General features: G+C 43.0%; 7 protein-coding genes across 20 annotated transcripts in view; 3 read left to right on the top strand and 4 right to left on the bottom strand.

The window, feature by feature from the left end:
* LOC110500264 (mucin-5AC) overlaps positions 1-3,221 on the top strand; it is a 7,998-nt gene extending 4,777 nt beyond the window's left edge. Inside the window, exon 4 of the mRNA XM_021577530.2 lies at positions 1-3,221. This exon is cut by the window's left edge and continues 672 nt beyond it. Within this exon, the coding sequence (XP_021433205.1) occupies positions 1-938 (938 nt within the window). The 3' untranslated portion in view covers positions 939-3,221.
* Positions 3,222-7,646: 4,425 nt separating this feature from the next.
* On the bottom strand, positions 7,647-28,007 carry LOC110500263 (regulator of nonsense transcripts 2). Of its 7 annotated transcripts, none has more exons than XM_036957670.1 (23): positions 27,888-28,007; positions 25,892-26,260; positions 24,975-25,754; positions 24,634-24,794; positions 22,625-22,813; positions 22,377-22,532; positions 21,787-21,890; positions 21,542-21,627; positions 21,134-21,242; positions 20,864-20,977; positions 19,900-20,016; positions 19,160-19,345; positions 17,864-18,067; positions 17,081-17,356; positions 16,734-16,917; positions 15,338-15,498; positions 14,856-14,960; positions 14,688-14,786; positions 14,383-14,556; positions 13,349-13,490; positions 10,257-10,377; positions 9,299-9,346; positions 7,647-9,126 (listed from the first exon to the last, which is right to left on the bottom strand). In XM_036957670.1, exons 2-22 carry the CDS (start codon positions 26,257-26,259, stop codon positions 9,340-9,342), a joined length of 3,843 nt encoding a protein of 1,280 aa, XP_036813565.1. In that variant the 5' UTR covers position 26,260; positions 27,888-28,007; the 3' UTR covers positions 7,647-9,126; positions 9,299-9,339. The 7 variants fall into 7 exon arrangements, with proteins under 7 accessions (XP_036813565.1, XP_036813566.1, XP_036813564.1 ...); XM_036957671.1 differs by having other exon boundaries at positions 7,647-9,123; XM_036957669.1 differs by lacking the exon at positions 9,299-9,346.
* Positions 28,008-31,339: 3,332 nt separating this feature from the next.
* Positions 31,340-43,732, top strand: LOC110500262 (calumenin-A). Of its 5 annotated transcripts, none has more exons than XM_021577525.2 (7): positions 31,340-31,495; positions 32,269-32,490; positions 39,264-39,445; positions 39,673-39,839; positions 39,964-40,024; positions 42,201-42,400; positions 42,515-43,732. In XM_021577525.2, the coding sequence occupies exons 2-7, from the start codon at positions 32,270-32,272 to the stop codon at positions 42,617-42,619; spliced, it is 936 nt and encodes a 311-aa protein (XP_021433200.1). In that variant the 5' UTR covers positions 31,340-31,495; position 32,269; the 3' UTR covers positions 42,620-43,732. The 5 variants fall into 5 exon arrangements, with proteins under 5 accessions (XP_021433200.1, XP_021433198.1, XP_021433199.1 ...); XM_021577523.2 differs by having other exon boundaries at positions 39,264-39,457; positions 42,515-42,619; XM_021577524.2 differs by having other exon boundaries at positions 31,376-31,499; positions 39,264-39,457; positions 42,515-42,619.
* Positions 43,733-43,857: 125 nt separating this feature from the next.
* On the bottom strand, positions 43,858-45,867 carry LOC100135983 (SWS1 opsin). Its single transcript, NM_001124321.1, is given in 5 exon segments — positions 43,858-44,171; positions 44,330-44,569; positions 44,679-44,844; positions 45,170-45,338; positions 45,481-45,867. Coding segments are annotated over 5 exon segments (1,005 nt in total). The 5' UTR covers positions 45,821-45,867; the 3' UTR covers positions 43,858-44,081.
* A 6,631-nt stretch (positions 45,868-52,498) lies between these two features.
* On the top strand, positions 52,499-79,079 carry LOC110500260 (transportin-3). Its single transcript, XM_036957666.1, has 23 exons — positions 52,499-52,770; positions 55,868-56,068; positions 56,432-56,505; positions 56,728-56,884; positions 57,430-57,573; positions 57,830-58,005; positions 58,223-58,361; positions 58,445-58,591; positions 58,786-58,893; positions 58,999-59,090; positions 59,290-59,429; positions 59,700-59,891; positions 63,998-64,089; positions 64,221-64,297; positions 64,452-64,512; positions 64,778-64,918; positions 75,850-75,966; positions 76,079-76,173; positions 76,376-76,532; positions 76,810-76,977; positions 77,275-77,387; positions 77,968-78,059; positions 78,229-79,079. Exons 1-22 carry the CDS (start codon positions 52,657-52,659, stop codon positions 78,026-78,028), a joined length of 2,766 nt encoding a protein of 921 aa, XP_036813561.1. The 5' UTR covers positions 52,499-52,656; the 3' UTR covers positions 78,029-78,059; positions 78,229-79,079.
* A 2,343-nt stretch (positions 79,080-81,422) lies between these two features.
* Positions 81,423-92,116, bottom strand: LOC110500261 (interferon regulatory factor 5). Of its 2 annotated transcripts, XM_021577522.2 has the most exons (10): positions 91,707-92,116; positions 88,131-88,364; positions 84,484-84,670; positions 84,264-84,289; positions 84,142-84,169; positions 83,535-83,996; positions 82,980-83,035; positions 82,646-82,856; positions 82,140-82,261; positions 81,423-82,060 (listed from the first exon to the last, which is right to left on the bottom strand). In XM_021577522.2, exons 2-10 carry the CDS (start codon positions 88,305-88,307, stop codon positions 81,890-81,892), a joined length of 1,440 nt encoding a protein of 479 aa, XP_021433197.1. In that variant the 5' UTR covers positions 88,308-88,364; positions 91,707-92,116; the 3' UTR covers positions 81,423-81,889. The 2 variants fall into 2 exon arrangements, with proteins under 2 accessions (XP_021433197.1, XP_021433196.1); XM_021577521.2 differs by having other exon boundaries at positions 82,646-83,035; positions 91,707-92,113.
* A 13,964-nt stretch (positions 92,117-106,080) lies between these two features.
* On the bottom strand, positions 106,081-136,468 carry LOC110500259 (cadherin-related family member 5-like). 3 transcript variants are annotated; one of them, XM_021577519.2, is made up of 15 exons: positions 136,047-136,464; positions 131,914-132,020; positions 131,424-131,635; positions 131,230-131,301; positions 130,992-131,084; positions 130,810-130,896; positions 125,502-125,612; positions 123,527-123,700; positions 123,200-123,290; positions 122,887-122,993; positions 122,498-122,698; positions 122,237-122,368; positions 120,747-120,825; positions 117,025-117,215; positions 106,081-109,391 (listed from the first exon to the last, which is right to left on the bottom strand). In XM_021577519.2, exons 2-15 carry the CDS (start codon positions 131,978-131,980, stop codon positions 109,353-109,355), a joined length of 1,656 nt encoding a protein of 551 aa, XP_021433194.1. In that variant the 5' UTR covers positions 131,981-132,020; positions 136,047-136,464; the 3' UTR covers positions 106,081-109,352. The 3 variants fall into 3 exon arrangements, with proteins under 3 accessions (XP_021433194.1, XP_021433191.1, XP_021433193.1); XM_021577516.2 differs by lacking the exon at positions 106,081-109,391 and adding an exon at positions 110,459-112,400 and having other exon boundaries at positions 136,047-136,468; XM_021577518.2 differs by lacking the exon at positions 106,081-109,391 and adding an exon at positions 110,460-112,400 and having other exon boundaries at positions 131,230-131,286; positions 136,047-136,467.
* Positions 136,469-143,754: the final 7,286 nt, after the last annotated feature.

Genomic DNA, 143,754 nt, shown 5'->3' with positions numbered 1-143,754 from the left:
CTGCCCCGATTCCGGTTGCCACCCCTACACCCGTTCCTACACCTACACTGACACCCATGAGTAAACCAGGCGTGGCCAGCCAGGCAAGCCCCTTGCCACCAGTAACAGTCAACACCAACAGCTCTCACGCCAGTATCCATGACAACAAGCCTACTTCTCCCCCGCCCGAAGTTTCGTCCAAGGACTTTAACAGCTACGGCGGGAAGACCATCGTGGTGAACCCCTCTAAGGCTGCTGCTGCTCCCTCCACCAGTTGCCATGGCAGCAAGGCCCACCCAGTGACCTCTCACAGTGACTTCAACCCTTATGGGGGTAAGACTAAGGTAATGAAACCTGCTCCTGTTACCACAACCAGGCCTGATCCACCACAACCAGACATCCAGAGCAGGGCCATACCTTCCCCAGCATCCACCTCCGCCAGAGTGATGCCTACCCCAGCCTCCAACTTCACCCCAGCCAAAGTGATGCCTCCCCCTGTCTCCACCCCCACCCCAGCCAGAGTGATGCCTCCCCCAGCTTTCAACTCCACCCCAGCCAAAAGGATGCCTCCACCAACCTCCACCTCCATCCCAACCAAAGTAGAAACCATGCCCTACGAGGTCAACAGCTACGGGGGGAAGACCAGAATGGTCACCCCATCCCACACCACCCCCTCCCCCATTACCAACCCTGACATCCTCACACACACTCTAGTGAGGTCCCCCAGCAAAGCTTCATCCCCAGTGCCTTCTCAAGCCCCCAGACCTTTCTGCTACAGCACTCCCCCTAGCTCCAACAGGGTGGTGGCGTCTCCCCCGGAGCCCCGGCCGAAGTCCGCCGTCTCCAAGCCGTCCTTCCGCTCCCAAGGGATCACTGTGCAGTTCTCCGGACGGGGAGCGTCGGATGAGTCGCGCAAGGATGCGCTCCGGAAACTGGGACTGCTGAAAGACACTTTCTAACTCTGGGATCGCCACCTCTGTCTTCCTTCTTTAATTGTCTCCTCTGCATAACCTCCATTCAGATTCCAGGTGGACAGGCGCAACTAATGCCTCCGGCGATTTTTTTCTGAAAGGATGTGAGGTGTGGCAGGAGAGGATACCCCTATTTACTGTGGAATGAAACAGGTTCCTGGTTGAAACCCGGCACACCAGGTTCTGAGCCAATGAATGCTGACAAACGAGTCCGACGCGTCACATGGCCTAGTTGACAAATGAGCACGCGTACGTTTTTTTTTCTTCAAATACACACACGCGCACGTGTGTACACACGCACTCGTCAAACACATACGTGCACATGCACTCATACCCACAAATACATTCACCCAACAACTCCCACACTCCCACGGAGCTGTTATATGCATCAAAGCTCCGTCTCTTTATTGTGCTCTATTTAACTGTAATCCTACTCAGTGTTTTACATTGCCTCTGAACCAAGACATGGTTTTTCCGCTACATCACAGTAGACATGTACCTCTATTTTTTTCTCTGGGCCAAAACAGACAAAAAACAGGCCTGTGCAAAGGGGAACGCAGACAGCTGAATGCCTTTGGCATTGGCACATTTGGCAGAGACAGATGTTTTACTCCCTTTGCCTCCCTCTGATGTCACATACTCAGCTACCAGTGAGAATCCTTTCATCCTGTCACTCTCCAAAGATGGATTTATATACCCCCTCCCCAAAAAAACTACATTTACTTTGTATGACACTATATTGATTACTGATCGGTTTGAGGCTGGTACTGCTGGTACTGATAAAGTGAACTTGAATCATTAGAAACTGACATTGAAGTCACCTGAGAACTGAAGAGCCTCACAGCATGTTATTTTGTTAACCGATATGAGCATTGTTGTTGTCCAGGGGGTTATTATGAGTGTGATGTATCTCACCATGCAGTTCTTATGAGCATGAACAAGGACGTGGCTTATTTCCTGGTAGAATAAGGTTGAATTAGCTTCACTCACTGATCTATTAGAATGTACCTATATTCCCTGTGAGGACGGTAACCATCCTACTCATGCATATTGATTATATTTTACTATATAGGTATTTATGCACCCATTGATTTCCACTGGTGCCTTATGGTATGTTGAAGACAGGTCACTCGGAAGGGGCTACATTCCTTCAGGCAAGAGCAAAGCTTATAAACGTAACGATTGATTGACATAGCAAGCAAAGTAAGCAGCAATTAAACTAGTTTACATTCATTTACCTCATATGCTCAGCTCTAAGGATATAACATTATTGGAAGTTCTGAAGCGACCCCATGTGTTTAATCTCCTCATATGACATTTTTCTGACTGTTAAGTCACAGAAAAGAGCACAGGCTTGAGTTTTTAGGAAAGGAGTGATATGTCACTACACCGCTGGCTGAAGGGTATTTTTTACTCCATGGACGTGCCTCCCACACAAAACCACTGAATGTGGTTTGAAAAGTAGACTTTTACTACTTTGAGGGTGGAGAAATGTACTTAGTGAGGACTGGCAAGGGCTTGTAATGCCCAAAACACAAACACTGAAGCCACAGAATCCAGAAATACTCACAAGGACCAATTTCTTTTGTTCATGTATGCTGCACTTGCATTTGCAATATGTAATTGAACTGTCATCATAACTGATGCCTCTTGTTTCTCTCTGGACTGCAGCTATATTGGTACATAACCCTGTGTGTGTGCGCGCGTGTGTGCGCGCGCGCGTGTGTGTGTGTGTGTGTGTGTGTGTGTGTGTGTGTGTGTGTGTGTGTGTGTGTGTGTGTGTGTGTGTGTGCGAGTGTGTGTACGTGTGCTCGGGTGTGTCTGCGTGAAACATGTTTGTCCATTTTAAAGTTTTATTTGATGAAAAAAGTCAGACTCCGGTTCTGTAGTTCATCTACAGTAACTCATGAAGGATCCTGTGTTACACCATGCACACATTATTGTGGTTGTGTGAGTGAAACATATTTAACTATTAATATCTTGACTCCGGTTTTGTAGTAAATCTACAGTAACTCTTGAAGTATCTAATACACACAAACACACACTGGGGGAAATATACCTGTAGTTTGCAGACCCAGAGCGAGAAACAAAAAAGCCTCACGGACAACATCTTTATTTGACATTCAATTAACATTTACAAATTGTCAATTTAAGTTGCTGGTATGGTACAACAGCGCCTTCATATTTTTTTGCTCATTGTCATATTGTACACAACGTTTAATGGACATCTGTGTCACTTAATAAAGAGAGTAATATACATTACTTTTCCTATCCAGAGTTTGTTATTCTTCGCAGGGCATTTACTATGGAATGTTATGGATGAGTAGAATCTCAGTATTTGGTTTATAATGATTGACCTTCCCTGGGAAATAATTCACCATGGTTTTAATTGAACAGTAAACCGACACGATTTCCATGCATGCATTAACTCATCTCAGCTTACATTCTAAACACTCATTCTATTACCCTTTTGACTGTCCATCCATGAAGGTCATGATTCCAAAGTTCTGTGTCTCCTTTCTGCCGCTACGATGAAATAATTGGAGAGTCAAATTCCCATAAATCTTCCTTGATATTGTTTTAAGCTTTCCCTTTTTCAGATCTGACGGCAGAGGAAAATTGGAAGACTATTGAGATACTTTCTCTTACATACAGAATATTTCCTGGAGCGCTGTAGCCCACTGTGTCCTCTCTCTGATAGGTGGACGGTAGCTCCCAGTTTCACATGGGTATGCTGTCTACACTGCAGTCAGACCACTTTTCCCAGCCCCAACAGAGAGCCTTTCTTTCCCTCTGTGGGGCATTGGTCTAAGTGTGTATCTGAGTGTGTGTGACCAAGAAGATCTGGGGCATTGGCTTCTTTGGGAGTGTGAGCGAGGGCAACTAAAGCTGTGGTTTGGTAATGTGTGTGTGTGTGTGTGTGTGTGTGTGTGTGTTGAGGGGAGGTACTCAGGCAGAAAGTGAGGAAATAAGCATGTTTAGGGTCTGTAATTGTAAAACCCTCTAAGAGTGCCCTCAAACAAAGACACACACTCCCTCTGTCATACAACCTCTTTCTCTTACACGCAGATGCACTAATATAGTCTTGCACTCCCTCTAATACACATAAAGGTACATCAATGGAGGAGCAAAGGCTCCAAGCCATATAAGCGGGACCATGTAAGGGACTACAAAAAAACGGTAACTGTAATCCATTACGTTACCAGCAAAAATATTGGAATAAGATTACAGATACATTTTGAAAAACGAATGCTTACTTCGAGGATTACTTTTAAATTCAGAGAGGATTTCCAAAAAATAATCTGACACTTCTATGTTTTCTCAATGACATTCCAATCAGCATTGAAAAAAGGCACATATACAGTTGAAGTTGGAAGTTTACACAATTTCTGACATTTAATCCTAGTAAAAATTCTGTTCTAGGTCAGTTAGGATCACCACTTTATTGTAAGAATGTGAAATGTCAGAATAATAGTAGAGAGTGATTTATTTCAGCTTTTATTTCTTTCATCACATTTTCAGTGTATAAGAAGTTTACATACACTCAATTGGTAGCATTGCCTTTAAATTGTTTAACATGGGTGAAATGTTTTGGGTAGCCTTCCACAAGCTTTCCACAATAAGTTGGGTGATTTTTTTGCCCATTCCTCCTGACAGAGCTGGTGTAACTGAGTCAGGTTTGTAGGCCTCCTTGCTCGTACACACTTTTTCAGTTCTGCCCACATTTTTTCTATAGGATTGAGGTCAGGGCTTTGTGATGGCCACTCCAATACCTTGACTTTGTTGTTCTTAAGCCATTTTGCCACAACTTTGGAAGTATGCTTAGGGTCATTGTTCATTTGGAAGATCCATTTGCAACCAAGCTTCTGATGTCTTGAGATGTTGCTTCAATATATCCACATAATTTCCATTCCTCATGATGCCATCTATTTTGTGAAGTGCACCAGTCCCTCCTGCAGCAAAGCACCCCCACAACATGATGCTGCCACCCCCATGCTTCACAGTTGGGACGGTGTTCTTTGGCTTGCAAGCATCCCCCTTTTTCCTCCAAACATAACGATAGTCATTATGGCCAAACAGTTCTATTTTTGTTTCATCAGACCAGAGGACATTTCTGCAAAAAGTACGATCTTTGTCCCCATGTGCAGTTGCAAACCGTAGTCTGGCTTTTTAATTTGGAGCCGTGGCTTCTTCCTCGCTGAGCGGCCTTTCAGATTATGTCGATATCGGACTCGTTTTACTGTGGATATAGATACTTTTGTACCTGTTTCCTCCAGCATCTTCACAAGGTCCTTTGCTGTTGTTCTGGGATTGATTTGCACTTTTCACACCAAAGTACGTTCATCTCCAGGAGACAAAACGCATCTCCTTCCTGAGCGGTATGATGGCTGCTTGGTCCCATGGTGTTTATACTTGCGTACTATTGTTTGTACAGATGAACGTGGTACCTCCAGGTGTTTGGAAATTGCTCCCAAGGATGAACCAGACTTGTAGAGGTCTACAATCTTTTTTTCTGAGGTCTTGGCTGATTTCTTTTGATTGTCCCATGATGTCAAGCAGAGGCACTGAGTTTGAAGGTAGGCCTTGAAATACATCCACAGGTACACCTCCAATTGACTCAAATGATGTCAATTAGCCTATCAGAAGCTTCTAAAGCCATTGCATAATTGTCAAGCTGTTGAAAGGCACAGTCAACTTAGTGTATGTAAACTTCTGACCCACTGGAATTGTGATACATTGAATTATAAGTGAAATAATCTGTCTGTAAACAATTGTTGGAAAAATTACTTGTGTCATGCACAAAGTAGATGTCCTAACCGACTTGCCAAAACTATAGTTTGTTAGCAAGAAATTTGTGGAGTGGTTGAAAATCGAGTTTTAATGATTCCAACCTAAGTGTATGTAAACTTCCGACTTCAACTGTATTTATACACTACCGTTCAAAAGTTTGGGGTCACTTCGAAATGTCCTTGTTTTCGAAAGAACAGCACATTTTTTGTCCATTAAAATAACATCAAATTGATCAGAAATAATAATGTAGACATTATTAATGTTGTAAATGACTATTGTAGCTGGAAACGGCAGATTGTTTGTGGAATATCTACATAGGCGTACAGAGGCCCATTATCAGCAACCATCACTCCTGTGTTCCAATGGCACGTTGTGTTAGCTAATCCAAGTTTATCATTTTAAAAAGGCTAATAGATCATTAGAAAACACTTTTGTAATTATCTTAGCACGGCTAAAAGCTGTTGTTCTGATTAAAGTAGCAATAAAACTGGCCTTCTTTAGACTAGTTGAGTATCTGGAGCATCAGAATTTGTGGGTTCGATTACAGGCTCAAAATGATCTTTCTTCTGAAACTCGTCAGTCTATTTTTGTTCTGAGAAATGAAGGCTATTCCATGCGAGAAATTGTCAAGAAACTGAAGATCTCTTACAACACTGTTTTGTAAATTTATTTAACTAGGCAAATCAGTTAAGAACATATTCTTATTTTCAATGACGTCCTAAGAACAGTGAGTTAACTGCCTGTTCAGGGGTAGAACAACAGATTTGTACCTTGTCAGCTTGGGGATTTGAACTTGCAACCTTTCGGTTACTAGTCCAACACTCTCACCACTAGGCTACCCTGCCGCTGTGTACTTGTCGCTTTACAGAACAGCTCAAACTGGCTCTAACCAGAATAGAAAGAGGCATTGGAGGCCACGGTGCACAACTGAGCAAGAGGACAAGTACTTTAGAGTGTCTAGTTTGAGAAACAGACCTCAACTAGCAGCTTCATTTTAAATAGTACCCACAAAACACCAGTCTCAACATCAACAGTGAAGAGGTGACTCTGGGATGCTGGCATTCTAGGCAAAGTTCCTCTGTCCAGTGTCTGTGTCCTTTGCACATCTTAATCTTTTCTTTTTTTTGGCCAGTCTGAGATATGGCTTTTTCTTTGCAACTCTGCTGAGAAGGCAGTTTCATCTGTGGATTTGCCCTTTAAACAGCTGCATATTATCAAGATATCAAAGTGTCACAAAAAAAGTTAACCAACAGGCCTATAGCAAATGCAGTATATGGCATTCATTTAGCACTTTTCTGTAGTGCTCAAAGCATGCAATTCCATGAGCGCATTATTTATTTTCAGCTCGAATCAGTCCTCCATGACAACAAAATAAACAACATTGGGCTGGCTAATAAGTCCTTCGTTTTGGGGTTATGCTCAGGTAAAACCATTTGGCTAATCTATACTTCTATATTTCCAAGTCCTATTCTTGAAGATTAATGGGTATAACATCTATTGGATTGACTGGAATTCTGATAGACTGTTTTTTAATGTAAATATATAATTTAATCGTTTTATATGTAGTAGAAAGCGATGGGTTAGAAGAAGCCTACATAACCAACTCATAAAGTAAAATGTAACATCCATATAAGGCCACCTATGTAAACTTCAACATTTATTTATCCTGCAATAAATTTGGTTCAATTGGTAACATACATTTTTGTATTCTTCTAAGGCCTCTTAAGGGGTAATACATCTACAAGTAACTAAATGTAATCAGATTACTTTACTGAGTTTGGGGAATCCAAAAGTTACATTACTGATAATTTTGGACCGGTGACGAACCAGTAACTGTACTTAGAAAGTAACCTACCCAACCCTGGGTGGGACACAGATCATGGACGCAGTAAAGAAGTCAAGCCAGAGGAGTGAGTCACAAACTGACACTTTTACTGAAACACAGGCAGAAATCGGCTTACAGAGCTGGTGCAGAAAAGCCCATGCAGTACAGTACAGATTATCTATCTATATATTCAACAGACAGAAATAATCAAACAGAAATTATCATCACTGAGTATGACTCAGGAGGCAAGAGCACAGATCTTATCCACAGTATCTTATCCATTTGTCAAAAACTACAATACAGCAGACAAATTCCAAATCAACAAACTGTATATCACCCCAAAAAAGTATAGATTTTTCATGAAAATAAAGGAAACATCTAGAAAGCAAAAATGCTGAAAAAATAAAGAATATGTATTATATTCATCACTTATATTTTATTTTTTATTTCTGATGATGAAACGCTGGTCAGTCAACCCTGGTCTTGTAACAGCCTCGGGGTCAGGGTCGTCACCGTGACAAGGTGTTCCACTTCCAACAGGGTTAGGAGGAGCAAACCATCTCTATGGTACAGATGTAGGACCTTAATTTGATCACCCTGTTTCAGGACAACTTACTTTCCTGCAATGCAGGACATTTTAAAACGTGTAGTTCATGAGGTTTAAAAAGGCTTCTGAAGATTTTAATTTCAACTTTACAAAAATGTATCAACCAAAAAGTCTGTTAATCATAATAATTCACATTTCCTGTTGCTGCAGGATTATTGTCCTGCTGTAGCAAACTGACTCAAATGAAGATCCTACATCTGTAACCATTGCTCACACAAGCAACCACGCCTTTCTGTACATCATCCTGTCCTCCTTGTTCCCTTGTTTATTGAGTCATTTAGTAGTGGTGACCCCATCTGTGCTCCCTCTCCTCCTCCTCCATCAAGCTGCCTTTGAACAGTGTGTGATTTAGCTAGATAAAGAGAAAAAAAAGACTGAACAACAGACCTGTTCCCAGTAAGAGAAGCACAGTTCATCTCCAAAGATGTTACACCCTCACCCGTCCCCTTTGCTTTGACACATTCTGTCCATTGTCCTCCTCTTGTGAGCCCTTGTACACCATATCCTCATCCTGCACGGGAGCGAAGAGAAGACGACTGTAGTCCCTTGTCCTGCAGCCCAGCTGTCCGTGCGTCTGTTTGTCTGCGTCCATGTCTGCCCGTACATACGTCCGACAGCTGGTCAATCGTTCATCTTTTGATTCGTTCTTTTGTTCAGGCGGGGTGGGTGTTTGTGCTGCTGTGCTGGTGTCGTCCCGGGCGACGCACAGAAAGGAAGGGGTGTTCTCTGGAACGCCTTAGCTGGCTGAAGGGGGTGCCCCCCTCTTCCCCACCCCTCGTTGATGCCCTTTCTCCTTCTCTTCCTCCGGCGGCGGGGTTAGGTGTGGGGGTCTGCGCTTGCGTCAGTGGGCGGCTGGCGGACTCACTCCCTGCTCAGGCGAGACCGATGGTCCGCTCGCCCTGTCTTGCTCTCTCATTTGCTTGCTCCCTCGGCCAGACTCCAATCAGCATCTCCTAGGGGACAGAGCAGGGCTTTACTGTAGTAGCTGTCTCCAGAACACTCACTGGAGTATTTATCCCATCCTCAAATCCCCAAAACATCCATCCAAGATCCACCTCCTTTCCCACACCCATCCTTCCCTCAACCTCCTGCCCCAATATCTGTCCCCATTCACTCCTTCAGTACCATCATTACTGCATCTCCTTCCATCCATAGGTTGCAATGGTCTAGCGTCTGTTCGTGAGAAAATGTAATTGTGAGTGACAATCCAAAATAAAGTTTTGTTATTCATCAAAAACATAATTGTGTACTTTGCCATCAGTATCATGTAGGCATCTGTCAAATGTATGTTAGGCATGAATATGATGCGTTATGTTGGCGTGGATCTAAATATCTCCTTTCTGAATGATTTTGTCACTTTTCCAAGACAAATATGAGGGAAGGACAAAGAACCACAAGCTATTTCTGTTCTGATGAAAATAGAAAGTTCGGGCAATCTTTATTTCCAAAGATAGAAAGGAATCTTTACAGCTTTAAGGAAAAATAATATGAAAATGCACTTTAGTGCCTGCAAAGCAGAACAGATATATTTTCTTTCACTGTGCAAAAATAAAGGGGGACAAGTCTGTATCTGATCAGAATACTCAAAACATAAGCAGGGCCTGAGTGCAGAATGCAGTCTGTCAGTAGCGTGTCCGACTGAGCTGGCTGGCCCTAGCCTCCTGGCCCTCATAACTGTTGTTTCTCTTGTGTTTCTCTTGCCTTTCTTGTCTGTCACGCTTTTCGTGCCTTTCATTTCTCTCCTGCTTTGTTTCCTGCTTTCTGTTCAGGTGCAGAGAACAAGGAGGGAGAGTCAGTGAGTTGACTAGCACCACGTCCTTCGACAGGATCCCATTCTAATGCCAACCCTATTCCCCCCTGCAGTGAATACAGGCTGTGTGTGAGTGTATTTAGGTGTGGTGGTGATTAGGACACAAAACAAAAGTTTCATTCCACCACTGTCCCAGCCACTGTGACAGCTGCATTAAAGAAAGTTCACCAGTCACTCAGACTTTCTACCAGCATTTGGCTGGTGGTCTGCTGTTGATTCCAGGCCCTGGTGGTGTGTGTGTAGTGGGTAGGTAAGTTGAGGAGCGAGTCTCACCTTCCTCCGGTCTTGAAGATGAGGTCGGCGTTGGGTGCCCCTTTGGGGTGTTGGTAGCGCGGGCGCCGCTCCCGGTTGGTGTTGGCAGGAGCGGGCCGCTGGGCCAGAGACGCCATCATTTCTACATAGCAAAAACCAAGAAGGTAAACACAACGCTACACAAACCAAGCGAGTTTAAGACAATGCTACAGAAACAAATGCAACACGAACCAACAACGTTAAAACAACGCTACACAAACCAACAACGTGTAGGCATGTTGAATTTTGGTCGTACTCCTGCTGCTTTCTCTCGTCATCTCTCAAAAACACTCCCCATTTCTTTTCCTAATGACCCATTCTCCATCTGTCCCTCTTCTTATCAGTACTGTATAATAAAAGGGTGTCCAATCAAAAATGCATCTTTTGACAAAGGAGTAAAATAATGTGTAGATACTCCTCTAAGAGAACCTCATGTCTCTTCCAAACATCATGTCTATCATAATCCGTTACAAAACCTATTGGGAGTTTTAAACTCTTGTAGGATGGCCAGAACTAAATCAATGGAGGCGCGAGAAGAAAAGTAGGCAACAGTCAGGACAATTGCATTGCGTCAGCTAGGAGGATTCTGTGCAAGAATTAAGGCTACTGCTCCCTGACAGGCTCACTTTCCCATTGAACTCGTCATCTTTCTTTGAATCGGCAGTACATAAAACAATAGAGGTAAGATGGATATCGGTTTTGAGACATGACACATAGTATTTCCATATTATACGCTTTTTCAGTTAGAAGATTTCACACAAAAACAAGCATATCTCTGTGAAATGTCAACGGAGCACTGAGCGTATACCAAGTTTATTATTTTCAAAGCCTTTTACATTTAATTCAGCTCGTGTCATGCTAATTTAGCTTTTCTGCGACCTGCAGAAACAACTTTAAAGACGACAGCCACAAAATGTCAAATCTTGAAAAGATGCTACAAGAGGCCTGCGTCGCTATTTCAACAGAGCACGGTGCTTACTCAAATCAAAACGACGTTTATTGGTCACGTACACAGATTTGTAATGCAGGTGCAGAGAAATGCTTGTATTTCTAGCTCCAACAGTGCAGTAACACACATAATGCATGAAGTAAAAAAATTAAGAAATTAAGAAATATCAGAACGAGCAATGTCAGAAAATATACAGTGGGGCAAGAAAGTATTTAGTCAGGCACCAATTGTGCAAGTTCTCCCACTTAAAAAGATGAGAGGCCTGTAATTTTCATCATAGGTACACTTCAACCATGACAGACAAAATGAGAAAAAAAATCCAGAAAATCACATTGTAGGATTTTTTATGAATTTATTTGCAAATTATGTTGGAAAATAAGTATTTGGTCAATAATAAAAGTTTATCTCAATACTTTGTTATATACCCTTTGTTGGCAATGAGAGAGGTCAAACGTTTTCTGTAAGTCTTAACAAGGTTTTCACACACTGTTGCTGGTATTTTGGCCCATTCCTCCATGCAGATCTCCTCTAGAGCAGTGATGTTTTGGGGCTGTTGCTGGGCAACACAGACTTTCAACTCACTCCAAAGATTTTCTATGGGGTTGAGATCTGGAGACTGGCTAGGCCACTCCAGGACCTTGAAATGCTTCTTACGAAGCCACTACTTCGTTGCCCGGGCGGTGTATTTGGGATCATTGTCATGCTGAAAGACCCAGCCACGTTTCATCTTCAATGCCCTTGCTGATGGAAGGAGGTCTTCACTCAAAATCCCACGATACATGGCCCATTCATTCTTTCCTTTACACAGATCAGTCGTTCTGGTCCCTTTGCAGAAAAACAGCCCCAAAGCATGATGTTTACACCCCCATGCTTCACAGTAGGTATGGTGTTCTTTGGATGCAACTCAGCATTCTTTGTCCTCCAAACACGACGAGTTGAGTTTTTACCAAAAAGTTATATTTTGGTTTCATCTGACCATATGACATTCTCCCAATCTTCTTCTGGATCATCCAAATGCTCTCTAGCAAACTTCAGACGGGCCTGGACATGTACTGGCTTAAGCAGGGGGACACGTCTGGCACTGCAGGATTTGAGTCCCTGGCGGCGTAGTGTGTTACTGATGGTAGGCTTTGTTACTTTGGTCCCAGCTCTCTGCAGGTCATTCACTAGGTCCCCCCGTGTGGTTCTGGGATTTTTGCTCACCGTTCTTGTGATCATTTTGACCCCACGGGGTGAGATCTTGCGTGGAGCCCCAGATCGAAGGAGATTATCAGTGGTCTTCTATGTCTTCCATTTCCTAATAATTGCTCCCACAGTTGATTTCTTCAAACCAAGCTGCTTACCTATTGCAGATTCAGTCTTCCCAGCCTGGTGCAGGTCTACAATTTTGTTTCTGGTGTCCTTTGACAGCTCTTTAGTCTTGGCCATAGTGGAGTTTGGAGTGTGACGGTTTGAGGTTGTGGACAGGTGTCTTTTATACTAATAACAAGTTCCAACAGGTGCCATTAATACAGGTAACGAGTGGAGGACAGAGGAGCCTCGCAAAGAATAAGTTACAGGTCTGTGAGAGCCAGAAATCTTGCTTGTTTGTAGGTGACCAAATACTTATTTTCCACCATAATTTGCAAATAAATTCATTAAAAATCCTATAATGTGATTTTCTGGATTTATTTTTCTCATTTTGTCTGTCATAGTTGAAGTGTACCTATGATGAAAATTACAGGCCTCTCTAATCTTTTTAAGTGGGAGAACTTGCACAATTGGTGGCTGACTACATACTTTTTTGCCCCACTGTATGTACATAGGGCAGCAGTCTCTAAGGTGCAGGGTAAAGTACCGGGTGGTAGCCGGCTAGTAACAGTGACTAAGGTTCAGGGCAGGGTACTGGGCGGAGGCCGGCTAGTGGTGACTGTGTTTTTTATCGGCTGTATTAGGTTATGAAATCCAACATTTTGGATATAAAGTTAATGATATGTTAGATAAAGACCACACCGAATGATTCAGAACATGAATAATCATATTTGTCTTGGTAAAATGTATTTTATAACATAAGGAAGTGACATTTTATCACCAACGTGAGTTTTCACCCACTCGAGGCAGAGTGAGTGGACACCCTATTTAATACCTTGGTAGTCTTCTTGCTCCTGTCTCTCGTTGATGTCCAGAGTGAGCTTCTTCATCCTCATCCTCTCCTCCTGCTCTGCCTGCTGCTGGTTGAAGTGGTTGGCAGCCAGGTGGGAGGATAAAGGCACGTTCAGGATCTTAAACTGGAAAACAAGAGAGACAAAACAGAGACACATTCAAGAACTTTAACTCCAGTTAGGAGATCTGAAACAGGCACATTAAGCATTGAGAAGGAGCAAGAGTTACATCTCATGCTGTCGGCAGACAATGGGACAAGTGCTCAGTATTCACACTGCAGAAACATGCTCTCCTGGCTCACTATTCAACCTTTTACAACATGCCCCGTGATGTTTTTTCTCTGGCTGTGCTAAAACTCAAATGTGTTTCCCGGACAGAGGTCCAGGCAGCAGAGAAAGTGAGGGAGGGCCACTCCCATGGTGTGGAGCTGACAGAGGAATGTAGTGAATGTGTCTGACAGGGAGGGGTCCAGATAGCTGTGACGCTTCCTAACACACACTGAACCGCTTTATCCTCACCTCAGGAAAGGCACTACAGGAGAGGATAGTGTGTTTACCATGGGGGTGTATGGAGAGACACGTCATCTATAATGCATTAAGCAATTTATATAGCTTCATTTTACAGCAACAAAAAACGTCTATAGCCGGTACTGTTATTTGGTCAAAACATAATGTTTACATAAGGTTTGTTATCCGGTAAATGTCCTTTAAAAGCAGTTGCTGGAAGTGTAGTGGACTGAGTTTAGAGAGGTTTACTTTAACGTCTTGATTTTTCTGGGCAGAGAATGTGTACACACTCTGAACCTACAACAGTAAAAGAGCTGGTCGTCTCTACCCCACCACCATTCATTCCACCAGCGGACTGGGCCTAAATACACACACACACACACACACACACACACACACAACTCAGAGTCAATATTATCACTGGGTCTGACAGTGCTGATTCTGTGGAGGGATCTGACTGAACTAACAGCGAAGGAGACTTCAACAAGTTAGTATGTGTGCGTGAGTGTACCTGCTGTTTGTTGCCCTTGCGCGTGAGCATGACAAACTGCATGGTGTCTGAGATGCCTCCGTCTCCCTCTCCAGAGCAGACGGGTCCTCCAGGGCCTTTCTTCAGCTGGCTCTTCAGCTGCAGGGGGATGGCCACGTCCAACTGGTGCACCTTCACTGCCTCCCCGCTCCGCTGCTACACACGCAGCGCACACACACACACACACAACTCCTGTTAATACCCGTTTTTTAAAACAAAAGTAGTACAGTACTACGGACATAGTGACTGTGGCACACAGATTAGAGAGAATAGGAGAGATACTGTACCTGCAGGTTCTCCAGCATCATCTTGTCCAGAGCCTGGATGAAGTCCTCATCCTCAGCACATGCCACATGCTTCAGACCGCCACCACGGATGGTCACCTCCTACAGGACAAGACCGTCAGCAACACAATAACCCCTCTCCCTTTCTCCCTCTCCTTGCCATCTTCTTACATTGTTCTCCTCGTCCGTCTCGTTCTCCTTGTTGGAGTCAGTCAGATAGTCAGTGTTCTCCTCCTCCTCTTCCTCCCGCTCCTCTTCCTCATTCTCAGACCCTTCCTGGAACACACAGCAGGTTCTTAGATGGGGGGGAGGGGGGGGGGGGGTGATTGTGTGCTAGCTTCTGTAAGGTAGAAAAACAAAACACTAAACCTGGAGAGCTATGTTGTACGTCGGGCATGATAAGAGTTGAGTCAACATATCAATCTAGCAACACAACAAGATGACCCGCTTCCTTATACAGTATCTTGCTTAGGACTGGGCTTCTGTCCTCAGTTTGCGACCCCCCCCCCCCCCTACAAAACTAGGGGTGAGGGCCAAATTAATGAATGATAGATGAGTGAATGAGTGAGAGATCTAGTATCCACCTATTATGAGAGACTTGTGTCTTAGACATGCAATGAATGAATGGATGAATAAAAAATGGACAGAATCACTTCTTCCTCTGGCTCGTTCATCTCGCTCTCATTGCCAGACTGTTCCTCTGTGTCCGCCCCTCCCTCTTCGTCGTCATCCTCGTCATCCTCGTCTAGGGCCTCGCCTTCACTCCCCATGGCACTGGAGGGCCGGCCGTCCTTCTGTCCATCCATGGCCAGTCCTTCAGGACACAAACATACGCACACACACACACACCTTCATTCGAATGGCGCAGCGTCAGGTTGCAAGACTAAGTCTTGAAGCAAGAGACTTCGAGAGAAAACAGATGCTTGGGGAGACCGTGACTATAACTTCAGAAGCCTGATGAGCTGAGAGCAGTAGAGGAGCAGATAGATGTATACGTTAAGAGACGCTACTAAGCAGTAGAACTTAGTTAAGGAGGGTTCAGCAGAGGCAGAGGAATGCCTTCAGTGCCTTATCTTGGTTAAAGGATGAATGGCGAAACAATGAGGCCACTGTACAGCCTGTGGCTTACATCACCCTCATCAATCACTCATAACATTCACGGTACAGACAGACAGACACGCACAGGGTTTTTCAAAAGCGTTCTCTCTCGCATTCCACGTCAGCACCTTGAAACCTTGAAACAATTTTCTGTGCCTGGGTTAATACAGCGGACTACTTGTTCTGTGACTCAGAACGCATTACACCCGCTAAACGAGTGCTTCCTTCTTCCTCCTCCGTGTCCCACGGGGTATTTCATTATCTACATCCTGTCGGTCTCTTGATTGTTTCTCTATCTCTGTGCATCTCTTTTACTTTCCTCTCCATCAGATAGCGACCAACTGCGTTTCACCTAAAGAAACACTTTCAGTATTGTGCCACTTTAGAACAGCAGGCGCAATAGGGCTATGTTGTATTTGACAATGTATTGACACATCGTGTCATTGGGATGTCACTCAGGTATTTATTCATATTCCCCTATAAACCCTGAAGTGAACACTTACTTGAGTAAATGTGTTTTTGTTTGTGCAGACTTAAGAGTGTGCGCTTTAAGTGGCAGGCTACAGTGCAGGCAGGTCTGACTGCTGTGTGTTTGTAGTATATGTGTGAGAGGGCCAGGTATGCGTGTTATTATGAGGGAATTAGACCTGTCTGACAGACAGACAGAGAGTGGTAGGAGCTGAAGCAGCCTCCTACACACGGGGGAATGTTGCTCAGCAGGGAGGACAGAGAGCAGGAGTGGGCCAACCTGAGGAGCTAGCTGCTACAGCAACATATTTCCGAGGCCTGCAGGCATACACACACACACGCACTAGAAACATGTGCGGGACTCGTGTATGACAATGATCTTTAACAACCTTGTTGTAGTGTGCGTGTGTGTGTGCATGTGTGTGTGCCCTTATGCCTGCATTCCTGTGTGTCTGTCAATCGCTCTCTCTCTCAGTCTCTTACCCAGTTTAACGAGGAACTCCCTCTCCAACTCGGTGACGTGTCGTGTGGAGTCTTCCAGGGAGATGCAGAGCTTCATCTTGGGCCGGAGAAGCTCCAGGGTGTCACTGATCATGTAGTCAATGTCGATGGGGAACTGGTGCTCCGCACTCCACACCTCCACACTCTTCTTCCACCAGATATACCTCTGGAGGACAGACAACAACACATCAGAGTTTAGGGACAGTCTTGTAACGAATTCATGTATTTGACATTATGACACAACAGTATCAAAAACCATTCATGGTGAGAGAGAGAGAGAGGCTGAGAGGAGTGAAATAAGGGGAGGTTAAACGGTCATACCGACTGACCTGGAAGTAGATGAGGAAGCAGTCCAGCTTCCTCTTGCTGGAGCCGCGGTCAAAGTACTGTCCGCAGGTGTCAAGCAGGGTGCAGACCATGCGGATGCGGAACAGGTGCTCGGGGGGATCCAGGGGGCTGGGGCTGCCGTCCGGGTTCACGCCGAACGAGATGAAGGAGAAGAGGGTGCGGAAGATGACCGCTGACTCCACCATGCGGTAGTTGTAGAGCTCCCCCAGAAACTTGGCACTGCTGATCCGACGCTGGTTGAACTTGGGCTGGTTCACCTGCAAAGGAGAGGGGAGAAGGAGCGATGATGGGGGTTGAGATCGAGGAGAAAACGGGCGAGATGATTAGACATGGAGAGGAGGGGGAGAGATGAGAGAAAGCAGGTGAGGTGGAATGGCAGAAAGGTGTTGAAGTTGAGTGCATCTGTGCTCAGAAACACCATAAATAAGCCCCAGGGAAGACTTCACCCACATGAACCTCAGATTTAGCACTCAATTTGTTACTGTGTGTCACGCAAACCACATATCTGAACCAGAAACAAGCAGTTCGACAGCCTGTTCACACGGTATACAACACGTAGCCTCAACAATCACTCATTCAAGTCATAAAAAAAGTACCATCAATCTGCTCGGGCTCTTCACATAGCCCTTACATCCAGGAATGAACTCTTGAATCTGGGCCTGACTCCAACCAGCTCCTCCTCCCTGGTCCTCACCTCCAATCCCAGAAACAGCTCACCACCCTGGGCTTGCCTTGCCCTCCCCACACCCTCCCATGGTGCTCACCTCCATTCCCAGGCGGATGTCCTCCAGGACCCCATCCACCACGTGGATGCCCACGTCCTCCTGGTAGGCCACAAGGCCGGCCAGCAGGTTGGCCACACAGTGGATGCTGTTGTACTTGATGTTCCAGATGTTGACCATGCAACAGATCAGGTAGCCTTTAGACTCTGGGTCCTGCCAGGGGAGTTTACGCATCTGCCTCAACACCTAGGGTAGGGGAGGGAGGAGAGAAGGGAATGGAGAGGAAGGAGATGAGGAAGAGGGAGACAAGGAAGCGGAGAACGAGAAGGGAGAGGAAAGATGATAATCGGCAGGTGTTTGATACTTCTGTTGTGGTTTAGTTTTTTGGTATGTTAAAGAAAGTACAGACTAATAGGGGGGGGGGTCAAGACCCTCAAATCTCTCTATAGTGTTTTGATGAGGGGCAAGGGTATAAATAGAGCTGTATAATAAGAGTTTGGTCGCAGCAGTTGTGATGTGTGTGTAGCATGAGTGTACAAAATATTAGTAAAACCTTCCTAATATTGAGTTGCTCCCCTTTTGCCTTCAAAACAGCCTACAATTTGTTGAGGCATGGACTCTACAAGGTGGCGAAACCGTTCCAGTGAAAGTTCCAGAGGTCTAAATATGATACCTCCCCCAAAAAAATACTAACCTCCACTGTTACTGTAATTGTCAGAGGTTAGCATGTATTGGGGGTTATGACATTTGCGCGTCTAACTTTCTCACGCATAGCGATTCATTCAGGATGATCCATAGCATCAAGGCAGCATCCACATTAATGTAGAATGTAGAAACGCATTCTATTCTTATCTACAATAAAAGCGACTCCAAAATTACGCAATACATTATGCACCATTCATTTCTATTGGGCACAAAATGATCTGAAACACAGCAGATGCATCCAACAAGTTTGTATAGTCATTGCGTGCTAGGAATATGTAACCAAATATATTTTACTATTATAATACACATAAGTGAATTTGACCCAATACCTTTGGTCCCCTAAAATGCGGGGACTATGGACAAAAATGTATGGAGAAAAAATTTATGTAATTTCATAAACGGTTCACCCGATATGGATCAAAATACCTTCAAATTAAAGCTGACAGTCTGCACTTTAACCTCATAGTATCATTTCAACCGCAAAGTGCTGGAGTACCGAGGCAAAACAACAAACAAACGTGTCCCTGTCCCAATACTTTTGGAGCTGACTGTCTCTTAAGACGAATGCACTAACTGTAAGTTGCTCTGGATACGAGCGTCTGCTAAGTGACTCAAATGTAATCATCTTCCTACCTTCTCCGTGGTGACCTTGGAGAGGTCCTTGTAGAGCAGTTTGCGGATGTACTCTTGCAGCGGGGGCCTCTTCTTCCTGACAGTCTTCTCCATGGGCGGGGGGTTGCAGTAGTAGTAGGCATTCTCCACCATGGTCACGTAGCGAGCATCCAGGTGCTGCGCCTGCTTCTTACGCATCATTTGCTCCTGAAACAAGCAAACATACAAAAACAAGTGAGCCCTTCAATATAGAACCCAACTGAAATCCCTCAAAAAAGGTTTGTTATCTTATTATATTGCTAAACGTAACCTAGAAAATATGGCAGCTGTGCACGCGACATGAATAACCTCGTCCAAATGCAATTTAGGGACAATAAAGCTGGATTAATAGCACTTTATAAATCAGATTTAACCCTGGATTTCGGCACCAGTTAGGAAGGCCAAGACATGTCTCTCTCCGGGACTTTGGATGCACTCCAAAACCTTTGGGGAATTCCAGTATCGTGTTTGATAGGTGTGTGTGCTTATACATTAGCGGAGGCTGCTGAGGGGAGAACGGCTCCTAATAATAGCCGGAACGGAGCAAATGGAACGGCATCAAACACCTGGAAACCATGTGTCCAATCTATTCAAAAAAAATGCCACCGATTCTGCTCCAGTCATTACCACGAGGCCGTTCTCCCTAATTAAAGGTTTCGCCAACCTCCTGTGCTGTATACGTACGTGTGTGCATTGCCGTGTGTGCGTGTGTGTGTTTGTACCAGAAGGACGCTGGTCCGGAGGTGGGAGTCGGGGGATCGGAAGAGGAAGCGTCCACTGGTCTCCAGCAGAGTGCAGGCCATCTCTATGTGGTGGTGGGAGAAGTCTGACAGCAGCATCTGTAGAGCAACACACACACACACACACAAACACACACATCACTCAGTAACATGATGATGACAGTGTAATACAATAATTGTAACAGTAACCTAGTTTCCATTCACAGTTTTTATGCGAGTAAAGTCATGTCATATATAATTTTTAAAAATCACGACAGGCGTGACGGAGAAAGGAAGTGTCAGTACAATTTCATAAATGTCGACAAACAATTTGTTCGTTCGACATGGTGGGATCATTTTGTGTCGGTAAAATGAATTATGTGACAATTGCAGTGAAAACTCCTTCATGCGCAAATATTGATATAATAAAACCATCATGATGATGTAAATGCTGGATATGAAGTTGTACTACCACTACGGCATGGAAAAGTATTAAGAGTTTATAGGCAGCTGAAATAAGTTCTGGTGGTTAAGTGATGGATGGTGATGAGCTTTGAAGGTGTTATTTGAATGCTGGTGACGTGATGATGGATGCAAGGCTGTCAATTATCAAATGCAAATGATATTGCTCTTATCCACATCTCATCATATAACCTACCCACCCTGTCCACTTCATCAGCGAACTGTTGTCTCGAGAGCATGCGCCAAAACCAGATTGGGCAAGTTACCTATTTATCGCGACAGTTTTGGTGACAAAACCATTGGTAGAGTTAAAAATGAAATGGAAACATTGTACTTCTGCTTTTTATTTGGTACATGATGGAAACACACCTCTTGTTGGAATATTTGAAAATTGTTTTTTTCTTCTTCAGATTTTAAAATAGTTGCATGAAAATCTGTCAACCAATTGGATGGAAACCTAGCTAATGAAAGCACAGCTTCCTGGTGAAAGAGAAGCATCCCCTACCTTCAGACAATGCAGAGTGTCCGTTTTAGAGAACAGCTTGAACTTCGCCAGCTCCCCGATAAACCGTACAGTTTTATTTTTGGTTTCAATGTTGATCTGGTCCTTCTTCCGGATCTACAAAGCAACACAGCAAGCATTCTGTATTGACATCTCCTTCAAAACTGTTTGTTTTCTTCAGTACAGGTCCTATTTTAATGAGGCAGTGGTTCTGTATGAAAGACACAACAAAGACAAAGGTGTTAATAGTTGTTGTAAAGTCTTGGGACCTACATGGAACCTGAAGTCTCCTTTGAGTATAGAGCACAGGTCATCGGCCACATCTGACATGCAGGGGTGAAGGGTGGCCACCAGACGGGAGTAAAATGGCAGCAGATCCAACCTGGAAGAACACAACACAACCATGAGCTTTACAATGGTGTTAGTACCATTGACTCCTTTAAGCCATTTCAAATTAAATGAGCAACGACACCACCTAGTGGGGAAAAGGGACAAAAAAAACAACAACATTCCCACACAAATCAATCCATGATCAAATCCTTCCAAATTAACTATTTGCGTGTGTGTGTGTGTGTGTGTGCATGTGTGCTTTGTCAGGGAACAGTGAAGAAAGTCTGGACCAGCTTCCTGATCAAATCCTTTCAAATGAACTATCTGCTAGCTTTATAGTGAGTCTGGTACCTTTGTCTGGGAACGGTGAAGAGAGCCCGGACCAGCTTCCTCCTGTTTGACTTGGTGTTCATGTTCATGCAGAAATCCATGGCAGCCTGTGAACAAACACACAAACGGTCAGACTAATTCACTGCACAATTGCGTATTTAGTACCACATTCCCTGTGAATCATTGCCTTTGTGGCTAAACTCAAATTGTTACGCATGGAATAGATCCTTCGGGTATGCTGAAGGTGTGTTGTGTTCTCTCCTTGCCTTGTCTATGAGGTCTCTGTTGACGCAGTTGGGAAGCTGCTGGATGAAGGCGTCCACGATGAGCTTCAGGTGGGACCCGGTGCTTGCCTCCTCATCCTCTTGTTCTTCACACGGAAACAGGGAGGACACAGTCAAACATGAATACAACAAAGTCATGCTCCAAATATCCCCTTAGCGAACTTAAAGAGTCACTCAGCGACAGAAACAGAAAGAGCAAAGCCATAGCATAGGTATAGACCTAAGAATGGGGTTGATACATGTGGAATATTAGAAACCTTGTGAATGACTGTCTGGTTTCCACATGCTCAGCAACACACCTCTGTTTACTTGATTGGCCCTGAGCACCCATGAGTGGGCTCTAGCTCTGTTTCCCTGACCTCTCTCATACCCTAACTTGAGCCCTGGAAGAGACACACAAACACCAAGACACTGTCCATGTCAATAACCAACATGCCTCCTCTATCCAGAGGTTGTAGATATTCGATTATTGCCGCCCTCTTGATGTAACTGTCAAAATGGACAGCTGGCAGTGCAAAGCGCTGGGTGTTGTGTGCTGCTTGGTGGCAGGCAGGCTGGTGGGTAGAGAATACCTTCATCTTTACCTTGCTCGTCCAATAGTTTTTTGGCAAGCTCTGCCTCGTTCTCTGCCTCGTCAGGTCCATCCAGCTCCAGAGGGTCATCAGCGATGTCTAGAGACTCGAGCTCCAACTCCAACTCCTCTGTGGTGGCCGCAGCATCTTTAGCCTCTGAGGAAAGGATACAGCAACAAGAGAATGGTCATTCAGACAGTGTGAGTCCGTGTGTGTGTGCATGCGTGCATGTGTGTATGCGGCTGTACCTTTACCAGCAGCCTCTTCTTTGTCCTTGCCCTTCTCGTTATCTTTGAACAGGATGGCGGGGACGAAGGCCTTCAGGTCCACCATGTTCTCATAGAAGTTCCTGGCATCCTCGTCCTCCCAGATGCCCCCCTCCAGGTCATACTCCCCGGGCTTCCCAGGGGTGAAGATGTCAATGCCAGGACCGTGCTCTATCACACAGAGAGGAGAGGAGATGGTTAGATACATACAGACACCAAAGACTGTTGGCTACATATAACCAACAGCAAAAAAACATGATAACAATGTGGCTTTATAACAAAAATCACCCAAAATGACAACAAAACGCACAGTCTTTATACAGTGCCTTGCGAAAGTATTCGGCCCCCTTGAACTTTGCGACCTTTTGCCACATTTCAGGCTTCAAACATAAAGATATAAAACTGTATTTTTTTGTGAAGAATCAACAACAAGTGGGACACAATCATGAAGTGGAACGACATTTATTGGATATTTCAAACTTTTTAAACAAATCAAAAACTGAAAAATTGGGCGTGCAAAATTATTCAGCCCCTTTACTTTCAGTGCAGCAAACTCTCTCCAGAGGTTCAGTGAGGATCTCTGAATGATCCAATGTTGACCTAAATGACTAATGATGATAAATACAATCCACCTGTGTGTAATCAAGTCTCCGTATAAATGCACCTGCACTGTGATAGTCTCAGAGGTCCGTCAAAAGCGCAGAGAGCATCATGAAGAACAAGGAACACACCAGGCAGGTCCGAGATACTGTTGTGAAGAAGTTTAAAGCCGGATTTGGATACAAAAAGATTTCCCAAGCTTTAAACATCCCAAGGAGCACTGTGCAAGCGATAATATTGAAATGGAAGGAGTATCAGACCACTGCAAATCTACCAAGACCTGGCCGTCCCTCTAAACTTTCAGCTCATACAAGGAGAAGACTGATCAGAGATGCAGCCAAGAGGCCCATGATCACTCTGGATGAACTGCAGAGATCTACAGCTGAGGTGGGAGACTCTGTCCATAGGACAACAATCAGTCGTATATTGCACAAATCTGGCCTTTATGGAAGAGTGGCAAGAAGAAAGCCATTTCTTAAAGATATCCATAAAAAGTGTTGTTTAAAGTTTGCCACAAGCCACCTGGGAGACACACCAAACATGTGGAAGAAGGTGCTCTGGTCAGATGAAACCAAAATTGAACTTTTTGGCAACAATGCAAAACGTTATGTTTGGCGTAAAAGCAACACAGCTGAACACACCATCCCCACTGTCAAACATGGTGGTGGCAGCATCATGGTTTGGGCCTGCTTTTCTTCAGCAGGGACGATGGTTAAAATTGATGGGGAGATGGATGGAGCCAAATACAGGACCATTCTGGAAGAAAACCTGATGGAGACTGCAAAAGACCTGAGACTGGGACGGAGATTTGTCTTCCAACAAGACAATGATCCAAAACATAAAGCAAAATCTACAATGGAATGGTTCAAAAATAAACATATCCAGGTGTTAGAATGGCCAAGTCAAAGTCCAGACCTGAATCCAATCGAGAATCTGTGGAAAGAACTGAAAACTGCTGTTCACAAATGCTCTCCATCCAACCTCACTGAGCTCGAGCTGTTTTGCAACGAGGAATGGGAAAAAATGTCAGTCTCTCGATGTGCAAAACTGATAGAGACATACCCCAAGCGACATACAGCTTTTAATCACAGCAAAAGGTGGCGCTACAAAGTATTAACTTAAGGGGGCTGAATAATTTTGCGCGCCCAATTTTTCAGTTTTTGATTTGTTAAAAAAGTTTGAAATATCCAATAAATGTCGTTCCACTTCATGATTGTGTCCCACTTGTTGTTGATTCTTTACAAAAAAATACAGTTTTATATCTTTATGTTTGAAGCCTGAAATGTGGCAAAAGGTCGCAAAGTTCAAGGGGGCCGAATACTTTCGCAAGGCACTGTATATTGTTCCTATACCAAAGTAATAAAGAGTATACAAGGATTGTTATTCTTTACCTTCCTGCACAGTCTTGTCCAGTGGAAGTTCTGGCATGTTCTCATCCAGAAAGTCAGCCAGAGACTGGGTGTTAGCCAGCAACTTCTGGTAGGATGTAGCAAACTCCTCATACTGCTTGTGTCTGTCCTCACTCAGCTCCCCTTTGGAGTGGAGGATACGCCTGGAGGAAGAAAAAACATGGAGGTGTCAGTATGTACACTAAAAGACATTTAGCATGTTACTCAAAATGGCTATGCGTCTTGTACTGTGGCAGGAGTATACACTGAAATCAATAATACAAGAGAAGTTGTGAGATGGGTCATGTTGAAAGAATTCTCCCAGGAAGCCTAGGCCCCATCACCTGTTCTGCCTCTCGATGTTCTGCAACTCGCGGTGGTCCTTCTTCAGGTGCTTGGTGAGCGAGGTGAAGTACTCCCTCAGAAGGTTCTGGAAGGGCTGCTGCTTCTCCGTGTTGATGATCTCACTGGGAGGGAAGGCCAGGCCAAACTTCTCCTGTGCAGCCTTCACTTTGCGAGGCACCAGGCCCGCAATGTCGTCCCCGCAGTGCTTACAGAAGCTGATGACCACCGACACATGCGTGTGTGTCTCGCGGTCTGTTCCAATGATGCTCTTCAGCTGCTCGTAGATGAGCGAAAGGCCCTCCTTGTCCGTAAACAGGCCCACGATGGTAAGCTCTGCGATGAAGCGCAGGTCGGTGCGCAGCTTGCTCACGTTGGGCGCCTTCTCCTCCTTGCGCGCCTCAAAGTGCCTCTTCCAGGCCTGGAGGAGCAATGGGGCGAATTCAGCGTAGCGCTGGTGAAAGAGGGAGCACAGGTGCACAGCGCAGCCCACATCAGAGATCTTCAGCTTGGCCTCCACCACTGAGCCCACCGCCTCGCCGATGTACTTGCTGAGGTTGAGCGAGCCGAAGTCATTGGAGAGGGCTTCACGCTGCTGCTCAGTGAGCGTGCGCAGCTTCTTGACGAAGGCCGTGTTCTTCTTCAAGCTGGAGTCAAGGCGGCTAAAGAAGGTTTCCTCGGGACGGCCCTCGTGGGCGTTCTGATTGCGGATGCGCAGCTCCTTCCGGCACTGGTGGCGCTCCCAGGCCTCCTGGTGGAGCTGGTGACCCTCTTCCTTCTCCCTGGAGTGGGAAGAAAGATGGAGAATCAAGTTAGCAATTATCGGAATTCACAAATACTAACCATACACAAAGTTTATGATGTTGAGAGCACCTACAGTAGATACATTACTATGGTGGTTCCACCCCTGAGCTCTTACTTGAGTTGAGCTGCCTCCTCTTCACGCTGTCTCTTGGCCTCCTCCTCCTGAACTTTCCTCTCCTGCTCCTCCTGCTGTTTCTTCTCCTCTTCCTCCTTCATCCTCTGCTCCTCCTCTGCCTTCTGTTTCTCCTCCTCTTTCCGTTTCCGCTCCTTTTCTTCCTTCTTTCTTTTGTCCTCCTCAAGTCTCCTCCTCTTTTCCTCTGCGGCCTTACCGATATCTTTCTTGCCACTCATCTTTGCCTCATCCTTCACTTTATCCCGGGAGGAGGCGGGCCGTCTATCACCCTCTCTGTCTTTCTCCTTGTTACTAAAGGAGCTCACCTCTTTCTCATCCATGTTTAATGATCTCTTGCCCTCAGCAAGCATTCTAGAAAAACAAAGTTGAATCATTCACATTAGCAGTGTTACCCATATCAGTGCTAGGCAAGCCTAGTTAATAACGTTGGGCCAGTAACCGAATCCCCGAGCTGACAAGGTAAACATCTGCCGTTCTTCCCCTGAACAAGGAAGTTAACCCACTGTTCCTAGGCCGTCATTGTAAATAAGAATGTGTTCTTAACTGACTTGTCTAGTTAAATAAAGGTTTAATAAAAAAACATTGAACCCTAGAGGCCTGAATATTGACTTTGATCTCAGGCCCTTCTTATGAACAAATGTTTCCTTAATAAACAGCTTATTAGCGTACACCTAATATGTTCCCCCTGTTGATGATGCTCATTATATATTAAGGTTGAACCAAATGATTTCATGTAACAAAAATGAAATGAAATACGAAATTATGTGAAATTTAATTAAACAATATTATATGTTGATGCTAATATGATTTAAAATATTCCATTATGTTTCTATATGATAATAGCGTAATATATTTAATATGCCATATACTATTTTTTAACAGTTTCACGAATAAATTTGAATTAACTTAATAATTATGACACACCCCTCACTATTGTCATTGGTTACACTAATTGCACTGTTTGTCTACATAACCCGGTTCAAGTACTCATGATATTACCCTGAAGAAGGCACAGTGACCCCGAAACGTTGGTAAATACCCATTCAATTGCTGGGAGTTTATACATGGAGTGTGCCACTTAGTTTATTCGCTGTTCGTCAGTACCTGTGCATAAACTATTCTGGGTGTGCGCAAGGTCATGTTTTTTTTATCAAAAAAATATATATCAACTTTGACTTAACGTTAATATTCGTTGATCATATCATTGGCTAATTCACATTGCTAGCTATACATGTATCACAAAATGTAAGCATTTAACTGTAAGGTGTTGTATTCGGCTCAAGTGACAAACTTTGATTTGTGACTGACCGAGTTGCTAAAAGTTTGAGCCAGCCGTTGGTGAAAGCGTCACAAGATGAAATGTCAGTGATTGAATATTGCAATAGCGAACGTTAGTTAACGTTCGCTAGTTATTTTCAAATCTCCGCCAACTACCATATCTAGGTAATGTCATAAAATGCATAAAACCTCCAAGTTGACTACACGCCAATTACATGTTTGCCAACGTGCGTTGTGAGCCTATTTGACTCTTATTAAATTGCATGTGTGATAGTGCTGTTTAGGTAACGTTAGCTATGTTGACATTGTCTTACCTACGACGCACGTATAGCTAACATAACATGAACTAAGCTAACTTGCTGAACACAACGGTTAGGTAAGAACCGTAATTTAGCAATTGTACGACTACTATGTGCAATTATTTTATAACTACGAAAAAGTGTATAAATGTTTTTACCACCAGTTTTGACAAAACTGTACACATTAAACCAAAGTTACGTTGCTAACGCGTTAGCTAGATAACTGTTAGGCCACTTCGGATTGAGTCGCGACTCGAGAGGTAAACAAATGCCTTGGTAGCCCGCGAACATTAAGATCGTCGATGTCAATCGTCTGCATAAACCAAAAACAAGTGTCAACATATATTAGTAATAATTACATATCGTTCATTATAGAATATAGTCTAAAACCAAATTATTACCTTCGATTTCTCTCAAAATAAACATCGGACTTGTGTTGATAAGTAAAAATGATTTCCTTGTGCGGCAAAGGACCCCTTGGATTAGGCACCAAATAATCTGCCTGAAAGGAAATGTAGGGTCTAATCTGCTTTGTTTATTGAATGGATAAGCAGATTGAACATCTTTAATATAGTAGTATTTTTATCAGTAGATAAATTGAACTACACCAATTTTATAATTTAGTTATGTATTCATGGTACTTTAATTTAGACAGGCAATGTCGCAGATTATATTAGGGAGTGGGTCTCTGTTGTGTCTGCTGGAGCAACAGTTGCAGCAGAGAGTTCCAGTCAATTATTTATACATTAGTCATTCAGCAGATTTACAGGAGCAATTATGATTAAGTGCCTTGGTCGGGTTATTGGCCTAACACTCTTAACTGCTGTGGGTAAAGAATTAACGGTCTAAACTGATAAATATTCGGTTATCACGTTTTATTTCGTTTACTGTCAGATGTCTGCATGCATAATAGAAAACAGAACTAATGGTACGAAATATTATACATTTTAGTAAAACATTATCCTATTATCCATTATATACATTTATAGAAATGTGTTATGGTTTCAATAGTCTAAAAGTTTCCATTCTATTTTTGTCAGTTTTCCCTCATCTATTACTGATAAGAGAACAAATTCAATGGAGAGAACTTGTTTTACCGGTCCACAGTGGCGATTTTAGCACGTAAATCTTGGTGGGACAAAGCATAATTTACTGCCTTTAACAAAAACATATTTAAGACTTTAACTAGGCAAGTCAGTTTAAAAAAAATCTTATTTACAATGAAGGCGAGGTTAAATGCCTCCAACTCAATCATCAAGTTTCCGGACGACACTACAGTGGTAGGCTTGATTACCAACAACGACGAGACGGCCTACAGGGAGGAGGTAAGGGCCCGCGGAGTGTGGTGTCAGGAAAATAACCTCACACTCAACGTCAACAAAACTAAGGAGATGATTGTGGACTTCAGGAAACAGCAGAGGGAGCACCCCCCTATCCACATCGATGGGACAGTAGTGGAGAGGGTAGTAAGTTTTAAGTTCCTCAGCGTACACATCACAGACAAACTGAATTGGTCCATCCACACAGACAGCATCGTGAACCTCAGGAGGCTGAAGAAATTAGGCTTGTCACCAAAAGCACTCACAAACTTCTACAGATGCACAATCAAGAGCATCCTGTCGTGCCTGGTACAGCAACTGCTCCGCCCACAACCGCAAGGCTCTCCAGAGGGTAGTGAGGTCTGCACAACACACCACCGGGGGCAAACTACCTGCCCTCCAGGACACCTACACCACCCGATGTCACAGGAAGGCCATTAAGATCATCAAGGACAACAACCACCCGAGCCACTGCCTGTTCACCCCGCTATCATCCAGAAGGCGAGGTCAGTACAGGTGCATCAAAGCTGGGACCGAGAGACTGAAAAACAGCTTCTATCTCAAGGCCATCAGACTGTTAAACAGCCACCACTAATGGCCTTGAGATAGAAGCTGTTTTTCAGTCTCTCGGTCCCTGCTTTAATGCACCTGTACTGACCTCGCTTTCTGGATGATAGCGGGGTGAACAGGCTGTGGCTCGGGTGGTTGTTGTCCTTGATGATCTTTATGGCCTTCCTGTGACATCGGGTGGTGTAGGTGGTGACACATTGTTGAATTTGCGATTTCCAATGTTGAATTGAAAAGGATTTGCCAGTAGATTGGCAATGTGATTCATGACTGCTTGTCTATCTTGATCATGGACTACAGGAAACAGCAAAGAGTGCACGCCCCCATCCACACCGAAGGGAGCCAGGGATGGTCAAAAGCTTCAAGTTACCCTGCGTGCACATCACTGAGGACCTGAAATGGTCCCTTCACACCGACAACAAATTCCCTAAAACAACATTATGTTAGAGAACTGAACATTTAATTATCTGGCAACAGCTCTGGTGGCCATTCCTGTCGTCAAAATACCAATTGCAAGCTCCCTGAAAACTTGACATATCTGTGACGTTGTGTGACAAAACTGCACATTTTAGAGTGGCCTTTCTAGGAAGTTGTTTCTAATGTTCGGTATACTCAGTGTACACACCATTCACATACATATATATATTTATATTCCAGACTCGATTTAGTTTTTTGTTCATGTTTTTTTTTGCTGTGTATACAAATACTGTATTCTCGACATAGCTTATTCTATTATTTCTACTACTGGACGTTTTATTTGTTACACTGTCTGTACACACCGCAAATGTGTTTAATATGCTGATTCTTGACATAGCTCACTCTAATATATCTACTGCTGTACATACTTTATCATTCTTAGTATATCATGTTGTCACGTCTGCTCCCGCTCTTCTCCCCGAGCGCCAGACTGCCCTGCATTATGCACTCCTGCCACCATCATTATGCACACCTGCCTTCCCTTGTCACACACATCAACGATATTGGACTCACCTGGACTCAATCACCTGTTTATTACCTCCCCTATATTTGTCAGTTCCCCACTGCCTCTTTGGTTCTCGTCTGTTTTTGTTTCGCAGTTCTGATGCTGTTCCTGTCCGTGTACCTGGTTCGCTTCCGCAGAGTCGTTCCTTACTAATGTGTACATTTATCCGGTGTAATACCGTATAAGATTGCATTTGGATTAATTGGATTTGTTCTGACATTTCAAGATGTTATATATTAGTGTACTTTGGCATTTTATCTGCATTTTTATGAGCTAGTAACAAGCATTTAGCTGCACCTGCTATAACGTCTGCTAAACTGTACTAACCAATAAACTGTATATATTTCTATTTTTTTTCAGTGAATGTTGCATATGCATTCATGCCAAAGTGAGTTTAGCCTACCTCCATTGACAGTGAAATGGGGAAGAAGAAAAAAAATCATGTTAGGGCGACATCTAATCCCACAAAAGTTCAAACTCAAATGTTAAACAACATTTAGTATGCTATTAATTAATTTACCCTCTGCCATACCCATCTCCCCATAAACGTAATACGTAGTCAGCGGCATACATTTTGGTCTTGTCCAAGATACTGAAGCCAGCAAGTTAAAGTTTCAGGTCCACTCAAGACAGATGACTGAAATACAGTATGGCGAGAAGAACATTTGAACTTTATATGTATTTCTATTTTATCCAATGCTCAACATCAACTGAAACACATGTCCATGTAAACTTCAGTGTATGATGACAGTTCTAGAAAGATTTACTCAAATTTGGGGACGTGGCAATTAGTAGCCAATCAGGTGCACAGGATGAGGTTTCGGGCAAAGGGAAAGCAGCGAAGATATTACCCAGCGTAAATGCATTCTCTGAAACACGATTGGTTCAAACACTACAAACTTTCGTGTAATCCAATTAAACGTGAATGCGATGAATAAACGTTTTATTATGGAACATGAAGTCATCGGCCAAATGTGCCTTTTTGCTGAAGTGGACCAATCAAAGCTCGTGAAGGCTCATATCTATAATCTCATTGGATCTCCTTTAAGAAGGAAAAGGGCCGAGGCTGGGGTGTGTTTATTAAGCTGTTGGCTTGTGGAATAGACATAGTGTACATATTGTGTCTGGAATCATCAGCCAGGTAGGTAATACAATGATATTACTTCTCTTACAAGCTAATATTGATGCGTTGATAGTGTTACTTTGTATGATCAGCTAACCCTAAATGGTAGGATTTGCAATTCAGATGCATTCCAATAGTCTGACGAGAGCTAACGGCTAGCAGCCGATCTTATTATGATGAAGAGACTGAATACAACATATCTTACATTACTGTCAACAACTGATTTCTGGTTTGTTGTCCCACATTTTGTAATGTAGCGAAATGGAACATTTTACATAAACAGTGTAGTCCGTGTGACTGGTGTATATGTTGCTACATTGTTACAATCTGTGCCTTTTTATTTGTGTTCAGACAGCCAAAAGCTACATTCTTTCCACTTTACCGTTATAGTGAGCAATTTTGTTATTGCATTCCCCTGATCTGTATTCAATTACTGTAAACTATTTAAAAACGTCAATGTTACAAATACCACACATGTCTGCATGGCAGTGCACTCATGATATTTGGCATTCCTGCCTGACTCATATCGTATCTACAGGACTATCTATTTTCTTCCGTTTTTAAATGTCCTATCACAAGTCTATGCTGACATGCTGCCAGCAGCAGTTTAATAAACAACCAACAGTTGATCATGTGAAACAAGTCCTGTAACACCTTAATGTCAAAGAGCCTGTCAAAGAAGCAGCCCTAATGAGCAGCAAATGCAGATGCTGCCTGTGAGCTATTCACAGGCTTTGATGTTGACACCTCTTCCAGAATGTTTTTAATATCTCTCTTGCTCTCTCTCATAGGATGGAGATCAGGCCGTTGCTCATGTGCTTTGCCCTCTGCGTGGTCTATGCCACCAGTAAACCCACAGAGAAAAAGGAACGCATTCACCACGATGCACCTCTCAGTAGCCGCGAACATGACGATGCTCAGGGCTTTGACTACGACCACGATGCCTTCCTAGGACAAAAGGAGGCCAAGTCTTTTGACGACCTCAGCCCAGAGGAGAGCAAGCGCAGGCTAGGGTGAGTAGACTCAAGTGTCGGCCTGGTTGCGTCTCAATAGTCCAATGTGGCCACCTTTCCTCGGGTCGGCTGTGCATCAATAGTATCAAGTTGAGGGTAGGGCTGTGACGGTAATTGAATAACTGTGTAACTGATGATTACAGATGAAGAGCGAAAATAAAACTGTTTAAATAGGCCTACATTAATTTTAGGATTTAAAAAATTATTTTCACGTAGATAAACTGTACCTAATAGCGGGATTGTTTTGCAAATGTTTTGTTAACCTAGTTGGTCTATTAAACTTTCTACATCTCCCCTTTACAACTTACCTTTGCTTAAGCAGCTAATTGCTTGATGAGCGGGATGTAGAGTGCTATAGGCTAGGGGCTCTTCAGTTTACATTATTTGATGTGTGGACTCTTTAAAAAAAAAAAAAAAAAAAGTTTTTTTATACAATGCACATTTTCATTGCTTGCTAGTAAATAAATCAGTCTTTTAAAAAAAAAAGTTTGGATGTTTCTGACTTCATTAATTATTCAACAGCAGTTGACAAGGTTGTTTTGGCTCTGAGGCCTATAATGCTCTAATGTTGTGTCAAATGGACAATTTGCCAAGCCTGTCCAACCAGGCATGGTATAATTTGATACAGAATCTTTTCTTAAATTATAGACTAATCAACGCTGATCAGGCCTGGTTCTGGCCGATATGCTGCCCTGAAGCAGATCAAAAAAATTGCTGTCCTCCTATCCCTGCAAAGTATAATAGTAGCCTAGGACTGCAATGCACTTTTAGAAATTCCCATGTGGTAGGCTACCGTTTATAAAACGGGCAATTTACCATTCATTCCTGTAATCTGGTTACATACATTTCTGTAAATGCATGTATTAATTAGTCAGTTACTGTTCTCATTCTCTGAGTGGAAATGTTGTTTGCACAGTTCAAAACCTGCTACACTTCTGACAAACATGTTTTGATTTATTTCAAATCATAATTTACGACCTCCATATGAGCATGTCTGGTTTCTCTGACCTGTTAATGTTGATGGAGCGCATGCACCTGAACACGCATAGAAGTACCTGGCCTGCTTCTCGCAAATGTCAAAGTAGGAAAGTGCCCTGCCTGGCTTCTAAGTCATATTTTCTTCACTTCCCACAGTAAGTCAACGAAGTCCATTATAATAGTTCCTCACAGTATTTGAAAAATCTTTCCAATCCCTTGATAATCAACATAGCTGATAAATAGGCTATGGACATGTTCTGTGTATTTGTTTCTATTTTAATGATGGTCAATTTCATCTTCATACTATGGCATAGCTGTCGCCTTCATACTTTTATCTGGCATCCTTCTCTCAGGAAGCCTAACGTAGGCCAAGGTTTTCTTTTATGTTTTAGTGAAAGAATAAATATTTCCTCTTGTGTCTGACAGTACACTGGTGGTTTTGATTCATGGGTGCTTTTATGGGGGTGTGCGTGTGTCAGTTCGCTGATTCTCTCTATGGGCCTAAATGTCCACTCAGAAAGTTTCCAAAAGTAGCCTGTCTCGACTAGGGCTGTGACGGTCACGAAATTTCGTTAGCCAGTGATTGTCACGCAAATAGTTGTCGGTCTCACGGTAATTGACCGTTTAATTAACATAAACACATTTAGCATCTCCTGGCTTCCACACAACGCATACAAGCCATTGATGCAGACCTTTGGAACATCTATATTTTAAAAAGTCTAATAAATCCATGTAAAATAGCTTACACCTTCACAATAAATGTATGATTTATTTTAGACAGGTCTAAAGAAGCATGATATGAAGAAAATGTAGTCTATTTCAGGAGAACAGAATAGCATACTCTGACTTTTCCTGATCTGGCTATGCCAAATGGCTGTGGGCTACACTAGTTAATTTAGCAGACAAGATTTTGTGGCATTTTATAATATGAACAATACATTTTGAACAAAGCTGAATAAAATATGAATATTTTTCCAAACGATTTGAGGTAGTGCGCACATTTGGCTATTCTGTGTTGAGAGGTTAACAAAGAATATGGATATTCCTATATGCTTAATTTAGAGTTTTTATCAATGTATCTTTCATTGTAATACAAAAAACGTTGACTATGTTATGGTTTTTAATATATTGTAAGGCTGCATGATGTGACTCTTGCTGATTTGAAAAAAGTTGCTTGAAATGCATTTTTGTTTTTGTGCAAATCAATCCTAGAACAACAGCAAAGGACCTTGTGAAGATGCTGGAGGAAACCGGCACAAAAGTATCTATATCCACAGTAAAACAAGTCCTGTGTTGACATAACCTGAAAGGTCGCTCAGCCAGGAGAAGCCACTGCTCCAAAACCGCCGTTAAAAAAGCCAGACTACGGTTTGCAACTACACATGGCGACAAAGGTCATACTTTTTGGAGAAATGCTCTCTGGTCTGATGAAACAAAAATAGAACTGTTTGGCCATAATGACCATCGTTATGTTTGGAGGAAAAAGGGGGATGCTTGCAAGCCGAAGAACACCATCCCAGCCGTGAAGTACAGGGGTGGCAGTATGTTGTGGGGATGCTTTGCTGCAGGGGGGACTGGGGCACTTCACAAAATAGATGATATCATGTGGAAGGAAAATTATGTGGATATATTGAAGCGACATCAGTCAGGAAGTTCAAGCTTGGTCGTAAATGGGTCTTCCAAATGGACAATGACACCAAGCATACTTCCAAAGTTGTGGCAAACTGGCTTAAGGACAAAGCCAAGGTATTGGAGTAGCCATCACAAAGCCCTGACCTCAATCCTATAGAAATTTGTGGGCAGAACTGAAAAAGTGTGTGCGAGCAAGGAGGCCTACAAACCTGGCTCAGTTACACCAGCTCTGTCAGGAGGAATGGGACAAAATTCACCCAAATTATTGTAGGAAGCTTGTGGAAGGCTACCTGAAACGTTTGACCCAAGTTAAACAATTTAAAGGCAATGCTACCAAATACTAATTGAGTGTATGTAAACTTCTGACCCACTGGGAATGTGGTGAAATAAATAAAAGCTGAAATAGAATAGAGAAATGTTAATTAATTCTCACATTCTTAAAATAAAGTGGTGATCCTAACTGACCTAATAAGGGACTTTTTACTAGGATTCAATGTCAGGAATTGTGAGAAAATGAGATTAAATGTATTTTCCTAAGGTGTATGTAAACTTCAGACTAAAACTGTATAAGCCTATGGGCTAGGCTACATGAGGTGTGCGATTTATGATAAGAAAAAGTCACAAACTGTGTGAATCCGGCCTTCATAGTCGAATTGCTACATAGAAACCACTACAAAAGGACACCAATGAGGAGAAAAGAATTGCGTGGGCCAAGAAATATGAGCAATGGACATTTAGACTGGTGGACATCTGTCCTTTGGTCTGAGTCCGAATTTGACATTTTTGCTTCCAACCGCCTTGTCCCTTGTCTTTGTGAGACGCAGAGTAGTTGAACGGATGATCTCCGCATGTGTGGTTCCCAACATGAAGCATGGAGGTGGTGTTATGGTGTGGGGGGTGCTTTGCTGGTGACACTGTCTGTGATTTATTTGGAATTCAAGGCACGCTTAACCAGCATTCTGCAGTGATACGCCATCCCATCTGGTTGGGCTTAGTGGGACTTTCATTTGTTTTTCAACAGGACAATGACCCAACACACCTCCAAGCTCTAAGGGCTTTTGACCAAGAATGAGAGCTACATCAGATGACCTGGTTTCCACAGTCACCCGACCTCAACCCAATTGAGATGGTTTGGGATGAGTTGGACCGCAGTGAAGAAAAAGCATGCTGAGCACTTATTGGCTATGTGGAAACTCCTTCAGGACTGTTGGCACTGGTTGAGAGAATGCCAAGAGTTGGCATCAAGGCAAAGGGTGGCTACTTTAACGAATCTCAAATATATTTAGATTTAACTTTTTTTAGTCACTACATGATTTCATAGTTTTGATGTCTTCACAATTATTCTACAAAGTAGAAAATAGTAAAAATTAAGAACCCTTGAATGAGTAGGTATGTGCGAACTTGACTGGTACTGTTCATTCTATACACATTTTACAATAGATAGTATTTATACATTATACATCTTGTTCAGTCATAATAGAACAATATAATTTAAACCACCCCTCAGCTACTCTCAGTCCATCCCACATCACCTTAACCCCACCCTTCAGCTTCTCTCAGTCCATCCCACATCACCTTAACCCCACCCCTCAGCTTCTCTCAGTCCATCCCACATATCACATTAACCCCACCCCTCAGCTTCTCTCAGTCCATCCCACATCACCTTAACCCCACCCCTCAGCTTCTTTCAGTCCATCCCACATATCTCTTTAAACCGCCCTCTTATGATTTCCATGTGCCAAATATTTTTCAGCTGTGATGTTTCACATAAATTCTGAACCTTTCTAATCGCATAGCATCTACAGATTGTAAATTGAAGATAATACTTTAAGTAAAAATATTTTGTTGATTGTTTGACTGGCTTTCCAAATGTCCCAACCAGTGCTATTTGTAGGGTTAATTTTAGATCAATGTTGTGATTTTTCAGCCATTCTTGAACCTGTGACAAGAAACAAGCTATATTGGGGCAATACCAAAATAAGTGATCGAGTGATCGTGATTCTGTCTTTTCGTAGCAGAACAGACAATCATTAGTTTCATAATTTGTTGATTTTAATATTTATAAGTAATGACCTGAAATAATAGTAATGAAATGCCATGGTAATAACAACAAAGTGTAATGGCTTGTTTCAAGTAGGCTTTTATTAAGAAGCATATCCATGTAAGCAACTGTACAGTTGTGAACTCCCTCTTTTTGACCCCTATCCCTTGAACGGTTATGTCGGTGACCGTGTACATTGGCCTTGCCAATTACCGGAGACTGTTCATGTAGTTCGCTACCAACAAGTTACCTGTATGATAACGTGGCGGAGTAATATACATGGGAGAGTACACATTGCAATGTAAAACATATGAGGAAGTATGTCCTGTTTTCAGTAGAAGTTAATCAACGTATAGACTTGTTTGCTTGAGTTGTGTTCTAAATTTAAGGTCTGGGGAGTTTCCTGGCCATGGACCCAAAATATTGATGTTTTGTTCCCCGAGCCACTTAGTTGTCACTTCTGCCTTACGGCAAGGTGCTTCATCATGCTAGAAAAGGCATTGTTCATCACTAAACTGTTCCTGGGTGGTTGGGCGAAGTTGCTCTCGGAGGACGTGTTGGTACCATTCTTTATTCATGGCCGTGTTCTTAGGCAAAATTGTGAGCGAGCCCACTCCCTTGGCTGAGAAGCAACCCCACACATGAATGGTCACAGGATGCTTTACTGTTGGCATGACACAGGACTGATGGTAGCGCTCACCTTGTCTTCTCCGGAGAAGCTTTTTTCCGGATGCCCCAAACAATCGGAAAGGGGATTCATCAGAGAAAACGACTTTGCCCCAGTCCTCAGCAGTCCAATCCCTGTACCTTTTGCAGAATATCAGTCTGTCCCTGATGTTTTTCCTGGAGAGAAGTCGCTTCTTTGCTGCCCTTCTTGACACCAGGCCATCCTCCAAAAGTATTCGCCTCACTGTGCGTGCAGATGCACTCACACCTGCCTGCTGCCATTCCTGAGCAAGCTCTCTACTGGTGGTGCCCCGATCCCGCAGCTGAGTCAACTTTAGGAGACGGTCCTGGAGCTTGCTGGACTTTCTTGGGTGCCCTGAAGCCGCCTTCACAACAATTGCACCGCTCTCCTTGAAGTTCTTGATGATCCGATAAATGGTTGCACCTAAATCAATCTTACTGGCAGCAATATCCTTGCCTGTGAAGCCCTTTTTGTGTAAAGCAATGATGACGGCACATGTTTCCTTGCAGGTAACCATGGTTGACAGAGGAAGAACAATGATTCCAAGCACCATCTCTCCTTTTGAAGCTTCCAGTCTGGTTTTCAAACTCAATCAGCATGACAGAGTGATCTCCAGCCTTGTCCTCATCAACACTCACACCTGTGTTAATTAGAGAATCACTGACATGTCAGCTGGTCCTTTTGTGGCAGGGCTGAAATGCAGTAGAAATGTTTTGGGGGGGATTCAGTTCCTTTGCATGGCAAAGACGGACTTTGCAATTAATTGCAATTCATCTGATCACTCTTCATAACATTCTGGAGTATATGCAAATTGCCATCATACAAACTGAGGCAGCAGAATTTGACACAAATATTTATTTTCATTCTCAACTTTTGGCCACGACTGTATATACCCACCCCAATTTGTGTGGTCTCCTTCTCTCTAAACATTACATCTTTATTTCTAGGCATGAAGTTAAGTGATACGGGCAATAAACTGTTCCTTCTCTCCTAATGTGACCTGACCTCGACCCCCTTCCTCACTAATCCACAGCTCTCCACCCTTATCAGTGCCTGCCAACATGATCGTCTTCCCTGCACTCAGTACATTCCAAGCTTAATTGCTTCCACCATATACATTCCTCCTACAGATAACCACTAACTTCTGGTGTAAACCCTAGACTATGGCACCCCTTATGTCTCTAGTATAACTGGTGATTAACAACATTTAAAGTCTTGAAATCTGAACCCATCACCAGTAAATAGAGAGGTAGAATTCCCCCTTTCCCATCATCAGATTCAAAGAACAGGCGATCACTTTCACGTAGACTCTACTAGATTTTGGTATTGACTGTTATTACATTGGTATTGTAGTAAATATAGTTTGACCTCTTTTTGAACTACATTTTTAGTTCACAGTCTCTCTCTTTCTCGCTCTTCCCCTTTCTGATACAGTGTGATTGTAGAGAAGATTGATGGGGACAGTGATGGTTTTGTCACTGAGGTTGAGCTGAGAGCGTGGATTAAGAAGGCTCAGAAGAAGTACATCTATGAGAACGTGGACCGCCAATGGAAGGACTTTGATGTCAACAATGACGGCATGATTTCTTGGGAGGAATACAGGAATGTAACTTATGGTACCTATCTGGGTAAGAAGGGCATGACATGCGCATGCATGAGCCCGGGACATGCAATATGTCCAAAACAAATGTTGGTGTTGGTTATGACTAATTCGACTGATTCGATAGTTGCAAGGCCTTTAGTATTAGTTTCACTGATTGGTTGATGTACCGTATCAATTCAGGTCGTGGTGTATCACGTGTGATTAACTAGAGATCATAGCCGCTTCCCTTTGACCCCACAGATGACCCGGAACCAGATGATGGTTACAACTACCAGCACATGATGGCGAGGGACGAGAGGCGTTTCAAAATGGCCGACCAGAACGGAGACCAAATCGCCAACAAAGAGGAGTTCACAGCCTTCCTACACCCAGAGGAGTACGACCACATGAAGGACATAGTGGTGCTGGTATGTGTGTTTCATTCTCTGTGTTCATTAGATTTAAAGGTATTTGGAAAGAATTTAACACGGGACCAGTGTTCACCGGTCGGCTCTCTGACCATCCTCCTCTTTCTCCTTGTTTACCCCACAGGAAACCATGGAGGACATTGATAAGAATGGTGATGGTTTCATTGACCTGAATGAATACATAGGTAAGGACTGAAGTGGACATACCCTTGAGTATACAAAACATTATGAACACCTGCTCTTTCCATGACAGACTGAACAGGTGAAGCTATGATCCCTTAAATCAAATGAAATCACGTTTTATGTATCAGATGCCCTGAATACAACTGGTGTAGACTTTACAGTGAAATGCTTGCTTACGAACCTTTCCCAACGATGCAAAGTTTCAAAAATTAATGGGGGAAAAAAGTAACACGAGGAATAAAATGCACAAGAATGGAGCTATATACAGGGAGTACTAGTACAAGGAACTTGAGATAGATACAGTGCCTTGCGAAAGTATTCGGGCCCCCTTGAACTTTGCGACCTTTTGCCACATTTCAGGCTTCAAACATAAAGATATAAAACTGTATTTTTTTGTGAAGAATCAACAAGTGGGACACAATCATGAAGTGGAACGACATTTATTGGATATTTCAAACTTTTTTAACAAATCAAAAACTGAAATTGGGCGTGCAAAATTATTCAGCCCCCTTAAGTTAATACTTTGTAGCGCCACCTTTTGCTGCGATTACAGCTGTAAGTCGCTTGGGGTATGTCTCTATCAGTTTTGCACACCGAGAGACTGACATTTTTTCCCATTCCTCCTTGCAAAACAGCTCGAGCTCAGTGAGGTTGGATGGAGAGCATTTGTGAACAGCAGTTTTCAGTTCTTTCCACAGATTCTCGATTGGATTCAGGTCTGGACTTTGACTTGGCCATTCTAACACCTGGATATGTTTATTTTTGAACCATTCCATTGTAGATTTTGCTTTATGTTTTGGATCATTGTCTTGTTGGAAGACAAATCTCCGTCCCAGTCTCAGGTCTTTTGCAGACTCCATCAGGTTTTCTTCCAGAATGGTCCTGTATTTGGCTCCATCCATCTTCCCATCAATTTTAACCATCTTCCCTGTCCCTGCTGAAGAAAAGCAGGCCCAAACCATGATGCTGCCACCACCATGTTTGACAGTGGGGATGGTGTGTTCAGCTGTGTTGCTTTTACGCCAAACATAACGTTTTGCATTGTTGCCAAAAAGTTCCATTTTGGTTTCATCTGACCAGAGCACCTTCTTCCACATGTTTGGTGTGTCTCCCAGGTGGCTTGTGGCAAACTTTAAACAACACTTTTTATGGATATCTTTAAGAAATGTCTTTCTTCTTGCCATTCTTCCATAAAGGCCAGATTTGTGCAATATACGACTGATTGTTGTCCTATGGACAGAGTCTCCCACCTCAGCTGTAGATCTCTGCAGTTCATCCAGAGTGATCATGGGCCTCTTGGCTGCATCTCTGATCAGTCTTCTCCTTGTATGAGCTGAAAGTTGAGGGACGGCCAGATCTTGGTAGATTTGCAGGGGTCTGATACTCCTTCCATTTCAATATTATCGCTTGCACAGTGCTCCTTGGGATGTTTAAAGCCTGGGAAATCTTTTTGTATCCAAATCCGGCTTTAAACTTCTTCACAACAGTATCTCGGACCTGCCTGGTGTGTTCCTTGTTCTTCATGATGCTCTCTGCGCTTTTAACGGACCTCTGAGACTATCACAGTGCAGGTGCATTTATACGGAGACTTGATTACACACAGGTGGATTGTATTTATCATCATTAGTCATTTAGGTCAACATTGGATCATTCAGAGATCCTCACTGAACTTCTGGAGAGAGTTTGCTGCACTGAAAGTAAAGGGGCTGAATAATTGTGCACGCCCAATTTTTCAGTTTTTGATTTGTTAAAAAAGTTTGAAATATCCAATAAATGTCGTTCCATTTCATGATTGTGTCCCACTTGTTGTTGATTCTTCACAAAAAAATACAGTTTTATATCTTTATGTTTGAAGCCTGAAATGTGGCAAAAGGTTGCAAAGTTCAAGGGGGCCGAATACTTTCGCAAGGCACTGTATGTACATGAAGGCAGGGTAAAGTGACTAGGCCTTATTGATGTCACTTGTTAAATCCACTTCAATCAGTGTAGAGGAAGCAGAGGAGACGGGTTAAAGAAGGATTTTTAAGCCTTGAGACAACTGAGATATGGATTGTGTATGTGTGCCATGTTGATGGTGACTGGGTAAGACAAAAGATTTATATGCCTTTGAACGGGTTATAGATTTACTATATTGATGTTTCTACCCTCAGACACACTTTCATCCCCCTCGTTTCCTAGGTGACATGTACAACCATGAAGATGAGATGGAGGAGCCAGACTGGGTTGCTACGGAGCGTGAGCAGTTTTCAGAGTTCCGAGACAAGAACAAAGACGGGAAGATGGATCGGGAGGAGACTTTGGACTGGATCCTTCCTTCAGATTACGACCATGCAGAGGCCGAGGCCAAACACCTCGTCTACGAGTCTGACTTGAACAAGGTGAGACAATCGCTCTCTCTTGTCTCTATTGGTTTTCATTCTCTCTTTCACTCACATGGCTGTGTCTGTTTTAAGCATTCTATTGACTAAATATCTTTTTTGTTTTGATTTCAGGATGGAAAGCTCAGCAAGGAAGAAATCCTGAACAAGTACGACCTGTTTGTAGGAAGTCAAGCAACTGACTTTGGTGAGGCGCTAGTACGGCATGATGAGTTTTAGGTTATTTGGTCCTAGCTAGATAAAACAGTTTTAAACTTGATTTGATAAATGATCAAATGTACTTTGTACGACACCTATTCATACACTACGTCTCCAATTAGTTTGTGGTTGATAGCACTCAATAGTTGCGTGGGTGTTATATTTACTGACTACCCATCCCAACACTTCATTTTATTGTTCCGTTACAAACATAGGTAGTTTAGTTTGGTCATTATTTTTGCCTTTGTTTAAAATATGATGCTATACTCACAAGCACTGAATATTCCATTTGGAGTTGTAATAATTTATAATTCTTCCAACAAACCCTTCATATGTGGGAATTATTTGGTGTTTTTTACAGTCATGTTTTGAATGACACTGATTGTAATGATAGCCCATAATTTCTTAGTATAGTTAGTAGATAAGAGATGCTAACCGACGTTAGCCTCATACGTATCCTTTTACCCAGTGTGTGCCTTCTCTGAGTAGTCTTTTGGGAGCTCAACCAATGAAACCGACACTAAATATCAGAGGGTCATGGGAACGTGAGTCCACTACAGTGAAGTCATCCCTCACCCTGCTCTGTTTCTCCATAAACACTCACTTTGACCCCCCTCTTCTTCATATGTACTGTATTTGTCTGTCATGACTAGGGTTGTTATTACAATGTTGCCAAGTTCATCACTGCTTCTGTAGCCTTTTCTCCTGTCAATCACTCCCTCTCAATAGTCTGCAGTGGCTTCCTCTCCTTGTCTCCATCTGCACTGATCTAGAAACAAATGATAGGTGAAAGAAACATGTTGGATGACCAATGTGAAACAAAAGGAAACCATTTTAGACTATTGAGAACCAGCACACATGTGAGAAAGCATCTGTTCTATTGGTTAGAAATAAAAGCGGTTGTACTTCCTTTCTATGGGGCATGCTGAACTGAAAGGTTGGTGCATTGCAGCGTTGTTACTGAATTCCGCTTGCCCTAAATTAAGATTATATTGAAGTATGTACATACTTGGCAAGTGTTTTATTTTCTGAGTTTATACATAGAATGTATGGACATTCATCTTTTGGATTAAATGCTGTACTTTGGATTCCACAGCCCATTTTCTCAATAAAAAAATGAATTGAGTAAACTTATTTGTTCAAGTTTGAGCCTCAGTGTACATCTTATTTTGTATGTCTGGTTGTGTTTGTGTTAATGATTTAGTTAAGATATCCAGGAAATGGAGAGCGTGGTTGAAATAAAACACTGTCCACCACTGTTTTTAAAAGTGCATCGTAATACAATATAAATCTTTATTTACCTGATATCTTACAATAATTTGACATGAGTATTTCATAAAGGAGTAGATTCAATTAACCCTATTTCCCCTGAACTCACAATTTCAATCAAGTGTTAGGGAACCTTAGATGGTTTATTGAATCCACCCCAAGACTGTTGGCTGTTGGGGATGGGCTCCTGATGGACTGAGACCAGAGTCAAAGATTAGGCTGTGGAGACCTCTGTCTTGGAGGCTGAAACTGAAGTCTCCTCAATCTGCTTTCCAAACACTGTCTCCATGATGCAGGCGTTGAACTGAGGAGGGAGACAGAGATTTATATGACAGAGAATGAACATAAGGTTGTGTGTCTTATTCAGACTCTTAATTCATGTGCTTCATTTCTGAGTGTATGTCAATGAGTATGTGTGCCACTGTCAGTGTATTTCTATGTATTTGGGGCTTATAGAATCACCTGTTTGTTCATGAAGGCGTAAATGAGAGGGTTGTATACACAGGAGCTTTTAGAGAAGAAAGCAGGGATGGTGACCAGGCGGTAGTCTTTGTTCTCGCTTGTTGTATAGGCGAAGTACAAGCCTGCCAAGGCGTAGGGGCCGTAACACAGAATGAAGGAGCACACCATCACAATCACCATCCTGGATACTTCCTTTTCTGCCTTCTGGGTGGAAGCTGACTCAGCCTGTGCAGCTGCCACCTACACACACACACACACACAGACAGGACAAACTGGTCACATCTGGGTTCCAAAAATTGACTATACTGTACTTTGTTTTGTTTTTTAACCCAGAAAGCATTGTACTCACAGCCCGTAGTGCTCCCAGTAGTTGGGAGTAGGAGAAAAAGATGATGGACATGGGCATGAGGAAACAGGTAACAATGAGGAATTTGGTGTAGCTGGCACAGTGGTACTCCTCATTGTTTGTATACCAGTCAGGTCCACAGGAGCAGCCCAGACCCTCAGGGATATACCTGTAAAACAAACCCAGGTTACTGTAACTCAGGCCCCTCACATTGTCTCTCTGCAGGGTTTCCTCCATGCCTATATAAATCAGCGACCTATCTAACTTGAAAAGCAGCGAGCGATGCAAACATTGTAGCCAATTAGTGACGTAAATTGCTGCTCAGAACCTTACATGTACGGCAACACATTTTGAACTCATTTTAGGATATTTTCCATTTTCCCCATCCCCTGTGTGTGCAATATGAACCAAATAACCTAATAGTAGCCAAATACAAAGAGTATTTATTAATCCAGACAAGATCAAAGTGTTTGTGAGAGGCTGGGGATGAATACCTGCTCCAGCCGAAGAATGGTGGGGTTGCACATCCGATCCCCATGACCCAGGTGAAGGCAACAGCCGCCAGAGCCTGGTTGTTGTCAAATTTGAAGGTGCCGAAGGGTTTGCAGATGACCACGTATCTCTCAAAGGCAAGGACAGCCAGAGACCAAGCTGACACCAACCCTGAGTAAGAGAGAAGAAGCTATCAATAGGTTAGGAGATATCAAAGACATCGAACACAAAAACTAGTTGGCATGTAAATAATCAGAGGAGTAAAATGAATCGCTTAAGTTGTTGCTGTTTTTGTTGCTACGATGAGTTTTACCTGCTATTGAACCCATGCAAGCTTCCATTGCACACAAGGTGTAACCCAGGAAGTAGTATCCTCTCGCACTAGAAACGAACACTTGACTCACAGAGAAAGTCACAAAGATAAAACCTGCTAACGAGACATTGACCAGGATGTAGTTTAGCGGTTGTCTCAGCTTCTTGTACTTCACTGTCACCACGAGAATGATAAAGTTTAGGGGTGTTCCAGCAAAGAACACAAAGCCCATGAAAGCAGCCTGTAGGTAGAAAGCCCATATTGGGGCCAGGTGATACTGTGGCCCCTCAAATGGGCTGACCTTAGAGATGTTCTCGTACAGATGGAAGTTCTTTCCCATCTTGGCTCCTCTCTGACTCAGTACCCCTACCCGTCCGTTCCTTAGATGTGCACTGTGACGCTGAAAGGCTCCCTTTTATATGACCACAAACCACTCACCCTCTTTACATTATGTCAGGAACAAGCTTCTCCTGTGGATCTTCCTGATCTTGTAGGTGGAAGAATAAACTTTAGGATTAAGCTGCCCCCATGACCATGACCCGTAAGTAGAGACCTTACTTTGTTGGGCGCAGTAATCCATCTTAAAGAGCCAGTGTGAAAGAATACAATTTAGAAGAATAATTGAATTCATAACAGAGACACGTTGTTTTTGTTGGTGCGGACAGTGTTAAGATAGAAAGCATTGCCATACTTCTGGAGTTTGTAATGTATATCACTGAATCAAGCTAAGCTGTGTAGGCTGTTCTAATGAGGTGGTAACTGCCTTATCCAGTTCCCATTAATCTCTGAGGGACTAATCTTTGATAGACATTAACCTTCCACGAACGTAACCTAAGGGGAGGGGGATGGGGATGTGGTGAACAGGGGTAAAAAGAACAAGCTGACTGGGCAGTGGCAATCACATCAACAATGTTTGGAAACTCCACTTTAACAATTCATTATTGTTAAGTGCTAATCCATCAACCAATGAATTAATTGATTGCCGATTCTAAACTAACATAGAGAGCCTTGCTCTTGTTGTCTACATTTCTACAGGGAAGCTCTAGCACACGGAGCACTGTGAAAGATACAAGTCTACATGTAAAAATAGAATGTCTCAAAACACCATGATTGTTTAGTGAAACCATGAAAAGTAGTGCACCTAAACTGAGATCTGGTGTTTAGAGGGTGTTTGAATGTTAACCCAATGTAAGTGTTGTAGTTCACAGAGTGTGTTTAAAACAGAAGTGAAGTACTCTGAGACACCTAAAGTGGTTCTTCAACCTGAATATTGGTGTTTTTAAGAGTGTTGTAAAAATATTTGTGTTTTTGGACTTTCAGTGCATGTAAAAGGCAGCATCAAAACACAAAAACTGTGTTTCTCATACAATAAGTGGGTTAGAAATGGACATGGTTTAAAGATTATATATTGATTGATGATAAGGGACTATGAAGAATATTTGTTGTTATTTTTTTCAATGCTTTACTTAGACAGATTAGAAACAGGAGGGGCAGTTAAATGATACATTTTGTTTGAATTTTACCCACTCAACAACACAGCCAGACTATAAGAAATGATTCTGGGTTTATTGACATTGACAACAAACAAAAAACACTTAAGAAAAAATGAATGCAAGTCATGCAGTGCCTGTGGTCTAGCGGTAACACACTAAAACACCCCTCTCCCCACCGAAGACTGGGATAAATTCCCCCGCTCCAACCCTTTAATCTGTTTCTCACACCTATCTGTATCCCCTCTGTCATTTCAATAAAGTGTGAAAATACCCCCAAAATACATATATTTTTAATTATGCAAGTTGTTTAAATGATTTGTTAATTTAATTTGACCAAAAAATGTAAGATTGAATACAACTTAATGTGTTGCTCAAAATGTAAGTATCTTTCATGAGGATAACCAAAGAGAGACAACATTTAGTGATTGAACTCATTGGAAGTGGTTTTAATCAGCTTGCATTTTCTATCTTGCCGCTTGACTCTGATTGTGGGTAATTCAACATTATTAGACTTCATAATTATTTCACACAATGTTGTATACATGTTTGAAGAAAGAAAGGTATGTTTTTTATACTAGTATTAAGCTTGTTGTGTCATGAGGTGTAATGGATCCTGATGAATGGATATCATAACAGTCAGACAAATTGACGTTCATTGAGCACAGCACCCATTCCCAAACTCATAATTGTTAATGGAAGAGGCAAGTGCAGAATTCTCAATTCACACAGTTCAACCTCCAGTCACTGATGGTGATTTGAACACTGTGCATGATAATGCCTGCCAAAATGGCAAATGATTAAATACATGAAACAATGTTAACCATTACAATTCTCCAGATGAAGTGATCTAATTCTGCACTAGACAGGATTGAAACACCATAGTAGTGTTTAGAAGCTTTAGAGAGAGGAAATGGCACCAAAAGAGAAGGTATCTAATTCTGCACTGAACAGGACTCAAAACATCAACATTATGCTTTCAACTTTTTTTCTCGGTAGGGCTCTCAGTCCAGTCAGGTGTTGCACTCCTCTTGATTAAGTGATGTTACAATACACCATGTAATGTTTCATAACAGTTTAGGATGATGTGTTTAAATAATCCAGCAAGGTTCAAGTTTTCAATCAAATCAAATGTATTTATAAACCCCTTTTTACGTCAGTCAATGTCACAGAGTGCTGTACAGAAACCCAGCCTAAAACCCCAAACAGCAAGCAATCTTAAGGCTTTTAAGGCAGATGTTTTGTCTCCTTCAAGTTGGTGGCAGCTCAGTTGCCACTATTTTGGGTATTACAAAGCACTTATTTTAACAGTGCACATTCAGGTTTAAATTATTAACCTACTGGAATCAAGATGTAGCTTGAATGGAACAAAAAATGAGTGCCATATAATGAACGGCAGGTAGGTTAGAGAGGTGGATTTGAATCCCCAATTCGTACCAAGAACTCTGGCCCTTGAGCAAGGCATTTGACCCTTAAACTGCTCCTTGCATTACACTATTTCAATGATGACATTTGACGCGGGACAGAGATTACGGTTTAGAGTTATAGATAACCTTGATCGGGTGAAAACAGAATGCTTGCAACTATCCGGGCAGCAAGCCAATTAGAGCACAATCAGCCCCCAATACACCCCACCCCTTCGTCCATTCCTCCCTCCCTCACTCACGTTTCTGAGAGTTGAAATCAGGCGAATTCTGATCAACATACCTCACTAACAAATAATTATTCTCTGTGCAGGACATGGATATTCAGAGCGTTTTGTCTATTTGTCCTCTTCACGATACTGTTGCGATACTATATTGTCAGGGATGGCAGCCATTGACATTGGATCTGCAAAGTGTCTCAGCTACTTTTTTCAGTTACTGTTTTTTTTTACCAATAACTCATGGAGACACACCAATAGGAAAACATACTCTCATGACACCACCCCACTATGTAAACAAGGAAAGGTTTTCCCCATCTTATTGATTTACTTAATAAACTGTATGCTATAGTAGTTGGAGTTATTTTTTAAAACTCATACATGTTCATGGCTAACAGGTACAGCTAATGTTAGCTACATAAGATGCTTAGTTTTGTTGTCAACGGCCCTTTCCCTGAGCTTCATCACATGTGAAACCTTTCTGCCATCCACCTGCTGCCTGTTGCCTGCCATGTATACTAGATCGCTTGACATTGGTGTCTTAAAATGCCACAATATAGGGATGAGCCTTAATCTGGAAACAAGATTTACCTGAGATGTACCTGGCCAATCCTTCCAATCTCTGCAAACTGCAGGGATGTAAACATGGGATAAGGATCAAACTACAAGATCATCCCTTTAGCCACAGATTGTGGGGTCAAATGACTAATTTGAGGAAAGATCAGGGGTGGGTTTATTGGTAAATGTCCCTCCTCCTCCTCACCGTGCCCCCCGTCCTCCTTTTTATACACCTGCACACAGTCAGCCAATCCTCTTCCCCTTGGAACCTCTCCAAGGAACCGTTTCCTCTTCCATCCTTCTCCTCTGTCCTCCTCTCTCTGTGTCTCGTGTCTTTTCAGATCAGTGCTACTCAAGTTACATTTAATGGCAGTAGGGTTTTGATCTAGTTTTTGCTTGAAAACCAGAGCTTCTCCCAATTTACCATCAACAATAAAGGTATGCTATTTTCATTTCCAGAATTTTTGTATGTGTAAGTAGGCTTGTTTAACAGACTATATTTCACCTTAGCATTTGGGTCGGTTGTTTAATTTGAGGTATATTGATCAGTTTGAGATTTTAGCTTTAAGGAGAAATCTCAGTTGACAATGCTTATTTGACTGAGATTGGATCTTTGGAAAAATGTATATGACTTTTAGCATTAAAAAGGATTTGATATAGTTTGACACTAATGACAACAAAACTGTGTTTGTACTGCACAGCAAACCGAAGTGCATGCATTGCGATGAACCTTATTTTGAAGATTCTTTCCTCAAACTAGGTGAAGATGAAGGACCACTACAGTCCTTCCAGATACATGATGAAGAAAAGATGGAGAGCGAGTGAAAGAACGGGTGCAAGATAAATATCACCCCCAGACTCAGGGTTGTATCATAACCAAGCTGTATGGGTTAGACGTATGGGTATGATACGACCTGGGTTTGACGGTGGTCTGCTGCTGCCTTCAAACAGAGGATGCTAACACCAATGGCTCTCTATAACTGAGTATTTTGCATGTATTTTCTTCCCTTTTACTTTTCCTTTCCATTTTGCCAAGATAAGAATGTAATAGCAGCCCAAAAGGAATTGTTTTAACAGCTGTAAAATTGCTTAAAATGACACTCTTGACTCTTTTGCATTTTGTGTTTTCTGACAAAAGTATCCTCCAAAAAGTGATCCACAAAATAAACTGAATAGAACGAACCTTGTACTTCGGTCCAATCTGCTCTTGTGAGATCATGGCCAATAGAAAAGCATCCATTTGAAAACCCTTAGATTAGCAGTTGTGGGGGTTGGTGACACCAGTGGGATCTACCCGGTACAGTCAGAAGAGGACTGGCCACCCCTCGAAGCCTGGTTACTCTCTAAGTTTCTTTATAGGTTCCTGCTTTCTAGGGAGTTTTTCCGAGCCACTGTGCTTCTGCCTCCGCATTGCTTGCTCTTTTGGGTTTTAGCCTGGATATCTGTAAAGCCCTTTTTTGACAACTGCTGATTTAAAAAGGGATTTATGAAATAAATGTAATCTTGTGAGGGTGGAGTAACAGCATAATGATCCTAAAGGGGTAAACCACACCCTCTTGATGCGCCAGGCAAGCTAAGTCAAGTGCACCTAAGAGTTGCACTTTTAAAATATAGTGATGCTTTAATCAAATATTTCACACACAGGCTTCTAAACATCCATAGTAAATGTAAAACAACACTCCTTATAGAGCAAGCAACAATTATCAAACTTGAGATACTCTATATATACAAAAGTATGTGGACACTCCAAATGAGAGGATTCAGCTATTTCAGCCACACTCGTTGCTGACAGGTGTATAAAATCGAGCACACAGCTATGCAATCTCCATAGACAAACATTGTCAGTAGAATGGCCTTACTGACGACTCAGTGACTTTCAACTTGGCACCGTCATAGGACACCACCTTTCCAACAAGACAGTTCGTCAAATTTCTGCCCTGCTAGATCTGCCCCGGTCAACTGTAAGTGTGTTATTGTGAAGTGGAAACGTCTAGGAGCAGCCGCGAAGTTGTAGATCACCATGCATAATGCCAAGCGTCTGGAGCAGTGGAAACGCATTCTCTGGGGTGATGAATCATGCTTCACCATCTGGCAGTCCGACGGACGATCTGGGTTGGCTGATGCCAGGAGAATGCTACCTGCCTGAATGCATAGTGCCAACTGTAAAGTTTGGTGCAGGAGGAATAATGGTCTGGGGCTGTTTTTCATGGTTCACACTAGGCCCATTAGTTCCAGTGAAGGGAAATCCTAACGCTATAGCATTCTATGATATTTTAGATAATTCTGTACTTTCAACTTTGTGACAACAGTTTGGGGAAAACCATTTCCTGTTTCAGCATGACAATTACCCTGTGCACAAAGCGAGGTCCATACAGAAATGGTTTGTCGGAGAACTTAACTGGCCTGCACAGAGCCCTGGCCTCAACCTCATCAAACACCTTCAGGATGAATTGGAACGCTGAGTGCGAGCCAGGCCTAATCACCCAACATCCGTGCCCGACCGCTCTAATGCTCTTGTGGCTGAATGGAAGCAAGTCCCCGCAGCAATGTTCCAACATCTAGTTGAAAGCCTTTCCAGAAGAGTTGAGGCTGTTGAAGGAGCAAAGGGAGGGCCATCTCCATATTAATGCCCATGATTTTGGAATGAGATGTTCGACAAGCAGCTGTCCACATACTTTTGTCCATGTAGTGTACTTACACACATGAAACATGCTAATAGTGCCAGGAGTTTTTCTAACCATGTGACCTGTCCAGGAATAATTTGGGGTCCAATGTCTCCTTTGCATCAGGTTACTCTCCTGCAGGGAAACTATTGACAATTGCTTCGAGGACGCAAACCTGTAATGACCCACTATCTGGTTCGATTGTTGTAAGTGGTTTTCAACCTTTTTTGGTTACTAAATCACATCTCGCTCAATCTGAACTGAAGTACCCCCTCATGCCCATCTGATAGTTAAGCAAATGTTATTATGCATATTCCCAAATACCCTCTGTGGATTGGCCAGGTAGGTACCCTCAGGGGTACTCCTAGCACAGATTAATAGGCATTTTTGGTACTAGTACCCCAGTTTGAGAACAACTGTTGTAAATCATGCGCTATGCTGACATCTAACGGTCTTTCAATGGATATTGGGGTTCTCTTACAAAAAAATGTTTACATACCGCATAGCAACATAGTTATACATTGTAACCATTAATTCAATTCAATTGATATGGTGTTTCTTGTTTTTACAATAACAGTAAAAGAGACCCGCCCATTGTGTCTCTCGAATATATGAAGCTTTTAGTGTGTACAGCTTTTAGTTCCTGTATCTGTATTTCTAGACGGGGGCGTTTGTCGGTGACACACGGGGAGCCTGTGTTCGATTGAGATGGCGGTCGGAACAGCGAGCACAAGGAACGAATAAATATTACCCCGTCTAAACATAATCTGTGGGATTTGTAGCGCCTTCACATTTACACTAAACTGTAACGTAGCATAGCGCTATGGAGAAACCGACAGTCGCACTTGTGTATCAAGCTGTGCAGGCTCTTTATCATGATCCGGACCCCGCCGGTAAAGAGCGAGCTTCGGTGTGGCTGGGGGAGCTACAGAGATCGGTAAGTAAACTCGAGGGATGGGGGGGACTTGGAATGGGCCTAGAACAAGACATGGCTAGGCAGGTCGTGTGAGGCCGAAAACAAAACATTGCATCAGAATGCGTAATACCATGGTGATAAAAAACATGTATTTGTATATGCTAACCCAACTACGAATGAATGAGCATAGATTCACACGCTAGCTAGCAACAAACTGCATAGCATTATCTAGTTAGCTTAGTTAAGCTAGTTTGATAGATAGCTAGCAAACTAACTACTTAGCATTAGCCGCACAGTTGCTCTTTCCACTACTAGCCTGCTAGTAACTGTCAAATGGAAACGGGTATAGATCTATGGGGATTCCTATGTGCAACGAAGATAATAAAGCGAACACAAGCTAGCTTTCTCTCGCGTGTAACGTTAGTCTTTAAACAATCCATGGCGTTTGACAATGCTAGCTAGTTAGCCACACAGCAGATACAGTAACTAGTTTAACATCCATGTATTGCTAGTTAGCTTATGTAGTTGCCTAGGGTTAACTAAACTACTATCTTGACATAATCAGTAGCTCGCACTAATGACAGTTACGTTAGCCGGCCATGGCACAGGAAGAGCGCGAGGCAAGGGTGGCCACCATGCTAGCGTCCATTACTTGCTAGCAAACCTGCCGTTTTAGCCACATAAGGCTAAATTGCTTAGTAGAGGGGCGTGTTGCCTCGCTAGCTAAAGTTAGCTAGCGGGCTAACGATATTGCCAGGGGGGCTTTTGCTTTGAGTTAGTCAGCGAACGTTAACTTGGCTAGCTACACGAACAACTTCCATTTGTGTTGATTATGTTGGGTAAATGGTGTGCCACTTAAAGTTGTTTGCTGTTGGTTAACGTTAGCCGTTTTATTTCCGCATTTGTTTTTTGTTTTTTTTTCCTCCATTGGTGCTGCGTCGGTCTGGTTTCCGCATATTCATTGGTTACTGCCTTAACTACTGCAGGAAATGTAATCATTGTCTGTCATCGGACAATCAATGATCTGAAATACGGCCCACCTTCATGTTGCCGCTACGTATTCCTACCAACCTTAACGTATTATTGTGATAACTTTTATAATAGATGGCCTTCCTACAGGTTGCATTAAGAGAGACAGCCTCAGGGTAACTGGATTCAAAACTGCTATTTCTCCCCACTATCATGCAGTTCCCACAGAAAGGCCTCACAAAGCCATGTGTTGATTCCCTAAGAAAAAATGAAATGTCGCATAACATGTTTTAAAACACTTTAGACTGTGACACAAGCAACTTCCTGAGTTTGCTGGCACTTGGATCTGAACGGTCTAAATTGGGAGAGTAGGAGCCATCTGAGTGATGAGCACTGTGTGTGTGCTCTGTGCTGTCAGCAGCTTTTTCACCCTGGCTGCCAGGACATACTGGACACTGATGGACAAATGGGGAAGGGGCTTGGCTGTTTCACTTTGCAATATAAATTCTCATACACATTTTTACCAGGTTTTACTTTAGACCATACTCCAGAATATCTAATAGCTGACCAACTGTTGGTTAAGGCAACAAGCCCTCTATGAAGGCAGCTAGCAACAGACACCTGATGGTGTTGCATAGGAAGGGTATCAGATTTGGCCTACTGCATTTTTTAAATGGGCCTACTCCCTTTGGGTGTTTGTGTGATTAGTGTGGTTTTGAAATAATTTGAGTAGGTTGGAACCCAGACCTGAGAATGTAAGCAAAGTAATCCATTTACTGGGAGGTGCTTTTTTTTTGTGACTGTTCGAGTTCTCACCTTATTTTCTTCCCCATTTGAGAAAAAAATATCTTTAATTGTTTACCTTTTTCTGTAGGACTATGCCAACGATGCCTAATTTATCATAACCATTACAGATAACAATTCCTAATTTAAAAGCAAGTGAAGTTATTGAAACCTTAATGTCAACTGATTATATTGTGGAACACAATCTTCAAAAAGGCAGTAACCTCAGCAGTGGCGCTTACTTGTAGAGGCCTATGCCTGTGAAATTGCATAGCCGTGCATTGTTAATTTAGCAGACACACCGCTTTTTCCCCCGAGCCCTTATCACAGTCAAGACACTTATTTTTATTGTAAAAAAAAAAAAAAGACAACAACAAAAAAACATGAATATAACAATTTTTAAAAAGTTGCCGATGTGTTGCGCATCTGAAGTCTGCAACAGTTATCCTCAGTGATTATTTGAAACTGGGCTCTATTTGCTTCGTTGAAAGACATTTTTTCCCCCCAAGATTATAGACCAAAATCTGTATTTTTGATATAAAGATGTTCGATTTAGTTTATTCTGCTTTTTCTTTGGAATTTTCTAAATGTATTAACAATTCCATCTCTTTTGTGAGTAGGTCTTTTATCAAACTAATGATTGTGTATTTTCAGTGTGGATCCAGTCTGTTTAGGGGGTTATAGCCTAGGCTAATGGAGTGGACGAACATGGACAGGTAGCCTACTTTTTGTAGTGATTTTTTTTTGACAATCGGCGTAACATGTCTGACTATTTTTAGGGGCCTAATAGTTAAGACATGCCATTTTAATGCCAAAAATGTATTACCCTTTAATGTGGCATGAACACAACCAGTCATGATTTCTTCTGATTGTCAACCAAATCACATGAAAAAGTACTAGATTTTAGAAATAAATCTAAAATCGTGCACTGTGCACCCATTTGATAATTGGAAAGAGACGTATGTTAAAAAACACCAAAAGGTGTAAAAACAGTCGGTAATTGTCATTAGGTCTACATTCTTGTAGCCTGAATTAATTGATGCGTCTCGCTGACAAAAGGTCCTTTTTTTTGTAGAAAGAAATGAGGTGACACTTGAAAAGGGCCTGAAATACGGCACTGTCCCGGGATGACAAGTGCAGCCACATGGGAAAAATGGTTTAAACAATGAAACGGAAGTGGGTTTATTTGCTTCATTTGGAATGGGGCTTTGATTTTCATATTTACCACTGTAGCAGGGGCACATCTCTCATTCAGGGCGGTTCCGCACCAGTATCCCTGTTTTTGACTTCCTTGTTTCCGTAACCTTCCTGTCTGAATAAAGTTCAAGGTGGCGCTAACTGTTCTCCCTGTATCCCCTCCCCACAGATGTACGCGTGGGAGATGGCAGACCAGCTCCTCCAGCTGAAACAGGACGTGGAGTCTTGTTACTTTGCCGCCCAGACCATGAAGATGAAGATCCAGACGTCGTTCTTTGAGCTCCCCCCAGAGACCCACATCGCCCTCCGAGACTCCCTGCTCTCACACATACAGAGCCTCAAAGACCTCTCCCCCATCATCGTCACTCAGGTAATGGCCTCCTCGCACATTGATGTAACCTAGGGTAAAGCTCCTTCCATCCAATTATTGTCCATCCGGTATCACCCTATGTCAGTGACCACTGACACTCTCTGATGACTTGGATTTCTGTCTTAGCCTTTATGCTCCTAGAATGCTCTCGAGGAATGTCCCACTGACCATCGAAATGTCCCAAAGGCTTAGCCATGCACATGGCACAGTAGCAATAGAACTCTAGCATTTACCCCAATGTACCACCACAGGGGTGTAGCTGTGGTACAATTTAACAAGTACAGTATTACGTGGCATTAAGATACTCTAATCCTTACAAGTTCTTCATGATTTCTTGTCTAATTTCTCTCCTCCCTCTCTCAGCTTGCTCTGGCCATTGCAGACCTCGCCCTACAGATGGCCTCCTGGAAGGGCTGTGTCCACACCCTCATTGAAAAGTAAGACCCCTGCCTTTCAACCACTCATCTCAGATCACACCTGTGGGTAACAGAATGCCAGAGTTACAGGATATTAGACTGTGGGTGGTTCTATAAAGTCAAAAGCCATTGTAAATAGTTGGTATTTTTGAGGTGACGTTAAGCTTCAAATACATCTCCTTCATGCTAATTTTCTCATTTACTGACTGCTGCCGTCTCTGCTCCACTCTCCTTGCCTCTCAGGTATAGCAATGATGTCAGCTCCATGACGTTTCTGATAGAGATCCTTACAGTGCTCCCAGAGGAGGTCCACAGCCGCTCCCTACGCATCGGAGCCAATCGCAGGACAGAGATCATCGAGGACCTGGCCTATTACTCCAGTACTGTGGTCACCCTACTGGTGAGAGTTCTCTCTCTGGCTGACACGCACACTATCCATTCATCTTTCTCTCGCCAATACTCACATACTAGCCTATTTTACCCACCTGATTTCAGCTGGTCTAAACTAGAGCACCTGTCACCACTCCCCCTTACTGGTTAAGCAGACCCCCCATGGGTTCATCCTCTCATTATAAAACCCTGTGATGTACAGCCTCATTATCACAAAGCTATTCAGCTACTACCACTACCTTAGAGGGACAAACTGAACCACTCACTTTGTAGTATAATTTTCTCTGCAGAATGTCCAAGTTTGACTGTAGATGTTTTTGAGGATTAAGTGTAAGGATGTAGGAGTTGTCCTCCCAAAACCAACAGAAAAGAGACAGAACTATACTGCTTGTGTTGGGGGTTACCTCAACCTACAATCAACAATTTTCATTGAGTCAATAACACCTGTCGTGACTCCTGTTTCGTTGGGTGAACTTCCTCGTGCGTTTGGCTTCAGACACAGCGTTGTGGTTTTGATAAGAATCAGTGTTGTTAGCGCATGTGTGTTGTCTCTAGATGACATGTGTGGAGAAGTCTGGCAGCAATGAGAAGATGCTGATCAAGGTGTTCCGCTGTCTGGGAAGCTGGTTCAACCTGGGAGTCCTGGACAGCAACTTTATGGCCAACAACCAGCTCCTGATGGTCCTTTTCCAAGTGCTGGTATGTCTCTTTCTCTCACTCTCTCTCATGGCAATTTGGAAGCACAAATAAACAGTGCTAGTGACAAACACTCCCAAAGTCTCTTGAAATATTAGAGCAGCATTCGTTCCAAACCCTTATTTGTGCAACAACCATGGGGGGGCGGGGCAATAATTTATGCCGGTTTAGAATGCTAATCGCTTGTATGCATAATGCATGGGTTTCAGCCACCGAACATCTCTTTGGCATACTGTTATTTTTTTTGTCTGTTTGGCAGCAAAGAGACGAGACGTCCACTAACCTGCACGAGGCTGCGTCCGACTGTGTGTGTTCAGCGCTGTACGCCATCGAGAACGTGGACACACACATGCCCCTGGCCCTGCAGCTTTTTCAGGGCGTCCTCACGCTGGAGACGGCCTACCATATGGCTGTGGCACGGGAGGACCTCGACAAGTATGAACACACTACTCCCCTTTACATACATACACCAAGATCACCTATCCAATCACCACACTCCTTCCTGCCCCAAACCTATCCTTCCTCCATTGCTCTTGATGTTGAACTCGTCTGACTCTTCTCCACTGTCCTCTGTGTGGAAGAAAAGAATGATAACTTTTATCCACAACTCTCTCCTTCCTTAACTCTCTCTCCTTCTCCCTTGTTCTGTCAGAGTGTTGAATTACTGTAGGATCTTCACTGAGTTGTGTGAGACGTTTCTGGAGACCACAGTCAAGAGTCCAGGCCAGGGCATGGGAGACCTGCGAACGCTTGAGCTGCTGCTCATCTGTGCAGGACACCCCCAATATGAGGTACACAACACAAGATATGCCCACACACACACTCTGTTTTGGGTGGATTTCAAGTGTGTGTGTTCTCTTCTGGTGAATCTCAGGTTGTGGAGATCTCATTTAACTTCTGGTATCGTCTGGGAGAGAACCTGTATAAGACCAACGACCCTGCCCTCCACGGCATCTTCAGACCCTATATCCAGAGACTGCTGCACGGCCTGGCCCGCCACTGCCAACTAGACCCCGACCACGTAAGAACCACCAACACACGACAAGTAGTCCTTAACCAATTCCAGTGATGCCAACCATACTCCCCAATACTCTGCTTATGTCGTATCTGATTGTAGAATCCCTTAATCATGTGCACGTATTACCAAGTACATCATTTGGCTTTGGTAGCAGAGTATCCTTCACTCATGGTCTCCACTTTTGTGTTCATCCACAGGAGGGCATCCCAGAAGATACAGATGACTTTGGGGAGTTCAGGATGAGGGTGTCTGATCTTGTGAAGGATGTCATTTTCCTTGTGGGCTCCATGGAATGTTTCTCCCAGGTAGCAACCTTTTGGAAATTGCAAGTTCAAATTATGTAATTTAGATGACAAGATATACCGACTGTCTTCTCCTGTTTTTCCTCTTTCTCCCTCTCACTCTCTCAGTTGTACTCCACTCTAAAAGAAGGCAACCCTCCCTGGGAGGTGACCGAGGCTGTTCTCTTCATCATGGCCGCCATCGCCAAGAGTGTAGACCCGTGAGTGTCCTCTGCACGTCATTCCTCATTAATAGAATGAATAATGACTAAATCCCTTCCCCACTGTGTAGAATGTGTACAACTGCTGTAGATTTGTAAATTACCCCCCCCCCAGGGTGTTTGTGTAACGTTTCAATCTTTAATTTGTGCGTAATGTATAACTCCTGTGTGTAACGTGTTAATGCTTTCCCCCTGTCAGTGAGAACAACCCCACCCTGACAGAGGTGTTAGAGCAGGTGGTGCTGCTGCCAGAGACTGTCCATATCGCCGTGCGCTACACCAGCATTGAGCTGGTGGGGGAGATGAGCGAGGTCGTTGACCGCAACCCGCGGTTCCTAGGTAGGTTCAGTGGTCACGTTACAGTCAATTGCTTAGCTCGGGACCTGAGTGATTGAGTTAATCAATTTGGAGGTTCATCTTCATCTGTGTGTTAGTGTGTATAACTCTAGTTTTGAGCACGTCTGTTTCCTTGTCATTTTTCTCTGTTTTCCATTCCTTTTTCCGTCCTGTGTCAAATGCCTGTCACTCTGTTTTGTTACACCTCTGCCTGTGCCCCTCTTGGTTGTATACTATGGATGTGTGTATGACCTTAGCCCCGCTCTGTCACAGACCCCGTGCTGAACTACCTGATGAAGGGCCTGAGGGAGAAGACCCTGGCTTCCGTGGCGGCCAAGGCGATCCATAACATCTGCTCTGTGTGCCGGGACCACATGGCCCAGCACTTCCAGGGCCTGCTGGACATCGCCCGTGCCCTCGACTCCTTTGCCCTGACCACCGAAGCCGCCGTAGGCCTCCTCAAAGGTAACGTTATGCCACCCTTATTTTTGACACTTTTTATGGGGTAGATCAGTTTTAATATGGCAGATTGTGGCTTCTATCAGTGTCGTCTGCATTTTCAATCCCACTTATTTTATTTTGTAGATGTTTATTATTTTCCCCCTAAACCTACTACCCCCTCCCCTAATTGGAGTAAACTAATGGACCAAAATATTTATGCTTCCACTTTCAGCTCATAAATACTATATATATACATTTTACGGACACAATTATATTTTACATGACTTATCTTTTGTTTATTTTAGTCCCATCCTTCAACTACTCTCAACCCCTCCCATCTATCTCTGAAGACCATCCAGTTTTGATTTCTAGCTGCCATATATTTTTCACAAACGTTTTGAAACTTTCTATTTTCATAATTTCTACAGATTGTAAATTTAAAGTTAAAAAACCTTTGCTAAGAGTATTATTGATCGATTTGACTGACTTATAAAATTTGTGGAGTTAGATTCCAACATTTACCTGGAGCTTTCAGCCATTCCTCTGAACCTGCGACCAAAAACAAGCAACAGTACATATGGGCAGTACCAAAACAAGTGATCTAATGATTGGTTCTTCACAGTCGAGTTTGCAGAGCTGGGATGGTTGTATCTCTTGTGTTTTTTGTGGGTTTTTTTACACACAGAGTACCAGTCAAAAAGTTTGGACAACTATTTATTCAAGCATTTTTCTTTATTTGTGCTTTTTTCTACGTTGTAGAATAATAGTGAAAATGTAAAAACTATGAAGTAACACATGGAATCGTGTAGTAACCGAAAGTGTTAAACAAATCAAAATATATTTTATATTTGAGATTCTTCAAAGGGGCCAGCCACCCTTTGCCTTGGCAGTCTTGAAGGAGTTCCCACACATGCTAAGCACTTGTTGGCTGCTTTTCTTTCACTCTGCAGTCCAACTCATCCCAAACCATCTCAATTGGGTTGAGGTTGGGTGATTGTGGAGGCCTGGTCATCTGATGCAGCACTCCATCACTCTCCTTATTGGTCAAATAGCCCTGACACAACCTGGAGGTGTGTTGGGTCATTGTCCTGTGGAAAGACAAATGATAGTCCCACTAAGCGCAAACCAGATGGGATGGCTTATCGCTGCAAAATGCTTTGGTAGCCATGCTGGTTGTGTGCCTTGAATTCTTAATAAATCACTGACAGTGTCACCAGCAAAGCACCATCACACCTCCTCCATGCTTTACGGTGGGAACAACACATGCAGAGATCAACTTGTCTCATCAGACCAAAGGACAGTTGTCCACCAGTCTAATGTCCGTTGCTTGTGTATTTTGGCCCAAGCAAGTCTCTTATTTTTGGTGTCCTTTAGTCGTGGTTTCTTTGCAGCAATTTGACCGTGAAGGCCTGATTCATGCAGTCTTTTCTGAACTCTGAAGCATTTATATGGGCTGCAATTTCTGATTCTGGTAACTCTAATGAACTTATCCTCTGCAGTACAAGTAACTCTGGGTCTTCCTTTCCTCTGGTGGTTCTCACGAGAGCAAGTTTCATCATAGTGCTTGATGGTTTTTGCGACTACACTTGAAGAAACATTTAAAAGTTCATAGTGTTCTGGATTGACTGACCTTCGTGTCTTAAAGTAATGATGGACTATTTCTCTTTGCTTATTTGCGCTGTTCTTGCCATAATATGGACTTGGTCTTTTGCCATAATGTGGACTTGGTCTTTTACCAAATAGGGCTGGTATACAGAAGATAACCCTATCTGGTCACAACACAATTGATGGGCTCAAACGCATTAAGAAAATAAATTCCACATTCACTTTTAAGAAGGCACACCTGTTAATTGAAATGCATTCCAGGTGACTACTTCATGAAGCTGGTTGAGATAATTCCAAGTGTGCAAAGCTGTCATCAAGGCAAAGGTTGGCTACTTTGAAGATTCTCAAATATAAAATATATTTTGGTTTAACACTTTCTTGGTTAAAACATGAGTCCATATGTTGTCTTCACTATTATTCTACACTGTGTAGAAAATAGTAAAAATAACCCTGGAATGAATAGGTGTAAACTTTTGACTGGTACTGTGTGTGTGTGCGCACTATCGCAAGAATTTTGTATAATTGAAATTCTATGTTTTTAATCTGGTGTCGTTTTGTCTATCAGTTCACTAACCATGTGCCAGGGAATCGGTACATCGCAAATCTCCTGACTACTTTGTCAACCTGTATGGCACAGCTGTAAATGATTTTAGTCTTCATGTAGGGACAAAAGACAAGTTCCTTACCTTCTTCCACTTGACTCCTCCATTTGTGCAGTAATGCTGCAATCCGTTGGTTGTGATTTTGGTTAGAGCAGACATTTCCATATGTTTTTGTTAACTGCCAGTGTGAACTCCACCAGTCGTATTTATATAATTTAGAAGATTATAATTTTTTTATTTTTCTCCAAAAACACTTTTTTAATCAATTAGTGTATTGGAGTTTAATGATAATATTTGTTCTGTCTCTTCTGGTGGATTAAACTGAAATTGCCAACAGTTTTCTATGTCTTGTGTTAAAAATAACCAAAATTGAGAGGTTGTAATCTGAATGAAGAGAAAAAAGGCCATTCTTGAATACTAGGTGAGCCCTTCTTACTAATCTGCTAGAGAACCAGTTTGGATATAAGTATATGTTTTTGTATGATTGAAGCCTTTAGTCAGAGGTCTAATGCTTTAATATTTAATCATTTTTGCCCTCTGAATTCATAATCATTATATGAATAGGCCCATTCCAAATAAAGTAGAATAAAACACTGTTAGAAAGTTGTGTAGGCAGGGCCATAAGTAGGTTGTAGTTATTATTTAGGTTGTAGTTATTATAGGACTGTTTCCCTCTACCATTTGTATTTCATATACCTTTGACTATTGGATGTTCTTATAGGCACTTTAGTATTGCCAGTATAACAGTATAGCTTCCGTCCCTCTCCTCGCTCGAACCAGCAACACAGCGACAACAGCCACCATCGAAGCAGCGTTACCCATGCAGAGCAAGGGGAACAACTACTAGGAGGCCCAGAGCGAGTGACTTTTGAAACGCTATTAGCGTGCGCTAACTAGCTAGCCATTTCTCTTCGGTTACACCAGCCTCATCTCGGGAGTTGATAGGCTTGAAGTCATAAACAGCGCAATGCTTTTGACGCACAACGAAGAGCTGCTGGCAAAACGCACGAAAGTGCTGTTTGAATGAATGTTTACGTGCCTGCTTCTGCCTACCATGCTCAGTCAGATTATATGCAACGCAGGACACGCTAGATAATATCTAGTAATATCATCAACCATAACTAGTGATTGTTTTTTATAAGATAAGTTATATAGCTAGCAACTTACCTTGGCTTACTGCATTCGTGTAACAGGCAGTCTCCTTGTGGAGTGCAACGAGAGAGAGGCAGGTCGTTATTGCTTTGGACCAGTTAACTGTAAGGTTGCAAGATGGATCCCCGAGCTGACAAGGATGAAAATCTGTCGTTCTGCCCCTGAACAAGGCAGTTAACCCACCGTTCCTAGGCCGTCATTGAAAATAAGAATGTGTTTTTAACTGACTTGCCTAGTTAAATAAAGGTGTGTGTGTGTGTGTATATATATATATATATTATTTTTTTTAATCTGCGCCCAAAAATACCGATTTCCGATTGTTATAAACTTGAAATCGGCCCTAATTAATCGGCCATTCCAATTAATCGGTCGACCTCTAATGGCAATAGTTGACATGTGTTTTAACTCCTTTTGACAATTTTAATACTTTCTGAGAAGTGGCCATTATTTACTATTATACATAACTTTAACCCATTTGTATAAGAGATTCTCCAAAATGAATGTAGTCCAAGCATTTATACCATGCCACTCTTTCTACTACTTTGGTCTGTCGGTCTTTCTTTCTCTGCTCCACTCCCTCTATTCCATCTCTCACTTTCAATCTCTTGTTTTTATTCATTTCTGTCTCACTTGCTAGTCCATTTCTTTCAGCAACTTGTTCTCTCTGGACTGTGGGTCCAGTTTTTATTTGATTACCTAATGAGTTTGATTTGTATTAAACGAGTGGTGTTGCTCTGTCACCATGGTAATGCTGGTTGTTTTGCAATGCAGGTACAGCCCTGGTCCTGGCTCGTCTGCCCCTGGAGAAGATTGCTGAGTGTTTGAGTGACCTGTGTGCTGTGCAGGTCATGGCCCTCAAAAAGGTGTGTTTTTCTACCATTTGTTTATGTGCAAGTTTGGTTGTAGGTTGTGTGTAACCCACTACAATAGTAGTATTGTGGATTGGGTATTTGTGTGATACCAACAGGTTTGCTTATTTGTCTCCTATCTTCAGCTTCTCTCTCAGGACCCCAGCAATGGGAAAGCCGCTGACCCCACTGTCTGGCTGGACAGACTAGCAGTAATCTTCCGGTACACTCGACTCATTTATAACGCATTGTGCTATATATACATATCCTGGTTGCACAGGCCACAAACTGTCTAATGTAGCTATAATGATATGATTTGGGCTGATTAATATTTTAAGCAGAAATGTTTGGCTTAATGTTTTTTTTCTCCCCCCCAGACACACAAACCCCATTGTAGAGAATGGACAAACACACCCATGTCAGAAAGTCATCCAGGAGGTAAAGCAACTGACATTTTTTTTTTTTTCACCCTCTACATTTGAGCTTTTTTTTTTGTTGTATTTGGACGAAGCTACCATTTGCATACAACCTGCGTTGTTCAACACATTAATTGGACTAAGTTGTTTTAATGGAACTATTTTGGTGCTCAACTACCTTGGCGCTTTTCTCCTTTTCAGATTGTAATTTCAATTTGAGGCCATGATTGCGTACAGACATTCCCACAGTTTCTCATGCTAAACCTATATTTGGTGTTTCTCTGTAGATCTGGCCGGTCCTGTCACAGACTCTAAACACACACCAGGCTGATAACCGCATTGTGGAACGCTGCTGTCGCTGCCTGCGGTTCGCTGTGCGCTGCGTGGGCAAGGGCTCTGCCTCTCTACTACAGCCACTCGTCACACAGGTGCGTGTTCCTGTGTTTGGGTCACAATACGCCCCATATGCAGATGGGTTAATCTTTGTTGGCGTGTCTGTTATTTGTGTATACAATGTCCATCGCCACTGGGTGCTTGTTGAGCCCAGGGCAGGCAGCTGGTGACTTATGACAAAGTTAGGCTGAATGTACAGTATAGGGTTGCAAAATTCCGGTAACTTTTCAAAACTCCTGGATTGACAGATTCCCTTGCTTCCTGATTATTCCCTCTTGAATCTAGAAAGTTACTGGACATTTTTTGACCCTAGTATAGGTCTTAACAGTGTGTGTTTCAGATGGTCAGCATAACATTAACGCTTGTCTGCTTGCCCCCGGGCTAGTCATTTTTGAAAAAATATATATTTAGGTTACTTTGCTCATAATTAGATCAGTGTCCTCCGGGTGCGATGTTTTGCTCACTCCCGATCTCTGCAGAGCGCATCGGAATACAGTATAATTATTGTAGGCCTGCACTGACCGGTGTCGTGGAAATTCATACTGAGAGAGACTTTTATTTCTTCAAACAATCATCTTTATTTCATTTTGTTGAATTATTACAATGAGACTAGTCAACCCAACACTCGTGACTGTTGGGCTGAGCAGCCTAAACTTTAAAGACAAACTTTACAGGTTTTTTTTATATACTAAAGATGCTTAGTCATGGCTGGTTCCACCCCTCCCAAAAAAGGTTGGAGGCACCATTAGCCACTTTGGATTTATCCTGTGGTCATCCGCACAGTTTTATTTTATTTTAACCCCCAACCCGGCTTAGTTTCCCAGATGCCTGGAAGATAAGACAATGAGTGATTGTTCTAACTTCTTCTAGGCTATCTCTCTGGGTTACACACACCACATCTCGTATATGGAATGCCGGCTTTAGGTTTTTATCACCAAGTCATTGTCAACTCAAGCAATCTCTAGCAAAACCCATTTCCCTTACCATAAGCCCGTATTAACCTCTAGCGACGAGCAATCCCGTATCCGGGAGCGTAATCATAGCCTCAAGCGCATTACCATAACGCAACGTTTCCTATTCATGAAAATCGCAAATGAAATAAATATATTGAAACACAAGCTTAGCCTTTTGTTAACAACATTGTCATCTCAGATTTTCAAAATATGCGTTACAGCCAACGCTAGACAAGCATTTGTGTAAGTTTAGCATGGCATAATGCTATGCTAGGCTGTGCTGGCAGCAGGCAACATTTTCACAAAATGTTTGTTCATCCTGCTTGGCTGAGAAATCGACAGAAAAATACTATCTATAACGCCGAACTTTTTTCAAAATTTGCTCCATAATATCAACTGAAACACGGCAAATGTTGTTTAGGATCCATCCTCAAGCTGTTTTTAACATATGTATTCGATAATATATCCGTGGAGGCAGTTGGTTTCTCATAAGAAACGATTGGAAAAATGGCTACCTCAGTGTTTTACGCAAGGTTTTCTCCGGGAGACACCATGCGTCCACTCGCCCTATATGGTCTCTTACAGCCATTCTCCAATGGAAATGCCTAAAGACGTCACAATGCTGCAGACACCTTGGGGAAAACGTGGAAAACGTAAGCTGACTCCTAGCTCCTTCACAGCCATATAAGGAGTCATTGGCATGAGGCGGTTTCAAAAAATGCGTCACTTCCTGATTGGATTCTTATCTGGGTTTCGCCTGTAACATCAGTTCTGTGGCACTCACAGACAATATCTTTGCAGTTTTGGAAACGTCCGAGTGTTTTCTTTCCAAAGCTGTCAATTATATGCATAGTCGAGCATCTTTTCGTGACAAAATATCTTGTTTAAAACGGGAACGTTTTTCATCCAAAAATTAAGAGCGCCCCCTATATCCAAGAGGTTAACTGCATGAAGTTAGTGGAAACCATCCCTTTACAGAAAATCAACATTTAAAAGAACAGAAATGTCTTACTATAGTTAAGTATATCATCGTTAACTATTAATATCAACCAAATCAGGTAAATATGTAATTCTATCACATAGGCAAAGTGGTCTTTCAATCATGCAAGATGTGTTTGAGGTCAAAGGGATCCGCGTTTGCACATTTGATAATTGCTAGTAAGCTATTTCCCAGTTATAGCACATTTTTGGTCAACAATAAGAATCCTGTGCATCAGCTGTGTGCCAGTTTCCAGAGGGAGGGAGAGCGAGACTGAAGTACATTTGCAAAATAATGATATGCAAAAGACTAACTAGATAACCAGCCAAACTACACTGCTTTAATTTCAATCTCGCTAGTTAACTGTTAGTCGGACATGACATTTAATGCATACTAACTAAAATAACTTTCTACAGGAACTCGTTTATTGCCGCAAATGGCCAACACATATTTTGATATGGGTGCGTAGCCCAAATGTACCCAAGTGGCCAAATTGGTGAAGGTATACATTTTGAAACAAATAACTATATACAAAATGGTATTCTAACACACCTCCCCCAAAAAATGAGAAAAATATGGGAGAAAAAAATCAAAAAACATTTACAAAATAACATGGGTAACTATTTACACACTTTCAATATTTGGAAGACCCTCAGTCCTCTATCAAATCAAATGTATTTATATAGCCATTTGTACATCAGCTAATATCTCAGTGCTGTACAGAAACCCAGCCTAAAACCCCAAACAGCAAGCAATGCAGGTGTAGAAGCACGGTGGTTAGGAAAAACTCCAGAGAAAGATCCAAAACCTAGGAAGAAACCTACAGAGGAACCAGGCTGATGGGTGGCCAGTCCTCTTCTGGCTGTGCCGGGTGGAGATTATAACAGAACATGGCTGAGATTTTCAAATGTTCATAGATGACCAGCAGGGTCAAATAATAATAATCACAGTAGTTGTAGAGGATGCAACAGGACAGCACCTCAAGACTAAATATGAACAGTTTAGGGTTCCATAGCCGCAGGCAGAACAGTTGAAACTGGAACAGCAGCAAGGCCAGGTGGACTGGGGACAGCAAGAAGTCATCATGCCAGGTAGTCCTGACGCATGGTCCTAGGGCTCAGGTCCTTCTCCGGGAGAATTAGAGAGAGCATACTTAAATTCACACAGGACACCGGATAAGACAGAAGTAGTACTCCAGATATAACAAACTGACCCTAGCCCCCCGACACAAACTACTGCAGCATAAATACTGGAGGCTGAGACAGGAGGGGTCAGAGACAATGCGGACCCATCCTATGAGACCCCCGGACAGGGCCAAACAGGAAGGATATAACATCACCCACTTTGCCAAAGCTCTACACAATATTGTGCTGCTGAGGTATAATTATATATATATATATATATATATATATATATATATATATATATATATATATATATATATATATATATATATATATATATATATATATACACACACACACACACTGTTCAAAAAAATAAAGGGAACACTAAAATAACACATCCTAGATCTGAATGAATGAAATATTGTTATTAAATACTTTTTTCTTTACATAGTTGAATGTGCTGACAACAAAATCACACAAATTATCAATGGAAATCAAATTTATCAACCCATGGAGGTCTGGATTTGGAGTCACACTCAAAATTAAAGTGGAAAACCACACTACAGGCTGATCCAACTTTGATGTAATGTCCTTAAAATAAGTCAAAATGAGGCTCAGTAGTGTGTGTGTGTGTGTGGCCTCCACGTGCCTGAATGACCTCCCTACAACGCCTGGGCATGCTCCTGATGAGGTGGCGGATGGTCCTGGACTAAAGCATCCGCCAAGTCCTGGACAGTCTGTGGTGCAACGTGGCGTTGGTGGATGGAGCGAGACATGATGTCCCAGATGTGCTCAATTGGATTCAGGTCTGGGGAACGGGCGGGCCAGTCCATAGCATCAATGCCTTCCTCTTGCAGGAACTGCTTACACACTCCAGCCACATGAGGTCTAGCATTGTCTTGCATTAGGAGGAACCCAGGGCCAACCGCACCAGCATATGGTCTCACAAGGGGTCTGAGGATCTCATCTCGGTACCTAATGGCAGTCAGGCTACCTCTGGCGAGCACATGGAGGGCTGTGCGGCCCCCCAAAGAAATGCCACCCCACACCATGACTGACCCACCGCCCAACCGGTCATGCTGGAGGATGTTGCAGGCAGCAGAACGTTCTCCACGGCGTCTCCAGACTGTCATGTCTGTCACACGTGCTCAGTTAGAACCTGCTTTCATCTGTGAAGAGCACAGGGCGCCAGTGGGAATTTGTCAATCTTGGTGTTTTCTGTAAGCACAACCCCCACCTGTGGACGTCTGGCCCTCATACCACCCTCATGGAGTCTGTTTCTGACCGTTTGAGCAGACACATGCACATTTGTGGCCTGCTGGAGGTCATTTTGCAGGGCTCTGGCAGTGCTCCTCCTGCTCCTCCTTGCACAAAGGCGGAGGTAGCGGTCCTGCTGCTGGGTTGTTGCCCTCCTACGGCCTCCTCCACGTCTCCTGATGTACTGGCCTGTCTCCTGGTAGCGCCTCCATGCTCTGAACACTACGCTGACAGACACAGCAAACCTTCTTGCCACAGCTCGCATTGATGTGCCATCCTGGATGAGCTGCACTACCTGAGCCACTTGTGTGGGTTGTAGACTCCGTCTCATACTACCACTAGAGTGAAAGCACCGCCAGCATTCAAAAGTGACCAAAACATCAGCCAGGAAGCATAGGAACTGAGAAGTGGTCTGTGGTTATCACTTGCAGAACCACTCCTTTATTGGGGGTGTCTTGCTAATTGCCTATAATTTCCACCTGTTGTCTATATTCCATTTGTACAACAGCATGTGAAATTTATTGTCAATCAGTGTTGCTTCCTAAGTGGACAGTAAGAATATTTCATTCATTCAGATCTAGGATGTTATTTTAGTGTTACCTTTTATTTTTTTGAGCAGTGTATATCTGAGTACAGGGAACATAAGGTTGAATATATTATTATAGACCTGCGAGATCTGTCTTTTACAGTGGGGCAAAAAAGTATTTAGTCAGCCACGAATTGTGCAAGTTCTCCCACTTAAAAAGATGAGAGGCCTGTAATTTTCATCATAGGTACACTTCAACTATGACAGACAAAATGATTTTTAAAAATCCAGAAAAGTATTTGGTCAATAACAAAAGTTTATCTCAATACTTTGTCATTGCCAACAAAGGGTATATAACAGAGGTCAAACGTTTTCTGTAAGTCTTCACAAGGTTTTCACACTGTTGCTGGTATTTTGGCCCATTCCTCCATGCAGATCTCCTCTAGAGCAGTGATGTTTTGGGGCTGTTACTGGGCAACACAGACTTTCAACTCCCTCCAAAGATTTTCTATGGGGTTGAGATCTGGAGACTGGCTAGGCCACTTCAGGACCTTGAAATGCTTCTTACGAAGCCACTCCTTCGTTGCCCGGGCGGTGTGTTTGGGATCATTGTCATGCTGAAAGACCCAGTCACGTTTCATCTTCAATGCCCTTTCTGATGGAAGGAGGTTTTCATTCAAAATCTCACGATACATGGCCCCATTCATTCTTTCCTTTACACGGATCAGTCGTCCTGGTCCCTTTGCAGAAAAACAGCCCCAAAGCATGATGTTTCCACACCCATGCTTCACTGTAGGTGTGGTGTCCTTTGGATACAACTCAGCATTCTTTGTCCTCCAAACACGACGAGTTGAGTTTTTACCAAAAAGTTATATTTTGGTTTCATCTGACCATATGACATTCTCCCAATCTTCTTCTGGATCATCCAAATGCTCTCTAGCGAACTTCAGACGGGCCTGGACATGTACTGGCTTAAGCAGGGGGACACGTCTGGCACTGCAGGATTTGAGTCCCTGGCGGCATAGTGTGTTACTGATGGTAGGCTTTGTTACTTTGGTCCCAGCTCTCTGCAGGTCGTTCACTAGGTCCCCCCGTGTGGTTCTGGGATTTTTGCTCACCGTTCTTGTGATCATTTGACCCCAAGGGGTGAGATATGCGTGGAGCCCCAGACCGAGGGAGATTATCATTGGTCTTGTATGTCTTCCATTTCCTAAGAATTGCTCCCACAGTTGATTTCTTCAAACCAAGCTGCTTACCTATTGCAGATTCAGTCTTCCCAGCCTGGTGAAGGTCTACAATTTTGTTTCTGGTGTCCTTTGACAGCTCTTTGGTCTTGGCCATAGTGGAGATTGGAGTGTGACTGTTTGAGGTTGTGGACAGGTGTCTTTTATACTGATAACAAGTTCAAAAAGGTGCCATTAATATGGGTAACGAGTGGAGGACAGAGGAGCCTCTTAAAGAAGAAGTTACAGGTCTGTGAGAGCCAGAAATCTTGCTTGTTTGTAGGTGACCAAATACTTATTTTCCACCATAATTTGCAAATAAATTCATAAAAAATCCTACAATGTGATTTTCCTGATTTTTGTCTCTCATTTTGTCATAGTTGAAGTGTACCTATGATGAAAATTACAGGCCTCTCTCCTTTTTAAAGTAGGAGAACTTGCACAATTGGTGACTGACTAAATACTTTTTTGCCCCACTGTATATTGACATTTCAGCTAGATCTACTGTCTCCATTATATTATGACAGACCAGCTAGATCTACTGTCTCCATTTCACTTCGGCCATTGTTGTGGGCCTGCCCTCCCCTCAACAGCCTCAAATAGGCTATTTCATGTGGGTTGGGGTGGGGCGGCAGACACATTTAATCACTTTTCATTACATAATTTCATCACATTACATTACATTTTTATATATTGCTTCTAAAATGTAAAAAAATCACATTTTATATTATTAATTTCAAACAAGGGCATTAGCATGAGAATAACTTACCAGTCCAAAACGGTGACATTGTTCCTCTTCTGCAGGCACCGTTACAGATTATACACAGTGGCTACAGCGGTGTCGTCTCCGTTCAAAAAATATTCCTCCACTTCCTCCATTTAGATACAAAAAGATTTCCCAAGCTTTAAACATCCCAAGGAGCACTGTGCAAGCGATTAATATTGAAATGGAAGGAGTATCAGACCACTGCAAATCTATCAAGACCTGGCCGTCCCTCTAAACTTTCAGCTCATACAAGGAGAAGACTGATCAGAGATGCAGCCAAGAGGCCCATGATCACTCTGGATGAACTGCAGAGAGCTACAGCTGAGGTGGGAGACTCTGTCCATAGGACAACAATCAGTCGTATATTGCACAAATCTGGCCTTTATGGAAGAGTGGCAAGAAAGCCATTTCTTAAAGATATCCATAAAAAGTGTTGTTTAAAGTTTGCCACAAGCCACCTGGGAGACACACCAAACATGTGGAAGAAGGTGCTCTGGTCAGATGAAACCAAAATTGAACTTTTTGGCAACAATGCAAAACGTTATGTTTGGCGTAAAAGCAACACAGCTCATCACCCTGAACACACCATCCCCACTGTCAAACATGGTGGTGGCAGCATCATGGTTTGGGCCTGCTTTTCTTCAGCAGGGACAGGGAAGATGGTTAAAATTGATGGGAAGATGGATGGAGCCAAATACAGGACCATTCTGGAAGAACCTGATGGTCTGCAAAAAACCTGAGACTGGGACGGAGATTTGTCTTCCAACAAGACAATGATCCAAAACATAAAGCAAAATCTACAATGGAATGGTTAAAAAATAAACATATCCAGGTGTTAGAATGGCCAAGTCAAAGTCCAGACCTAAATCCAATCGAGAATCTGTGGAAAGAACTGAAAACTGCTCTCCATCCAACCTCACTGAGCTCAAGCTGTTTTGCAAGGAGGAATGGGAAAAAATGTCAGTCTCTCGATGTGCAAAACTGATAGAGACATACCCCAAGCGACTTACAGCTGTAATCGCAGCAAAAGGTGGCGCTACAAAGTATTAACTTAAGGGGGCTGAATAATTTTGCACGCCCAATTTTTCAGTTTTTGATTTGTTAAAAAAGTTTGAAATATCCAGTAAATGTCGTTCCACTTCATGATTGTGTCCCATTTGTTGTTGATTCTTCACAAAAAAAATAGTTTTATATCTTTTATGTTTGAAGTCTGAACTGTGGCAAAAGGTCCCAAAGTTCAAGGGTGCCGAATACTTTCGCAAGGCACTGTGTGTGTGTGTATATATATATATATATATATATATATAACAGCTGAATCTGCGCATTTACCAAAACAACGCTGTGCGTAAAATGCGTAGCTCCTTCCGGAATAACTTCAATAGCGAATGACTCTCTTTACGCCGGAGTTTACGACATGGGTTGGTCTTCCAACACACAACCATTGCATATTGCCGTTTACCTCAGCTCATTTGCTATCTACCCAGCTAGATTTCATGACCATCAGTGGTCATTGTGTTAAAATAGTCAATCAACGAAACAGTGGTCATATCATTGGTGCACAGTGATGTCATTACTTGTTGTCTTCAAATCGGTTTATTTCAGTCAATACGTCCTGCGAAATGGCCCATCAGGTTTGGTTGTGTTACAAACAAACCAGTTGATTGCAATGAAACCAAACATGACTGGAAAAGTCAGGTTTTGTGTGGGTTATTTACCTGGAATGTGTAGTCAAATGGAATGAGATGGAATTCACAACAAAAGCGGTTCACAAAAAGTTTTGTGTTAGGCTATAACTGATTTTATCAAACAAAAGATCATTCATTGTGTAACAATGAGCATTGGGATTGCAAACAGACGAAGATCGTCAAAGGTAAACAATTTATTTTAATGCCGTATGTGATTTTGTTACGCCTGTGCTTTTTTTATTTTTTATGGGGCTCTATCCTCAGATAATCGCATCGTATTCTTTCGCAATAAATCATTTTTAAAATCTTAAACCGCAGTTGGATTAGCAAGATTCTAGGCTTCCGATACATGTGAGACACTTGTATTTTCGTGAATGTTTAATATGACTATTTATGTAGCGATCACCGTATGTTGTGGAATTTCAGCCCGCTACCGGGTTCCGTGCTCAGAGGTTAACAAATATTCTTAGAATAGCCCAATTGACAAGTAACTCCTTTGCTGTAAAGATCTCACCTGAACACTGAATATTTTAACCTTACAAATATAAACTTTTTAGTAGGCTACCTCGCCCACCTTAATCATTTTAATCCCTGGTTTATAAAATAATTTCACTCATTTAATGAAGACATAAGTATTTGGTTGTAATTAGCGGTACACGAAAATTACATTTTTGGCTGATTACGATACCTTGCCCAAAATAGATTTTTACATTTTAGGGGCCTTTTTATGCATTCTAGTACAGTTAAATAGTTCGCACACACACACTTTGACACAGCGGTATAAGGCACTGCATCTCAGTGCGAGAGGCTGTAATTGGGAGTCCCATAGGGCGGCACAAAATTGGCCCAGCGTTGTCCGGGTTTGGCCATCATTGTAAATAAGAATTTGTTCTTAACTGACTTGCCTAGTTAAAGGTCACACACACACACACCACACTGACCAAAAAAGTTATGTTGTTTGCATTTACATATGTCCCCATTACCAGTAAAACATAATCAAACCTATTTCTCTCACCTACTTGCTGTGCTGTTTCGTTCAGTTGTTTCATTCTCAACCAGGATTTCTATGGAACACCGTTTTGGGTCTTTGCGTGTCATAAAAGATATGTGTCAAATAACACTTTTGACCAGTCAGGACCTGAATATGACTGCATCACATTTAACACATTCATACTTTTTTTTTACGTAGTTATTACACATTGATTACTCTACCACTCTCATTTCATATGTCACAACGATTCATCGATACGTAACTTACCTACAGTGCTAGCTAGCTGATGGATGCAAACATAGCAAAACAACATCTGTTTCAGTAGCGTTAGCTAGCTATTTATTTTCATGAACTGAAGTTCAATTTCAATAGGTAAACAAGTGGCAACCTAGCTAATACTTACAAGGATTCCTAAATCATTACTAAGAATAATGAAAATGACTGGTTTCTACTCGTCATTGTTTTCTGGCTGGTTGTTTTGGTGCTAGCTTAGGTACCAAGCTAAAGCTAGCTACCCCAGAAGTTGCGGTCGAACAAATAATGCTTTATTACTAATGCGGTATTGTAAACGCATCGTTTGTGGCCAGTGTTTGGTTGTTTGCAGACTTTCTTTTGTACAGTTTTGACAGTGCTACTGATAGTAGTGGTGGCACTTGGCTTGCATGTGCAAATTCGGAACACGCAACATTCTATAATAGAACTGTTATTTGACGTGTCAAATTAAAAGCTTATTTTACGGGTCAAGAAGTATTATTTTAGCGCAAAATTTTACATTGCATTACGTCATGTACTTACATTGTCAAAGCTAACGTGCATACCTATACATCGATACCAATGTTGGTGTTTTTAGCTAATATCTTCTGTTATGTTCACCTATTTTTACAATTAAAAAAAAAAAAAAAATTACATTTTTTTTGTTTGTTTTTATATCGTGCATCCCTAGTTGTAATGTTGCAGGGTGGCCAACCCTCGTCCAGGAGAGCTACTGGGTGTGCAGGATTTTGCTCCAGCCCTGCTCTAACACACCACCTTGCTCAACAGGACCTTTATAAGCTGACTTGCTTGAGCAGGGTTGGCTAAAAAGCCTGTACTCCAGTAGTTCTCCAGATGCAGGGTTGACCGACCATGTGTTTTATATTCAGTAGCCTATCTGTGCAGTACTTACTCAAGGCACAACGGCAGGAGATATAATACATGGGATCAGAGACCAGCAGCATTCCATTGTCAAAACCAGTGATAATAATGAATGTTATTGGTAAAGTGGTTCCTTGCATCATACAACACAATTTTCAGTCACCAATTTTCAGACTTGAGCTTTCGGACAGGTAAAAATTCAGTCCCAAAAGATAAGGTCAGGCCCTTGTCAGTGTGTGTACCAGGTGTAAAGATGTTAAATGTGTGGTGTTTCAGATGGTTAGTGTGTATCAGGTGTAAAGATGTTAAATGTGTGGTGTTTCAGATGGTCAGTGTGTATCAGGTGTATCCCCACTCCTGCTTCCTTTATCTGGGCAGCATCCTGGTGGATGAGTACGGCATGGAGGAAGGCTGCAGACAAGGTCTACTAGACATGCTACAGGTAGGACAAACACACCACTTTCATAGGTACTTGTAGTTCACTGGAGTGGCAGTGGAACTCTGGTTTGTTCTATTGGTTTTGAACTGACTTTGTCCCTTCTCGCTCCCCGTAGGCTCTGTGTATGCCCACCTTCCAGCTGTTGGAGCAGCCCAACGGTCTCCGTAACCACCCAGACACAGTAGATGACCTCTTCAGACTCGCCACCAGGTATGATCAACTGGAACACAGTTCAAGCAGTTGCTCCTCTCCCTCAAAATAATAAGTTCACTTTTAAATGTAAACTCAATGGGCTTTGTCTGAGGGGCAAGAATGAAAAATAACCATTGCTGGGGACCTGACACAGGCATACTTGTTTTACAGTAGCATTTAGGTTATAAAGAAGATTCTCTCTTGCTTCTTCTCTCTGCAGGTTTGTCCAGCGTAGTCCCGTCACCCTGCTCAGCAGTGGCATCATTGTCCACATCATCCAGTGCGCTATCGCTGCCACCACACTGGACCACCGGGACGCCAACTGCAGTGTCATGAAGTTCGTCAGAGACCTCATCCACACGGGTGTCAGCAACGACGTGAGTCAGCCCCAACAAAGTCAAATCTATTTCAACAGTCAATGTTTGTTTGTCTCTGTTGCAGACTGCGCAGAATCACTGATCTACAAATACATTTGTATCCCAAATTATTATTTGTCATCAAGATGAGCAAATCTGTGCCTCTGCCTTGCTCAAACTGACCCCCTCAAACATGGGGATTCACTGTCTGACGATCAACCAAAAGTCTCCTCTGAATAACAACAATATGTCAGTCAGATTGTCACGTTTTTTTTTTCTTTTTTTTTCTTCGTTGCAGCACGAGGATGACTTTGAGCTGCGGAAGCAGCTAATAGGCCAGGCCATGGGGCAGCACGGGCAGCAGTTGGTCACCCAGCTCATGCACACATGCTGCTTTTGCCTGCCACCTTACACACTCCCCGATGTGGCTGAGGTGCTCTGGGAGATCATGGTGTTCGACAGGCCGGTGAGTCACATGTATATTGACACACGCTCTTAGCTCTACCACTCCTGACAGTACTTGTATAATACATACGCAGTTGAAAGTAGATGTACACATACAGTCTTCGACAGGTGCTCGCTGTCATACCACAAGATGGCGCTAAGAGAACATCTTTCAACAGGGACCACAATTCATATTTACACACACTTCCAATGACATGGGCATGACAGCACTTTCCCTTGTGAGAAAGGGTTGTAGTACTACCATTGCATTGCCTCCTGATGTGTGTTTGATGTTTAACGTTGCAGATATGTTTTCTAGACGTTCTGCCGCTGGCTGGAGAACGCGCTGAAGGGGCTTCCTAAGGAGACGTCAGGCGGGGCGGTGACCGTCACACACAAACAGCTCACAGACTTCCACAAGCAGGTCACCAGGTGAGCATATCACAGCCACGCCCCTTCCATGCTTCTCAAGTGGAATCTGGTGCATTCTTTTCCGCCAGAAATTATCTAACTGGCCATGTGTTGTCCTCATAAGTTCAGGAGTTATAGCAGGTGAAACTTTGCATTTTCCCACTGGAAAACAGCTAGCTGTTTATGTTCTGACTCTGGGAAGAGCTCATGTGTCACTAGGCATGCTCAAACAAGCTGCTCCTGCAGCAGTGGAACGCTGGAAAACCGGAGTAGGGAAACCTCATGGATTCCCTGCCACACGTTCAGGCTCGCCTAGAAGCATCCCTTCCCCAGTTTTCCAGCGCTCCACCCTCCCTCACATGCGGTCTCTCTGAGGGAATGGGAGCTTCAGACAGATGACCGCTAGATAGTAATTCTCAGGGAGCACCTTGAGTTCACAGTGGGAGTCTTGTGAGAGACCCTGCATGCTCGACGTGGGTTCATTTCAGATTAATTTAAAGTGACCTTGAATAAATGGCGAGCCTGAATGTGTTGAATTACCTATGTAAATGCACCACATTAATAACGTTGCCCTTTTCTCGCTCTTCCCCTCTTTCTCCAGTGCGGAGGAGTGTAAGCAGGTGTGCTGGGCTATCCGGGAGTTCACCAGATTGTTCCGATAGCCACGCCCAAAGAGCTCTGCCAGAACACCAGGTTAGGCATCAACACAGAAACCTAAACAGCCCCCGCACTGGGATCTGCAGACTCATCTCACCCCATGTCTTTTAGATGGTTCCAAAAAAATATCTGATCGTATTTAGGTTGGCAAATGTCAGTAACATCTCCATTGATTTATTGTCATTTAAATGTTTTTCTTCCTCAGGTTAAATATTTTGGCGAACATTCAGAGGTGACGGCAAAGAGGCTGAAGACCGCAGCAGACGAGAATCTAAAGGGATCTCCTACTGGACAGATGGGCGGGACTTGGCACTGTGGAAAGCCAATCAAGACGCATCGCAAGGATTGGAGTGACAGGGTGAACCCGGAAACGAAATGCGCCTTTGGCTGTGTGAGAAGACGCCCCCCCCCCTTCCGCTCCCTCTCGCTCCCCTGCCTCACTGTCACCACAGTTACAGGTGGCACGAGGGTTGAAAGGGGGCGGGGCAGGGGGGCATGTCCGAGGAGGGAGAATTCACCGACTCAAAGAAATGGGATTAGTTCTGCGTCAGTTGGATTTCTACAGGATCCATCTTCAAAAAGAACAAGTGAAGGGAAGGGGGGAAAAAAACAAAGGATGTGCCTCGTTGCTAATCATAATGCATCAAAAAAAGACTTGTACGTTTTTAAATTGAGAAATGATTTATTTTCATGGATGTGTCTTTAGAACTTTAACATGGTCTTGCTGTCGGTGCCATATAGAAAAATAAATAGCAAACCCACGAGGCCCTTCACAAAATGGTCACCACTGCTTTGTGGAGGCATTTAGGAAATGGTTGAAGGGAATGCTGGGAGATTTGGCGTCACCTTTGACCTTTTTAAACATGTTGGCTGGAGTTTTACTGTTCTCTATTACCAGGGAAGGAGAGTTGTGACAGGTCGAGTGGGACTCTGGCAAATAGTATATATATTTTTTTTGTTCTTCCACCTCTGGCATCGTCCATTCTTGGAGGTAGACACCACCGTCGGCGTTGTAGCCATGTTGTGAACAACAATAAAACAACTGTGAGGAACAAATTTGCCGTTGTCTGTATCATGTTTTAGAGTTTAGATGTTTGTTCATACCAGATCCCTCACCCCCTAAAAATAACAAGTTGGTCAAGGTTAGAGGTCGACCGATTAATCGGAATGGCCAATTTAATTAGGGCCGATTTCAAGTTTTCAAAACAATCGGAAATCGGTATTTTTGGACACCAATTTGGCCGAATTGGATTTATTTTAACACCTTTATTTAACTAGGCAAGTCAGTTAACACACTTATTTTCAATGACTGCCTAGGAACGGTGGGTTAACTGCCTTGTTCAGGGGCAGAACGACAGATTTTTACTTCGTCAGCTCAGGGATTCAATCTTGCAACCTTACAGTTAACTAGTCCAACGCTCTAACCACCTGCCTCTCATTGCACTCCACAAGGAGACTGCCTGTTACGTGAATGCAGTAAGAAGCCAAGGTAAATTGCTAGCTAGCATTAAACGTATCTTATAAAAAAAACAATCAATCATAACCACTAGTTAACTACACATGGTTGATATTACAAGTTTATATAGCGTTTCCTGCAATCGAAAAAGGACTGTCGTTGCTCCAATGTGGACCGAACCATAAACATCAATGCCTTTCTTAAAATCAATACACAAGTATATTTTTAAACCTGCATATTTAGTTAATATTGCCTGCTAACATGAATTTCTTAACTTGGTAAAATGTGTCACTTCTCTTGCAACCGTCAGGGTATATGCAGCAGTTTGGGCCGCCTGGCTCGTTGCAAACTGTGAAGGCTTTATTCGTAACGAAGACAGCCAACTTCGCCAAACGGGGATGATTTAACAAAAGCGCATTTGTGAAAAGCACAATCGTTGCACGACTGTACCTAACCATAAACATCAATGCACAGAAGTATATATTTTTAAACCTGCATATTTGGCTAAAATAAATCCAGGTTAGCAGGCAATATTAATAACCAGGTGAAATTATCACTTCTCTTGCGTTCATTGCACGCAGTCAGGGTATATGCAACAGTTTGGGCCGCTTGGCGAACATTACGTAATTATGACATAACATTGAAGGTTGTACAATATAACAGCAGTATTTAGACTTGGGGATGCCACCCGTTTGATAAAATACGGAACGGTTCTGTATTTCACTGAAATAAACATTTTGTTTTCAAAATGATAGTTTCCGGATTCAACCATAATGACCAAAGGCTCGTATGTGTGTTATGTTAAGTCTGACTGAGTGGCGGTAGGCAGCAGCAGGCTCATAAGCATTCATTCAAACAGCACTTTCGTGCATTTGCCAGCAGCTCTTCATTGTGCTTCAAGCCTATCGACTCCCGAGATTAGGCTGGTGTAACCGATGTGAAATGGCTAGCTAGTTAGCAGGGTGCGCGCTAATAGCGTTTCAAAAGTCACTTGCTCAGACTTGGAGTAGTTCCCCTTGCAGAGCGATGCTTCGGGGGTGGATGTCTGTGTTCCTGGTTCGAGCCCAGGTAGGGGCGAGGAGAGGGACGGAAGCTATACTGTTACACTGGCAATGTCAAAGGTATATGAAATACAAATGGTATAGAGGGAAATAGTCCTATAAATACTACATTAACTACAACCTAAAACCTCTTACCTTGGAATATTGAAGTCTCATGTTGCAAGGAACTTAAATGTTAGCTTTTTTACATGGCACATATTGCACTTTTACTTTCCCCAACACTTTGCATTATATTCAGTATTGTTGTAATTGTCATTATTACAAATAAAATCATCAGTATCGGCGTTAATCATAATCGGTCGACCTCTAGTCAAGGTGTTCTTTGTTGCAGAGCCACTAGTCTCTCAGACAACACATACACACATTGATATTATGCATTTGGAGTGCCATAGGTGTTTGCTACTTAGATGCCGACATGCATTTGTCTGGACATTAAGTAGCTTACTGTGTAACCAACTCGGTGGAAATATATCCAGAGACACTTCCACACAAGCCCCTACTTTTCCTTGAGCCCATTCACACATCAAATTTCCAGTGAATGTGTGTAGAACTCCAGAGAAGGGTGGTGAGTGACAGCTGAGGGTAATTTGCTGACCAGTTCACCCTCACTGCCAAGTACATGTTTGGATCACGCCCACAATGTACGACCCGGTCTCTGTGTTCAAGTCAAACAGGTTCCCTTCCAGCTGTTAACTGAATGAAGGTAAGCGTTTCTCAATGTTCTAGAATTGCCTATGGAATCTGAGGGTGATGCGACAGTACCAGTGGATACTTCCACCCATTCTCAACTGCATCCTTACAAAGCCTTGACTTAAACACCCTCTGACAGTTGACCCAAGTACAAAATGGTCTGTTTTGGTCAATAAATGAATTACCACTTTGCTGATTAATGTATTCATAAAAAATAACATTACAATACTTTTCACATTGTGTGTGTCACATTTTTGGCTTCATAGCATCAGTGTCAATTCTCTCGAGAGAGCCAGTTACAGTGTTGCGAAAGGAAAATGGCTAGAAATTAGTGACAGTTAAAAGTAATATCTGCCACAACTATATATTAAAAAAAATACTGCAGTGGTAATTATTGTAATTCAAAAAATAATTTAAGAGACTAAACACAATGAGGATACAGCAGTCTGGGTTTTGATGATGTAGAAGTAGTTCTACCCAAGATCCCGTTAAGACACAGAGCTCTAGGCTGGATGGTATGGATGAAGATTATATTGAGGGAGGCTCAGAGTTGAAAGAAGGCTAATAATTCCAACACACAAAACATTAATGGGAGTTGAATAAGGTTATTTATCCAGGACAGGCAGGCCCTGTTTAAGACCCAGAAAGAGGCCCCTGACTCAGGGTCCCAGGCCATGCTGACTCTGGAGAAGCCTCTGGAGTTCCTTGAACTGTTCCACCGTCTGATCCTTCAGGTCTGGGTTGGAGATCTGCAGCCGGATGCTGTCTGTGGACCAGGACAGGTCTCCAGAAAACATCTCTGTTAGGATCCGCGCCACCACGGGGACCACCTAGACATGGAGAGTCCCTGTTATGTCATGTGTGTGTACTGGATCTGTCAAGGGTATGGGGTCAATTCGTTCGGCTCACCTGCACAACGATGAGCTTCTTCTCCTTGGGTTTCCGTTGGTCTGGCCAGTCCTCCCCAAAGCAGAAGTAGAGCTCAAACGGTGGTGGGGTGGGAGTTTCACCCTTCTGGAACAAGATGAGCCCTGTTGTTGGTTTGTGTGTGCATGAGAGGGAGGAATAAAGGTTATCTCCTGTAATATCTGTTCTACAGCTAATCCATTTGGATGCCTGGCCTGTGCAACAATAGCAGTACAAGCAATAAGTACTACTCAAGAGCTTACTCACAGAAAGGGCATGTGACTGAAATATTCAGGGATCAATTGAAACTCAGACAGCCTCAAGTTAACTGAAAAACCATGGCAATGGAGTCCAGCATTGTCATCTGACAGGATAATTTGGTGTTATGTGATTATTGAATCTCAATCGAAAAATAGGGTGTTGAGGGATCAGATGGGGATTCAAACACTATGAAACTTGTGCCTTAGATGACTAAAATACCCAGCAATAAAATGGATTGACTGACTCACCGTGCAGGAAGTTATTGAGGCTGAACACTTTGTACTTCCTCTCCCTCTCCATAGGGTTGGGTGGCCCCTGCTCGTCAACGCCCGGCCCAGACCAATACACCTTGCACTGACACAACCTGATAGCGTATATATCCTGCTCCCAGATCTCCAGGATCAGGCCTCGGTCCATCACATCCAGCAGGTGCTCTGTGTAGAACCGCTGCTTCTCGTTCTGGATGTCGGCCGAGCCAGGGAAGAGAACTTGGTTGAGGGTGACAGGGCCGAACAGGTCCACCTGCTCCGGGGTGGGCTCCAGGTGGCCGTAGTACAGCCGGCAGCCTTGGTGGTTACTCACCGTCAGGGAGCCCATCTTGCGACCCCGGTACTGGAACTTCATGTCTAGGTCAGTCACTGAAACCAGAGTCAAATAATGTAGTGTTAGAATAATTGTGGGCACTTCAAAAAGTCAACATTGAATAAAGCTCTTTCTAATCATGCCCAATAGTATTCTGATACCAAGTTGTCATAAGACTGAATAGGGGTTAGAATCAATGAATAACACATTACCGCTTTAGCTATTAAAAGGGCAAAACTCGATTTTGCCCATTCCAATTCACGACAGAACCTGTCTTACCATCCCCCACACTTTCAGACAGCTGCCGGTGTGTTCCATTTGATGGGTGTGACAGGCAGGTATTCCAGACTACTACACTAATGCCCGATAGCCTATAATCCATCGAATGAGTCAATTTGAGTGAATGTATTGCAATACCAAATAAAGTTGAACACCCTGTTTTTATGGTAGCGGAATTGCAATGAATGATTTTTTTGGATAACATGCAAGGAACTAGTGCACTAAAGCAGTATTCTTCTCAACACAGCATGGACCTATAGGTTCTATTCCACTCACATGGCAGGCTGTTCAGCAGGTCATATTTGTAGGGTGGCACCGCCTGCTCTTCTTCCTGGTTCTGGACTCCTGACATGGCCTCCATGGGGTCGGCACCTGGGTTAGGGGCAACCGGAGCCACAGATGCAGCAGAAGGAACCATGGGGGACATCTCGGTGACCACAGGAGGCTGCATGCTCCCTCCACCCATCCCCAGGCTGTTGGAGGGTCCTACCGGTCCAGGGTGCACAAAGACCCCATGTTCCAACTTCACCACCAATGGAACGTCGGCAGAAAACTCCGGGGGAGCCATGGTTGGCTGAGGGAGATGCGCTGCCATGGTAATGCTCCCGTTGGGATTGGAGTACATAGGGGTGTGGTGGGGGGTGCCATATTTGTCATTGAGAGCGGAGCTGAAGGGAAAGTCTATCCTATGTGCAGTAGGGAATGTCTGAAAACTGTGTGGGTCACTAATTCTGGGGTCTGGGAGAGACAGGAGGACACACACACACTTAAGACGTCGCATAATGTCAATAGTGGCACATTTCAAATGGTTAACCTTTCAATCGATTTCTGCCCAATTCACCCATGGCTCAGTAGCAAAGGTGTATTGACAGTATACACTTACCAATGGAGAGACCAACAATATTCGGCATCTGAAAAAGACAATATATGGGTAAAAAAGCTGATATATGGGTATTGTTCTCAGATTGTTCTGAAATAATGGAAAAGTGATTGTCTACACCTTACCTCCTCCTCATCTTCATCAACTGTGTCTGAAACCAAATCAAAAGCAATATGCCATCAACATGGGGGAGAAAATCTCATTAGTTTCACAAAACATTCATATCTGGAGGTTAGACAAGTTCAACAAAGTTATTCTAAAATAACTCATTTAAATTCGAAGACAGACAATCAGATAAGACTTGCAAAGCTGCCAATGAGCCTGCATGCTTACACACACTCTTACCTCCATTGCAGGGCTGGTCACAGACCTCATAGATCTTGTAGGGCTGGACAGGTGTCTCCTTGGTGCCGTCGTATTTCAGTTTGAACTCCCGGCTCTTGTTGAGGGCACAGCGCAGGTTGGCCTTCCACTTGGCAGGGTCAGGCTCATCCAGACCCTCCTGGTACTTCCCCGTCTCCAGAGCCCAGGCCTGGGGGAAGAGAGGGGTAGGCAAGGAGGAGAATGAGGTTACATTTTAATTAATGGGAGAAGGGGTCACATCTGGATGGAATCAAATAGGTGAGGGTTAAATTAAATTCAAATCAAATTCATCTCCATCAAATTCATCCCCAAGGGCCAATTATTAAGGGTAGCAGTGCTAATTGAAGTGCCCTGGAACAAATGATTAATAAACAATTTAATTTTGACATTATGTGCCTGTAAAAAGTTGGCCACTGCCAAGTATTTAACTTGTTGTTTCATAAGCTTACAGGGGTCATGGGTGGGTTACTGCACTGCCATTAACCAACCACATTAGTCACAACTAGGGTGCATTCAGAAAGTATTCAGACGCCTTGACTTTTTCCACACTTTGTTACATTACAACCTTATTCTAAAATGGACTAAATAGTCCCCCCCCCCCCCCCCTCATCAATCTACACACAATACCACATAATGACAACCCAAAAACAGGTGTTTAGAAATTGTAGCAGAAATATCACATTTACATAAGTATTCAGACCCTTTACTCCTTTGGCAGAGATTAAAGCCTCAAGTCTCCTTGGGTATGACACTACAAGCTTGGCACACCTGTATTTGGGGAGTTTCTCCTATTTTTCTCTGCAGATCCACTCAAGCTCTGTCAGGTTGGATGGGGAGTGTCGCTGCACAGCCATTTTCATGTCTCTCCAGAGATGTTCGATCGGGTTCAAGTCCGGGCTCTGGATGGGCCACTTGAGGACATTCACAGACTTGTCCCGAAGCCACTCCTGCGTTGTCTTGGCTGTGTGCTTAGGGTTGTTGTCCTGTTGGAAGGTGAACCGTCACTCCAGTCTGAGGTGCTGATTGCTCTGGAGCAGGTTCATCAAGGATCTCTCTGTACTTTGCTCTGTTCATCCTTCCCTCGATCCTGGACTAGTCTCCCAATCCCTGCCGCTGAAAAACATCCCCACAGCATGATGCTGCCACCACCATGCTTCACCACAGGAATAGTGCCAGGTTTCCTCCTGATGTGACGCTTGGCATTCAGGCCAGATAATCTTGTTTCTCATGGTCTGAGTCCTTCAGGTGTCTTTTGGCAAACTCCAAGCGGGCTATCATGTGCCTTTTACTGAGGAGTGGCTTCCGTCTGGCCACTCTACCATAAAGGCCAGATTGGTGGAGTGCTGCAGTGATGGTTGTCCTTTTGGAAGGTTCTCCCATTTCCACAAAGGAACTCTCTAGACCTCTGTCAGAGTGATCATCAGGTTCTTGGTCACACCTCGAACTAAGGCCGTTCTCCCCCGATTGCTCTGTTTTGCCGGGCGGGCAGCTCTAGGAAGAGTCTTGGTGGTTCCTAACTTCTTCCACTTAAGAATGATGGCCACTGTGTTCTTGTGCACCTTCAATGCTGCATATTTTTTTTGGTACACTTCCCAGGATACACCGGAGTCTCAGAGCAAAAGGTCTGAATACTTACGTAAATAAGGTACTTCTGTTTTTTTCTCCTTTTTTTTTCTACATTTGCAAAAATGTCAAAAAACGGTTTGCTTTGTCATTATAGGGTATTGGTGTAGACTGATAAGGGAAAAACGTATTTAATACATTTTAATACATTTTAGAATAAAGCTGTAACGTAATAAAATGTGCAAAAAGGGGTCTGAATACTTTCCGAATGCACTGTAAATGGAGAACAGGGTAATGGCTAATGAGGAAATGACTCCAGCCAAAAGCAGGCAGGGAGTAGGCAATTACTGCTGTTGGTGCAGTGGATATCATGTGGACATCCTTATACACGAGGTCAGGAACACCCAGAGAGGTTTGACACTAGAGAAGCAGTGGAAATGAAACTAAGGCTCTTTCAGTTCACTAAAACAGTTGCATTTATCGCTGAATGGGATAAGGAAGTGTGTGGGTGACAAACAAAAAAAGAAAGATCCCTTTTCCAGGGCCCTGTCTTTCAAAGATAATTAGTAAAAATCCAAATAACTTCACAGACCTTCACAGGGTATAAACACCGTTTCCCATGCTTGTTCAATGAACCATAAACAATTAATGAACATGCACCTGTGGAACGGTCGTTAAAGCACTAACAGCTTACAGACGGTAGGCAATTAAGGTCACAGTTATGAAAACTTAAGACACTAAAGAGGCCTTTCTACTGACTCTGAAAAACACCAAAAGAAAGATGCCCAGGGTACCTGCTCATCTGCGTGACCGTGCCTTAGGCATGCTGCAAGGAGGCATGAGGACTGCAGATGAGGCCAGGGCAATACTGGCCATACTGCGAGACGCATAAGACAGCGCTACAGGGAGACAGGACGGACAGCTGATCATCCTCGCAGTGGCAGACCACGTGTAACAACACCTGCACAGGATCGGTACATCCGAACATCACACCCGCGGGACACGTACAGGACGGCAACAACTGCCCGAGTTACACCAGGAACACACAACCCCTCCATGAGTGCTCAGAATTTCCACAATAGGCTGAGAAAGGCTGGACTGAGGGATTGTAGGCCTGTTGTAAGGCAGGTCCGTGTTTAACGTCGAAGGAATTAGCGTTACACCGAGGCCTGTACTCTGGAGCAGGATCGATTGTGAGGTGTAGGGTCCGTTATGGTCTGGGGCGGTGTGTCACAGCATCATCGGACTGAGCTTGATGTTATTGCAGGCAATCTCAACGCTGTGCGTTACAGGGAAGACATCCTCCTCCCTCATGTGGTACCCTTCCTGCAGGCTCATCCAGCATGACAATGCCACCAGCCATACTGCTTGTTCTGTGCGTGATTTCCTGCAAGGCAGGAATGTCAGTGATCTGCCATGGCCAGCGAAGAGCCCGGATCTCAATCCCATTGAGCTCGTCTGGGACCTGTTGGATCGGAGGGTGAGGGCCATTCCCCTCAGAAATGTCCGGGAACTTGCAGGTGCCTTGGTGGAAGAGTGGGGTAATATCTCACAGCAAGAACTGACAAATCTGGTGCAGTCCATGAGGAGGAGATGCACTGGAGTACTTAATGCAGCTGGTGGTCACACCAGATACTGACTGTTACGTTTGATTTTGACCCCCCTCCCCCTTTGTTCAGGGACAAATTAGTTAGTCACATGTCTGTGGAACTTGTTCAGTTTATGTCGCAGTTGTTGAATCTTATGTTCATACAAATCTTTACACATGTTAAGTTCGCTGAAAATAAACGCAGTTGGCAGTGAGAGGACGTTTCTTTTTTTGCTGAGTTTAGTAGCATAGTTCCTTATAAATACTTTTTTGAAACGTGCTATTTGAAGGGAATAATGTCTGTGCTGTTTTGATTAAACACTTCTGAAAATGGTTTAGCTTTTGACAAATGTCTGTTCCTCGACTTGCCAGTAGTGATCTAAGACAAAACTTTGATCTAACTACAGTTTGATATCCAAATGACGGCATACAGTATTCAGATCTGTCATACCATTCTCAGCATGGACCCCCCTCTCACCTTGAAGATGGTGTTCTCTTCCTCAGAGGTGGGCAGGTGTCTTGTGGCGTGCCTCCAGGGGATCTGGAAGATCCGGTGGTCCGGGCTGAGCCACTGCAGGCCGGGGTACCTCCCGCTGTTCACCTGGGCTAACAGCCAGGGCTTTAGGCGGATCCTCCGAGGCTGCGCACTCATCATGGGGCAGAGCACCACACAGGGAGGAGAAATGGGATTCAGATGGGGTGAGTGAAGAGGCTGGAAAGGTGAAGGGAAAAGTAATGGTTAAGATGGGTGATGGGGCACTGGGGGTAGGGGAGAGAGTGGGCACTGAGGGAGTGTCTTGAAGCGTGATACAAGAGCAATGGTTCAGATGGGTGATGAGGCAATGGGGGTAATGTGGGGAGGGTTGAAAGAAGATACTCCCTACCATTTGCAGTAAGAGGGCTGGGGAAAATGGAGAGAGAGGATGGGTGGGGAAAAGAGAGGTGTGAGGGTGGAGAGAGTAGTAAACAAGTCTGTTTTTATTTATGATGGCAACAGGCCTGTTTATGAAATTATCTGCTGAAAAACAAAAAAAGTGCTCTGTGGCTGAAGGATACAGAACAAAAACACTTCCAAGGCAATAAAAAAACAACATTATAGAGTTTGGTGAATTAACATACACATCATGTAACAGTTGTAGACTATTCCTTAATCCTTTACGCCATTCCATGACAGTACCAAATTTGCTTTTGTCATCCTAAAATGTTGGATTTGATACTATGACAACAAGCATAGGCCCTCCGGGCACAGATGCAGGGTCCACTGTCAAACAAGTGTATTGTATGAGATCGCAGAGGATCATATGAACACAGAGGAATGCAGGTAACTCCTTTACAGCCAAAGACCAACTTCCATCTCAAGCAGCACATCAGAGGCAAATACAAGGCCAGCTTGCATCTTCCTCTGGACGCGCAGAGACAGACAAACTAATGCATCTGGATAGAATATGTCCTCTTCCCGAGGCTCCCACACATGTCCTTCTGAGCCCTTGAACCAACACACACACACACACACACACACACACGTTGAAAAAGGCAATGTAACTTTAAGGAGTATGTAACACAGAACAACAGCTGGGTGCAGAGGCGTCATGCCCATAGGGTGCACAGGGGCATGTGCCCCCTCAGATTTGTCCCGTTTATATTTGGCATTAAATAGTCCAGATGAGTTTCCAATTTTCCAACCTCATAACTAGCTACCAATAAGTTATTTCAGGCTATCAATCAAAAAAGAGTAGCTAGCTTGTCTACCTAGCCTGCTGGCAAGGTTGTTAAGAATTTAGAAAGGCAAGCAATTACAAAATGTATTGAATGCCTCAGGACTACCTGACATGATGACTCCTTGCTGTCCCCAGTCCACCTGGCCGAGCTGCTGCTCCAGTTTCAACTGTTCTGCCTTATTATTATTGCACCATGCTGGTCACTTATGAACATTTGAACATCTTGGCCATGTTCTGTTATAATCTCCACCCGGCACAGCCAGAAGAGGACTGGCCACCCCACATTGCCTGGTTCCTCTCTAGGTTTCTTCCTAGGTTTTGGCCTTTCTAGGGAGTTTTTCCTAGCCACCGTGCTTCTACACCTGCATTGCTTGCTGTTTGGGGTTTTAGGCTGGGTTTCTGTACAGCACTTTGAGATATCAGCTGATGTACGAAGGGCTATATGAATTGATTTGATTTGATTGAATAAGACTCGCATTCCTTTTAATCTTCTGCCCAGATTTTTTTCAGAAATCCAGAGAAGCATATTTAGTTTCTTAATATAAATAAAAACACCAGTCAGGAGGACACAGGTAGCTCAGGATACTGTGTGTATATATATATATATATATATATATATATATATATATATATATATATATATATATATTTTTTTAAAGAATAATGATTTAAGAATTAAGAATAATGATTATGGCTCTATAGATTGCAGGAAAATGCTGTTTTAGGTGTTTGAAAAATTATAAATTCTCCAACTTGCAGACAGGGGGGACTAGGCCCCCTCTGGAGCACACCCCAGCCATCCTTGCATACATTGTGCCCCCTGAGATGTCTTGTGATGCAGTACACAACCACACATTTATTTTGAGTTATTCATTCAACACATTGTGAATGAAAAACATGTCATGCTATAGGCTCCCACCCAGTGAGCAGAGGTGGTGAGGTGAAAATTGAGTTTGACTTAATTTAAGGAATGAGTTAATAACAGGTGGCAGAGTAAAAGCTCAATGGGATTCAACTATAAGCACTTCAGCAATACATAATGAATTGACTTTATACCGGCAGGACCCTATGCACATTTTGCTGGTGCTTAAAGCACTTTACATTGTACTGTGCCTTCAGAAATTATTCACATCCCTTTTCTTTTTCCACATTTTGTTGTGGATGTAATTGTATTTTTCTCTCTCAACATACTACAAAAAATACTGTAATGTCAAAGTGGAAGAAAAACTCAAACATTTGTAAAAAAAATAAATATTTAAAAAATGAAGAAAAAAAACAAATATATCTTGATTACATAAGTATTCAACCCCCGAGTCAATACATGTTAGAGTCACTTTTGGCAGCGATTGCAGCTGTGAGTCTTTATGGGTACGTCTCTAAGAGCTTTGCACACCTGGATTGTACAATATTTGCGCATACATATTTATTTTCATTCTTCAAGCTCTGTCAAGTTGTTGATCATTGCTAGACAAAAATGTTCAAGTCTTGCCATAGATTTTAAAGCCGATTTAAGTCAAAACTGTAACTAGGTCTCCCAGGAACATTCAATGTTATCTTGATAAGCAACTCGTGTATATTTGGCCTTGTGTTTTAGGTTATTGTGCTGCTGAAAGGTGCATTTGTCTCTGTTTGTTGGAGAGCAGACTGAAGCAGGTTTTCCTCTATGATTTTGCCTATACTTAGCTTTATTCCAGGTATTTTTATAACCCCCAAAAAACTGCCTAGTCCTTGCCGATGACAAGCATACCCATAACATAATCCAGCCACCACCATGCTTGAAAATATGAAGAGTGGTACTCAGGGATGTGTTGTATTTGTCCCAAACATAACGCTTTGTATTCAGGACATTAATTTTGTTTGTGCAGTTTTACTTTAGTGCTTTATTGCAAACAGGATGCACATTTTGGATTATTTGTATTTTGTACAAGCTTCCTTCTTTTCACTCTGTCATTTAGGTTAGTATTGTGAGTAACCACAATGTTGGTGGAGACATGGTGGGGATAAAAAGGGGACTTCCCATTAGTTTCAAGAACTTAATAATTGCACAAGTCTGGATTCTATTGTCTAGACTCCATAGATAGTATGTTTAAATGAAAATGGTTTTAAATGAAAATGGTTTTAAAACAGGAATAGGTTTACTAGCTTTCATTCAGGGTGTGCAGAAGGCAGGTTGAAAGAAAAGTGAACAAAAAGCGACAAAAACTGAAAATAGGCCGCCTGACACTGACAGGAGTATGTACAGAATCTTCAAAAGATGAGTTAATCGGTCTGAAAACAACCTCAGTCGGCTACTATAGTTGTTTTAGGAAATAAGTACAACTTTAAGCGGCACCCACCTTTTAACGATGGGTCTTCTCCACAAAATGATTTCGCTCCCTTGTATCGAAGAGTTCTAGTACGCTGACTGTAGGGATCCCTCCTTCCACAAACAGAAACCGGCCAGGCAGAGAGTATGCGCGCTGCCACAGGTTAAGCTTTTTACTAGGTAGGCGAACTGACAAAAACCTTGCCCAACACCGTCACAAGTTCAATGACTGTGTGGGAAAATGACAGTCAGATAGTCCAATAATTATTCAGAAAACTTTCCATAAACAGTGGCCAACCATGATTTGAGGTTAAACATGAACAAACTTGGTGCCACCCTGCCGGTTGATAGACAGCGCTCTAAAGTAGGCAGAAGTATATGAAAAACATTGTTTCATTTTCGACAGGCTCCTAGTACTAGCCTAGTGGTTGTAAGATGTATCTATTTTCAGTGGTGTAAAAAGTACCCAATTGTCATACTTGAGTAAAAGTAAAGATACCTTATAGAAAACGACCCAAGTAAAAGTGAAAGTCCCCCAGTAAAATACTATTGAGTAAAAGTCTGAATGTATTTGGTTTTAATATACTTAAGTATCAAAAGTAAATGTAATTGCTCAAATATTCTCAAGTATCAAAAGTAAAATTACAAATAATTTCAAATTCCTTATTGTAGGCATTTATTTATTTATTTGTATTTACAGATTGCCAGGAGCACATCATTTACAAATTAAGCATGTGTGTTTATTTAGTGAGTCCACCAGATCAGAGGCAGTAGGAATGACCAGGGATGTTCTCTTGATAAGTGTGTGAATTGAACATTTAACGAGTACTTTTGGGGTTCAAGGAAAATGTTTGGAGTAAAAAGTACATTACTTTCTTTAGGAATGTAGTGAATTAAATGTAAACGGACAAGAGTCGTACTTTAAAGTATTTTTTACACCACTGTCAATGATGATGCCTACATCTCTGGAGAGATCTGAAAACAGCTGTGCAGTGATGCTCCCCATCCAACCTGACAGAAATCCTACAATGTGATTTTCTGGATTTATTTCTCTCATTTTGTCTGTCATAGTTGAAGTGTACCTATGATGAAAATTACAGGCCTCTATCATCTTTTTAAGTGGAGAACTTGCACAATTGGTGGCTGACTAAATACTTTTTTGCCCCACTGTATATGTACCTAAATATTTAATATCCATATTATTTATCATTATTTATTTGAATTGCGCGCCCTCCAGTTACACCGGAAGTTGTCCCGCTAGCGGGACACCTATCCTTAATTAACGCACTAGTATAAATTCCAGATCGGCTTTGTGGGGAAAAACTCTGATGTTGGGTGCTGGGCGTTCCCCCGTGTGTCCCCAATTTAAACAATGCTAGGGTAATGCTGTGTTCACAGTAAGTGGAAAACTCGTAAAATATTACTTGTAAACTGGGAGGAACGAGTTGTCTGCGTTCTGTGCATTCACGTGCTTTGAACTCGTCGAGAACACCAATTGGCTGCTGAGACAAACATAAACTAAAAGTACAGATATTATGCAGGCAAACTAATTAGTGTTCAAAAAACATATGAATAGATCATTTTTTATAAATAAGGTTTTGTTGCATTTGACTGCAGAAAATGCTGTTATCGAGGTAATTTACTTAGTATGTGACTTCAGAGTTACATGTAGGAGAAGTCAAGAGTTCAGAAATGATAGACGAGTTTCCCACTAGTAATTACCAGTCGTATGCTGGTATTTCAGAATTTACGAGATGTTATGAACGCAGCATTAGGGTCAGACAGAGTCACTGTTAAAGTTCTGGTCTTACCTCTGTCTCACTCTCCAGAGTGATCTTGATCAGGCCGTCAACAACAAGGTGGTTAGAAGTGATGCTTACACCGCCACGGTCTGAGATCAACTTAGCTCTGACGGGGTAGGGGTCAGAGGTTAGGTTAGTCACATTATACAGAGGCCCAATCCCAAATGGACCCCTAGACCCTATGCACTTGTTGAGATCGGAGAGGATTTGAAAAATAGCTCCACTTGCTCACTGAAAGGCAAGGTGGAAGTTTAACCATATTGCAGATACCTATCAAATCCAGTCAGTCCATAGGGAATTTGGGCTTGGGCTACCGAAGATCCATAAGGATCTGACGAATTAAGAATAAAGGTAAAAACAAACAGTTCCATGTCCGGACCAATCACCTGTCAGAGTTGAACTTCCTGAGGATGTAATTGGCCTGTCTCCAGTCTCTCCTGGGGGTGTGTGATGTCTGAGCTGGGCCAGGTGAGGGCGCCACACACCCTCTACTTACACACACAACATTCTTCTGCCCCACCCCGTTAAGCTGTCCTCCATTCTGAACAGGAAAAGAGCTAGTAGATGTGTAGAGAATTTTACTGAAGTTAGGGTCTCTCACTCCATCCCTAAGAAAGAGAGGTTCAAATTAAGAAGTGTTCATCAACACCCCCATCCATTCAGACAAGTCACGTTCAAATACAAACAGGTTGTTCTACCAATTCTGTGCCTTTTGAGAAGTGTAACTTGGTCAATTTTTTTTGGGGGAGGGGGGAGGATTTCAACTAATTTTAACATTCTGTCATAAAAGAGCACATGTTCAACTTTGTAAAAAAAACATGATTTCAAATGTATTCTCCCAATGCAGGCTTCTGATTCCTCTCCTACGTTTAACATGTGGATTGACCAGATTGTTGACTTTCTTCCTCTTGTAAAGCTCAATTATGACCTCCGCAAGAGACAACCCAGGGTCGGTCTCCACTACTCAACTATATTTCAAACTGGACAGAGTGAATGTGGTGATGAAGGAAATGTGTCTGTATGCATGATGTGTAAGGGGCTATAAAACGAATGATGTTCTCGTTATCTCAGCTAAAGCTGGAAATAGCAAACATGATCGCTGATAGTGCTGCTGCAAATTTGTTTGTTTCATTGTATTTTTTATTCTATTATGTCTGCCACATTTGTGAATGTGTATTGTGTTTTCTTTGTTGACTGAAAAACAAAACTTAAATCTTTGAATAAAAAAAGAAATACTCTTTCACATCTCAAGAAGTACATTTTTTTAAAGACTATAGTAAGTGCCTATAATTAAGTGATAATGCCCGTGTTTGGAGGATATATCAGCATGGGTGTTAGGCCCGAGAGAAGCCTCCCACTAGACTACTATGGGACAGCTGGAGGTCTAATTTGAATATTGAAACAATGTTGCAAATGTCGTTGAGACAGACAGCAAGGTTTATACAAATCTCCGCCGTTCAAAACAAAATGTTTAGTCTAAAAGAAATGTGAAATAATGTCTAGATCTTTATAGTGGAGATCAAGTTTATATAGTGCCTAGCTGGACTGATGAGACAGTGGATTGTGCAGTCAGATGGAACAGAGTAAATAGCAATTTAACGTCATAGATTTATCCGGTTGTAACTTGTGGAATAGACACCGGCTGGAATGCGGTTTTAAACAATAACCATTCAGGATTAGAACCATCCGCTGTAGTGCCAAATAAAGTAACATGGTTGACCGGTTGACTACATCAACCATAGATTCCCTTGTGACATGGGGAATGGAAGCTATTTGTGAGCATCTGAAAGTGGCAATTGAATGCAAGCTTCACACATCATTTTTTTAATGAGTAACAGGGTTGACGTGTTATACTTGATCCGCTCAGTTTTCCACCACAAAACACCAGCATATGGCCAAAAAGAGTAGAATCAGCTCACCTGCTTTTACACTATGATTTGAGTATGTTCAATGTTTCTTTTGAAAAAAAATGAAAAAAAAATAAGAAGTTTCACCATATTAAAACGAGAGTTCAGTTCATGGAACAGGATTGAACTTAAAATGAGGGACTGCCCCCAGGGCGGTACCACTTGACGGGCTGTCCCCAGGTGGTAAGGGTAGGTACCAACACATCCGCCACGCTGATCCTCAACACGGGAGCACCTCAGGGGTACGTGCTCAGTCCCCTCCTGTACCCCCTGTTCACTCATGACTGTACAGCCAGGCACAACTCCAACACCATCATTAAGTTTGCCGATGACACAACAGCCTGATCACCGACAACAACGAGACAGCCTATAGGGAGGAAGTCAGAGACCCGACTGTGTGGTGCAAGAACAACAACCTCTCCCTCAATGTGATCTAGACAAAGGAGATTATTGTGGGCTACAGGAAAAGGAGGACAGAGCACCCCCCCATTCTCATCGACGGGGCTGTAGTGGAGCAGGTTGAGAGCTTCAAGTTCCTTGGTGTCCACATCACCAACAAACTAACATGTTCCAAGTACATCAAGACAGTTGTGAAGAGTGCATGACAAAACCTATTCCCCTCAGGAGACTGAAAAGTTTTGGGTCATCAGATCCTCAAAAGGTTTTACAGCTGCACTATCAAGAGCATCCTGACGGGTTGCATCACTGCCTGGTATGGCAACTGCTCGGCCTCCCGACCGCAAGGCACTACATAGGGTAGTGCGTACGGCCCAGTACATCACCGGGGCCAAGCTTCCTGCCATCCAGGACCTCTATACTAGTCGGGTGTCAGAGGAAGGCCCTAAAAAATGTCAAAGACTCAAGCCACCCTAGTCATAGACTGTTCTCTCTGCTATTGCACGGCAAGCGGTACCGGAGCGCCAAGTCTAGGTCAAAAAGGCTTCTTAACAGCTTCTATCCCTAAGCCATAACAGCTAATCAAAGGGCTACCCAGACCCCTCTTTTACGCTGCTGCTACTCTCTGTTTATTATCTATGCATAGTCACTTTAACTCTGCCTGTATGTGCATATTACCTCAATTACCTCGACTAACCGGTGCCCCTGCACATTGACTCTATACTGGTACCCCCTGTATATAGCCTTGCTATTGTTATTTTACTGCTGCTGTTTATTTTTTTGTTACTTTTATTTTTTACTTATCTATTTTTTCCTCAACACTTTTTTTCTTAACTTAAAGCTTTGTTGGTTAAGGGCTTGTAAGTAAGCATTTCACTGTAAGGTCTACTACACCTGTTGTATTTGGCGCATGTGACAAATGCAATTTGATTTGATTTGACAATCCTGCAATAAAGAAGTGGAATCTGTCTCTAATTTGTCTGTTTCTGTGTTGTATTCTCAAATGAACTAGACCTTTTTGTGAAGTCATAAGCTCTCCAATTAGTTTGACTTGATTGTCACAATTGTTTCAGCTATCTGAACCAATTTTGCAGCTGATAATGGCATGCAACGCCAATGCAGCCATAGGCTTACAGCAGCAGTTCCCAATGCAGCCATAGGCTTACAGCAGCGGTTCCCAATGCAGCCATAGGCTTACAGCAGCGGTTCCCAATGCAGCCATAGGCTTACAGCAGCGGTTCCCAATGCAGCCATAGGCTTACAGCAGCGGTTCCCAATGCAGCCATAGGATTACAGCAGTGGTTCCCAACTCCAGTCCTCCAGTTCCCCCAACAGTACACTTTTGTTGTAGCCCCGGAGAAACATACTTGATTAAACGCATTGAGGGCCTGATGATTAGTTGACAATTTGAATCAAGTGTGTTTGTCTGCGGCTACAATAAAACTTTGCTGTTGGGGGGGGTTACTCGAGGACCGGAGTTGGGAACCACTGGCCTACAGTATGATGGCATTAGAGATGATTTATGCTTGATCTTAAAATGTGGTCGGAGGCAACGTATGGATGGTGTGATGCTGAGGCCAAATTGAAGCAGAGAATAGCTTAATCCTTGTGTAGTCTTAACATTCTGTATACTCCCCTTGTCCTAAGGGTCAAAAATGACCCGCCTTCACTAAACCTCTAAAATAAAGCAGCTTAATTGAATTTTAAACCCCAAATCTATTTTGCATGAAGAAACAACCAGTCATTCATCACAAACTTTAAATATCTGTGTTTTCCCTCTTCACAATGCAGAAAGACTGCATTTGATCAGTGAACACCCCTCGTTTTTATTACAACACACCTGTCATAATTGTTTTCTTTACTGAAGTAGAGGTTCATTATTATTATTGCTAAAGGTACTGCATAGGTGTAAACATATATATATTTTTTAGCAAGAGATAGCACTTGTATAGCCTAAGAAAGTAGCAGAAATCTGCAGAAAGTAGTTTTGAATGCATTTTATTGAAGGGAAACAATAACAGTCTTTAATGTTTTTGGCAACATAGTGATATATTCTTATATACTGTACAATGAGGAATTCAACTACAAAATACTAGTCTTCTCCCATTTTTTTTTAACCATTGCCCCCACCCCCAAGGTGTGTAAACAACAACAATAAATAAGAATAAAATAAGATAATAGATACAAAACAAAAACGTGAAGAACATAAATCAATCAACTCTAATTAGCACATGTAGGACAGTATGCAAGTGTCTGTGCATGGACTTTGCAGATGTATTTCTCACATGTGCAGCACATAGTATTTGTTTTACAGTTATTCTTTGGGGGCAGAATTGGCATCTCCTCCTCTTACCTGCCCCAGCTGCAGCCTCAGGTGGATCAGGACAAGATTCAGCCCCCTGAACAGCTTTCAAAAGCGCTGCAGAGGCTGCTGTGCGAGGGAGGCCATCCCTATTTTCAATGTGTGGGGTTACAAGTGCCTTTCTCAGCTGCTCCAGGAACACCCTCCCCTTGTTCCGCTTATCAGGCATCCAGGTAGGGTTGATTTTGTTCCATATCACGAAGGTATTGTATGAGGACACATCAATGATGTTATGGAACATGACCAGGGGCCAGTGGGCAGTCATCCTCCTGCAGCTGTAAGTTCCAATCACCTTGTCCAGGTTGTCCATGTTGTCTTTGTTGTGGTTGTAGTCCAGGATGATGGCTGGCTTCCTGTCCTCACGATCACTGATCTCAGCCATTGTGTGCTCAGGAGGACCACATTCTTCTTCCTCTTAGGGAGGTAAGAAACTAGAATTGTGGTGGGGGTGAAGGCAAACTTTGATGAGAAGGCCTCTCTCCCCCTTGATGCAAGGGGTGCTGGGGGGAGCTCAGACTTGTTCTTTCTAACTGTGCCTACCATGGGGATCTTCCTCTTCAGGAGCTGCTGACTGAATTCATAAGAAGTGAAGAAATTGTCACACATGACATTGTGTCCCCTCACATCATTGTGTCCTCTCACATCAAGCACAACCCACAACCCCTGGTTCTTCTCTGGCCTCCACTGGTCGGCTTCCCTGTGTAGACTTGCATCTTCCAAGCGTAGCTGGATTGTGCGTCACAGGCCACCCATATCTTGATGCCATACTTTGCTGGCTTGCTGGGTATATACAGCCCGAAAGGACAGCGACCTTTTGACAATAGAGATACTATCACTAATTAGTATCAGTGTCACATAAAACAATCACATAAATCAATGATATTACAGCAATACATTATAACATGAACAGTGAAAATCATTTACATTACGGATATGAAAATAAAAATGTACCACTGAATGGAACCAGTTGCTCATCCACTGGTACTTCAGGCCCAGGGTTGTAGAGGTATGGCACACGCTACACCCACTTTTCCCAGTCCTCTCTTATGGCCGCCAGTGTCTCTCACAAGTCCTGCAGGTCTTGACTCACTGTTATCAAATCATAGCATTCTTGAGAAAGTGTGAAAGACTTTCAGTGGCATCGTGGTACGGAAAATTGCCCTTCCACTCTTTGCATCCAAAAGACTCCATGTAGCCTCGTCTCAGGACCTATACACACCATTTGAGATTAGCAGCCCTATGTAGGCACGCAGGTCAATCTCATCCATACTTTTCCAGTTGTCTCCATATTTACGGAAACCATCCAAATTTGTCATCTCTAGGATTATTTTTTTGATGGCTGGTGTGATGAACATGTAGAATGTTGAGGCGATGACCTGGACATGGGCAACTGCATGTCTTGTGGGCCCTGGGGTCATCCGTATGACATGTTGTGCTACCATCCTGCCCTGGGTGTCATGTGGTGACAAGGACTATGTTGTTTTGCTGTTCTTTGACAAAATGTCTCTCTTTCAGCTTGGGGATTTTCTTCTTCATCTGAGGATGATGGATCGTGCTCTGGGTTGATCGTGCTCTGGGTTGTTCCCCATCTTCTTCTTCAGATACCTACTCCTCTTCTAAGTCATTGTTCTCTTGTTCCTCCTGGACATCTGAAATAAATCAGATCTACAATCTGTTGGCCACTGAAATGTGCACTCATGGCTTCAGCAAAGAGAAAACTGTGGGGGGACAGTCATCTTCAGCACCTTTATAGCCTCTGACTGCATTCCCCATTTAGTAAACAATGCTTCAATGCATTTTTATTATTTTTATTTTGTTTAGTTGGTCTGAAATAGTTTTTATTTTGTCTGTGAACTTGAGTCATGTGTGGTGTTGTGGAGGGGAGATGCTGCAAATGCACAAAAACATTTTAGTTTTGTCTGAGTTCAATCAGTATCACACTATCACGTTTCAGGTAAGACCCAAATGCAGACTGTGTTGAAATAACAATATTTATTACAGCAACAGGGGCAGGCAAACGACAGAAGCCAAGAGAATCTCAATACCACAGGAACCTGCGGAGACTCAATTAGCAGGAATTGGATTATCTCGCTGCTCTAACATTCATGGGAATGGTGAGGGGTTGAGTGGGGATGCCCAGCTCGGACGCCAGGGTAATGTCCATGAGACTCATATCGGCACCCGAGTCGATGAGTATCTGGAGAGACTTGGACTGGTCACCCCACAGCAGGGTGGCATGGAGAGGAGGGTGAGTAGGGGGAGAAGCTACATTGTCCTTAAGACCCACCAGAGTACTCATTCCTATAAATGAGCTAGGTCTCTTGAAGGGACAGGTAGACAGATAATGACCGGCAGTACTGCAATACAGACAACGCTGGTTGTTAAGTCTGTGTACACGTATGCAAGTTGTGATCCTAGAGTGAGCGATTGCGATTGGGATCAAACCTTTTCTCCCTCCTACGTTCCCGTTGCCGTCCATCGATCCGGATGGTCAAAGCGATGAGTGAGTCTAGATCCATCGGAAGTTCCCAGACAGCAAGCTTGTCCTTTACTCCCTCCGATAATCCGTGCAGGAACGTGTCGAACACGGGTTCCAGGCACCCTCCTCTGGTAGCGTGTGGAAATCCACCGCATAGTCTGCCACACGGAGGGAGTCCTGCCGAAGCTGGAGTAAACTCCGGGTAGCCTCTCTCCCTGACACCAGAGACTCAAACTTTTCTCACCTCTACAACGAATACCTCCAGACTAAGGCAGACGGCGGATTGTTGCTCCCACACCACCGTGGCTCAGGCGAGTGCCCCCCGGACATCAGCATAATAATGTACTCTATCTTCGAGGGGTCCGAGGGGAATGAAGAAGGCTGCAGCTCGAAAACGAGGGAGCACTGGGAGAGAACGGCCCGGCAGGTTCTGGAATCTCCATCGTAGAGCTCCGGGGGATGTAAGCAGGGTTCCAGGGAAACCGGGATGATGGCACTGCAATCAGCAGGGTTACTGAGGGGATGGGAGGTTACCGTCATGGTCGGCTGCCTAGTAGGCACCCCACGGAATTGCTCCCGCAATGCGTCCAATGCTAGGTCGTGGCTTTCGGCCACATCCTGGAACCCTTCCATCAGACCACGAAGCAACTCCTTGTGTCTACCAATAATGGCTCCTTGTGAGGAGATGGCGTTGCGGAGCTGGTCCAAGTCTGCTGGGTCAGTCATGGCCAGTTTGTACTATCAGTTCGTACTTCAGGTAAGAACCAAGTGCAGACTGTATTGAAGTAACAATGTTTATTACAGCAACAGGGGCAGGCAAACGACAGGTCAAGCCAGGAAGGGGTTGAGAATCCAGAGTAGTGGGACAATGGTACAGGATGGCAGGCAGGCTCAGGGTCAGGTCAGGCAGAGGTCGATAATCCAGAGGTGGGGCAAAGGTACAGGACGGCAGGCAGGCTCAGGGTCAGGGCAGGCAGAGTGGTCAGGCAGGCGGGCTCAGAGACAGGACAGGCAAGGGTCAAAACCAGGAGGGCGAGAAAAAGAGAGACTGGGGAAAGGCAGGAGTTGAGACAAAAACGCCGGTTGACTTGACAGACAAGACGAACTGGCAACAGAGAACACAGGTAAAAATACACAGGGGATAATGGGGAAGATGGGCGGCACCTGGAAGGGGGTGGAGACAATCTCAAGGACAGGTGAAACAGGGCGTGACACACACATAATCTCAATTTCTTATTGTGTGTGTGTATGTCTTTGTGGTTTTGTGGTGTGTAAATGATTTTAGGACTGTCGGGTCAAAAATGACCCTAAGACAATCTTTGTATCATCACCCTGGTGGTGTACAGTTTTCATGGAAATATGAACAAAGGCGATGTTTCACTTTCCTAATGTTGCGGTCACTCTAGGAAACGTCATCACATTTCAAGTTAAAAAAATATAATTTAGGGGGTTTTCTCTGCTGTTGAACATAGTGGCGGGACATTTTTGACCCTTAACTCATAACTCATACACTGTTTACTCATACACTGTTTACATATTGTTCAGCTATATGTTCTCAATTTAAAAACGATACCAGTAGACAACGTATATGAGGCTAATTATACTAGATTTTGTACTTGCCTTGTGCTGACATGGCATTTTTTTGGTGCAAATCCAACCCTTGTAATCTAGGTGGTGAAATGTCTGGAAGCAGGAGATGGGATCCTTAGCTTAAAACATACACACAACTACTACTACCAAGTCCAAATGCCAGATACCTTTCTCCAATAAAGTCTGATAGGCACCTGGAGGTGCCACTGTGACAATGAAGATGGTTTGCCTAATTGCCTTGTCTATGCTAAATGTGTTTAAATTGTAAAGAAAGAAAATCATTTTGATTCAATGGGGCTATGCAAAGCATACTTTTCATTTCACCCATACAACAATGTAGCCTATTATTAAAGTACAGTATCTTTGAAATACCATAGACAAGTCTTTTACACATTCCAAAGAAAATATATTCATAAGGTTTAAGGGGGCTCTTTTGTCATGATGACAAGGAATCATTCAGGTTGACCGAAGCACAGCATAACAACCATCTCTTACAATTGAGGGATGGTCTCCTTTCATATTTAAAAAAATGAACAAGTAGTAGACGTAGAAACGGATGCTGCTACAGCATTGCTCATCTTCACAGTGGGAATTGAGTTGACGTAACCTGGTGAACCTACTATATGTCAGAGCAAAAACCAAACCATGAGGTCGAAAGAATTGTCCGTAGAGCTCCAAGGCAGGATTGTGTCGAGGCACAGATCTGGGGAAGGGTACCAAAAACTGTCTGCAGCATTGAAGATCTCCAAGAACCCAGTAGCCTCCATCATTGTCTGGAGGAAAACTGGCACCATCCCTATGGTGAAGCATGGTGGTGGCAGAATCATGCTGCGGGGATGTTTTTCAGGGACAGGGACTGGGAGACTAGTCAGGATCGAGGGGAAGATTAACGGAGCAAAGTACAGAGAGATACTTGATGAAAACCTGCTCCAGAACGCTCAGGACCTCAGACTGGGGCGAAGGTTTGCCTTCCAACAGGACAACGACCCTAAGCACACAGCCAAGACAACGCAGGAGTGGCTTCGGGACAAGTCTCTGAATGTCCTCGAGTGGCCCAGCCAGAGCCCGGACTTGAACCCGATCGAACATCTCTGGAGAGACCTGAAAATAGCTGTGCAGCAATGCTCCCCATGCAACGTGACAGAGGTTGAGAGGATCTGCAGAGAAGAATGTGAGAAACTCCCCAAATACAGGTGTGCCAAGCTTGTAGCGTCATACCCAAGAAGACTCGAGGCTGTAATCGCTACCAAAGGTGCTTCAACAAAAGTAATGTTTTTTTAATTAGTTATGGCGTTTGTGTGCTTATTCTCTGAAGCAATCTTATTAGAGGGCAATATGAATACGCTTTGTCACAATGGCATGCTAGAGTATGTTTTATATCAGTTATCCAAGATACATTTTAAACTCTACAGAAAATGCCTTTGCTGACCGTGATACATAATCAACACATCTCTGTATTATGCATTATTTTCCAGTCTTGTCTCAGTTATTGGTTTTGAAAACTTGGTTAATAGGCCTTTACAGTAGTATACTGCTAACATTGATAGGAAATCAACACAGAGGCCTATAACTTGTAAATAATGTTCTCCATTGTTGTTCTGAAAGCTTGATTATATGTGTACTGTTAGCCTTGTAGCCTTGTTGTCTCACGTAATCCATTTTACACTCTACAAAAAGTGCCTTTGCTGACCTTGATCGATAATCATGACAATGTAGCTTGTAAATAATCTTGTCTCGCGTATTTCTTATTTGTAACTAGTTAATAGGCAAACCTTGATAGATAAGAAGCGCATATCGGCCTACAACCTGTAAATAATGTTCTCCATTTCTGTTCAGAAAGTGTGATTATACTGTGTCCTGATAGTCTAGTTAGTATTCATTACATTTAACATTCCTTTTGATAAAAAAAATAAGCTTTTGTGATTATTTTTTGTTGTTGATGCTTGTGTATTGATTTCAGGACCATGGATAGTAGGCTACCAGGTCATTTAAAGCTCTGTTGCTGGATATGTACGAAACTACACATTTGTGTTTGGTAGAGACCCTTCAGAGTATTTCCAACCCCACTTTAGCTGAGACAAGTAGAAACGTTATTTCTACTAAACAGTATGAATCCCATGTAAAAATATATTCCAGTGTATTGCATTGGGGACTATGGAAGGGTTGGAGAATGAAGTGCTGTATGTACAACGCAGTCCCCCTCCAAAATGAACCATATTTGGTTAGTATAGACCCTACTGAGTATTTCCCACCCCACTTTAGCTGAGAGAGGTAAAACAGTTCTCTCTACAAGCCAATAAGTATCCCATAACGCCATCTTAACTGCGAGTAATTCTCGATTTCCCACATTATAGTTCCTCTCAGCAAGGTTAAGACGATGGGAAAGGAAGGCGCAGGGACGCAGCTTTTGGTCCTTTGCAGTAACTCCTCGTGTCTTCCAATGGTGGGTCATTGAGTAGAGACAGCGTTGCGGAGATGATCCGAGTCTGCTGGGTCAGTTATGGCCAGTTCGTACTATCACGGCTCAGACTAAGACCCAGATGAAAACACAGGAGGTGGATCGTATGAGTCTCAGAGTTTATTACAGTATAAGGGGCAGACAATCGGTAGGTCAAGGCAGGCAAAGAGTCGTTATCCAAATCAGAGTCAGGCAGGTACAGGACGGAAAGCAGGATCAGGATCAGGACAGGCAGAAAGGTCAGAACTGGGAAGACTAGAAAAAGCCAAAACTAGAGCACAGTAAACACGGGAACATGCTGGTAGGACTTGACGGGACACGACGAATTGGCAGCAGACAAACAGAAAACGCAGGTATAAATACACATGAGGTAATGGGAGACACCTGGTGGGGGTTGGAGACAATCACAAGACAGGTGAAACAAGCCTACACAATCGCTTTCGATATACCAGTATTTGTGTAATATTTCAAAATAAATGCTGGTATAAATAATGCAATATAAAAAATATAATACATCAAATGTATTTATCCATGTATTTTTTCAAAGGTGGTTGCAATGCAGTGAAAAACTTTTGCAGGGGGACTCTTACTTTGAAGAAAGAAAATCTATAATAATGGAGCGGCAGGAAGCCAAGTGGTTAGAGCGTTGGGCCAGTAACTGAAAGGTTGCTGGATCAAGTCCCAGAGCTGACAAGGTACAAATCTGTCGTTCTGCCCCTGAACAAGGCAGTTAACCCAATGTTCCCCGGGAGGCCGTCATTGTAAATAAGAATTTGTTCTTAACTGACTTGCCTAGTTAGATAAAAAAAAACATAAAAATTCATGCTGCCTGCATAATATACTATGGAAGCCATCTCACATATTTAAAAAATAAGAAAAAAGAAGTGTCAATAGCTAAAACGTTTGAGATGCTATCTCAAAATTATGTGGCGATCTCAATCTAACCATGTTGCAGAGATCAGCAGGGCCGCTAACAAATGTGTGGCGAGTTGGCATATGCCCCAACACTTTTGATTCGGTTTGATAAAACATATTGACACGGAATGCATTGAAAATAGGGACTTATCGCGCCCAGGCTCTGTCGTAACCGGCCGCGACCGGGAGGTCCGTGGGGCGACGCACAATTGGCCTTGCGTCGCACGGGTTAGGGAGGGTTCGGCCGGTAGGGAAATCCTTGTCTCATCGCGCACCAGCGACTCCTGTGGCGGGCTGGGAGCAGTGCGCGCCAACCAAGGTTGCCAGGTGCAAGGTGTTTCCTCCGACACATTGGTGCAGCTGGCTTCCAGGTTGGATGGCGCTGTGTTAAGAAGCAGTGCGGCTTGGTTGGGTTGTGTATCGGAGGACGCATGACTTTCAACCTTCGTCTCTCCCGAGCCCGTACGGGAGTTGTAGCGATGAGACAAGATAGTAGCTACTAACAATTGGATACCATGAAATTGGGGAGAAAAAGGGGTAAAATTCCAAAAAAGAAAAGAAAATAGGGACAAAGTAAAGTTGTTTAGACTGATTTGCATCATGATTTGTCAACTCGTGCACAATTTATCTTTTCTTCAGTCTGATCAACGGTAGCCTACTGATAACAACCACAGCTGCAGGTAGAGAAGCCTATTAAGCGCTAATCCCCTCTGGCCAGGGGAAAATAACCAGTAACGTCATGTATTTGTAGCCTAAGCTGTGTATTTATAGCCTAAAATGGTCCTATTTATTTGTGTTAAGAGAAAATGTGAATGTGATCAAATTTGGTTAATATTCAAATTTCAGGTGGCTAGGCTACCTAGACCTTCAATCCACAATTATTGACTGGAATGAATCAATTAACACAATAGTGTTGACATACTGTGTGAGTAACCTTTTTTAAAATGTATTACAGATGCAAAGGCCAACATGATGCAACCCTGCATAAAGCAAACACGCCCCTGTTAGTTCTATTGTCCAATTGCAGTTGTCTATTATTTATTTTTACCATATGACTTAATTAGAAAGAATATGGTCTCATCATAGCCCATATAAAACCATTTTATGTCATACCCTCCAACTAGGGTCTGGAGTTTAACCTGATTAGGTTAGCCCAGTGCATCTAAAACACCTCCTCGGGGACACCCAGACGTTTCACAATTTTGTTTTAGCCCTGAATTAGTTCACCTGATTCACCCAATCAAGGGCTTGATGATTATCTGACAAGACTCATGATTAGCTGATAGTTGACAGGTTGAACCCCCCAATGTAATCACAAAATGTTACAAATGAAGAAACAAATGCTATGAGATAGTATTGACATTAAAAATAAAATGATGGGGGAGAATGGGCTTCCATAGGCTATTATAATGGCAACACATTCAGTCTCCCTGCAAAGACATGCTAAACCTCGCCTCAGTGTCTGTAAATGTTTCGACATTCTCTAGAAATGTTTACTTAGGTATCTACAAATGTCTATAATAAGTAGAAATTGTGAGATAGTATTGACACGTTAGTGGTGGGAATGTGTTATCCTTATTATCCATATTATCCTGCTGCTAGGAGAACGGTAATGGTTGATGATATAGTCGATAGGAGGCATTGTAGCCATTATTCATCCGTCCACTTCAACAAGTGGTTCCATACACATATAATTATAGCAGGAAACATTATGTACCCCCAAATCTTTTCAGGTCTGAAGTTTTTGATTTCACCTTGAATGTTTTGATATTCTATCCCCATGGCAACTGCCCATTGTGAACTAACAATTGCGGAAATGTGCATTGATCCATACGTCTACTTTAAAATGGTTTTCTACGTGCTCTTGTTTGTCATCTCTCACTAATGTCCATATGTCTCATCTCAGCCATGACCTTTGGAAGGGATATGTGGAATAACCTGCACGGGCTCTTTCTGTCCTCTAAACATCAGTAAATGAAGTGAATGCAAGTCTGTGATACCATAGTGTACTAGAGTTGACCTAATTTTGACTATGGTGAGTAAAATAATTGAAATGTGATCCATTGAATTCACCAGCATGCTGTTTTTAATTTCTTTCTCTAACACTTTCCCCATATCTAGGCATCATTTCATGGGGAGTGGATCAAAACAGGAAGAGAGGACCTTGTCTCTGCCTCCGAGCAGAACTCTTTGAATTCTTCAAGGTAGTAGACCCCCTGCTGAATGTTTGAAAGAAATTGTGGAGGCAGTGTAGATGCAAAATGAGTGTATTTGCTGAGTGTACCTGTTACCATGTAACTGCATTGCAGTTACTGGCACAATACACAGGCCGACTACAGTAGAATACTAAATCACAGCCAACTGTTTATTTGTTTTGTAGTTTGTAGCCTTCTATTACAGCCAACACCCAACATCACAGCCATGGCTTGACTTGCTTTGTCTTTTATATGTTGTTTTTCTTCTGCCACTAATTGGATAACTGGCTTATGAGCGCAACACTATGGTTTATTGTGTTTTTGCAGATGTTCCACCGAGAGGGTGATAAGCAATGTTCCTCAGTACGTGGAGAAAGGGCTGGTGTCAAGGAATGTTACCCCGCCATCACAGCCTAGGGAGAACAATCTCAACCCTGGTAAAAAAGAGAGCATTTGTGTAACAAATGATAGGTCCAAAAAAGACTGCAGGCGCGTGATGATTGAATGGATTACGTCATGTTAATTTAGGGCTAACAACTGTCAAAAGCAGATGATTATCTTTGGGTATTGCCTCTGTCTCAGGGCAGATTTTTACATCTCTCAAGTATAGGTCCGAGCACACCTGTAAATGTCCCCTCCACCAATCACAGCAAAAGCCAAAGGGCAGAGAATTATGAGGTCATCGATGATAACTTCCTGTCCATTGATCATGGTGAGACACTCCTTACATTCCAAACACTAGATTGCGTTGAAGAGTATCTCTTGACTGAGGGCCCTGTTCAGTCAAAAACCCGCTAACCAGGATGTTCTTGAGGCAAGACAAAACATCACTTGAGTGGAAGGATTTGTCTTTTCATAGAGGGCTATAGCACCAAAGGGAATGATGATGATAATGATGTAGGGCCCTCCAGTTCCAACACTCCCCCCAGCAGCCATGAGTACCTACTCCATCTCAAACAGCAGGCCGGTTCCCATCTCAGGGCCCAGAAGGAACGCCATGTCAAAGGTCAGTGGTCAGAGGGAAATGTCATAGGTCTTTGACAGGGAGAAGGGGAAATGAACTGGGTGGATTTGTTGATACTAATGTACCTGAATCATGTTTTTCACAGCATGTGGTAGTGATCAGAGCATGACCCTAAGAAATAGGCCTTTCACTGTCTAGGATGCAAAATTATTCTTCAAAATGTAGACCTAGTTAATGTTTGGTTTGCGTTTAGCTAAAGTTAATGTATTATTTTATTTTCTCTGATAGATCTCTCTCTGAAAAAGGACAAACTCCAGCATCTTCTCCTGAAACTCGACACTATGAAGGGCCCCCTGGGGCAAGACACTAGATGGCAATACAGCAGCGAGCGAGACGAGCCAATGGGTGTACTTACAGTACTAATGTCTAATGTCTTGCAGTACTAACATCTCTAAAGGCAACAGTGCTTCTAAAGAGATAGTACTACAGTATATACAGTACATGTCATACAGACATAATAACTGATAATGAATCACAATTAAAAGCAGTCCAGTCTGTGGATGTGTGATTGATGTCCAGAGTGGTGTGAGTGATGTGTGTTCTCCCTCTCTAAGGAGCCTGGAGAGGATGACAGGGCTCATGCAAATCCTGGGGACAGACAGAGAGAGGCAGCAGGTGAGAGGACAGCCAACAACCACATGGAGGATAGGTAAGCAAGCACACAGCAGCTCACAGCCCCTTGCAAAGGATGTCGACTCAGGCATTGTTTGGTTGTTCTGCGTCGTTTGGTTGTGCACATTGAGTATTCAATTTATTGTTTGATTATTAATAACGTTTTTGAGATTTTTGTTTTCATTTCACAGACCTGTGCATATGTCACCCAATCACAGAGAGAGCATGAGCCCAGAGGATGAAGATGCCTGTGACCATTACCTGCACAGGTAGTGACACACCTTTCTTGCCACACACACTGTTTAAATTGACCTTCTTGCTGAAGTTTATTTTGTCTCTGCAGGGGGAATAAGATGATCCACAGCTGTTGGCGCAGAATCTTCCAGTCCTTCAGCTTCCCCTTCACCCTGGCTACTGCCTTCATCATAGAGCTGCTCAGCTTCATCACACAGTATGTCATCAAGGTAAAGTTGCTCTCCGAGGGATAATGATGTGCATGGGTATATTCAGATTAATAACTAGAATTCAGTTATTTCAAAGTATATTATATTTGTTTGCATTTAGTTCACCTGTCTTTACCTGTGTGCACCCAGGTGTTGATGGTAGGACTAGTCGTAGTGCTAGGGGAACAGGTGATCACACCTCTGTTCGGGGCACTGTTTAGCCACACCCTCCAGCCCATGGCCAGGTGTTTCCTCAACGTCTCATGGGCTGTCAGGGCCATTCTCCACTCCCTATTGGCCATTGTTAGGGAAGTCTTTATGCACGTAGCGCTACTCGTCCAATCGTTCAGGCTCGTGGAAGTCAACATGGCTGCTGCTGAGCCTCATGGCAGACAGGACGTGTGATTCAGGAAGCCCAAGGGCAATTAAAAGCCTAAAAAGCTAATACAACCTAACTTTTCTCAGTGATTGAAAGTGTGCCTTTATGTTTAGGACAAGTGTTGTAGTTTTTAGCTAGTTATTACTAGCTACAATTATACATTAATACAAATATCATAATTACATACACAGTACACCCAATATCATTCTATCATAGCTGCACATGGAATACATCCATTCCTTCCAGTTATTCATAAGAAAACACAATTTAGAAACAGTTACTGAAACCACAAAATGTGTTTATTTGCAATGTGCTGAACACATCATTCAAGTGGGGTTGAACCATTGTTTTTGAAACGACACTAATGTCTTCGTGTGTGGACATCTACAGTATGAAACCTTGGTTAACTCTATGGCAAACACTAGTGACGCCACATAATCACTGTACACTATAGTTACACAGTGTTCGGGAGTAGTGAACTACGTGTAGTTCAACAAGTAATTTAATTACATTTTGCAGTAGCAAAATTCTAATCTTGCTAGTGTTTTGCCATGTAGCAGTGTAGCTAACTACTGGAACTACACACTACTTTGTTGCTAACAAGAAAAGAAAATATAGGTGAAGTAGGCAAGAATTTTCTTTCTTTTTTTGGCATTAAACCTGCCTAATTCTCAGTTGAAACACATGTTGTGTGCCTAATTCTCACTACACATTCTGTTAACATCTGATTCCGGAGTGATTTGTTCTTGCAATATGTAGTCTATGGCATTTCAGATTTAGATATGATAATTTTTAACTAAGTATAGTAGTTTGGATGTAGTGAACTACTTTTTCAAAGTAAGTTTAGTTCACTATATTTGTCTTAAGGGTAGCTTTAGTGTAGCTTAATTTCTTCCAGTGTGAAGTAATTGGTAGCTTGGTAAACTATATTTTCAGAGAAGCTTCCCTAGCACTGTAGTTACATTGCATGCACTTACATTATGACTTTAATTCCTGAAATACTAGTTCTTCAACACTGCAAATGAAAGTAATACAGAATGACTTCATTCACATTAAGTCTGGTCCCACACTGTTTTACAGAAAACACACGTTTCTGTTTTCAGATTTACATTCGTCCATTTACTCAATCAAGACCTGAAAAGTGGTTGAGCTCGTTTAGGCCCAAAATAATCATTTGGAATTGGAGAGAGAAAAAACACTGAGAAAACAAAACAATTTATAAACATTTTTGTCTGTGTACAGTGTTCGTTTGGCTCCATAATGTCAGTTTTATTTTTGAATAAATGGTTAGAGTTTTTTTGCATCTTCCTCAATGTGAGTCTGAAGCCCAGAGTGTGAGTCTGAATGGTGCATCTGTGGGTTACTTGGTCGTCTGTTTGCTTGGTCGCCGGTTTGTTTCGTTGAGCCCTTGCGCTGCGATTCCCCCGTCGACGTCCTGATGCTGGAGCAACGGGACCTGGCTCCAGCTTCATCCTCCATGGCTCTGTCATAATCGTCTGAAAGACAGATCACCGAGTGCATATTCTTATATTGGTTTTCTGTCTCAGACTCCTCTTCAGAAGTGCTTTTGTGTCCGTCTTTGGGATCTCTGATTTGGTGTGTTTTCATCCTGTGACTCTGAGGCTTTTGTGTGTTTGTTTGGTCCTCAGAGGCCTCACTTACATCTGCGGTCTCACTAGAAGCACCACTAGAAGCACCCACAACATCTCTTGACTTATCCGTCCTTTCCCCCTCGGAATATCCCTTCTCTTTTGTGTCAACGGCGCGTTCCCACTCCTTCTCCCATTCCCCCTCCTCCTCCTTCTCCAGATCCCTCTGCTTATTCCTCTCCTTCTCCTTCTTGTCTTTTGTCACAGCCCCCATGCTGATGGTGCTCTCAGCTTTCCTGCCATTGGAGATGAGGGTGGGAGTGAGGTCTTTAACCAAGGGCTCTGGCATCACCAGTATAGGCAGCATGTCGCCTGTTACGGTCCTGGAGCCGCAGTCTGGATGGCTGCTGTGGGAGCGTGGTTGTGGTGGGATCAGTGACTGTTTCCTGGTGTAGACCCCATGTCTCCCATAGAGGCTTCCGGAACCTCCCGAGGCATCGTAGTCTATGCTGAACCCTTTGTTCTGGTAGCAGACCTCCTCAATCAGGGGGATCATGGGCCGGCCCGAGTTCACCTGTCGATCACGGAAAGAAGGGGCATTTAGAGGGTTGCTTTGAGTTGAAATGGTTGCTTTGTGACTTGTTATGTTCCAACTGATGCGGCGTTGTCCTTGTCCGTGCAAAAGTCTCATTGGTGTCGTTCAGAATTTCAAAATGACGTTGGACAACTATGGACAAGCAATTCAGCACGTTTGACAGTGTTTTCTGAAAAGCTTTGGCTGTACGACCAGATCAAACCGCCCCTCCACGCTCATACCCCGCCTCCCAGGATGCCTCTTCCACAGAGCCAAACAACCTTATCACATTCTGTTCATGTGTTACTTTACGCACACATTTCTAAACAGCGGAAATAAAAACCCTGTAGCGTTTCGAACGAGCATTCCCCCCAAAATATCTATTTTGTAGGCTAATTTAAGACGACATGATTGACATGTAACTACAACCTTCTCTGTCTGTTGTAACTAAGGATACTGCAGTAGCACAAACATAAGCAGTACGCAAACAATATTATTTGCAATATCCTTATCTTAAATGTGGTGTGAAACCAAATGCATTTAGCCTACATGACAACATAACATGTAGCCTAACGCAGTTATTTTGCAACACCAAACGATATGATAGACAGTACGTCATTGACATTTGCCAGAGTAGCCTGTTTCAGCTCTGGCCAGCTGAACTAGCACACACGCAGAAGGTACGGTTGTTTAGCTATTGGGAAGAAGCTTCCAGAGAATCTGGTCAAAATATTAAAACACCACACATTAGCTTACTGAATCGATACAGATAGATACTAGATCTATTCTATGTCTGAATCTATGATATTCCGCTTACACATGGGGTTGGGTTCTGACCATAATGATGCAAAACACAAGTCAGTATTTCACCTCATCACCAAACTCACACATTTTTTATTGTTTTGGCTCTGTGCTACCATGCTACCATGATTACGGATAATCCTGAATGAATCATGAGTAAGGATAAGTGAGTGTCACGCCCTGATCTGTTTCATCTGTTCTTGTGCTTGTCTCATCCCCCCCTCCAGGTGTCGCCCATCTTCCCAATTATCCCCTGGGTACTTATACCCGTGTTTTCTGTCTGTCTGTGCCAGTTTGTCTTGTTTGTTCAAGTCAACCAGTGTTTTCTCTCAGCTCCTGATTTTCCTCTCTTTTGTCTCTCTTTTTCTCGTTCTCCTGGTTTTGACCCTTGCCTGTCCTGACTCTGAGCCTGCCTGCCGTCCTGTACCTTGGCCACACTACTCTGGATTATCAACCCCTGCCTGCCTTGACCTGTTGTTTGCCTGCCCCTGTTGTTGCAATACACATTGTTACTTCAACGCAGTCTGCACTTGGGTCTTACCTGAAACCTGATAGTACGAACTGGCCATGACTGACCCAGCAGACTTGGACCAGCTCCACAATGCCATCTCCTCCCAAGGAGCCCTCATTGGAAGGCACGAGGAGTTGCTTCTTGGTCTGATGGAAGGGTTCCAGGTCGTGGCCGAACGTCACGACCTAGCATTGGACACTTTGCGGGAGCAAATCCGTGGTTTGCCTACTAGGCAGCCTCCCACAACGGTAACCTCCATGCCCCTCAGTAACCCGGCTGGTAGCAGCCCCGTCACCCCGGATTCCCAGGAACCCCGCTTACCTCCCCCGGAGCACTACGATGGAGATTCCAGAACCTGCCGGGCGAGCTGCAGCCTTCTTCATTCCCCTCGGACCGCTCGAAGATTGCGTACATCATTTAAGCTGATGTCCGGGGGGCACTCGCCTGAGCCACGGTGGTGTGGGAGCAACAATCTGCCGTCTGCCTCAGTCTGGAGGTATTCGTGGAGGAGGTGAGAGAAGTTTTCAAGGCTCCGGTGTCCAGGAGAGAGGCTCCCCGGAAGTTACTCCAGCTTCGGCAGGACTTCCTCTGTGTGGTAGACTATGCAGTGGATTTCCGCACACTACCAGAGGAGGGTGCCTGGAACCCGGAAGCACTGTTCGACGCGTTCCTGCACGGATTATCGGAGGAAGTAAAGGACGAGCTTGCAGCCTGGGAACTTCCGACGGATCTCAACTCACTCATCGCTTTAACCATTCGGTTAGCTACGGGACCGTAGGAGGGAGAAGAGGTCTGATTGTGGTCCCAAACGCTCACTCAAGAATCCCACCTTGCATCCGATGAACTCTGGAAGTCCCCGGCATCTTCGTCTCCGAGAGGATCCGAGCTTACCCGAGTTCCTCCAAGAGCCTCCGAAGACTGCTGATTTGACCCTTCCCAAGCCGATGCAGCTCTGCAGGGCAAGGCTGTCTCCAGCCGAATGCGGAGACAGACTTAACACCCAGAGTTGTTTGTATTGCTATACTGCCGGTCATTATGTGTCTACCTGTCCCTTCAAGAGACCTAGCTAATTGGTAGGAATGAGTACTCTGGTGGGTATGGTGGGTATGTACAATGTTGCTTCTCCTCCTACTCACCCCCCTCCATGCCACCCTGCTGTGGGGCGACCAGTCCAAGTTCCTCCAGATACTCATCGACTTGGGGGCTGATATGAGTCCTATGGATGTTACCCTGGAGTCCGAGCTGGGCATCCCCACTCAACCCCTCTCCATTTCCATGGGTGTTAGAGCGCTGGACAGGCACTCCATAGGCCGGGTCACCCACCAGACCACCCCTATCAACCTATGAGACCACCCCTATCAACCTGATAGTGAGAAAGGTACAGAGGCGTAAATATCATACCCACCAAAAATGCTAGCCTCCCCTGTTTTTTGATTAGAATATCTTGGGGGTATGATATTTGTGCGTCTAACTTTCTCACTCATCATTATTCACGATTCATTTAGAATGATTCATAATGATGGTAGCATCCACATTAATGTAGAAATGTTTAGAAACATAAAAGTGACTCCAAAATGACACAATACATTATTTACCATTCATTTCTGTTGGGTACAAAATAATCTGAACTACAACCAAAAAAACAGCAAATGCATCCAACAAATTTGTAGAGTCACAAGCTTTCTGTAATCATTGCGTGCTACGAATATGGGACCACTTATCTTTTTACTACTTTAATACACATAAGTGAATTTGTCCCAATACTTTTGGTCCCCTAAAATGGTGCAAAATGAAAGCTGACAGTCTGCACTTTAACCTCAGTCGATGTATCATTTGAAGTCCAAAGTGCTGGAGTACAGAGCCAAAACAACAACGGAAATGTCACTGCCCCACTTGTTGCTGCATCTTGGGAAAACAAAACACAATGCAGAACCACGACGTCACAGTACAACCACAGGTGCCATACTTCAATTTGCATAATTATGCAATGGAAGTGCGTCACATGTAAACATTTAACACACATTACACCACCTCACTGTCACAACCACAACATCACTCTAGTGAGTACGTCAAAGCAATGCTTTCATGAGAACTCACCATCTGGAACCCCCTTAAGCTCTATATAAACAGCATTAGTGAAAAAAGACATCAGGGGCATAGAGGGAGAGAGTGAGGACGGGAGGAAGGAAAGACTGTCTGAAATGCTGAGTTTTGCTTAACTGACTTTCCTAGATAAATAAAGGTAGTTGATATGGCGTTACAGACATGTTGAAAAATATATATATTAGTCTCAATGTTTTTTTTGCCTTGTATTAATTACACTGTAGTTTAGATAAGTGGTTGATTAGTTTAGATTTGACAGTGGCTAGGTTTCCATCCAATTGGCGACCGATTGTCATACCAATATTCTAAAACCTGCATATAGAAAATATGTGCATTTTCACAACCAGTGTGGTTTCCACCAAATGGACTTGTTGACAAACACTGTTGTGTTAAATAGCAAATGTGCCTACTATGGTATTGGCACGTGCGTTCTAGCCAACAGCTCTCGGATACAGTGCGGGTAGGCTCGTTTTCGTGATGAGATTATTATAGATAAGAAGTGAGGATATTTTTACTTGTCAAATGGCAGTCAAGCATCGATCATCATGTCACCAGAATCAGACCCTTTGATATTTATTGGAGAGGAGCATTAAGATCACCGTGCACTTTCACCACGCTGTGAAGTTCATCATCATTCATTTCATCAGTAGTCTAACAAACTGCATGGCTTCCCGAGTCGTAGTGGGAGGACCACACAGTATATCATTGCGTGACTTCAAGTTTACTTCAATATCATGGTTATTGTATCAATATTTGCCCATAAAGGTGTTTCCTCCGGTATTTCTCGCATAATTAATTTGACGACACAAAAATATCCCACTTTTGGTATTTGGTTTTGTCGAAATTTGGAAAGTTCACCAACAGCTTTAAAAAAAAAAACTTGCATAAGAAGTTTGGATGAAAACCTGGTTAATGACACATTTAGCTCAGATTAGGGTTGTATAAGCGAACTATCCTCAGTTGCTTCATTGTGTTTGACTGTAATACTCAGTGGGTTTACATGTTGTTGCATGCTTATACTTTATGTGTCTTTGCCATTCCTGGCCATTCCTTCAGTCGCAACTGGCCAGCAAATGGTCATTCAATATTTCAAAACCTGGATCAATATATTTCTTTCACTTGTGTGCGCGCTTTAGTTGCCCCTGTGTGTGTGTGAGAGTCATGTGTGTGGATAAAGTGTGTGTTATGTGTACATGGAGCAGCCCTTACCACATTGGGGTGCTTCCCCAGGATGACAGCCCCTCGTCTGGCCGGGTCCCGTCTCCGTCTCCTCTTGGCCCATCGGATCAGCAGGAACAGGATGGCCACTAACAGCAGCAGCATCCCACCCATGATACCGCCAGCCATCCTCACATCCAGGTCTCTGAACAACCGCTCTTCTCCGAAAGGTGTCCGTGGAACTATGGAGGAAAGGATGGAGGGATAGGAGAGACGGTTTAGAGTATGAAGTCCAACTGCCCGCACAACTGGTCCATTATCTTCACTTTGCACTGGCTCGTGCTCATAGCCCTGCGGAGTCCTATTCATTCATCCAAATGTTGTGCCTGACGCCCAGATGAAGAGAAAGTCTGTGTCTGGTTTGTAAGCAGTCGCTCAGTCTACACTTCTTTGAATGGGGAGAAAATACATTCTGGGAAATTCGAGCAGCTTGACGTCCATCGTATTGTATTGTATTGTCTGTTGCCTGGAGTGGCATGATTGACCGGGGGGGGGGGGGGTGAACTGGGAGATCACAAGGTCACAAATATTTAATGAATAGACCAACCACACATTAAAAGCCACAAAGAAATAGTTAATTGGCCACAAAATCAACATTTTGCATTTTGCAATAGTAGTCTCCGGACTTAAAACACATTGAAAACCTGTGGTTTGAATTGAGGAGGGCAATCCATAAGCGCATAGGAAGGATATAAAGGACATTTTAGAAAGGCTCTGTGCCGTTATCCTCGCAAGGTAAGGCATTTAAAACAGGGTACCAATCATTTTGACCCCTAGCTTAAAATATATATACAGTGCCTTGCGAAAGTATTCGGCCCCCTTGAACTTTGCGACCTTTTGCCACATTTCAGGCTTCAAACATAAAGATATAAAACTGTATTTTTTTGTGAAGAATCAACAACAAGTGGGACACAATCATGAAGTGGAACGACATTTATTGGATATTTCAAACTTTTTTAACAAATCAAAAACTGAAAAATTGGGCGTGCAAAATTATTCAGCCCCTTTACTTTCAGTGCAGCAAACTCTCTCCAGAAGTTCAGTGAGGATCTCTGAATGATCCAATGTTGACCTAAATGACTAATGATGATAAATACAATCCATCTGTGTGTAATCAAGTCTCTGTATAAATGCACCTGCACTGTGATAGTCTCAGAGGTCCGTCAAAAGCGCAGAGAGCATCATGAAGAACAAGGAACACACCAGGCAGGTCCGAGATACTGTTGTGAAGAAGTTTAAAGCCGGATTTGGATACAAAAAGATTTCCCAAGCGTTAAACATCCCAAGGAGCACTGTGCAAGCGATAATATTGAAATGGAAGGAGTATCAGACCACTGCAAATCTACCAAGACCTGGCCGTCCCTCTAAACTTTCAGCTCATACAAGGAGAAGACTGATCAGAGATGCAGCCAAGAGGCCCATGATCACTCTGGATGAACTGCAGAGATCTACAGCTGAGGTGGGAGACTCTGTCCATAGGACAACAACAATATTGCACAAATCTGGCCTTTATGGAAGAGTGGCAAGAAGAAAGCCATTTCTTAAAGATATCCATAAAAAGTGTTGTTTAAAGTTTGCCAAACGCCACCTGGGAGACACACCAAACATGTGGAAGAAGGTGTTCTGGTCAGATGAAACGAAAATTGAACTTTTTGGCAACAATGCAAAACATTATGTTTGGCGTAAAAGCAACACAGCTGAACACACCATCCCCACTGTCAAACATGGTGGTGGCAGCATCATGGTTTGGGCCTGCTTTTCTTCAGCAGGGACAGGGAAGATGGTTAAAATTGATGGGAAGATGGATGGAGCCAAATACAGGACCATTCTGGAAGAAAACCTGATGGAGTCTGCAAAAGACCTGAGACTGTGACGAAGATTTGTCTTCCAACAAGACAATGATCCAAAACATAAAGCAAAATCTACAATGGAATGGTTCAAAAATAAACATATCCAGGTGTTAGAATGGCCAAGTCAAAGTCCAGACCTGAATCCAATCGAGAATCTGTGGAAATAACTGAAAACTGCTGTTCACAAATGCTCTCCATCCAACCTCACTGAGCTCGAGCTGTTTTGCAAGGAGGAATGGAAAAAATGTCAGTCTCTCGATGTGCAAAACTGATAGAGACATACCCCAAGCGACTTACAGCTGTAATCACAGCAAAAGGTGGCGCTACAAAGTATTAACTTAAGGGGGCTGAATAATTTTGCACGCCCAATTTTTCAGTTTTTGATTTGTTAAAAAAGTTTGAAATATCCAATCAATGTCGTTCCACTTCATGATTGTGTCCCACTTGTTGTTGATTCTTCACAAAAAAATACAGTTTTATATCTTTATGTTTGAATCCTGAAATGTGGCAAAAGGTCGCAAAGTTCAAGGGGGCCGAATACTTTCGCAAGGCACTGTACATATTATATTACTTGTCAAACAAAACCTCTTTCTCTGAGCAATTGTATTAGCATAAAATAATATAATTTCCCTTTTTCTGGGGGGAACATACAATATACTGTAGCTCCGTTTTCTAATTATATATTTTATACAGTAGTTTTTGCTCATCTTTATCAAGAGTGTCAGTCATTTGGAATGCAGACCGTGGGGAGAAAGAACAAGGACGCCGTCATTTAGCGTACATCCCAGAAACTGATTTTAGTGGTTGTTTGTAAAAATCCGTCGTGTTTTTTGTGTTTTAACAGGCCCACAATGTAGTACTAAACAGTTTGGCTGTTTTTGATGCATAACATTTAGATATAGTCAATTTCGGGGTTAGAAAAGATTTCTGTTAACTGCCATTCATGTGAGCTGGTAGCATAGCATGTTGAAATCTGTGGTGATCCTTGAAGCCGTTTTTAAGTGTAATGGGGTTGGATGGTGACAATGACATGAACATGTATTGGGGTTGACATCCATACAAGCACTTTTTATCCCAGATTTTTATCCCAAAATAGCGGAAAATACCATAGCCTAACTGTAGACTGCTTTTGATGGGGGCCAATTAAGAGATTCTGAATCTTTCCCCCCCATGGGGGAAACGTGAGTATAGTTGCCATGGCATTTCCATTGTTTTGGTCGAGTTCAATTGATGTCTTTCCTGCATCTACAGGCCACACTGTAAGAAAATAGTATTGTTCTTTATTGACATTCAGAGAGTCCTAGTGGTATTAACCAGTGTTGATCAGCTCCATATGTTGTGTGTGCACACTACTGTCTGTCACGTTCTGACCTTTATTTCCTTTTGTTTTATCATTATTTAGTATGGTCAGGGCGTGAGTTGGGCTGGGCAGTCTATGTTTGTTTTTCTATGATTTGGGTATTTCTATGTTTCGGCCTAGTATGATTCTCAATCAGAGGCAGGTGTCATTAGTTGTCTCTGATTGAGAATCATACTTAGGTAGCCTGGGTTTCACTGTGTGTTTGTGGGTGAGTGTTCTTGTCTCTGTGTTTTGTACCAGATAGGGCTGTTTTGGGTTTTCACGGTTCTTGTTTTTGTTAGTTTGTTAGTTTGTTCATGTGAAGTGATTTATTAAAACATGAGTCAAAATAACCATGCTGCGCTTTGGTCCGCCTCTCCGTCAATGGAAGAAACCCCTTACACTGTCATTGTGACTTTCCCTACCTATCAAAGAGCTGATGTGTGGGTGTGGTCTGTATGTGGGGTACCTGTATCCTCACCCGCCCCTTCCCCTTTGACGTGTCAGTCCTGCTCAGTACTTACCTGGCTGGCCTCTTTGTAGCAGCTCTATGTCGACTGAGGCTTTTGCAACCTCACCTGATTCCTCATCCATAGCGACCACCTATAGGATAAATAATGATATTACAGAGAGCTGTAGATTAGAGACAAAAAAGGCTTCTATGTGTATTTGTAACCCTAATGTTCAATTAAGCTAATTTCAATGTGTGTGTTACCTACAGTTGTATTACTACTGGGCCACTTACTGGCCTAACCTAGCTATACAGTTAGCCAGGGACGACTAGTAAAACCAGCTGTCCCTGTTTAACAAATCCAGGTTTTTACACTGAAAAAATATATAAACGCAACATGTAAAGTGTTGGGCCCATGTTTCATGTGCTGAAATAAAATATCCCAGAAATGTTCCAAATGCACAAAAAGCTTATTTCTCTCAAATGTTGTGCACAAATTTGTTTATCCCTCTTAGTGAGCATTTTACCTTTGCCAAGATAACCCATCCACCTGTCAGGTCTGGCATATCAAGAAGATTATTAATCAGCATGATCATTACACAGGTGCACTTTGTGCTGGGGGCAATAAAAGTCCACTCTAAAATGTGCAGTTTTGTCACACAACACAGTGCCACAGATGTCTCAAGTTTTGAGGGAGTGTGCAATTGGCATGCTGACTGCAGGAATGTCCACCAGAGCTGTTGCCAGAGAATTTAATGTTTATTTCTCAACTATAAACCGCCTCCCAACGTCGTTGTAGAGAATTTAGCAGTACATCCAACCGGCCTCACAACCGCAGACCACGTGTATGGCGTCGTGGGGGTGAGCGGTTTGCTGATGTCAACATTGTGAACAGAGTGCCCCATGGTGGCAGTGGGGTTATGCAATGGGCAGGCATATGCTATGGACAACGAACACGATTTTATTGATGGCAATTTGAATGCAAAGAGATAATGTGACGAGATCTTGAAGCCCATAGTCGTGCCATTCATCTTATGTTTCAGCATGGTAATGCACGGCCCCATGTCGAAAGAATCTGTACACAATTCCTGGAAGCTGAAATTGTCCCAGTTCTTCCGTGGCCTGTATACTCACCAGACATGTCACCCATTGAGCAAGTTTGGAATGCTCTGAATTGAAGTGTGTACGACAGCGAATTCCAGTTCCTGCCAATATCCAGCAACTTTGCAGAGCCATTGAAGAGGAAGTGGGACAACATTCCACAGGCCCCAATCAACAGCCTGATCAACTGTATGTGAAGGAGTTGTGTCGCACTGCATGAGGCAGATGGTGGTCACACCAGATACTGACTGGTTTTCTGATCCACGCTCCTACCGTTTTTTAAGGTATCTGTGACCAACAGATGCATAGCTGTATTCCCAGTCATGTGAAATAAATAGATTAGGGCCAAATTAATTTATTTCAATTGACTGATTTCATCATATGAACTGTAACTGTAATTGCATGTTGCGTTTTATATTTTATATTTTTGTTCCGTATATATTTGGCTGACTATGATCGTACCTCTAGGAAGTGCCTCTCGAAGGGTCGTAGGCGGTCGGTCTTAGCGATGATAACCCCTTCCTGGGTGATGTGGTACAGTGCAGTTGTGGCTGATGTGGGCGGGAGAGAGTAATGCATTTTTGGATTCACCCCCTGTAAATGGAGGGAAGTTAAACCGAGAGATGATGTACCAGGAACCAAGATGGGATGAAAATACTTTTGTTTATTATCCCTTTAAACTAACTAAATGTAGTCAGACACACACATTATCCCATCGCTTACATCTACAAAGTCCTGGTCAATGGCTTGGATGAGAAGCACCTCGTTCCCATAGGTGGAGACTAGCGTGGCAGGACTGGAGTTCTCGACGATGAAGCCCTTGTACGTGGTTCTGTTGAAGAGGGGAGGGAACCGGTTCTCTGCTAGCACCCGGACCAGCGCTGTCGCCACACTGTACTTCTTTGGGTCATTCAGCTGAGATGCCTGTACATGATTGATTGTGTTTTCAATGTCAAACAGTCCAGGAAGATCCCATTTCAGATCTATTTGGTTACCAAATTAGATTTTAAAAGGCTCTTAGTAACGCGCTTATTGTCTTATTTGTGGCTTTTTGATTAGGAACGCTACTGATACTAGTGCTTTTATCGTTGTTTCATTCAAGATTTTCTTACCATGATGCGTAGTCGGAATGTAGGTGTCATGTGTCTGTTTTCCACCCGTCTAGTCAATGTGATCTCTGCTGTTCGGTTGTCAATCTGAAACCTGTTTTTGTCAGCACCTGAGGCACATGTGTTACAGGTAAATACACAGGCCACCGGGATATCACACAGAATGACCACATGAGTTCACTTCTGTCAAGTGTAAGGCTGCAATGCAATCCTTTCAAAAAAGAAACGTCAGAGCAGTCTACTGGCCTCTCAATAGGCCTTGAAAATGCCTATTGGCGACTATGGATTAAGCAGACACTATTAGGTAGGCCCACACCTGAGAGAATGGAGTAGAGCAAAGGCGTATCAAGGCTTCTGTCTCCATCTTCGGCATGAATTGGACCAGGAGAGAAATTCAGTAACATGTCCTGAAACCAGAGAATTACTGCATCTTAGAATCCACATGGATTGTTCAATCAATCAATTGTTAGATCTTGACTCCTGCTAGGTTGCCCTCGCAAAAGAGATTTCTAACTTCAAGTGTCTTTCCTGGTTAACATATATTAAGGGTTAATAAAAAATAAAAATAAATCAATAGTGTATGCAGTATGCACATCCATATAATTCAAATTCTACAATGAAAGAACTAAGCAGCAGTCATGACCTGGTCCTTTTCTGTGATGTTGACTGTGTAGACGGGATTGGTGCAGACAACCGTGTGTTTGTTGTCCTGGGAGATGGGTGTGCACGGTAGGAACTGAGGGTACTGGTCGTCCCCGTCCTTCACGTGCACAGTCAGAGAGGCGGAAGTGTTGTACCACTCCTTGGTGTTGGTTTCCTGGAGTAGATATTTATTATTATTTTTTACTTAAGCTTCAGTAATGATACCCAATATAATGGAAAACTCTTCCACCCAGCAAGACTGAGAGCAAACCCACAAAACCACATTGATTTCACATGTGGAAAATCACAATTTCACATTTCACATCTTTACATGTTTTGCACATGTGAAATCACGTGAAACCATGTGTTTTTGGAACACTTCACATGTGATGACATTTCACATGACGTTTCTCATGTGAATGTTCACGCGATCACATAACCTTTCACATGTGGATTCAAATGTTCACATGAGATTTCACAGGTGATGCCCTGCGAACAATAATGACTCATTATGATACATCCGCTGTCACCCTGATCTGTTCACCTGTCTTGTGCTTATCTCCACCCCCCCACCAGGTGTCTCCTATTTTTGACTCATTATCCCCTGTGTATTTACACCTGCGTTTTCTGTTTGTCTGTTGCCAGTTCGTCTTGTCAGGTCTTACCAGCATGTTTCTCCTGTTCTCAAGTTTTTGTTTTCTATTCTACCCGGTGCTGACCTTTCTGTCTGTCCTGACCCTGAGCCTGCCTGCCGTTCTGTCCCTGATTGACTCTGACTTGGATTACGATCCTCTGCCTGTCCTCGACCTGCCCTTTGCCTGCCCCTTAGTTAGATTCTCAGAATATTTATTATAACAATCCGCCTCCTGTTTCTGCATCTGGGCCACATCCAGAGTCGTGACACACTCAGCACTTTTAACATGGTGTTTTCAACTTACATATCTGACACACTTTCACAAACAATACTACATTGTGTATGTTTATTTATACAGTCATTATTATTCAACATGTCTTACCTGGGATTTTAACTCACAACCTCTTGGTTTACAGCATTCCGATCTTCCTGCTATGCCACAATGTCTGTGTCAGTAACCGATTTCGACTGTATTGCTACACTTTGGACTTAAAATTAAATCCCAACCTTGTTGAAAATACAGTCAAGAAAATACAGTCACTACATGTGTAGTGTCATGGTATTGCATGTAGAAATGTTTCATCCCCATGTTGTCACATTTATTCCACATTTGTTTCACATGAGATAATGTTCTCCCATGTGCTCACATGTTGTCACATGTGGTTTTATGTTGTCGCATGCTATTACATTAACTTCACATGAAATTACATTAGATCACATGAGATCACACAAAATCACGGGGTCACATGAAATCCATGTGTTTTTCCGGTAAGAGAAGACAAAGACATGGTCGGGAGACCAGTATTTAGCCCAGCCATGTCCTTCCACATCATTTGAGATTTAAGGTTAGAGAATGATGCTGCCTGCAAGATGAAATGTACTTTGCATTGTAACTATTTATGCTCGGTTGCTCTCCACAGAGTATTTGAGGATGGCTTTACTCATAAATAGTTGAGTAGATTATAATACACGTCTAGTCAGGCAGTGGCATAGTAATAGATTACATATTTTCAGATTATCATTTTCAATTATATGACTAGGCAGGGAGTACACAGTTATAGCCTCTGGCTTTCAGAATTATTGGCCTCTGACCTCAATGTGTTCTTGTTGATTAATGAAAAAGGGGATTAGTAGCAGAAATGGGTTCAAATGGTATTTGTTTTCTTTAAACATTTTCAGGTGTGCTTGATTGAGCATGTCTGACTCAATGAGCTCACTTAAATAGTCCAAGAAGTGCAACCCCGTCCGTCTGGTACCTCAGACAGGCTCAATCAGACGCTCAAAGTATTTGAAAGAAAACACATACTATTCGAACCCAGGTCTGATAAGTAGCAGGTCTTACCACAGCGTAGATGACTAGCTGCAGCTGGGTTTTGGTCTCATAGTCCAATGGCTTGTCCAGGATCACTTTACCACTGTTGGGTAGGTCTATCCTGAAATAGCTGGCATCAGGCTGGGATGAGAGGAAACATGGAAATGAACTCTCATTAATTTAGTGCACAGATGGTCTACCGAGCGATTGACACAGAGGTGTAATCAGCAAGGTTAGGAAGTACAGGAGCATTTAAAATAGATTTCATTTGAGTAGATGTTGGGTTGTGGATATATTGGGTTGTTGTTTGAAATAAACAGGAACATGACAACAGGATTCAACACTGTGGTGAAGTGCCTACTAGAGAGTGAGGAGTTTTATTGGTAAAAATACAGTTTGACTGCTGTCAATTAACTCTTCATACTCTCTAAATTCTGTCACACACGGTCCCATAATGATTCTCTGTAAATTCAAGCTCATGGTACTGTCAAATCAAATCAAAATGTATTTGTCCCATAAACGTGTTTAGCAGATGTTATTGCTGGTGTAGCGAAATGCTTGTGTTTCTAGCTTCAACAGTGCAGTAATATCTAACAAGTAATATCTAACAATTTCACAACAATACACACAAATCTAAAGTAAAGGAATGGAATTAAGAATATATAAATACTTGGGCGAGCAATGTCAGAGCGGCATAGACTAAGTTACAGTGCCTTGCGAAAGTATTCGGCCCCGTTGAACTTTTGCGACCTTTTGCCACATTTCAGGCTTCAAACACAAAGATATAAAACTGTATTTTTTTGTGAAGAATCAACAACAAGTGGGACACAATCATGAAGTGGAACGACATTTATTGGATATTTCAAACTTTTTTAACAAATCAAAAACTGAAAAATTGGGCGTGCAAAATTATTCAGCCCCCTTAAGTTAATACTTTGTAGCGCCACCTTTTGCTGCGATTACAGCTGTAAGTCGCTTGGGGTATGTCTCTATCAGTTTTGCACATCGAGAGACTGATTTTTTTTCCCATTCCTCCTTGCAAAACAGCTCGAGCTCAGTGAGGTTGGATGGAGAGCATTTGTGAACAGCAGTTTTCAGTTCTTTCCACAGATTCTCGATTGGATTCAGGTCTGGACTTTGACTTGGCCATTCTAACACCTGGATATGTTTATTTTTGAACCATTCCATTGTAGATTTTGCTTTATGTTTTGGATCATTGTCTTGTTGGAAGACAAATCTCCGTCCCAGTCTCAGGTCTTTTGCAGACTCCATCAGGTTTTCTTCCAGAATGGTCCTGTATTTGGCTCCATCCATCTGCCCATCAATTTTAACCATCTTCCCTGTCCCTGCTGAAGAAAAGCAGGCCCAAACCATGATGCTGCCACCACCGTGTTTGACAGTGGGGATGGTGTGTTCAGCTGTGTTGCTTTTACGCCAAACATAACGTTTTGCATTGTTGCCAAAAAGTTCCATTTTGGTTTCATCTGACCAGAGCACCTTCTTCCACATGTTTGGTGTGTCTCCCAGGTGGCTTGTGGCAAACTTTAAACAACACTTTTTATGGATATCTTTAAGAAATGGCTTTCTTCTTGCCACTCTTCCATAAAGGCCAGATTTGTGCAATATACGACTGATTGTTGTCCTATGGACAGAGTCTCCCACCTCAGCTATAGATCTCTGCAGTTCATCCAGAGTGATCATGGGCCTCTTGGCTGCATCTCTGATCAGTCTTCTCCTTGTATGAGCTGAAAGTTTAGAGGGACGGCCAGGTCTTGGTAGATTTGCAGTGGTCTGATACTCCTTCCATTTCAATATTATCGCTTGCACAGTGCTCCTTGGGATGTTTAAAGCTTGGGAAATCTTTTTGTATCCAAATCCGGCTTTAAACTTCTTCACAACAGTATCTCGGACCTGCCTGGTGTGTTCCTTGTTCTTTATGATGCTCTCTGCGCTTTTAACGGACCTCTGAGACTATCACAGTGCAGGTGCATTTATACGGAGACTTGATTACACACAGGTGGATTGTATTTATCATCATTAGTCATTTAGGTCAACATTGGATCATTCAGAGATCCTCACTGAACTTCTGGAGAGAGTTTGCTGCACTGAAAGTAAAAGGGCTGAATAATTTTGCACGCCCAATTTTTCAGTTTTTGATTTGTTAAAAAAGTTTGAAATATCCAATAAATGTCGTTCCACTTCATGATTGTGTCCCACTTGTTGTTGATTCTTCACAAAAAAATACAGTTTTATATCTTTATGTTTGAAGCCTGAAATGTGGCAAAAGGTCGCAAAGTTCAAGGGGGCCGAATACTTTCGCAAGGCACTGTACAGTAGAATAGGATAGAATACAGTATATACATATGAGATGAGTAATGAAAATATGTAAACATTATTAATGTGACTAGTGTTTCATTATTAAAGTGAACAGTAATTTCAAGTCTATGTATATAGGGAAGCAGCCTCTAATGTGCTAGTTATGGATATTTAACAGTCTGATGGCCTTGAGATAGAAGCTTTTTTTCAGTCTCTCGATCCCAGCTTGGATGCACCTTTACTGACCTCGCCTTCTGGATGATAGCGGGGTGAACAGGCAGTGACTCGGGTGTTTGTTGTCCTTGATGGTGTTGTTGGCCTTCTTGTGACATCGGGTGCTGTAGGTGTCCTGGAGGGCAGGTAGTTTGCCCCCGGTGATGCGTTGGGCAGACCGCCCACCTTTTGGAGTGCCCCGCGGTTGCGGTCGGTGCAGTTGCCGTACCAAGTGGTGATACAGCCCAACATGATGCTATCAATTGTGCATCTGTAAAAGTTTGTGAGGGGTTTAGGTGCCAAGTCAAATTTCTTCAGCCTCTTGAGGCCGCCGTTGCGCCTTCTTCACCACACTGTCTGTGTGGGTGGACCATTTCAGTTTGTGAGTGATGTGTACGCAGAGGTCCTGTTGATGTGGATAGGGGGGTGCTCCCTCTGCTGTTTCCCGAAGTTCACGATCAGCTCCTTTGTTTTGATGATGTTGGGTGAGAGTTTATTTTCTTGGCACCACACTCCCAGGGCCCTCACCTCCTCCCTGTAGGTTGTCTCGTTATTGTTGGTAATCAGTCCTACTTCTGTTGTGTCATCTGCAAACTTGATGATTGAGTTGGAGGCGTGCGTGGCCACGCAGTCATGGGTGAACAGGAAGTACAGGAGTGGGCTCAGAATGCACCCTTGTGGGGCCCCAGTGTTGAGGATCAGCGAAGTGGAGGTGTTGTTTCCTACCTTCATCACCAGGGGCTGGCCTGTCAGGAAGTCCAGGACCCAATTTCAGAGGGCGGGGTTCAGACCCAGGGCCTCAAGCTTTATAATGAGCTTGGAGGGTACTATGGTGTTGAATGCTGAGCTACAGTATAGTCAATGAACAGCATTCTTACATAGGTATTCCTCTTGTCCAGATGGGAAAGGCCAGTGTGCAGTGTGATGGCGATTGCATCGTCTGTGGATCTATTGGGGTGGTATGCAAATTGAAGTGGTTCTAGGGTGCCAGGTAAGGTAGAGGTGATATGATCCTTGACTAGTCTCGCAAACACTTCATGATGACAGAAGTGAGTACTACGGGGCGATAGTCATTTAGTTCAGTTACCTTTGCTTTATTGGGTACAGGAACAATGGTTGACATTTTGGAGCATGGGGAACAGCAGACTGGGATAGGGAGAGATTGACTATATCCGTAAACACTCCAGCCAGCTGGTCTGTGCATGCTCTGAGGACGCGGCTAGGGATGCCGTCTGGGCACGGCAGCCATGCGAAGGTTAACACGCTTAAATGTCTTACTCACATCGGCCACGGAGAAGGAGAGCCCACAGTCCGTGGTAGCGGGCCACGTCGGTGGAACTGTGTTTTCCTCAAAGCGGGTGAAGAAGGTGTTTAGCTTGTCCGGAAGCAAGACGTCCGTATCCACGACGGGGCTGGTTTTCCCTTTGTAGTCTGTGATTGTCTGTAGACCCTGCCACATACGTCTCGTGTCTGAGCCATTGAATTGCGACTCTACTTTGTCTCTATACTGACGTTTTGCCTTTTTGATTGCCTTATGGATTAGATAACTACACTGTTTATATTCAGCCATATTCCCAGTCACCTTGCCATGGTTAAATGCGATGGTTCGCACTTTCAGTTTTGTGCGAATGCTGCCATCTATCCACGGTTTCTGGTTAATGTAGGATTTAATAGTCTCCCATACACTCCTATACACTTCCTGATAAACTCGGAGGCTACCCGGAACATATCCCAGTCCGCGTGATCAAAATCATCTTGAAGCTTGGATTTCGATTGGTCAGACCAGCGTTGAATAGTCCTTAGCACGGGTACTTCCTATTTGAGTTTCTGCGTATAGGAAGGGAGGAGCAAAATGGAGTCATGATAAGATTTGCCGTAGGGGGTGCGGGGGGGGGGGGGGTTGTAGTAGCAGTGGTCAAGTGTTTTAGCAGCGCGAATACTACATTCAATGTGTTGATAGAACTTCGGTAGCATTTTCCTCAAATTTGGTCTGTTAAAGTCCCCAGCTACAATAAATGTGGCCTCAGGATATGTGGTTTCCAGTTTGCATAAAGTCCAGTGAAGTTCTTTGAGGGCTGTCGTGGTGTCTGCTTGAGGGGGAATATACACGGCTGTGACTATAACCGAAGAGGATTCTCTTGCGGGGTAATACGGTCGGCATTTGATTGTGAGGCATTCTAAGTCGGGTGAACAAAAGGACTTGAGTTTCTGTATGTTAGCTCAATTACACCATGAGTAGTTAATCATGAAACATATACCCCCGACCTTCTTCTTCCCGGAAAGAATATGTATTCCTGTCTACGCGATGAACTGAGAACCCAACTGGCTGAATGGACTCAGACAGTATATCCCGATGTTTCCGTGAAACAGAGTATGTTACAGTCCTTGATGTCTCTCTGGAAGGAAATCCTCGCCCTGAGCTCATCAACTTTATTATCCAGAGACTGAACATTAGCGAGTAATATACTCGGAAGTGGTGGGTGGAGTGCAGGCCTCCTGAGTCGGACTAGAAGTCCACTCCGAGTACCTTTCCTCCACCGGCGGTGTTTTGGATCAGCCTCTGGAATCAGTTCAATTGTCCTGGGGGGTACGAACAAAGGATCCGAGTTGGGAAAGTCATATTCCTAGTCGTATTGCTGGTGAGTTACTGCCGCTCTGATATCCAAAAGTTATTCCCGGCTGTATGTAGTAACACCATTTTTTGGGGGCGGCTAATAATGTACGAAATAACACATAAAAAAAATATACTGCAAAGTTTCTTAAGAGCTAGAAGCACGGCAGCCCTATCTGTCAGTGCCACTTTTCATACCAAGGCTCTGTCGATGATGTAGGTGATGGTGTCTCCATCAGCATCGATGGCCTTGACAGTGAAGACTACAGAGTTGACTGCAGTGAGCTGAGGATTGATGAAATACAGAAGACCTGTCATTATGCATCTGAAACACAAGATTATCTATATTATCAAAGTGTGATCTAGAGATGTATCTTTACCTCACTTATGTAACGTGGTTGTATAGTCTTCTCAAAGAACTTTGGTTTGTTGTCGTTTTCATTCAGGATCTCAACTATGACCCTGTATTCACTCTAGTGAAAGAAAACAGTATTTTCAGAAACTCAGTGCAGGTATTTCCTCTCCTTCATTTTGAGTCGGTTCACATTCTAAATGTAAAGGTTGGGAATAACATGCTGTAGGCCTAGTTGAGATAATGGAGTAATTGAGATGCCTTACCTGTATTATGTCATCTTCATAACATGTTAATGCTGCCATCAATACAGATCCCTGGCGCTTGGAGAGAAAAAGCTATTAATTAGACTTGTTAACTGTCAAATATATTAATGTGTCCTATTCAATCAAAACAGATAACTGATTTTCTGGTATAAGACTTAAAACAGAAGGACAGCAACAGCGTGATGTCTTCTTACCTCTCGATCCAGGACTCTTAAAACGGATGAGTTTAGCCTGATGGTTCTCCCTTCAAGGTAGAACCAATTGGCATTCTCTCCGGTGAGGCACAAGCGAATGCTATTGACTCCTGTAGGGTCTCCGATGATGCTGAGGTTCGCTATGAACTCTCCTACGGGGCTGTTCTCGCTCACCGTTGCAAAGATGTCCGACCCACCCAGGCAGAGGCTGGCTGTCAATCAACAGACACAGATTTGGGGTCAATTGCTCTCAATTAAATTACTTAAATGAAATGTCAATGACTTATTGTTCATTAGCGGTTCAACCATAAGTAGCATTGTTCTCTTTATTAGGCCAGGTGGCATTGTAGTTTTGGTTTAAGTGGTTAATTACTAAAACCATAACATGATACCAGTGTGGTCACACAGTATTTGCAGTTTCATGTTGAGGCAACTTGAGAAGCAAGACCGCTATTCCCCACAGTGAGAGTTTGATTGAACTCTGGCCTACCTTTGATGACATGGTAGGACGTGTTTATTACCAGCTGGCAGAGGAACAACCCCCATGGGTTCAACATCTTCCTCTGGCCTCCTGAGCCTCCAGTCTCTCAGCCACACCTGGAACCCACAGAAACCAGCAGCAAAATAGCGGTGTTACATTTTTATAACTTAATCCAGCAGAGACCGGATGTTAAATTCTGTATTATATGCAAATTATTATTGACAGCATTTATGTAACCAGGATCCCCCAAAAACTTTAGTGATTAAGATGGTTTGTTTTCCAATATGAAGTACAGTCAGTCCAGCACTAGTTGACAACCGTTTTCCCCTTTGTTTACATCCTGGCATTCACTGCTAGTCCTCCTTCTAATACTATACCCCGTGCATTTTACCAGTAGGACTAGGGTCTTATGAGTCTTCTCAAGTACCACCTGTGGATAGGCCTAGTATCCCTGATTGAGAACCACTGCTACAAACTATTTAGTCCCTCTTTAGTCACTCCTAACAGCCTTCTGCCAAGGCAGTTACGGTAACCAGCACGGGTAACACGACTTTCACTGCGGCCTCTCTTGTTAAACCCCACCTCATTGTCTATTTAGTGTTTCAGTGCCTGAAAGCTTTTTTTGGCTCCTCGTATAATCAACTTTTAAATCCTCAATATTTTCCTTTCTCTGACGTTTTTTAGGCCTACGTCTTACACCAAAACAAGGCAACTTGTGTTATTTACCGTAATTCATTATGACTAAGGTTGACTAATGAACCACTCCCTCGAGTAATCCTTTCATGTTTGTTTTGTTTTATGTTGTTGATCACATTAAATGACTGCAGTTTGATTAGCCTGGGGCCAGTGCTAGTCAATTGTTAGCCTGTGTACCAGTCTATTTAGCTATTCCCCTCCATGTCATGCTAAACATGTTTGGCATGACATTTCCATAGGGAGTTGATATGAGAGCAGAAACAGACTGGCACCCAGGCTAGTCATTTGTTGCTAGGTCCATTTATCAGATTGCTCTGCCTATGAGTGTCCACTGAGTGTCAGTCACCCTCCTTCCTGCTCTCAGCAGTCAGAACCTGGATTGGTCACACACCTTTACTGCTCTCAAAACTTTACTGTCATAGCATCAATTATTATTTTTTCTCCCCAATTTCGATCTCGTCTCATCGTTGCAACTCCACTAAGGGCTTGGGAGGTGACGGTCGAGTCATGCATCCTGAGAAACATGACCCTCCAAACCGGGCTCCTTAACACCCACCCGCTGAACCCGGAAGCCAGCCGCACCAATGGAAACATTGTTCAACTGACGACCGAGGTCAACCTGCAGGCACCCGGCTGGCCACAGGTAGTCGCTAGAGCGCGATCAGTCAAGTAAAGCCCCCCCAGTCAAACCCTTGTCTAACCCGGATGATGCTGGGCCAATTGTGCTCCGACCTATGGGACTCCCGATCACGGCCAGGTGTGATACGGCCCGGGATCAAACCCGGGTCTCTAGTGACGCCGCTAGCACTGCGATGCAGTGCCTTAGACCGCTGCGCCACTCGGGAGGCCAACTGTCATAGAATCTTACTCTAATATATTTTACTGTTTGCTATTTATTGTTTAAATGACAGTGTGTTTAGATGCCACCTGTGGCTTGAGTGTAAAAATGCACATGCTGCTCAGTGTATTTATAATGTTCAGTGTGAGAATTAAGCTATGTGTCTGAGTCGTGTGTTTGGAAGGTCTCGTCTGACCTCTCTGACCTGACAGCGCAAGAGAATCATGAGGTGACGTACAGGTACATCACGACGGGATGCCCAAAGTTTCCTTTACATGAGATCATGCATGCTCAGTGATACTATGCTTGTTTAGTAACAGAAATACAGAATGTACAGTTTTTTTGTCTCACTTTTTCAGTTGAAATTTCATGGAAGTCACCATGATTACTTGGTCTTCAATACAAAAGTGTGGTTCAGTACAAGTAATACCTTATGATGAATGTGATTGCTTTTACACACGTGGCAATTAATATTATAACTGCTGATTTGATGTGGATAAAATAGAATTGTCTCAATGTGCCAAATTGGAATAATGCCGGCACCGTGGATATGTTGGACAACACATTAAGAACACCTTCCTAATATTGAGTTGCTTCCCAGAGTTGTTAAGTTGGCTGGATGTCCTATGGGTGGTGGACCATTCTTGATCCACACGGGAAACTGTTGAGCGTGAAAAACAGTTCTTGACCCAAACCGGTGCGCCTGGCACCTACTACTATACCCTGTTCAAAGGCGCTTAAATCTTTTGTCTTTCCCATTCAACCTCTGAAAGGCACACATACACAATCCATGTCTCAGGTGTCTCAAGGCATAAAAATCCTTCTTTAACCCGTCTCCTCCCCTTCATCTACATTGATTGAAGTGGATTTAGCAAGTGACATCAATAAGGGATAATAGCTTTCACCTGGATTCACCTGGTCAGTCTATGTCATGGAAAGAGCAGGTGTTAATGCTCTACACACTCCATATATAATATTGATTGGGTTCATGGCCCTCACCCCAAAAAATAAATAAATTCACTAATTTAGTGTGGCATGTATATGAAAATGAAATGATACATTTCTTGGAACAGTTCTTTTTTTGTATTGCACAATAGAACATCTATTAAAAAGAGTAGAGACTGATAACGCAGCTGGTAAGGCTGTGGATAATGCTGTGTGTGTCTACTGGTTATTAGGAGTGGAGTCAGTCTGTCTCTGGATTAATACCGTCTTTAATCTGATTGAAATACCTTCGCAACAGGAAGTCAGTCTCTGTCACGCGGGCAGATAACAGGGGATTACATATGGAATATTATTCTATATCCTATCCAGCCCGACTTGACACACCTGCCCCTGGCAGATGTAGACGTAAGTGTGTGTGTTTGTGTTTCCCCCCCTTTTGTGCTTATGTCACCCGTTTGTGTCTGGGTCAATCTGGTTCACTATAATAATACAATTAATAGGTAGTTTTAACGGAGGGATGCAGAAGTTGTAGAGGAGCTTTCATCAAACTTGCATTTACATACAGTTGCGCACTTATATATTGGTTCCCTTGCACTTTACAATGAAGTGCAATGGGGCAGAATATTCTGTTTTCTCCTTTCAAAACTGGTTGAATGGCTGTTTTCACAATGTAGGCAATTTACCGCAGTTGAGAAATTACCAGGAAAACGAGAATCACCTGCCCCCAACCATATTAATTTGAAATCTGATTGATTAAGTCCTGACTTCAGTGTGAAAAATATCAATTTCAATGTATTTTTTTTCTTCTAAATTTCAACATATTTTAAAAGCAATAGTGAATCGTGAAAGGGCGACAATTTATTAAAGCACAATGGTAGTTTAAGTACCTCTGTGCACTGTGTTGACAGGGGCCTCACCCAGTCTGCCTTTGTCTGTTGCTGGAAATTGAGTTCTAGCTGAATAGACCTGCGTTGCCCAGTTTGTTTCTTTCTGAAAAGCTATCTGAACTCCTTTCATGCCCTGCACCCATCACAATGAACTAAACTCATCAAAGTGCTTTTGATTACTGAACACAGCAATTACTGAGCCATTAGGGCCCGCTTCGAACATTCCCTAAACTTAACCATTTGACCTATCTTTAACTCTATCCTTAACCCTATCCCTAACCCTATCCTTAACCCCTAACCCTAAGCCCTAGCCTAGCTAACGTCAACCTCCTACCTAACGTTAGCCACCTAGCTAACATTAGCCACAGCGAATTGGTAACGTTGCATTTTTGTAACATATTGTACGAATTGTAATTCGTAATACGTTGATGATAGACATCCACAAATTAATACCCAGGTTGAGTCATAGCATAACAGAAGGTTAATCCATGATGATATTTTTGGTCACACACACCAGATATTAATTCAGTTAGAATATTATGTTCCCTAGACTAACAGTTATTGTTTGCAATTATCACCACTTAGATAGACGGCAATGGAGGTCGGAGACCTTTAATGCACATGTGACTCAAGGTGATGTGATGTCGCAATGATGTGAAAATATGTCAGGAGGCTTCACCCACATTCTTACATACACTCATACACACACATGCACAGATTTTCTTCTACACATACTAACTTACACTAATTTACATGTAGGCTCACACCATACTCACTGGCGTCCGGTAGCTGAATGGTCAAAGCCTGAGCCGAGGCTCTCACGCTCGTGGTATCCCTCTCCTATTCTGTCTGTTCCAGCCCCTCGGTTTCAGACACATATTTCCCCCTGTGGCAGAACTTTCTCCCAGGGTCAAACAATCAAGAGCAGTGACGACAGCACTAAACACTCCAGTCCCGGTTCTCCCACCACCACCGGTTGAGCCTTGTTCCCCAAGCGTGGGAGCGTGGCAGAAAGAGAGAGAGAGAGGGAGAGAAAGAGGGAGGTGTGTGTGTTGGAAGAGAGCATTAAGAGCTCCTGCGTAGAGCACAGACTGGGGGCTTAGCTGGCATTTCCAGGACAGGATAGCCATTCAGTACAGCAGTTAAGAGAGAGGGAGGTTAAACCGAGAACAACGCTGGCTGTGCTGCTAATGCTAATGACACCAAACCAGCCTAGGGGTGTCAGTAGAGCTCTCCCACCAAGCCCCCGTATCACTCTCACTAGTCACTAGTCACTATGAGCCCCCAGCTGGGTAGCATCTGACGGATCACTCGGTGTGCTGAAGAATCATCATGACACCCCATTAGTGTTGTGAATCCATGCAGGAAGAGAGGCCTTGGTTTCCCTTCCAACTACAGAGGCTCTGTTAATGGCAACACATTGCAACACCACCAGTTAGGATTAAACCGACAAACGTGCCGCCATACTGTAGTAGTATGGATTTTGGTGTCAGGAAGAAAATGATTAATCAGACGAGGAAAAATAATATTTAAAAAATACAGTAAAGCGATTATTGCAGCATGTTTTCTATCAACCCCAAACAGTACTGTATACATGTAGCTTACCTTGGTAGTGTTTACCTTGGTATTGATATCTATTCTGCTGTTGATTAAATGATAGTACAGTCACAATCACTTCTCATCAGTGAACAGTACAGCAGCCCTTTTCTAAAGCCAGATGCCTCCCTCTTTGTCTCCCTCTTTTTTTTACAGGCCTTTGGGTAACTCGCACCATGCAATTCCTTAATTACTTTTGACAAGGTTTTAAACCGCTTGGCACACACACACTCTCTCGCTCTCGCTCGTTCTCTCCTCTCTCTCTCTCTCTCTCTCTCTCTCTCTCTCTCTCTCTCTCTCTTTCTCTTTCTCTCCCTCCCTCTCTTTTCTTCACAAATCTGCTTTCCCCATCTCTATAAGAAAACCTATAGGCAATGGCAGCAGTTGCCTGTGAGGTGCTGCACATTTTCTCCTGCGCTAACATTTAATTCTGCTTTACCGGTATATCAGCAGGGCTCCTGCCTTGTTGCAGCAGGTTAATTGGCTTAGGGTCTCTTACTGCTGTGCTGATTAACAGTTATTGTGGCTTAGACACGTATCCATCAGAAGCAGTGCGTGGGTAAAATCCGAGAGAAAGCCAATCAAGAAAAAAATGTGTTGTAATAATTGCGTTATTTGCTTTAAAAAGCTATTAGTTCATATACCTTGACACCGTGATGTGTAGGCCTAAAGCCGAGACATTAAGAAGACAAAGTGGCAGAATGAATTCAACCACACATTTGTTTCATTATAAAACCGGAGATCAACATCTGTCTGGTGAAGCCCACAAAACACATTGCTTGTAACAAACTGCATTTGAGCTACAGCATGGTCATGCAAGGTAATGTTTCCAGCATTTTTGTACTACTAAACAACTATTGATTTACAACTATTGATTTAGAACCATTGATTTACCGCAAGTCGCAAAGAAAACAGGAGCTGCCTCCACTATTCCAGCACCATTACAACTTCAACCTTCCAACATAATCTAATCACCTACAGTGCATTCGGAAAGTATTCAGACCCCTTGACTTTTTCCACATTTTGTTTCGTTACAGCCTTATTCTAAAATGGATTAAATTGTTATTTTTCCTCATCAAGGAATACCCCATAATGACAAAGCAAAAACAAGATTTTAAATTTCTTTGCACCTCGTCTTAAAAAACAAACAACTGAAATATCACATTTACATAAGTGTTCATACCCTTTACTCAGTACTTTGTTGAAGCACCTTTGGCAGCGATTACAGCCTCGAGTCTTCTTGGGTATGACCCTACAAGCTTGGCACACCTGTATTTGGGGAGTTTCTTCCATTCTTCTCTGCAGATCCTCTCAAGCTCTGTCAGGTTGGATGGGGAGCGTCGCTGCACAGATATTTCCAGGTGTCTCCAGAGATGTTCAATCGGGTTCAAGTACAGGCTCTGGCTGGGCCACTCGAGGACATTCAGAGACTTGTTCCGAAGCCACTCCTGCGTTGTCTTGGCTGTGTACTTAGGGTCATTGTCCTGTTGGAAGGTAAACCTTCACCCCAGTATGAGGTCCTGAGCGCTCTGGAGCAGGTTTTCATCAAGTATCTCTCTGTACTTTGCGCCGATCATCTTTCCCTCAATCCTGACTAGTCTCCCAGTCCCTGTTGCTGAAAGACCCACAGCATGATGCTGCCACCACCACGCTTCACCGTAGGGATAGCGCCAGGTTCCCTCCAGGCGTGATGCTTGGCATTCAGGCCAAAGAGTTCGATCTTGTTTCATCAGACCAGAGAATCTTGTTTCTCATGGTCTGAGAGTCCTTTTGGCAAACTCCAAGCAGGCTGTCATGTGCATTTTACTGAGGAATGGCTTCCGTCTGGCCACTCTTCCATAAAGGCCTGATTGGTGGAGTGCTGCAGAGGTGGTTGTCCTTCTGGAAGGTTCTCCCATTCCCACCAAGGAACTCTGGAGGAACTCTCAGGAACTCCCTGACCAAGGCCCCTCTCCCCCAATTGCTCAGTTTGGCCGGGCATCCAGCTCTAGGAAGAGTCTTGGTGGTCTCCATCATTTAAGAATGATGGAGGCCACTGTCGTCTTGGGAACCTTCAATGCTGCAGAAATGTTTTGGTACCTTTCCCCAGGTCTGTACCTCAACATCCTGTCTCTGAGCTCTACCGACAATTCCTTTGACCTCATGGCTTGGTTTTTGCTCTGACATGCACTGTCAACGGTGTGAACTTATATAGACAGGTGTGTGCCTTTCCAAATCATGTCCAATCAATTCAATTTACCAGAGGTGGACTCCAATGAATTTGTAGAAACATGTCAAGGATGATCAATGGAAACAGGATGCACCTGAGCTCAATTTCGAGTCTCATAGCAAAGGGTCTGAATACTTAAGTAAATAAGTTATTTCTGTTTTTTATTTTGAATACATTTGCAAAAAAAATCTAAAAACCTGATTTTGCTTTGTCATTGTGGGGTTTTGTGTGTCAATTTTAAAATAAGGCTGTAACGTACGAAAATGTGGAAAAAGTCAAGGGGTCTGAATACTTTCTGAATGCACTGTATGATTAGTCTAATACATTGACAACTAAAACATTCCAAAAACTATTTAGTCCTGGCAACGAAAGCTAAACATGATAGTGATATTTATTTATGTGTGTGTGTGTGCATGCATGCGTGCAAGTAGAAAAAACATGTTGACAATGCCATCCTCCTCTTTCATGTTGCCTATACGGTCTATGACTCTGTCATACAGTACACACTTTTAGTTGTTGTTGTTGTCGTAGGCTACCTGGCTAAAATACTTGCTCACCAGCCTAACTTCCTTTCAAGTGCAACGATATGCCAGCGAGCTAGTTAACATTAGTATACTGCTGTACATCTAGCTACATGTTGAACTTCTATCCTCTCAGACCAGGGGCACAATGTATGAATTTATGGTTGGATCAGAATTGTCGTTATAATCACTGGCCAGTACGGAGAATTAAGAAAAATCACCAAGTCCAAGTCCCTATCACCATCATGGCTAATTTAGGAAAGGAACTGCTAGCTAGCCACCGGAGGACAACAACACGAGATGCAACAATTCAATATTTTTTCTGCCAATAATGACCTTTGGCTTGTGATATGATTGGTCTGAAGCCAAATCCAAACTGGCTTCCATTGACACTTAATTTTGGTGCCCCTGGAGCATTCATAGTTTAGCTCAACGCTGATTGGCTAATATTTTATATTGTTTTTATCCATGGAGGTCAAATGCTTTCTGGCTTCTCTTGCATTCAATACTACGGGCAGCAACAATATCATACTATTTCTGACCTGACAGCATCAGATACATACGCTACACATACTGGGACTGAGGGGCGCTGTTTCGTTTGGTCGGATGCTTTCTCCGGTGAGATACATTCAGCCTCTTGCGAATTGAAGGCAATTTATGAAACACAGAGAGACGAAAGATACTTTATTTTGTATGTTTTTTGTAAAAAATACAAATAAATTGGGGGAGAAGCCTGGCTTCCCTTGGTCCCAATGAATAGACGCCACTGGTCTCCATCCGTGTCCATATTGGGACTCTCGCACACTTGTGCACGCGCACACACACACACACACACACCCTCACACTGACAATGTATTGTGAAGTAATTGGTGAACCTATTGTGAGGTGGACCATAGGTGTAAAATACATTGGATTTGGAAGAAGTCATCAACTGTTAACTGTTGCTTTGAAGGTAACATTTCAACCACAGAATTACGTCATCATGGTCAACAGATTTCAACATAGACACGCCTTGTATAAAATATGTTGAATTTGTACCTTTAAAACAACGTCAGATCTTTTAAAAAAAATAATAGAAAATGAAAACGTCTGGGCAGTACCTCCTACTAGAGAACTGATCTATCTACAGCTACCCTTTGGTCTCCCATTCTGGGTTTTAACTCTGCAGCAGAGGTACATCTGGGTCTTCCTTTCCTGTGCCGGTCCTCATGAGAGCCAGTTTCATCATAGCGCTTGGTGGTTTTTGTGACTGCACTTGACAAAACTTTCAAAGTTCTTGAAATTTTCCGCATTGACTGAACTTCTTAAAGTAATGATGGACTGTCGTTTCTCTTTGCTTATTTGAGCTATTCTTGCCATAATATGGACTTGGTATTTTATGTATTCTAGGTGAATGTCAAGAGTGTAGAAAAGCTGTCATCAATTTTTGAAGAATATAAATATATTTTGATTTGTTTAACACTTTCTTGGTTACAGTATGAATCCATATGTGTTATCTCGTACTTTTGATGTCTTCACTATTATTCTACAACGTAGGAAATAGTAAAAATACAGAAAAACGCTTGAATGAGTAGGTGTTTCCAAACTTTTGACAGGTACTGTATATACTGAACAAAAACAAAAAATACAACATGCAAAGTGTTGGTCCCATGTTTCATGAGCTGAAATAAAATATTTCAGAATTTTTCCATATGCAAAAAAGCTTATTGTTCTCAAATGTTGTGTAAAATGTGTTTACATCCATGTTCGTTAACATTTCTCCTTTGCCAAGATAACCTAACCACCTGACAGGTCTGGCATATCAAGAAACTGATTAAACAGCATTATCATTACACAGGTGCACCTTGTGCTGGGGGGACAATAAAAGGCCACTCTAAAATGTGCAGTTTAGTCACAAAACATAATGCCACAGATGTCTCAAGTTTTGAGGGAGCTTGCAATTGTCATGCTGACTGCAGGAATGTCCTCCAGAGCTGTTGCCAGAGAATTCAATGTTAATTTCTCTACCATAAGCTGTCTCCAACATCATTTTAGAGAATTTGGTAGTACGTCCAACCGGCATCATATCTGCAGACCATGTGTAACCAATCCAGCCCAGGACCTCCACATCCGGCTTCTTCACCTGCGGGATCGTCTGAGACCAGCCACCCGGGCAGCTGATGAAACTGAGGAGTATTTCTGTCTGTAATAAAGCCCTTTGTTGGGAAAAACTCATTCTGATTGACTGGGCCTGGCTCCCCAGTGGGTGTGCCTATGCCCTCCCAAGCCCATCCATGGCTGCCCAGTCATGTGAAATCCATAGATTAGTGCCTAATCTATTTATTTTAATTGACTGATTTCCTTATTTGAACTGTAACTCAGTAAAATCGTTGAAATTGTTGTATGTTGCGTTTATATTTTTGTTTAGCATAAATCCTTTGGGACATATCAGTAAGCCCCATTGGACTCTGTCACCCTCTTTTTCACCTGAGGGTGACAGTGTTGTGGAGGCAGTGAATGTATCCTCTCTGTGTGGGAGCTGACAATGTCAACTTTGTCAGAGGCATTGTGTGGAAGGCTCTGCAAATTGTTTTTGTTATCAGCATCTTTAACAGTTGTCTGAAGCAAGTGGCAGGCAATAGCCTCTGCATGCCCCACTACACAAACAACATAAAAGGAAGAGAAAGGTGATGCTTGGCTGTGGTGACACCACCGTTGCTCTAGTATAGCCCAGTACCAACCTCCTCATCATCCCACATACAGTAAAGCTCCGAATATTCACTACACCAACCACCATCCATCTGCCCATGCCAAAGACCAACTGACAGCCCATGATGCACTGCCTTAGACAGGCGCTTTCGTTCTTCTCGCGTGCCTTCATTCAGTTACTTCAGTCCGTAGGCTAAAACCAAACCTCTCTCAACCCCAAACAAAAGGCCTTGTGACTCTGGCTGCGTGGCATCGTTTAACCCCCCCCCCCCTGCAGTGGAGTCCTGGTGATGTTGCTCTACGACCTTTGCTAATCGAGAGGCAGCAGACTGGCAAGCCACAAGGCTGGATGTGCTCAGATTAAACAGAACGCTGTCTCCCTCCCTGTAGCCAAGGCAGGGTCTTACTGGGAGAAGGGCAAGAGCAAGGCTTGCCTTTTGCCTCTGCTACAGTACATGTGCATGGAGTTAAAGGGAAGCCTCGGGGGGGGGGGGGGGGGGTATCCATGTACTGTAGAAATAGTGAATTGAAAGAAATGAATGACGCTTTGATGTCGTGGTGTATGTTTTTGATTGATTGCTGTGTGAATACAGAATAAGCATTGTGTAACGTGTAATGACAATGACATACACATGTTTGTGTCCTGATCGTGTCGTTTAATGAAGCCTTATATATCGGAGCTCCCACAGACCCCACTTTATTGTAACTTGTGCAATTTGAATAGTGATCCTGCTTTATTTTCACTCCTGAAGCATGGAAGAATCTAGTTGAAAGACCTCGAAACACAAGTTGAAACTGTATATTTTGTATAGAAAGAATAGTATCATCGGCTAGACGTTCTTTACCATTCGGCCAGCAGATTTGCCATCCCTGCACTCTATACTCCTCTGTAAACTGGTCATCTCTGTTTACCCGTCGCAAGACCCACTGGTTGATGCTTATTTATAAAACTCTCTTAGGCCTCACTCCCCCCTATCTGAGATATTTACTGCAGCCCTCATCCTCCACACCCGTTCTGCCAGTCACATTCTGTTAAAGGTCCCCAAAGGACACACATCCCTGGGTCACTCCTCTTTTCAGTTCACAGCAGCTAGCGACTGGAACGAGCTGCAACAAACACTCAAACTGGACAGTTTTATCTCAATCTCTTCATTCGAAGACTCAATCATGGACGCTCTTACTGACAGTTGTGGGTGCTTTTTGTGATATATTTTTGTCTCTACCTTTTTGACCTTTGTGCAGTTGACTGTGCCCAATAATGTTTGTACCATGTTTTGTGCTGCTACCATGTTGTGATATTAATGCTCCGGGTGTCGTGGGTGTGGAGTCAAACGCAGGAGACAGAGAGTGCAATGCTGTGCTTCTTTAATTGCACCAAACGCACCACAGGGTGCTCACAATAGTAACGGCCTCAAACACAGGGAATGAAAAATGTACAGCTGAAAATGCACGACCAGGCACTAACACGTA

This window comes from Oncorhynchus mykiss, chromosome 21 (assembly GCF_013265735.2).
Source record: "Oncorhynchus mykiss isolate Arlee chromosome 21, USDA_OmykA_1.1, whole genome shotgun sequence".
NCBI lineage: Eukaryota > Metazoa > Chordata > Actinopteri > Salmoniformes > Salmonidae > Oncorhynchus > Oncorhynchus mykiss.
Note: the sequence above shows the minus strand (reverse complement) of the source record. Positions and strands in the feature narration are given on the sequence as shown.

Coding starts and splice junctions, on each gene's coding strand:
- LOC110500262 (XM_036957667.1), top strand. CDS start 32,270: ATGGAGATCAGGCCGTTGCTCATGTGCTTTGCCCTCTGCGTGGTCTAT. Junction 32,491..39,263: donor GAGAGCAAGCGCAGGCTAGG/GTGAGTAGACTC, acceptor TTTCTGATACAG/TGTGATTGTAGAGAAGATTG. Junction 39,458..39,672: donor AACTTATGGTACCTATCTGG/GTAAGAAGGGCA, acceptor TTGACCCCACAG/ATGACCCGGAACCAGATGAT.
- LOC110500261 (XM_021577521.2), bottom strand. CDS start 88,307: ATGATGAGTGCGCAGCCTCGGAGGATCCGCCTAAAGCCCTGGCTGTTA. Junction 84,290..84,483: donor TGACCAGCCCTGCAATGGAG/GTAAGAGTGTGT, acceptor ATTTGGTTTCAG/ACACAGTTGATGAAGATGAG. Junction 84,170..84,263: donor TTGATGAAGATGAGGAGGAG/GTAAGGTGTAGA, acceptor TGTCTTTTTCAG/ATGCCGAATATTGTTGGTCT.
- LOC110500263 (XM_036957669.1), bottom strand. CDS start 26,259: ATGCTTGCTGAGGGCAAGAGATCATTAAACATGGATGAGAAAGAGGTG. Junction 22,533..22,624: donor AGAAGAGGCTGCTGGTAAAG/GTACAGCCGCAT, acceptor TCCTTTCCTCAG/AGGCTAAAGATGCTGCGGCC. Junction 16,918..17,080: donor GCTTCCTCATCTACTTCCAG/GTCAGTCGGTAT, acceptor TCTGTCCTCCAG/AGGTATATCTGGTGGAAGAA.
- LOC110500259 (XM_021577516.2), bottom strand. CDS start 131,980: ATGTTGAACCCATGGGGGTTGTTCCTCTGCCAGCTGGTAATAAACACG. Junction 131,636..131,913: donor GTCCTACCATGTCATCAAAG/GTAGGCCAGAGT, acceptor GTTGATTGACAG/CCAGCCTCTGCCTGGGTGGG. Junction 123,291..123,526: donor ACATCACAGAAAAGGACCAG/GTCATGACTGCT, acceptor CTCTGGTTTCAG/GACATGTTACTGAATTTCTC.
- LOC110500260 (XM_036957666.1), top strand. CDS start 52,657: ATGGAGAAACCGACAGTCGCACTTGTGTATCAAGCTGTGCAGGCTCTT. Junction 52,771..55,867: donor TGGGGGAGCTACAGAGATCG/GTAAGTAAACTC, acceptor CCCTCCCCACAG/ATGTACGCGTGGGAGATGGC. Junction 59,430..59,699: donor CCGCAACCCGCGGTTCCTAG/GTAGGTTCAGTG, acceptor GCTCTGTCACAG/ACCCCGTGCTGAACTACCTG.